Source organism: Melanostigma gelatinosum (assembly GCF_949748355.1).
Source record: "Melanostigma gelatinosum genome assembly, chromosome: 18".
Classification (NCBI taxonomy): domain Eukaryota; kingdom Metazoa; phylum Chordata; class Actinopteri; order Perciformes; family Zoarcidae; genus Melanostigma; species Melanostigma gelatinosum.
Genome location: NC_136651.1, coordinates 5,146,737 through 5,249,057, shown reverse-complemented (window position 1 = coordinate 5,249,057; position 102,321 = coordinate 5,146,737). Strand labels below are relative to the sequence as shown.

At 42.4% G+C, this 102,321-nt stretch overlaps 6 protein-coding genes across 15 annotated transcripts; 2 read left to right on the top strand and 4 right to left on the bottom strand.

Annotated features, from left to right (window-relative positions):
• Positions 1 to 21,591: 21,591 nt before the first annotated feature.
• On the bottom strand, positions 21,592 to 34,044 carry nup188 (nucleoporin 188). Its single transcript, XM_079289068.1, has 43 exons — positions 33,947 to 34,044; positions 32,821 to 32,875; positions 32,576 to 32,649; positions 32,407 to 32,491; positions 32,214 to 32,294; positions 31,971 to 32,015; positions 31,787 to 31,879; positions 31,566 to 31,685; positions 31,267 to 31,478; positions 31,051 to 31,165; positions 30,724 to 30,924; positions 30,336 to 30,416; positions 30,154 to 30,246; positions 29,925 to 30,044; positions 29,714 to 29,840; positions 29,475 to 29,633; positions 29,243 to 29,369; positions 29,064 to 29,151; positions 28,896 to 28,972; positions 28,684 to 28,798; positions 28,423 to 28,543; positions 28,265 to 28,331; positions 27,769 to 27,894; positions 27,433 to 27,673; positions 27,139 to 27,345; positions 26,888 to 27,057; positions 26,718 to 26,787; positions 26,570 to 26,637; positions 26,289 to 26,484; positions 25,683 to 25,760; positions 25,507 to 25,592; positions 25,258 to 25,394; positions 24,987 to 25,165; positions 24,584 to 24,784; positions 24,333 to 24,425; positions 24,073 to 24,225; positions 23,764 to 23,901; positions 23,590 to 23,664; positions 23,258 to 23,473; positions 22,970 to 23,101; positions 22,818 to 22,891; positions 22,591 to 22,720; positions 21,592 to 22,396 (listed from the first exon to the last, which is right to left on the bottom strand). The coding sequence occupies exons 1-43, from the start codon at positions 33,970 to 33,972 to the stop codon at positions 22,217 to 22,219; spliced, it is 5,232 nt and encodes a 1,743-aa protein (XP_079145194.1). The 5' UTR covers positions 33,973 to 34,044; the 3' UTR covers positions 21,592 to 22,216.
• Positions 34,045 to 34,397: 353 nt separating this feature from the next.
• On the top strand, positions 34,398 to 36,781 carry dolk (dolichol kinase). Its single transcript, XM_079289234.1, has 2 exons — positions 34,398 to 34,539; positions 35,061 to 36,781. The coding sequence occupies exon 2, from the start codon at positions 35,175 to 35,177 to the stop codon at positions 36,765 to 36,767; it is 1,593 nt and encodes a 530-aa protein (XP_079145360.1). The 5' UTR covers positions 34,398 to 34,539; positions 35,061 to 35,174; the 3' UTR covers positions 36,768 to 36,781.
• A 15-nt stretch (positions 36,782 to 36,796) lies between these two features.
• On the bottom strand, positions 36,797 to 41,359 carry phyhd1 (phytanoyl-CoA dioxygenase domain containing 1). The gene is made up of 11 exons (XM_079289235.1): positions 41,239 to 41,359; positions 40,326 to 40,484; positions 39,993 to 40,068; positions 39,875 to 39,922; positions 39,728 to 39,783; positions 39,582 to 39,644; positions 39,484 to 39,505; positions 39,271 to 39,399; positions 39,050 to 39,166; positions 38,695 to 38,821; positions 36,797 to 38,476 (listed from the first exon to the last, which is right to left on the bottom strand). The coding sequence occupies exons 1-11, from the start codon at positions 41,269 to 41,271 to the stop codon at positions 38,428 to 38,430; spliced, it is 879 nt and encodes a 292-aa protein (XP_079145361.1). The 5' UTR covers positions 41,272 to 41,359; the 3' UTR covers positions 36,797 to 38,427.
• Positions 41,360 to 44,044: 2,685 nt separating this feature from the next.
• On the bottom strand, positions 44,045 to 57,433 carry lrrc8aa (leucine rich repeat containing 8 VRAC subunit Aa). The gene is made up of 3 exons (XM_079289069.1): positions 57,278 to 57,433; positions 49,977 to 52,101; positions 44,045 to 47,763 (listed from the first exon to the last, which is right to left on the bottom strand). The coding sequence occupies exons 2-3, from the start codon at positions 52,089 to 52,091 to the stop codon at positions 47,488 to 47,490; spliced, it is 2,391 nt and encodes a 796-aa protein (XP_079145195.1). The 5' UTR covers positions 52,092 to 52,101; positions 57,278 to 57,433; the 3' UTR covers positions 44,045 to 47,487.
• Positions 57,434 to 62,146: 4,713 nt separating this feature from the next.
• Positions 62,147 to 64,080, top strand: uck1 (uridine-cytidine kinase 1). Its single transcript, XM_079289174.1, has 7 exons — positions 62,147 to 62,293; positions 62,728 to 62,887; positions 63,139 to 63,235; positions 63,346 to 63,488; positions 63,568 to 63,662; positions 63,751 to 63,799; positions 63,882 to 64,080. Exons 1-7 carry the CDS (start codon positions 62,204 to 62,206, stop codon positions 64,070 to 64,072), a joined length of 825 nt encoding a protein of 274 aa, XP_079145300.1. The 5' UTR covers positions 62,147 to 62,203; the 3' UTR covers positions 64,073 to 64,080.
• Positions 64,081 to 65,599: 1,519 nt separating this feature from the next.
• On the bottom strand, positions 65,600 to 102,023 carry rapgef1b (Rap guanine nucleotide exchange factor (GEF) 1b). Of its 10 annotated transcripts, none has more exons than XM_079289698.1 (27): positions 101,785 to 102,023; positions 83,937 to 84,082; positions 83,141 to 83,319; positions 81,495 to 81,651; positions 81,323 to 81,411; positions 81,079 to 81,237; positions 80,384 to 80,434; positions 79,754 to 79,868; positions 79,474 to 79,660; positions 78,454 to 78,975; positions 77,381 to 77,583; positions 75,080 to 75,241; positions 73,344 to 73,487; positions 72,752 to 72,844; positions 71,746 to 71,831; positions 71,279 to 71,384; positions 70,496 to 70,571; positions 70,056 to 70,140; positions 69,338 to 69,430; positions 68,649 to 68,834; positions 68,015 to 68,099; positions 67,822 to 67,916; positions 67,651 to 67,729; positions 67,458 to 67,559; positions 67,237 to 67,334; positions 67,020 to 67,148; positions 65,600 to 66,760 (listed from the first exon to the last, which is right to left on the bottom strand). In XM_079289698.1, exons 1-27 carry the CDS (start codon positions 101,810 to 101,812, stop codon positions 66,610 to 66,612), a joined length of 3,606 nt encoding a protein of 1,201 aa, XP_079145824.1. In that variant the 5' UTR covers positions 101,813 to 102,023; the 3' UTR covers positions 65,600 to 66,609. The 10 variants fall into 10 exon arrangements, with proteins under 10 accessions (XP_079145824.1, XP_079145828.1, XP_079145831.1 ...); XM_079289702.1 differs by having other exon boundaries at positions 78,454 to 78,957; XM_079289705.1 differs by having other exon boundaries at positions 78,454 to 78,957; positions 79,510 to 79,660.
• Positions 102,024 to 102,321: the final 298 nt, after the last annotated feature.

Here is a 102,321-nt window from a genome sequence, read left to right as displayed (position 1 = left end):
CATACGAATACTATAAAATGAATACGGAAAGCAACCTGAATACTTTTGGGCTCAGACAATGGGAGGCAGATCCCCCGTGACAAAGTAAACCTTTTGCCGCTCATTTTTCAGACTGCCTGTAGACTGTTGTCTCCATTGGTCATCCTCGCTGTTGGTTTCCTTTCACAGTCTCTTTTTTTCCCCCTTTCTTTTAAGTGGCGCTCTGCCAGTGGCAGTGATGAGAGCATCTCTCTTAACTCTCTGTCACAGTTTGATGTCTTGGGTCTCTAACATCTTCGCTCGGGTCTTCTTCACCCTCAGGGCTGTGTAGGGTGACTACGGTCATAGTATAGCATGTCGAAAAAAGTCTCAAACGGTCATATAGCATGTCAAAAACGGTCATAGTATAGCATGTCGAAAAGTCAAACGGTCATATTATAGCATGTCGAAAAAAGTCAAAAACGGTCATAGTATAACATGTCGAAAAAAGTCAAAAACGGTCATAGTATAGCATGTCGAAAAAAGTCAAAAACGGTCATCGTATAGCATGTCGAAAATAGTCAAAAACGGTCATAGTATAGCATTTCTAAAAAAGTCAAAAACGGTCATAGTACAGCATGTCGAAAAAAGTCTCAAACGGTCATAATATAGCATGTCGAAAAATGTCAAAAACGGTCATAGTATAGCATGTTGAAAAAAGTCTCAAACGGTCATAGTATAGCATGTCGAAAAAAGTCAAACGGTCATAGTACAGCATGTCGAAAAAAGTCAAAAACGGTCATCGTACAGCATGTCGAAAAAAGTCAAAAACGGTCATCGTATAGCATGTCGAAAATAGTCAAAAACGGTCATAGTATAGCATTTCGAAAAAAGTCAAAAACGGTCATAGTACAGCATGTCAAAAACGATCATAGTATAGCATGTCGAAAAAAGTCAAAAACGGTCACAGTATAGCATGTCGAAAAAAGTCTCAAACGGTCATAATATAGCATGTCGAAAAATGTCAAAAACGGTCATAGTATAGCATGTCGAAAAAAGTCAAAAACGGTCATAGTATAACATGACGTAAAAAGTCAAAAACGGTCATAGTATAGCATGTTGAAAAAAGTCAAAAACGGTCATATTATAACATGTCGAAAAAAGTCAAAAACGGTCAGAGCATGTCGAAAAAAGTCTAAAACGGTCACAGTATAGCATGTCGAAAAAAGTCAAAACCGGTCATCGTATAGCATGTCGAAAATAGTCAAAAACGGTCATAGTATAGCATTTCGAAAAAAGTCAAAAACGGTCATAGTACAGCATGTCGAAAAAAGTCAAAAACGGTCATAGTATAGCTTGTCGAAAAAAGTCAAAAACGGTCACAGTATAGCATGTCGAAAAAAGTCAAAAACGGTCATAGTATAACATGACGTAAAAAGTCAAAAACGGTCATAGTATAGCATGTCGAAAAAAGTCTCAAACGGTCATAATATAGCATGTCGAAAAAAGTCAAAAACGGTCATAGTATAGCATGTCGAAAAAAGTCTAAAACGGTCATATTATAACATGTCGAAAAAAGTCAAAAACGGTCATAGTATAGCATGTCGAAAAAAGTCTAAAACGGTCACAGTATAGCATGTCGAAAAAAGTCAAAAACGGTCATCGTATAGCATGTCGAAAATAGTCAAAAACGGTCATAGTACAGCATGTCGAAAAAAGTCAAAAACGGTCATAGTATAGCATGTCGAAAAAAGTCAAAAACGGTCACAGTATAGCATGTCGAAAAAAGTCAAAAACGGTCATAGTATAGCATGTCGAAAAAAGTCAAAAACGGTCATCGTATAGCATGTCGAAAATAGTCAAAAACGGTCATAGTATAGCATTTCGAAAAAAGTCAAAAACGGTCATAGTACAGAATGTCGAAAAAAGTCAAAAACGGTCATAGTATAGCATGTCGAAAAAAGTCTCAAACGGTCATATAGCATGTCAAAAACGGTCATAGTATAGCATGTCGAAAAAAGTCAAACGGTCATATTATAGCATGTCGAAAAAAGTCAAAAACGGTCATAGTATAGCATGTCGAAAAAAGTCAAAAACGGTCATCGTATAGCATGTCGAAAATAGTCAAAAACGGTCATAGTATAGCATTTCGAAAAAAGTCAAAAACGGTCATAGTACAGCATGTCGAAAAATGTCAAAAACGGTCATAGTATAGCATGTCGAAAAAAGTCTCAAACGGTCATAGTATAGCATGTCGAAAAAAGTCAAACGGTCATAGTATAGCATGTCAAAAAAAGTCAAACGGTCATATTATAGCATGTCGAAAAATGTCAAAAACGGTCATAGTATAGCATGTCGAAAAAAGTCTCAAACGGTCATAATATAGCATGTCGAAAAAAGTCAAAAACGGTCATAGTATAGCATGTCGAAAAAAGTCAAAAACGGTCATATTATAACATGTCGAAAAAAGTCAAAAACGGTCATAGTATAGCATGTCGAAAAAAGTCTAAAACGGTCACAGTATAGCATGTCGAAAAAAGTCAAAAACGGTCATCGTATAGCATGTCGAAAATAGTCAAAAACGGTCATAGTACAGCATGTCGAAAAAAGTCAAAAACGGTCATAGTATAGCATGTCGAAAAAAGTCAAAAACGGTCACAGTATAGCATGTCGAAAAAAGTCAAAAACGGTCATAGTATAGCATGTCGAAAAAAGTCAAAAACGGTCATTGTATAGCATGTCGAAAATAGTCAAAAACGGTCATAGTATAGCATTTCGAAAAAAGTCAAAAACGGTCATAGTACAGCATGTCGAAAAAAGTCAAAAACGGTCATAGTATAGCATGTCGAAAAAAGTCTCAAACGGTCATATAGCATGTCAAAAACGGTCATAGTATAGCATGTCGAAAAAAGTCAAACGGTCATATTATAGCATGTCGAAAAAAGTCAAAAACGGTCATAGTATAGTATGTCGAAAAAAGTCAAAAACGGTCATCGTATAGCATGTCGAAAATAGTCAAAAACGGTCATAGTATAGCATTTCGAAAAAAGTCAAAAACGGTCATAGTACAGCATGTCGAAAAATGTCAAAAACGGTCATAGTATAGCATGTCGAAAAAAGTCTCAAACGGTCATAGTATAGCATGTCGAAAAAAGTCAAACGGTCATAGTACAGCATGTCGAAAAAAGTCAAAAACGGTCATCGTACAGCATGTCGAAAAAAGTCAAAAACGGTCATCGTATAGCATGTCGAAAATAGTCAAAAACGGTCATAGTATAGCATTTCGAAAAAAGTCAAAAACGGTCATAGTACAGCATGTCAAAAACGATCATAGTATAGCATGTCGAAAAAAGTCAAAAACGGTCACAGTATAGCATGTCGAAAAAAGTCTCAAACGGTCATAATATAGCATGTCGAAAAATGTCAAAAACGGTCATAGTATAGCATGTCGAAAAAAGTCAAAAACGGTCATAGTATAACATGACGTAAAAAGTCAAAAACGGTCATAGTATAGCATGTTGAAAAAAGTCAAAAACGGTCATATTATAACATGTCGAAAAAAGTCAAAAACGGTCAGAGCATGTCGAAAAAAGTCTAAAACGGTCACAGTATAGCATGTCGAAAAAAGTCAAAACCGGTCATCGTATAGCATGTCGAAAATAGTCAAAAACGGTCATAGTATAGCATTTCGAAAAAAGTCAAAAACGGTCATAGTACAGCATGTCGAAAAAAGTCAAAAACGGTCATAGTATAGCTTGTCGAAAAAAGTCAAAAACGGTCACAGTATAGCATGTCGAAAAAAGTCAAAAACGGTCATAGTATAACATGACGTAAAAAGTCAAAAACGGTCATAGTATAGCATGTCGAAAAAAGTCTCAAACGGTCATAATATAGCATGTCGAAAAAAGTCAAAAACGGTCATAGTATAGCATGTCGAAAAAAGTCTAAAACGGTCATATTATAACATGTCGAAAAAAGTCAAAAACGGTCATAGTATAGCATGTCGAAAAAAGTCTAAAACGGTCACAGTATAGCATGTCGAAAAAAGTCAAAAACGGTCATCGTATAGCATGTCGAAAATAGTCAAAAACGGTCATAGTACAGCATGTCGAAAAAAGTCAAAAACGGTCATAGTATAGCATGTCGAAAAAAGTCAAAAACGGTCACAGTATAGCATGTCGAAAAAAGTCAAAAACGGTCATAGTATAGCATGTCGAAAAAAGTCAAAAACGGTCATCGTATAGCATGTCGAAAATAGTCAAAAACGGTCATAGTATAGCATTTCGAAAAAAGTCAAAAACGGTCATAGTACAGAATGTCGAAAAAAGTCAAAAACGGTCATAGTATAGCATGTCGAAAAAAGTCTCAAACGGTCATATAGCATGTCAAAAACGGTCATAGTATAGCATGTCGAAAAAAGTCAAACGGTCATATTATAGCATGTCGAAAAAAGTCAAAAACGGTCATAGTATAGCATGTCGAAAAAAGTCAAAAACGGTCATCGTATAGCATGTCGAAAAATGTCAAAAACGGTCATAGTATAGCATGTCGAAAAAAGTCTCAAACGGTCATAGTATAGCATGTCGAAAAAAGTCAAACGGTCATAGTATAGCATGTCAAAAAAAGTCAAACGGTCATATTATAGCATGTCGAAAAATGTCAAAAACGGTCATAGTATAGCATGTCGAAAAAAGTCTCAAACGGTCATAATATAGCATGTCGAAAAAAGTCAAAAACGGTCATAGTATAGCATGTCGAAAAAAGTCAAAAACGGTCATATTATAACATGTCGAAAAAAGTCAAAAACGGTCATAGTATAGCATGTCGAAAAAAGTCTAAAACGGTCACAGTATAGCATGTCGAAAAAAGTCAAAAACGGTCATCGTATAGCATGTCGAAAATAGTCAAAAACGGTCATAGTACAGCATGTCGAAAAAAGTCAAAAACGGTCATAGTATAGCATGTCGAAAAAAGTCAAAAACGGTCACAGTATAGCATGTCGAAAAAAGTCAAAAACGGTCATAGTATAGCATGTCGAAAAAAGTCAAAAACGGTCATCGTATAGCATGTCGAAAATAGTCAAAAACGGTCATAGTATAGCATTTCGAAAAAAGTCAAAAACGGTCATAGTACAGCATGTCGAAAAAAGTCAAAAACGGTCATAGTATAGCATGTCGAAAAAAGTCTCAAACGGTCATATAGCATGTCAAAAACGGTCATAGTATAGCATGTCGAAAAAAGTCAAACGGTCATATTATAGCATGTCGAAAAAAGTCAAAAACGGTCATAGTATAGTATGTCGAAAAAAGTCAAAAACCGTCATCGTATAGCATGTCGAAAATAGTCAAAAACGGTCATAGTATAGCATTTCGAAAAAAGTCAAAAACGGTCATAGTACAGCATGTCGAAAAATGTCAAAAACGGTCATAGTATAGCATGTCGAAAAAAGTCTCAAACGGTCATAGTATAGCATGTCGAAAAAAGTCAAACGGTCATAGTATAGCATGTCAAAAAAAGTCAAACGGTCATATTATAGCATGTCGAAAAATGTCAAAAACGGTCATAGTATAGCATGTCGAAAAAAGTCAAAAACGGTCATAATATAGCATGTCGAAAATTGTCAAAAACGGTCATAGTATAGCATTTCGAAAAAAGTCAAAAACGGTCATAGTACAGCATGTCGAAAAAAGTCAAAAACGGTCATAGTATAGCATGTCGAAAAAAGTCAAAAACGGTCACAGTATAGCATGTCGAAAAAAGTCAAAAACGGTCATAGTATAACATGACGTAAAAAGTCAAAAACGGTCATATTATAACATGTCGAAAAAAGTCAAAAACGTTCATAGTATAGCATGTCGAAAAATGTCAAAAACGGTCATAGTATAGCATGTCGAAAAAAGTCAAAAACGGTCACAGTATAGCATGTCGAAAAAAGTCTCAAACGGTCATAATATAGCATGTCGAAAAATGTCAAAAACGGTCATAGTATAGCATGTCGAAAAAAGTCTCAAACGGTCATATAGCATGTCAAAAACGGTCATCGTATAGCATGTCGAAAATAGTCAAAAACGGTCATAGTATAGCATTTCGAAAAAAGTCAAAAACGGTCATAGTACAGCATGTCGAAAAATGTCAAAAACGGTCATAGTATAGCATGTCGAAAAAAGTCTCAAACGGTCATAGTATAGCATGTCGAAAAAAGTCAAACGGTCATATTATAGCATGTCGAAAAATGTCAAAAACGGTCATAGTATAGCATGTCAAAAAAAGTCTCAAACGGTCATAGTACAGCATGTCGAAAAAAGTCAAAAACGGTCACAGTATAGCATGTCGAAAAAAGTCAAAAACGGTCATAGTATAACATGACGTAAAAAGTCAAAAACGGTCATAGTATAGCATGTTGAAAAAAGTCAAAAACGGTCATATTATAACATGTCGAAAAAAGTCAAAAACGGTCATAGTATAGCATGTCGAAAAAAGTCAAAAACGGTCATAATATAGCATGTCGAAAAATGTCAAAAACGGTCATAGTATAGCATGTCGAAAATAGTCAAAAACGGTCATAGTATAGCATTTCGAAAAAAGTCAAAAACGGTCATAGTACAGCATGTCGAAAAAGTCAAAAACGGTCATCGTATAGCATGTCGAAAAAAGTCAAAAACGGTCACAGTATGGCATGTCGAAAAAAGTCAAAAACGGTCATAGTATAACATGACGTAAAAAGTCAAAAACGGTCATAGTATAGCATGTTGAAAAAAGTCAAAAACGGTCATATTATAACATGTCGAAAAAAGTCAAAAACGGTCATAGTATAGCATGTCGAAAAAAGTCAAAAACGGTCATAATATAGCATGTCGAAAAATGTCAAAAACGGTCATAGTATAGCATGTCGAAAAAAGTCAAAAACGGTCATAGTATAACATGATGTATAGCATGTCGAAAAATGTCAAAAACGGTAATAGTATAGCATGTCGAAAAAAGTCAAAAACTGTCATAGTATAACATGACGTAAAAAGTCAAAAACGGTCATAGTATAGCATGTCGAAAAAAGTCAAAAACGGTCATAGTATAACATGTCGAAAAATGTCAAAAACGGTCATAGTATAGCATGTCGAAAAAAGTCAAAAACGGTCATAATATAGCATGTCGAAAAAAGTCAAAAACGGTCATAATATAGCATGTCGAAAAATGTCAAAAACGGTCATAATATAGCATGTCGAAAATAGTCAAAAACGGTCATAGTATAGCATTTCGAAAAAGTCAAAAACGGTCATAGTACAGCATGTCGAAAAAAGTCAAAAACGGTCATAGTATAGCATGTCGAAAAAAGTCAAAAACGGTCACAGTATAGCATGTCGAAAAAAGTCAAAAACGGTCATAGTATAACATGACGTAAAAAGTCAAAAACGGTCATATTATAACATGTCGAAAAAAGTCAAAAACGGTCATAGTATAACATGACGTAAAAAGTCAAAAACGGTCATAGTATAGCATGTTGAAAAAAGTCAAAAACGGTCATATTATAACATGTCGAAAAAAGTCAAAAACGGTCATAGTATAGCATGTCGAAAAAAGTCAAAAACGGTCATAATATAGCATGTCGAAAAATGTCAAAAACGGTCATAGTATAGCATGTCGAAAATAGTCAAAAACGGTCATAGTATAGCATTTCGAAAAAAGTCAAAAACGGTCATAGTACAGCATGTCGAAAAAAGTCAAAAACGGTCATAGTATAGCATGTCGAAAAAAGTCAAAAACGGTCACAGTATAGCATGTCGAAAAAAGTCAAAAACGGTCATAGTATAACATGACGTAAAAAGTCAAAAACGGTCATAGTATAGCATGTTGAAAAAAGTCAAAAACGGTCATATTATAACATGTCGAAAAAAGTCAAAAACGGTCATAGTATAGCATGTCGAAAAAAGTCAAAAACGGTCATAGTATAACATGACGTATAGCATGTCGAAAAATGTCAAAAACGGTCATAGTATAGCATGTCGAAAAAAGTCAAAAACGGTCATAGTATAACATGACGTAAAAAGTCAAAAACGGTCATAGTATAGCATGTCGAAAAAAGTCAAAAACGGTCATAGTATAACATGTCGAAAAATGTCAAAAACGGTCATAGTATAGCATGTCGAAAAAGTCAAAAACGGTCATAATATAGCATGTCGAAAAATGTCAAAAACGGTCATAATATAGCATGTCGAAAAATGTCAAAAACGGTCATAGTATAGCATGTCGAAAATAGTCAAAAACGGTCATAGTATAGCATTTCGAAAAAAGTCAAAAACGGTCATAGTACAGCATGTCGAAAAAAGTCAAAAACGGTCACAGTATAGCATGTCGAAAAAAGTCAAAAACGGTCATAGTATAACATGACGTAAAAAGTCAAAAACGGTCATATTATAACATGTCGAAAAAAGTCAAAAACGGTCATAGTATAGCATGTCGAAAAAAGTCAAAAACGGTCATAATATAGCATGTCGAAAAATGTCAAAAACGGTCATAGTATAGCATGTCGAAAAAAGTCAAAAACGGTCACAGTATAGCATGTCGAAAAAAGTCTCAAACGGTCATAATATAGCATGTCGAAAAATGTCAAAAACGGTCATAGTATAGCATGTCGAAAAAAGTCTCAAACGGTCATATAGCATGTCAAAAACGGTCATAGTATAGCATGTCGAAAAAAGTCAAACGGTCATATTATAGCATGTCGAAAAAAGTCAAAAACGGTCATCGTATAGCATGTCGAAAATAGTCAAAAACGGTCATAGTATAGCATTTCGAAAAAAGTCAAAAACGGTCATAGTACAGCATGTCGAAAAATGTCAAAAACGGTCATAGTATAGCATGTCGAAAAAAGTCTCAAACGGTCATAGTATAGCATGTCGAAAAAAGTCAAACGGTCATATTATAGCATGTCGAAAAATGTCAAAAACGGTCATAGTATAGCATGTCAAAAAAAGTCTCAAACGGTCATAGTACAGCATGTCGAAAAAAGTCAAAAACGGTCATAGTATAACATGACGTAAAAAGTCAAAAACGGTCATAGTATAGCATTTCGAAAAAAGTCAAAAACGGTCATAGTACAGCATGTCGAAAAAAGTCAAAAACGGTCATAGTATAGCATGTCGAAAAAAGTCAAAAACGGTCACAGTATAGCATGTCGAAAAAAGTCAAAAACGGTCATAGTATAACATGACGTAAAAAGTCAAAAACGGTCATAGTATAGCATGTTGAAAAAAGTCAAAAACGGTCATATTATAACATGTCGAAAAAAGTCAAAAACGGTCATAGTATAGCATGTCAAAAAAAGTCAAAAACGGTCATAATATAGCATGTCGAAAAATGTCAAAAACGGTCATAGTATAGCATGTCGAAAAAAGTCAAAAACGGTCATAGTATAACATGACGTAAAAAGTCAAAAACGGTCATAGTATAACATGTCGAAAAAAGTCAAAAACGGTCATAGTATAGCATGTCGAAAAAAGTCTAAAACGGTCACAGTATAGCATGTCGAAAAAAGTCAAATGGTCATATTATAGCATGTTGAAAAAAGTCAAAAACGGTCATAGTATAGCATGTCGAAAAAAATCAAAAACGGTCATAGTATAGCATGTCGAAAATAGTCAAAAACGGTCATAGTATAGCATTTCGAAAAAAGTCAAAAACGGTCATAGTACAGCATGTCGAAAAAAGTCAAAAACGGTCATAGTATAGCATGTCGAAAAAAGTCAAAAACGGTCACAGTATAGCATGTCGAAAAAAGTCAAAAACGGTCATAGTATAACATGACATAAAAAGTCAAAAACGGTCATAGTATAGCATGTCGAAAAAAGTCAAAAACGGTCATATTATAACATGTCGAAAAAAGTCAAAAACGGTCATAGTATAGCATGTCGAAAAAAAGTCAAAAACGGTCACAGTATAGCATGTCAAAAAAAGTCAAAAACGGTCATCGTATAGCATGTCGAAAATAGTCAAAAACGGTCATAGTATAACATGACGTAAAAAGTCAAAAACGGTCATATTATAACATGTCGAAAAAAGTCAAAAACGGTCATAGATAGCATGTCGAAAAAAGTCAAAAACGGTCACAGTATAGCATGTCGAAAAAAGTCAAAAACGGTCATCGTATAGCATGTCGAAAATAGTCAAAAACGGTCATAGTATAGCATTTCGAAAAAAGTCAAAAACGGTCATAGTACAGCATGTCGAAAAAAGTCAAAAACGGTCATAGTATAGCATGTCGAAAAAAGTCAAAAACGGTCACAGTATAGCATGTCGAAAAAAGTCAAAAACGGTCATAGTATAGCATGTCGAAAAAAGTCAAAAACGGTCACAGTATAGCATGTCGAAAAAAGTCTCAAATGGTCATAATATAGCATGTCGAAAAAAGTCAAAAACGGTCATAGTATAACATGTCGAAAAAAGTCAAAACGGTCATAGTATAGCATGTCGAAAAAAGTCAAAAACGGTCATCGTATAGCATGTCGAAAATAGTCAAAAACGGTCATAGTATAGCATTTCGAAAAAAGTCAAAAACGGTCATAGTACAGCATGTCGAAAAAAGTCTCAAACGGTCATAATATAGCATGTCGAAAAATGTCAAAAACGGTCATAGTATAGCATGTCGAAAAAAGTCTCAAACGGTCATAGTATAGCATGTCGAAAAAAGTCAAACGGTCATAGTATAGCATGTCAAAAAAAGTCTCAAACGGTCATAGTACAGCATGTCGAAAAAAGTCAAAAACGGTCATCGTACAGCATGTCGAAAAAAGTCAAACGGTCATATTATAGCATGTCGAAAAAAGTCAAAAACGGTCACAGTATAGCATGTCGAAAAAAGTCAAAAACGGTCATCGTATAGCATGTCGAAAATAGTCAAAAACGGTCATAGTATAGCATTTAGAAAAAAGTCAAAAACGGTCATAGTACAGCATGTTGAAAAAAGTCTCAAACGGTCATAATATAGCATGTCGAAAAATGTCAAAAACGGTCATAGTATAGCATGTCGAAAAAAGTCTCAAACGGTCATAGTACAGCATGTCGAAAAAAGTCAAACGGTCATATTATAGCATGTCGGAAAATGTCAAAAACGGTCATAGTATAGCATGTCGAAAAAAGTCAAAAACGGTCATCGTATAGCATGTCGAAAATAGTCAAAAACGGTCATAGTATAGCATTTCGAAAAAAGTCAAAAACGGTCATAGTACAGCATGTCGAAACAAGTCAAAAACGGTCACAGTATAGCATGTCGAAAAAAGTCTCAAACGGTCATAATATAGCATGTCGAAAAATGTCAAAAACGGTCATAGTATAGCATGTCGAAAAAAGTCAAAAACGGTCATAGTATAACATGACGTAAAAAGTCAAAAACGGTCATAGTATAGCATGTCGAAAAAAGTCAAAAACCGTCACATTATAGCATGTCGAAAAAAGTCTCAAAGGGTCATAATATAGCATGTCGAAAAATGTCAAAAACGGTCATAGTATAGCATGTCGAAAAAAGTCAAAAACGGTCATAGTATAACATGACGTAAAAAGTCAAAAACGGTCATAGTATAGCATGTTGAAAAAAGTCAAAAACGGTCATATTATAACATGTCGAAAAAAGTCAAAAACGGTCATAGTATAGCATGTCGAAAAAAGTCTAAAACGGTCACAGTATAGCATGTCGAAAAAAGTCAAATGGTCATATTATAGCATGTTGAAAAAAGTCAAAAACGGTCATAGTATAGCATGTCGAAAAAAATCAAAAACGGTCATAGTATAACGTCGAAAAAAGTCAAAAACGGTCATAGTATAGCATGTCGAAAATAGTCAAAAACGGTCATAGTATAGCATTTCGAAAAAAGTCAAAAACGGTCATAGTACAGCATGTCGAAAAAAGTCAAAAACGGTCATAGTATAGCATGTCAAAAAAAGTCTCAAACGGTCATAGTACAGCATGTCGAAAAAAGTCAAAAACGGTCATCGTACAGCATGTCGAAAAAAGTCAAACGGTCATATTATAGCATGTCGAAAAAAGTCAAAAACGGTCACAGTATAGCATGTCGAAAAAAGTCAAAAACGGTCATCGTATAGCATGTCGAAAATAGTCAAAAACGGTCATAGTATAGCATTTAGAAAAAAGTCAAAAACGGTCATAGTACAGCATGTCGAAAAAAGTCTCAAACGGTCATAATATAGCATGTCGAAAAATGTCAAAAACGGTCATAGTATAGCATGTCGAAAAAAGTCAAAAACGGTCATAGTATAACATGACGTAAAAAGTCAAAAACGGTCATAGTATAGCATGTCGAAAAAAGTCAAAAACGGTCACATTATAGCATGTCGAAAAAAGTCTCAAAGGGTCATAATATAGCATGTCGAAAAATGTCAAAAACGGTCATAGTATAGCATGTCGAAAAAAGTCAAAAACGGTCATAGTATAACATGACGTAAAAAGTCAAAAACGGTCATAGTATAGCATGTTGAAAAAAGTCAAAAACTGTCATATTATAACATGTCGAAAAAAGTCAAAAACGGTCATAGTATAGCATGTCGAAAAAAGTCTAAAACGGTCACAGTATAGCATGTCGAAAAAAGTCAAATGGTCATATTATAGCATGTTGAAAAAAGTCAAAAACGGTCATAGTATAGCATGTCGAAAAAAATCAAAAACGGTCATAGTATAACGTCGAAAAAAGTCAAAAACGGTCATAGTATAGCATGTCGAAAATAGTCAAAAACGGTCATAGTATAGCATTTCGAAAAAAGTCAAAAACGGTCATAGTACAGCATGTCGAAAAAAGTCAAAAACGGTCATAGTATAGCATGTCGAAAAAAGTCAAAAACGGTCACAGTATAGCATGTCGAAAAAAGTCAAAAACGGTCATCGTATAGCATGTCGAAAATAGTCAAAAACGGTCATAGTATAGCATTTCGAAAAAAGTCAAAAACGGTCATAGTACAGCATGTCGAAAAAAGTCAAAAACGGTCATAGTATAGCATGTCGAAAAAAGTCAAAAACGGTCACAGTATAGCATGTCGAAAAAAGTCTCAAATGGTCATAATATAGCATGTCGAAAAATGTCAAAAACGGTCATAGTATAGCATGTCGAAAAAAGTCTCAAACGGTCATATAGCATGTCAAAAACGGTCATAGTATAGCATGTCGAAAAAAGTCTAAAACGGTCACAGTATAGCATGTCGAAAAAAGTCAAATGGTCATATTATAGCATGTTGAAAAAAGTCAAAAACGGTCATAGTATAGCATGTCGAAAAAAATCAAAAACGGTCATAGTATAACGTCGAAAAAAGTCAAAAACGGTCATAGTATAGCATGTCGAAAATAGTCAAAAACGGTCATAGTATAGCATTTCGAAAAAAGTCAAAAACGGTCATAGTACAGCATGTCGAAAAAAGTCAAAAACGGTCATAGTATAGCATGTCGAAAAAAGTCAAAAACGGTCACAGTATAGCATGTCGAAAAAAGTCAAAAACGGTCATCGTATAGCATGTCGAAAATAGTCAAAAACGGTCATAGTATAGCATTTCGAAAAAAGTCAAAAACGGTCATAGTACAGCATGTCGAAAAAAGTCAAAAACGGTCATAGTATAGCATGTCGAAAAAAGTCAAAAACGGTCACAGTATAGCATGTCGAAAAAAGTCTCAAATGGTCATAATATAGCATGTCGAAAAAATTCAAAAACGGTCATAGTATAACATGACGTAAAAAGTCAAAAACGGTCATAGTATAGCATGTCGAAAATAGTCAAAAACGGTCATAGTATAGCATTTCGAAAAAAGTCAAAAACGGTCATAGTACAGCATGTCGAAAAAAGTCAAAAACGGTCATAGTATAGCATGTCGAAAAAAGTCAAAAACGGTCACAGTATAGCATGTCGAAAAAAGTCAAAAACGGTCATAGTATAACATGACATAAAAAGTCAAAAACGGTCATAGTATAGCATGTCGAAAAAAGTCAAAAACGGTCATATTATAACATGTCGAAAAAAGTCAAAAACGGTCATAGTATAGCATGTCGAAAAAAGTCAAAAACGGTCACAGTATAGCATGTCAAAAAAAGTCAAAAACGGTCATCGTATAGCATGTCGAAAATAGTCAAAAACGGTCATAGTATAACATGACGTAAAAAGTCAAAAACGGTCATATTATAACATGTCGAAAAAAGTCAAAAACGGTCATAGATAGCATGTCGAAAAAAGTCAAAAACGGTCACAGTATAGCATGTCGAAAAAAGTCAAAAACGGTCATCGTATAGCATGTCGAAAATAGTCAAAAACGGTCATAGTATAGCATTTCGAAAAAAGTCAAAAACGGTCATAGTACAGCATGTCGAAAAAAGTCAAAAACGGTCATAGTATAGCATGTCGAAAAAAGTCAAAAACGGTCACAGTATAGCATGTCGAAAAAAGTCAAAAACGGTCATAGTATAGCATGTCGAAAAAAGTCAAAAACGGTCACAGTATAGCATGTCGAAAAAAGTCTCAAATGGTCATAATATAGCATGTCGAAAAAAGTCAAAAACGGTCATAGTATAACATGTCGAAAAAAGTCAAAACGGTCATAGTATAGCATGTCGAAAAAAGTCAAAAACGGTCATCGTATAGCATGTCGAAAATAGTCAAAAACGGTCATAGTATAGCATTTCGAAAAAAGTCAAAAACGGTCATAGTACAGCATGTCGAAAAAAGTCTCAAACGGTCATAATATAGCATGTCGAAAAATGTCAAAAACGGTCATAGTATAGCATGTCGAAAAAAGTCTCAAACGGTCATAGTATAGCATGTCGAAAAAAGTCAAACGGTCATAGTATAGCATGTCAAAAAAAGTCTCAAACGGTCATAGTACAGCATGTCGAAAAAAGTCAAAAACGGTCATCGTACAGCATGTCGAAAAAAGTCAAACGGTCATATTATAGCATGTCGAAAAAAGTCAAAAACGGTCACAGTATAGCATGTCGAAAAAAGTCAAAAACGGTCATCGTATAGCATGTCGAAAATAGTCAAAAACGGTCATAGTATAGCATTTAGAAAAAAGTCAAAAACGGTCATAGTACAGCATGTCGAAAAAAGTCTCAAACGGTCATAATATAGCATGTCGAAAAATGTCAAAAACGGTCATAGTATAGCATGTCGAAAAAAGTCTCAAACGGTCATAGTACAGCATGTCGAAAAAAGTCAAACGGTCATATTATAGCATGTCGGAAAATGTCAAAAACGGTCATAGTATAGCATGTCGAAAAAAGTCAAAAACGGTCATCGTATAGCATGTCGAAAATAGTCAAAAACGGTCATAGTATAGCATTTCGAAAAAAAGTCAAAAACGGTCATAGTACAGCATGTCGAAACAAGTCAAAAACGGTCACAGTATAGCATGTCGAAAAAAGTCTCAAACGGTCATAATATAGCATGTCGAAAAATGTCAAAAACGGTCATAGTATAGCATGTCGAAAAAAGTCAAAAACGGTCATAGTATAACATGACGTAAAAAGTCAAAAACGGTCACATTATAGCATGTCGAAAAAAGTCTCAAAGGGTCATAATATAGCATGTCGAAAAATGTCAAAAACGGTCATAGTATAGCATGTCGAAAAAAGTCAAAAACGGTCATAGTATAACATGACGTAAAAAGTCAAAAACGGTCATAGTATAGCATGTTGAAAAAAGTCAAAAACGGTCATATTATAACATGTCGAAAAAAGTCAAAAACGGTCATAGTATAGCATGTCGAAAAAAGTCTAAAACGGTCACAGTATAGCATGTCGAAAAAAGTCAAATGGTCATATTATAGCATGTTGAAAAAAGTCAAAAACTGTCATAGTATAGCATGTCGAAAAAAATCAAAAACGGTCATAGTATAACGTCGAAAAAAGTCAAAAACGGTCATAGTATAGCATGTCGAAAATAGTCAAAAACGGTCATAGTATAGCATTTCGAAAAAAGTCAAAAACGGTCATAGTACAGCATGTCGAAAAAAGTCAAAAACGGTCATAGTATAGCATGTCGAAAAAAGTCAAAAACGGTCACAGTATAGCATGTCGAAAAAAGTCAAAAACGGTCATCGTATAGCATGTCGAAAATAGTCAAAAACGGTCATAGTATAGCATTTAGAAAAAAGTCAAAAACGGTCATAGTACAGCATGTCGAAAAAAGTCAAAAACGGTCACAGTATAGCATGTCGAAAAAAGTCTCAAATGGTCATAATATAGCATGTCGAAAAATGTCAAAAACGGTCATAGTATAGCATGTCGAAAAAAGTCTCAAACGGTCATATAGCATGTCAAAAACGGTCATAGTATAGCATGTCGAAAAAAGTCAAAAACGGTCATCGTATAGCATGTCGAAAATAGTCAAAAACGGTCATAGTATAGCATTTCGAAAAAAGTCAAAAACGGTCATAAGGCAAGGCAAGGCAAGTTTATTTGTATAGCACATTTCAACAACAAGGTAATTCAAAGTGCTTCACATAAAACCATTAAAAGCATCAAAACATAAGGCAAAAGAAAAGGAGATTTAAAAACAATTAAAGAGTACGGTCATAGTACAGCATGTCGAAAAAAGTCTCAAACGGTCTTAATATAGCATGTCGAAAAATGTCAAAAACGGTCATAGTATAGCATGTCGAAAAAAGTCTCAAACGGTCATAGTATAGCATGTCGAAAAAAGTCAAACGGTCATAGTATAGCATGTCAAAAATAGTCTCAAACGGTCATAGTACAGCATGTTGAAAAAAGTCAAAAACGGTCATCGTACAGCATGTCGAAAAAAGTCAAAAACGGTCACAGTATAGCATGTCGAAAAAAGTCTCAAACGGTCATAATATAGCATGTCGAAAAATGTCAAAAACGGTCATAGTATAGCATGTCGAAAAAAGTCAAAAACGGTCATAGTATAACATGACGTAAAAAGTCAAAAACGGTCATAGTATAGCATGTTGAAAAATGTCAAAAACGGTCATATTATAACATGTCGAAAAAAGTCAAAAACGGTCATAGTATAGCATGTCGAAAATGATCATATAAAAGCCATTCAATCAGGAGAGACTTCAATCGAATTTCACAATAATTTATTACACATTGTACAAATTTGAATGGTGCAACGTCTTTGGCGGATGATGGTGATGCTGAGGTCGGATAAGGCATAATCCCGCTGGAGTCCAGTCACTGGTCGTTGTGTTGCTGAAGGGAGTTGATGTGGAGTTATAAACGTCATAGTATAGCATGTCGACTAAAGTCTCAAACGGTCAAAAGTCAAAAACTATAATATGACCGTTTTTGACTTTTTCCGACATGACTGATTTTACTTTTAAAACAAATTAGCTAAAAAAGTAACTTTAAAAATAAACTTACTTTTTTAGTTACTTTATTTTAAAAGTTGCTTTTGTCGTTACTTTATTTTAAGTTGCTTTTGTAGTTACTTTATTTGAAGTTGCTTTTGTAGTTACTTTATTTGAAGTTACTTTTGTAGTTACTTTATTTTTAAAGTTAACTTTTTAGTTACTTTATTTTTAAAGTTATTTTAGTTACTTCATTTTTAAAGTTATTTTTTTAGTTACTTTATATTAAAAGTTATTTTTTTAGTTACTTTAAAAGTTACTTTTTTAGTTACTTTACTTTAAAAGTTACTTTTTTAGTTACTTTACTTTAAAAGTTACTTTTTTAGTTACTTTACTTTAAAAGTTACTTTTTTAGTTACTTTATTTTAAAAGTTACTTTTTTAGTTACTTTATTTTAAAAGTTAGTCGAAAAAAAGTCTCAAACGGTCACCGTATAGCATGTCGAAAAAAGTCTCAAACGGTCATAATATAGCATGTCGAAAAATGTCAAAAACGGTCATAGTATAGCATGTCGAAAAAATTCAAAAACGGTCATAGTATAACATGACGTAAAAAGTCAAAAACGGTCATAGTATAGCATGTTGAAAAATGTCAAAAACGGTCATATTATAACATGTCGAAAAAAGTCAAAAACGGTCACAGTATAGCATGTCGAAAAAAGTCAAAAACGGTCATCGTATAGCATGTCGAAAATAGTCAAAAACGGTCATAGTATAGCAAGTTACTTTTTTAGTTACTTTACTTTAAAAGTTACTTTTTTAGTTACTTTATTTTAAAAGTTACTTTTTTAGTTACTTTATTTTAAAAGTTAGTCGAAAAAAAGTCTCAAACGGTCACCGTATAGCATGTCGAAAAAAGTCAAAAACGGTCACAGTATAGCATGTCGAAAAAAGTCAAAAACGGTCACAGTATAGCATGTCGAAAAAAGTCTCAAACGGTCATAATATAGCATGTCGAAAAATGTCAAAAACGGTCATAGTATAGCATGTCGAAAAAATTCAAAAACGGTCATAGTATAACATGACGTAAAAAGTCAAAAACGGTCATAGTATAGCATGTTGAAAAATGTCAAAAACGGTCATATTATAACATGTCGAAAAAAGTCAAAAACGGTCACAGTATAGCATGTCGAAAAAAGTCAAAAACGGTCATCGTATAGCATGTCGAAAATAGTCAAAAACGGTCATAGTATAGCATTTCGGAAAAAGTCAAAAACGGTCATAGTACAGCATGTCGAAAAAAGTCAAAAACGGTCATAGTATAACATGACGTAAAAAGTCAGAAACGGTCATAGTATAGCATGTTGAAAAAAGTCAAAAACGGTCATATTATAACATGTCGAAAAAAGTCAAAAACGGTCATAGTATAGCATGTCGAAAAAAGTCAAAAACGGTCACAGTATAGCATGTCGAAAACGATCATATAAAAGCCATTCAATCAGGAGAGACTTCAATCGAATTTCACAATCATGTATTACACATTGTACAAATTTGAATGGTGCAGCGTCTTTGGCAAATGAACTCCATCTTGAAGGAAGACAATCAAGGGCTGGTGATGCTGAGGCATGTCAAAAAAGACAATAAATGTTGTGGTTTAGCACGTTGAAAAGGATTACAAAAAGAGTCATAGTATAGCATGTGACAAAAGATTTTAAAAAATCTAAGTATAGCATTTCGAAAAACATAAAAAAGTAGTGGTATAGCGTGTCGAAAAAGATTTTAAAAATGATCTTGTCGAAAGAGATCATACATTTAGTCAAAAAACAAGTCCCGTATGGTCTGGCAGTCAGGATTCCTGGTTTTCACCCAGGCAGCCCGGGTTCGACTCCTGGTATGGGAATGAGATTTTAATAAGATCCTGAATGTTAAAAAAAGTCAGCCAAGCATGTCGAAAAATATCATAAAAAAGTCACAGTTTAGCATGTCGAAAAAGATTTAAAAAAATGAAAGTATAGCATGTCGAAAAGATTTTTTTTTAAAGTCATAGAATAGCATGTCGGAAGAAAAGTCAAAAACGGACATAGGCATGTCGAAAAATGAATCATAAACATTACACGATTTAACCACTAGAGGGAAATCGATCATATAAAAGCCATTCAATCAGGAGAGACTTCAATAGAATTTCACAATCATGTATTACACATTGTACAAATTTGAATGGTGCAACGTCCTTGGCAAATGGACTCCATCTTGAAGGAAGACAATCAAGGGCTGGTGATGCTGAGGTCAGATAAGGCATAATCCCGCTGGAGTCCAGTCACTGGTCGTTGTGTTGCTGAAGGGAGTTGATGTGGAGTTATAAACGTCATAGTATATAGCATGTCGACTAAAGTCTCAAACGGTCAAAAGTCAAAAACTATACTATCACCATTTTTGACTTTTTCCGACATGACTGATTTTACTTTTAAAACAAAGTAACTAAAAAAGTAACTGTAAAAATAAACTTACTTTTTGTCGTTACTTTATTTTAAAAGTTGCTTTTGTCATTACTTTATTTTAAAAGTTGCTTTTGTCGTTACTTTATTTTAAGTTGCTTTTGTCGTTACTTTATTTTAAGTTGCTTTTTTAGTTACTTTATTTTAAAAGTTACTTTTTTAGTTACTTTATTTTAAAAGTTACTTTTTTAGGTACTTTATTTTAAAAGTTACTTTTTTAGGTACTTTACTTTAAAAGTTACTTTTTTAGTTACTTTATTTTAAAAGTTACTTTTTAGTTACTTTATTTTAAAAGTTACTTTTTTAGTTACTTTACTTTAAAAGTTACTTTTTTAGTTACTTTACTTTAAAAGTTACTTTTTTAGTTACTTTACTTTAAAAGTTACTTTTTTAGTTACTTTACTTTAAAAGTTACTTTTTTAGTTACTTTACTTTAAAAGTTACTTTTTTAGTTACTTTACTTTAAAAGTTACTTTTTTAGTTACTTTACTTTAAAAGTTACTTTTTTAGTTACTTTACTTTAAAAGTTACTTTTTTAGTTACTTTACTTTAAAAGTTACTTTTTTAGTTACTTTACTTTAAAAGTTACTTTTTTAGTTACTTTACTTTAAAAGTTACTTTTTTAGTTACTTTACTTTAAAAGTTACTTTTTTAGTTACTTTACTTTAAAAGTTACTTTTTTAGTTACTTTATTTTAAAAGTTACTTTTTAGTTACTTTACTTTAAAAGTTACTTTTTTAGTTACTTCATTTTAAAAGTTACTTTTTGTTACTTCACTTTAAAAGTTACTTTTTTAGTTACTTCATTTTAAAAGTTACTTTTTTAGTTACTTCACTTTAAAAGTTACTTTTTTAGTTACTTTACTTTAAAAGTTACTTTTTTAGTTACTTCACTTTAAAAGTTACTTTTTTAGTTACTTTACTTTAAAAGTTACTTTTTTAGTTACTTTACTTTAAAAGTTACTTTTTTAGTTACTTTACTTTAAAAGTTACTTTTTTAGTTACTTTATTTTAAAAGTTACTTTTTAGTTACTTTACTTTAAAAGTTACTTTTTTAGTTACTTCATTTTAAAAGTTACTTTTTTAGTTACTTCACTTTAAAAGTTACTTTTTTAGTTACTTTACTTTAAAAGTTACTTTTTTAGTTACTTTACTTTAAAAGTTACTTTTTTAGTTACTTTACTTTAAAAGTTACTTTTTTAGTTACTTTACTTTAAAAGTTACTTTTTTAGTTACTTTACTTTAAAAGTTACTTTTTTAGTTACTTTACTTTAAAAGTTACTTTTTTAGTTACTTTACTTTAAAAGTTACTTTTATAGTTACTTTATCTTAAAAGTTACTTTTTTAGTTACTTTATTTTAAAAGTTACTTTATTTTAGAAGTTACTTTTTTAGTTACTTTATTTTAGAAGTTACTTTTTTAGTTACTTTATTTTAAGTTACTTTATTTTAGAAGTTACTTTTTTAGTTACTTTATTTTAGAAGTTACTTTTTTAGTTACTTTATTTTAAGTTACTTTTTATGATAAAAGTCCAGGTGTAGCACATCGAAAAAAAGATCATGAATGCAATTGCTAGTACATGTCGGAAATTGTCATAGTAACTAACAGCAGCCATTTCTACTTCAGTTATGTTACACCAACTTTCTCTTGGCTCTGGCTTCATATTAAACAGACAGATATGAGTTTTTATTTTAGGTTCATAAGTTATAAAAGTTTATTTTTAAAGAGAACACGAGTAAAAAACAATTCCTTCATTTAAAATATTTGTTTTGTTTATGTATTGGCTGGTTTAGGAGTATTTCGTGTTCAGTGAAAAATGGTAATGATGAAACCCAATTGCAGTACAAAAGTCCCTTTATTAGCATATACATTTGTTTTTAAGTACAAATCTTGGTTGCCGCTTCAAAATGTATACATAGATAAGCACAGATAAGAAAGTTCAGAACAAGATTTATTGAAAATTAAGAGAATTAGAAAAGGTATAATGGAGCTTAACAGAACAATGAAGGTCTAATTATTTTTAAGTAGCACTTGAAACATGTCTGGTCATTACGTATCATCAAAGTGACCTATAAAACTAGGCCTTGGAAAGACAAAACCAGTCAATGACTGATGTTTAGTAGCACCAAGATCTACAAACTCAGGTCTCTCCATAAAACACTTCTTTTTTTTTTTTTTTTTTTTTTTTTTTTTTTTTTTACAATCTTCTCGTTGGCCTTTTAAAGTAAACACTTTGGTTGTGGTCATGTCAAATTTAGTTACAACAGCAGTTTTGACAAGATGACATGTTCTGCAAATTATGGTTCCAATCATTACATCACATTAGAATAAACACGCTCACTCTCAGTCACACATTTGTGCAAATTCAACTACTGCAATAACTGTTCATAAGAATGTTTTCTGATGGCACTACTGGAGGTACATCAACAACGTTAGGGGGTTTCCTCGTTTGTGCCTCCTAATGGAAATCTATGTCTACCTCTGCACGAGTCTTACGAAGGCCTGAACAAGCTGGATTAACGGCTCCTGGCCTTCATGGCTGGCCTTAGAGCCCGGTGTGGGTGGCTTGGATTGGGTGGAGGGGAGGATGCTGCTGGCCGGAGATGATGGAGAGCCCCTGCGGAAGTGGCGGGAAAGGCTCGAGAGTAGAGTGCTCTGGTGGTGGGAAAAAAAGACATATTCAATATGTTTTTGTAAAGAATAAGTCGGGGGTTATTGTGTTTTCCTCTTATCGTCAACAAAATAAATGAAGACCAAAACCATCTATGCGTCAGTCCCGACTCAACACTTTGTGACATATTGTGACTCTTAAAAAGCATACAGAAGACTTCAAAGAAATGATGTCTCACCAGTTCAGAGCTGAGCTCCTGTTTGAGTCTTTGTTTGTCTCGGGGGAGGATGGAGGGATCTTTGAGACATCGAACAGCCTGAGAGATCAGCACGTAGAAACAGTTTTCCATGGTGAACATCAGCAAGGACCTGAAGAAAAAGAAGCTAGTGTAAACTGAAAGTTCTGAAGCAAAACAAAGAAGTGAAATGAATAATAGTTAAATAGTTGGAAATAAACTTTACTCACTTCAGAGCTTGGATCTCCTCTGATGAGGCCAGTGAGGCTATGCTCAATGAAACCGGCTCTTTCTTCTTCTCCATCTATGAAAGGGGAAAAAAGCCGGTCAGGGATCTGCTGTAGGGGGGCTGTAAATTACTACATTCACGTTGAACATCTACCTCGCTCAACATGCTCAGGGCCACGTTGATGGCGGCCAGCAGGGTCCCGAACGAAGGAGGCACGTCGGGGTCAAACGCCGGAGTCGTGAAACTGAGCACAAACAGGGTTCGATACTCTGCCAGGTCCATACTCTGACACACAGGCCGGGACACAAAGCAGCATCATGTTGTCTTTTATGCAAAGGTATGAACACAGAAACAGTTTCTTGTGACACTGATGGAAATATAACTAATTATTAGACTCATTTTGGAGAAAGAGGAACCGTGGAGCAGAGAAAGGAGGCTGACCTGGTCCAGGAGTATCTGGCAGCAGTCTGGAGTGAAGTGTTGCAGAGTTGCCAGGGTTTTGCTGAGGATCTTCAGAAGACTGCACTGCACCGCCAACAAGGCCTTCTGCTCAGCCTCCTCTCTCTCACCTCCACCGGCTGCTTCTTTAGACGGGGTTTGGGGCGCTCGCTGCGTCCTGGGATGGGGAACGGGAGGCAACGCTTCGCCATTTTTGGCCTAAAAAGAAATCCAAAACAAACTCTTTGCATGTCACGTTGGTTATAATACAGAACAGAAATGTAATGATGCTGCAGTGCTTGTCACTATCAAATCATATATTCCTGGTTTCTGACCTGGAGGTAGTGATGCAGCATCTTCTTGCTGTGGAGCAGATACGTGCAGGTCTGGCACAGATAGCACAGGTTTACCTGCAGGGAGGAGACAGAAAGACACACGCTGACTAACTGAACACTGAAGTGTTGCTGTGGTGTTATCTCTGCTGACGAGGCGCTTTCCTCTGGACTTACCTGTACATCTCTGAGCAGTTTGGGCAGGTGGAACTGCCACTCCTTACAGAAGCTCGAGAGCTGCAGCAGGAAACCAACTGTGTGATCGGCCTCGTCCAAACACGCCAGGCTCTGCACTGTCCGCACTGCATTCAGACACTGAGCGGGAGACAAAGGGTTAACGTGAAGCATTAGTAATGCCATCGTCAACAAGAAAAACAACATCCAGATTTTTAGGGAGCGAAGGAGCATTTTTCACTGTTGCCTACATTTTTTAGATCGATCAATTCATCAATCTATGCAACAGGACAACTTTTGTAACTGTTATACCTGTAGTATGCGTTCTTGATGTACTCCGACAAAGTCCAGGGCATCGTTGATGAAGTTGTAGCGCAGCGTCTTGAGCAGACTCTCCATTAAAGACATGCAGAGGCGGTACACACCCGGCCAGCAGGCGGAGTCCTGGGACTTCCGGGAGAAACTCTGCTCAGAGACGTGGACATATTACACGATGTTAATGCAGCGCTGTGTGATAAGCAAGGCAGATAAATGCTTCTGTAAAGGGATCGCTACAATAACATTTTCATTACCTGTGATGCTCCGTTTGAAGTCACCTCATAGACACTCAGCAGAGGGAGGCAGATCGTCTGGATGACTCCAGCTCCAGCGACAGCAGCTGCCCCCTGGAGGACAAATGAAGACACCCTCAACATTCAACAGCTTAAGTAGGAATATTTAGATAGACGAACGCATCGATGTTTTTGGTCTTTTCACAGCATTTATGAAGAACATAAAAACATCAGCCGTATCCTTTAATTGTCAGTGAGAAGAAAGTGTTTACCTGAGGAGTGCGGGCCAGTGTGAGCAGCAGGTGAAGTGCAGCCTCGGTGAAGTAGAGGTTGTGTTTGGATCGCAGGCTGAGCTCAACGGCGCTGAGCACCGAGGGGAGAACTGGAATCTTCCTCATCACCGAGACCCAATGCTCACCATCCTCATCGGTGCGGCACAGCTCCTTCGCTAAGTGCAGAGCTAGCACACACACCTGATTAAAAAAGAGAGAGAACATTTTACTTTATGTTGGGAAAAAAATGATATCTAAAAACTTGACATCTGTTGAATCATTGGCTTGAATATGAGACTTTTAGACTCCTCTGGAAGGAGGGACATGGAACCAAAGCAGATGTTTTCAGTGTGAAAAACACCGGCAAACAAAACCTCCGTCCATCACTCCTGCCTCAGCTCACCCCGTCTCTCTGGTCCTTCTGTGGGCCGCGAAAAGAGTCGGTCTCCATACTGTCCTCGTCCTCCACCGCATCTCCCATCTGGCTCATGTGACGAGTATCGTCGATGAGCGACAGGGCCTCGTCTTTCACCGTTTCACACACAGACAGCAGCAGCTGGGGCAGCTGGGAAATTTCTCCGCCTAGTTGACAAACATAAATCAATCAACAAAAATATTGGGACTACATACCACTGACACAGACAACAGAAGACACACACACACACGCCTCTTACCCTGAATCTGCAGCACAGAAATGAGCGCAGAGAAGATTTTGGCTTTGGTTCTCTCCATCATATGCTGCTCAGCTTGCAGGACACTCTCCAGGATCAGGGAGAGGGGAGACAGGATGTCAGGAGCTGTTGCTACCACACTGCAGACACGGAGATAGCAAAACAGAGTTCATCAGAGATCAAATAGTTAGGATACGAGTGTGCGTTTAAGGAAACCTATTAAATCTCTCTGTCAAATGCATGAAGACGCACCTCCTCCACTGTTTGAGGAGGATGAGCAGTAGAGTGGCCATCATGGATCCAAGATGAAGACAAGACACAGATATGGGTGTCGTCAGCTGAAAGAGACACAAAGAGTTCGCAAGTAAAACGGTGATGAGAGGAGAAATACAAAAGAAAAGAAAAGATATTGTGCTCCGATGACTTACAGCAGCTTTGGCCCCATCCAGGACATCCATGAACAGCTTCAGTTTGGTCGAGTCCTCCGTTAGCTGCATCACATCGGACTGAAAACATACCGATGAGCATTGCATCACATTCTCATACGGTTCCATCAAATATGAGATTTAATTTGTAGAAAAACCTCACTGTAAAAAGGACTGTTGTGTGCGAGACTACTTCTAGGCCACAAGCAGTGACTTCCTTCTCCTGAGGTTGCCATGCAATAGTCATTTAGTTTAAACAAAAACCAAAGTGTTAAACAAATGCTATTTCATCTATTATTTAGTGAGCTTTAAAAGGTGCTGGTAGGTGGATTTTGTTACTTTTGGACAGAGACTGTCTAACTGTTTGCCCCCGTTTCAGGTGTTAATGCTGAGCTGAACTAACCAGCCATCGGCTGTATTGATCTTCTCATCAAAGAAATCAAAAAGGAAATTTCCCAAAATGTTGAAATATTCCTTGAAGTAGCGAGGGTTTGAACTTCACTCTCTAGCTCTTTTTTCATGATTGAAACAACTATTTCTGTAATGTTTCACGTGAACGACTGAGTGCATCTCTAGTAATGTGCGTGTTATGAAAGTATCGATACATACGTGGGTTGTGGAAAGAATTAGAAGCATCCGCCAGGCAGAGATTAACATCTGGGTCTCAGGGAAGGAGCAGATGCCTTCCTCCTCCATCTCCGCTACGTGGCACACTAAAGACTTGACGTACTGGGACCAGTACTCGTATCGTCGTGCATTGGAAAACTTCTGAAGCCCATCCTTCAGAGACTGCCCCAAGGAGCCGCTGTTAACAACACAGACACACTCAACATCAGTTATGGGAGGTATGAGCTTCATGAAAGTGATAAATAAGGGAAGACAGAATTTACCTGACAACATAGTAGATCTCAAGGCCAATGATTTTCATGACAAAAGCACACGTCTCCAGAACACAAGGCTGAAAGTCAAATACAATTCTTAAATTGACATCTTAAATAATGCATCACGATTACAGCAGCGTAGGAAAGAGTGCAATACCTCTGTGGTATCTGAAGGGGGAGTGAGGGTTCCAAAGAGAGGCGTTGTCAGATTTTCCCAAAACCTCTCTCTGTGTAAAAACAAACAAACCCAGAGATATATTCATCAAACTCCATTACTCAGCACATATTTTTGGAGGCCAAAGTAATTGTCTGAGACAATGTGCTTACTTGGTACGTAGCACAGAGATGGCGCTATCTCTGCGATCCTGCCAGAGGGCCAGCAGGAAGGCCAGAGCCGCTCGGTGGAGCAGCGGGGGACACCAGTACTTCCCCTGCTGTTTGGAGTCTATCAGCTCCAGCACCGCATGAAGACAGCTCCACTCACCGAGCAGGAACTCCTACAGAAACAAAACCATAGTTTGAATCCAGATGCAGCACTGCAAACAGTAAAAAACGAACATTATCCCTGCCGTTCATACCTTTGACCCCTCCATCCCATCTTTTACTTCCAGGTTGAGGAAGAGCTCGATGAGGCCGGGCTGGGTTTCCACAGCCACGGTGAGGAACTCCAGGATCATGACCTTGATCCTCATGTCTTCCATCTTGCTCTGCAGCCGAGTGAGAAACGCGTCCCTGATGGGCGCCGCATCGCTGCCAAGGCAAGCGTAGACTGACATAGGAGCCACCTACAGACAAAACATGTTGAACATTGTGAATATTTACTGTTGTTCAAAGTCACGTTCAACAAATGCGTACAGATCGGAAGTCCTTACTGTGGCGAGCCTTTTGAGCAGCTGGATTGCCAGGCGAGGCAGCGCCGGGTCGTGTTTGTGGTAAATGTACTTGGCCAAGACAACTATGAGATTATTGCCATGGCCGCCGTGTTGCGTCAGGGCCTGCTCCAGAGGGGACACGACGTCAGACGGCGGCTTCAGGCGGATGACGTTGTTGGTGACGGAGAAAGCCAGCTTGACCGTCTGGATCAGGATCTGACCGGGACCCTCGGCGCCACAGCTGGACAAGAGAAGCAAAAATATACATATAACTGGTGACTTTCCAAACATGACACCAAAACGAGTGTCAATGTAAAGATGGTTTTGTCTGTTCACCTGCTGGGCTGTGCAGCCAGGACCATGTCTATGGTGTCCACTCCAACTCCCATGATATTGACGACTGCCTGTCCAGCCTCAGTGTTCGCCAGGCTGTAGATGCACAGAGACTGCAGGGTGGGAGTGCTGCAGCAGGGGGAAACAAAATGTATCAACAACTTAACAAATAAATCAAAGGGAGAATTTTTATATAAAAAAAAACTACGTATAGATGCAAACAAAAATAATCCCTCTTAATCATCACTTATGACCACTAGAAGAGGCTGTGTCTGTATCTGCAGATATCCTGTTTTGGATCTTTTCAGTTCGCTATGTGCAGGACGTTTCTGGCCGTTTAGCTCCATAACAACCAGGTGACAGATGGTAAGCACACAGCCGAGAGGAGGCTACAAAAATGGCGGACAATTAATCCGCATCAATTTTAACAATCAATTAGCTTTCTATCAACTAATTCATTCAAGATAAACATTTTTAATCCCAGCAGACTTCTCCTTACCTGCCCTGGTCCTCTCCCTCTGGACTCAGGTTGAGAATGGCATGAATCAGCTCCAAGATGAGACAGCCTGCAGCGACACAGAGCAGCCGGTGGTTTTAACTTTCATTTTACAGTCTGGAGGAAAGAAACTTGCCACAGCTGTAGACATGTGCCCTTACCTATCCTCTCCCTGACTCCATAGGTGTTGTAACGCCACTTGTGATAAGTGGGCAGCATCTCCTTCAACACCAGCAGCACACAGGGGATCAGGCCTTTGTTCTGAGTGCTGCCAAGCTGACCCTGAAACAAGAGATAAAATGTAATTATAGTGGCAGGACGCCATGTTTACACCTTAAAAGATTAACATTTTTGCCTTTATTGTATTTTAAATTGCACCAGTCAGCTCACTGGCCAGAAAACAATTGAGTAAAACGTGTTACCTTGACCAAGGTTGTAAGGAGACGAAGGAAGGCGATGGTCACAGCATACTCCCCCCTGGGCTGCTCAATCTGGACCAGCAGGGTGCCATAGTTACCTGCCTTCATCCCTTCAGCACTAGAAAACAAAACGGTTTTGTTCAATCGTTTTTACTTCCCCCAAAACATGAAAGTCTGATTTAAATTTGCCGGGCAAATCAGGAAGCACTCGGTACCTTAAACACTGAGGCATGCTGGTCAAGGGGCTGGAGGCGAATGGGAGGAAACCTGTGTGGTGCAGACTGGACCACACCTGAAGAGAAAACAAAAAGAATAGAAGATTCAGTGACTTTAAATCCTTAATATTAGCTCCTGTTCACACTGGAAGGACCCAGCACACACACCTTCCCAGGCATCCGAGCAGCCAGTACAGAGAGGCAGTTCACACAGGAGGCGATCACGTCCACTGGAGGGTTGATGACTGACGTTAACCTAACAGACGCACAAACGACGAGCCAAATGAATACAAAATAACCATCACACTCTTAAGAGTTTGATAAGCGTCTCTGTAAAGGGAGGATACCTCTGCAGCAACATGTAGATGCGTGAAGTGAGAGGCAACAGACAATCCGACACAGTCCAGTCTGTGCTTATGATCTTATGGACTAGATCCAGGATGGGCTTCACACGCGCACAGTGAGCTAGAACATCTGGCACAAGAAAGGGCAGACACACAGATAAACGATGTGTTGGCAATAACTAAAACATAGCATTGATCTATGCGTGCGAGAATATATGAACAAACAGTTGTGTACCTGCAGTTGATACAACATGGAGCAGCATCTCCACCTCACAGGTGAAGAGCGTCCAGGAGCTGTACGAGTGTTCCCAGCGCACCACGTAGCCTTGTTCGCCTCCGATCATCACCTGGCCCAGCACTCCCTGTGGCATCCACAGGTTAGTCTGCCCCGAGCCTGACGGTTGGGACAACATGTTATAGCAAGAGAAATATCGAATCTTAAATCTTCTTTACAATACAAAATAAAGAACACACCGAGCGGGTAGAGGAGTTTAGGTGTTTGTCTCTTCCACAGTGTCTCGTCATCCTTGGAGATGATGTCATTGGGCTTATGTTTGTAAACTTGCGTGTAGAAGGACATCTTATCCAAAAAGTTGTAAACCTGTAAATACAACAACATTGTTAAACCATTTACAGCGGGAATATTTGAGTGTGTAAATGTCTGAGTATAATATGTGAAATCTACCTTTGTAACAGTCGACTTGTTTGACAGAAGTGCAGTTAGAAGCTGCAACAGCGGTCCGATCTTATGGGGGAACAATCCGACCGCACTGTCCAGGATCATTCCCAATCCCATGTTTGGTTTCTGGATTCAGAATTTGACACACAGGACAGATTGTCAAGAATTTGGGGATTCCATCCAATTTCATACCTTAAGAGCTCTTCTTTCGGTCTCGTTCTTTCTTTTTTCTCACCATTTCCCAAAAGACTTCAGCCAGACTGGGAGCAGAGAGGACCTCACAGGCAGCATCGATCAGGTGGGAGCACTGTGTCGCCACACCATCAGTCTGTCACATGCATTACATGAAGGCAAGTTACAAATAAGAACGTGAGCGAGAACTTTTAACATGTAGAACTGAAAAATCTGGATGTGTACCTGCAGGCTTTCCTCTTCAAATGAAGTGATCACAAAAGAGAGAAGACCATAGATACACATCTTCGCTGTGCTGGCTGTGCACTGGAGAGAACAAAAAGAGGTGACAGACAAAATGTACTTTAGTATATCGTAGACGTTGATACATGCTGGTACAGCAAAGTATATTTTCTTTACTTCAATGTCTGGCTGCACTGTAAATATACACCACAGCTTGAGGGGTATGATTATGAAACCTGAAGTCTGATTTAGCTCAGACTCTGACTATAAAACTAATCAAAGTGAAAAGACAGTAATCATTAAAGAGTTTTCCTTTAACTTGAAGTTATAGATTTTTTCCCCACCTTCTAAAGAACTAGTTCTGACCAAGTCTGTATCTATGTCCGCTTACATTATTCCCTGAGACTCCGAGGCCTTTCAGCATGGTTGAAATGTACTTGAAAACCCCCAGCTGCAGGGCGGTGTTGCCTATCCTCCGGATCACGGGGATGGACTCGTCTGGTCTCAGAGTGTGTCTCAGCAGGACCCAGGCCAGCAGCACCGGCCCGTGATGAGGGATGTCGCCAAATGTCAACAGCAGCTGATCCATCTCCTGGACGAAACAAGAGGAAATATGGAGGTTTATGCGTCTGTGTGGTGTATTCTACCTGCCTGAATCAGTTCACACACTGTACGGTTACTTTACAGAACATTTATGTTGTAGAGACTGGGGTCAAACCTTGATGACGTCGGGAGCGTTGGAGAACTGATGCTGCTCCGTACAGTCTTCGAGAGCACACTTGTGCAGGAAGTCTATGTCCATTCCCTCGACCAGGATGAGAGAGCTCAAATATCTGCAGGCCAAAACAGACATGTTGTTTGCACGATACTGGGCGAGAGCTCACTTTAAACTTATGAGCTTCACATCCACACAGACACTATGAGGAGCTCCTACCCAATGCGGTCAACCAGCGAGTCCATGCTCTTGTCCACTAGGTGTCTGTTGGTCTGCCGCAGCCCGAAGCCTTCTAATTTGAACATTTTGGTGAAGCTCAGCAGGTCGGATGGGCTCATCTCAAAGTAGGCGTAATACAGAAAGATGATCTCCAGCAGCAGAGACTGTTCCCTCAGACACTGCAGGAACCACAGTGACACCTGCCGCTCCGTCTTAAAACAACATTTAAATAACAATATCACCATCTGAGTAAAATGTTACAATGTACAGCACAGCATTGATATGAACCAAATTATCACCATGAGGTTTCCGTGAGTTTCCCATGTTGGTGCTTCTGCTTTGAAGAGGTTTTCAAACTGCAACTGGTACCGGCTCACCAGGTCCTTCTCCAGTTTATTGACACAGTTGCTGTACTCCGCCTGGACAAAAACAAACGCATCCAGTGTTACTTTACAGAAGCAACAACAAATACACATATTTTCAGGGCAGAAATGTGACCCAAAAACCAGCTGCCTCTCACCCTGTAGGGATGTCGCTCATCCTGAAAGTATGTGAGTAGGAGCAGGACACATCTGAGCAGACACATGCGCTCCTCGTAGTAATAGTCAGCTACCTGCGAGTACAAACACAGGACGTACAACTATCACGCTGAATCATGTGAAACTCTACAGCAGGTGTAAATGGCTGCAGATCTCTGTACTGACCTTCAGTAGCAGTGCCTGGCTCTGTCGCTCATCCTTGAGAACAACCTGCATAGAAGACTCTGTTAGCCAACATCTGAATGTCTTTCATCGTAATATATAGGTATATTTAAAGTGATATTACGTTATATTTTTTCTGTAAAAACTGCATTTGACAGGTACTTTTTTGTTTGTGCGCCAAGATGTCAGACAAGACACATTTCATCACAACTGAAACATAAAATCTTAAAAAGTGGGGACAGACACCTTCAAGGAATTGCGTGTTCCTCTGTAGTCCTCCTGTAGGTAACACTGTAACAGCTGCACACTCTGTTGTTCATCAAGAGCCTGTAACAGTGTTAAAGCATTACATTATGATCAAATCATCATGAAGTGCACCACCAAATGAAGAAAGTAAATCTGATATTTTTTACATTAAACAAGCATGTTTTACTCTTACCAATAGTTTACTGATCCGCAGACCAAAATCCTTCAATGGTTGTGCGACATCTTTGTTCTCCTTCACTTTCCCAGCAGAGGATGAGCTACAACAGATGATGCAGACAGTCATCATTTACATTGTTATGAATAGTAGTGGATTTGATGTTAGGATACAATAACCAACATACCTGGGTGGCTTATAGTAATTGAGTCCTTGATGCAGTCTGTCCCAGTGTCTGTCCAGCTCTGCCTCTATTTGAGCCTGGGACCATTAAACATGTCACATCAAGAGGGAAAATCAGTTCTGTTATCTAAATAATATCTTGTGAGTGGATAAGAAATATATTTGTTATCCATCATAAACGCTGACTCAACCTCCTTCACAGAACTCGTGCATATACGGCCCATAAGGACGTCTGGCAAGTAGACATACCTGCTCTCGCAATGCAGATCTTCCCAGCAATATGGTCCATAGTTCTCGACTGCTCCTATGGGAATAAAGGGTATATTTTAGCAAATAAATGATTTATTTTACACGGGAGAGCAGCTATCACTTCATGAAGTACAAGTTCATCTAATTGACGGATTAAGAGATGATTTACACTGATATAAATGAGTCAACAGTCAGACCATTCTAAACTATTCTTTAGATATTTGGCCCTGTCAGATATGCCTGTATATCCATCTATATAAATATATACACATACATGTTTTGGGCTTATCCAGTTAAATGCCTGACAGATCAAAATCATACATTTATTTCCATGTACCAGCTGAGAGACAGTGCTTGTACACACTGATACACAGAGTTGATGCACTGTAGGTGTCTATAAAACGAATGGCTATGTAGCGTTACAGATACATGCTGTGAAGCCCTTAATACGCCTGTATGTTGTGCTGCTGTGCGTTTTATAACTCATATATTGTAAAGATAATGGATGCATTTTAAACACTCTTTAAAAATAACATCTTAAACTTAAGGAGTTAATTTTAACTGTGTACAACGTCCAGTTGATTTGATTTATCAACAGGTCGGAGGCTGAAGTCGTTAATGTGGCGGTGACATGTGTCCATTATTAAACTTTGTAAAAGCGAAACATTACATCGCTTAACAGTTACATTATAGTAATGTAAGCTAACGTACTTTGTCATTGTCCCCTCCATGCTCAAACCTAGCGTCACTCTCTTCTCAGTCACAACTAACCAGTAGCCGGTTATTGGAACTAATTAAGAGGCACTTTAACTAGAAAAAAGCTCGTCTGCTCCTCGTCCAGTGAAAAAACCCAGTTATAGTTTACGAGTCAACTTCACAGACATGTTGTCATGCTGCTGACACACCGCGCTGCTGAAAAGCCATTCAAATGTCCAACTGCTGGCCGTTGCTAAGCTAAGTTAGCATGGAGCTAATAACTCAAAAGACACCTTGTAAAACATAAATGTTACTATCGATAGAGCTTAATAAAGAGACACGTTGTGTAGAAATGTCTGCTCGCTGGTAAATACTTTAAAACTATTTTAGCAACGCAATCGTTAGCTAAAGTTTGTTGCCATCTGCCTACCTGACGCTCATCTCTGATTCCGCCATCTTCGTTCCTGTTCTGTGATTGGTTGACGTGCTGGATCGTCATCGCCATCGTAGGCACTTGCTTCTTCGCTGGTATTCTTATTGTTGCACTGCTGCCTACAGTTGTATGATTACTGCCACCTGCTGGAATGAAATGAATCCAAACGCTTCACTTAATTCTCCCGTAAGCACATTTAAAACTAAAATAAAACATCTACATCTCTACACATTTAATCCATTATAAGTATGTGTTCGTATATGTTGTTAAGTGTGATTTATATCATATACTGAACTAGCTATTATGCAAATAAGTGTGTCGCTTAATAAAAAATATATACACAGCATTCAATTTCATCACGAAACAATATCTGAATTTATTGAATTTATAAATATAACAAAAAATAAAATAAAACCACGCCTTTAAGAGATCGTTAGGGTGGCACCACGTGACCCGGCTGTCAAACATGGCCCCCTCCTTCTGGGTGTGAGGGAAACGACAGCTGACAAAGGAAAGAAATCTGTCAAAAAAGGACGGCGCCCATTCGGTTCAACACCGCGCCTCTGTGCAGATAACACTGCACGTATGTGGTATGTTCGCTCGTCTTTGTCAGCCTGCTTTTCGTTTCCTGTCCGCCTGCAGTGTTGCCCTCTGTGGCGTTATGATAACTCAGCTCTATTCCGCTGCTAGCTTGATGCCGTCCGACGTTGCAGCATCCCTGTGTGGCTTGCATTCCTATGGTTAGTAGGAGTTAGCTGGTCCACGCTGCGCAGTATTAGCATGGCTCATAACAAATGACCGGATACGTTTTTCTTCTTCTGTATCTCTAAAGGTTGCAGCTGATCTAGTCAGAGCATGCTCCGAGGTTTAGTTCATGTGCTCTTAGGTGTGTGTGTGTGTGTTTCACTCATGACTTGGGGAATGTTCAGTGTGGCCATAGTTCATGACAGAAAGCAGATAAAGGATGAGCAAGGTTCACTGTGAGGAGAAGCTAACATAACTCATGGTCTCAGTACACTCAGTCACAACACTACTGGACTCATTAATGCATATTTAAATTTTTATATTCTTGTAGTGATTTGTTTATTCCCGTCCTCCCTTTCTTTTCTAGATATCCTTGGCAAGTGAAAAGTGGCTGAAAATGATTAAGTGTGCCAGAGAGAGGAAGTGACAGAAGTTCATTGTTGCAGACCATCTGTTCAGACCAACCCGTCCTGCCTTCACAATGATCGTCCGCCCTGCAGCCATTCTGATCAACCCGGTGCTCGTGGAGTCCGCCGTGGTTCTGGCCATGTTGCTGTGTGTCCACATGGCGATCTGGAACCAGCACTCCTGGTGCTGCATAGCCCTCTTCGTGCAGGCTTTCTACGTACAGCACAAATGGGACCGCCTGCTCCGGTCCGGGGCCGCCGTGTTCCAGTTCCGCCCTTCAGCGAACAGCGGCATCGTCCCGGCCTCCATGGTGATGCCTCTACTGGGCCTGGCGCTGAAAGAAAAGTGCACCGCCTCGGGGAATGTCTACTTTGAGCGCTTCTCCATGGTGCTCACCATCACCGGCATGTGTCTGGCTCTGTTCCTCTCGTTGATCGCGCTGGGCGTCACCAGACCCGTGCCCACCAACACTTGCGTGATCGCCGGCGTGGCCAGCAGTGCGATTCTCTACACGGCGAAACAGACGCTGACGGTGTCGGAGGTCATCGAGGTGTTGGAGGTGCTGTTGATCTTCGTTTATCTCAGCCTGATCGTGCTTTACCTGCTGCCGCGCTGCCTCACGCCCGGAGAGGCGCTCCTCATCGTGGGCGGAATCAGCTTCATCGTCAACCAGCTCATCAAGCGCTCCCTGAACCTGGCGGAGGTCAAAGGTGATCCGGTGAACTATTTCCTGCCGGTCGTGGTGGTGGGCTCGCTGCTGCTGGGGGTGTTCTTCGCCCTGCTCTTCTGCTTCATGGAGTCCGAGACCTGGGTGTCGTCGCTCTTCTTCCACATGATGACGGCCGTCCTGGGTCTGGGGATCCTCATGCCGTGGCTCGCCCTGTTCATCGGCCGGCACCCCATCATGTGGCTGCTGGACTTCGTCACGTTAAATGACCGAAGACTTTACCTGCTGGGGTACTGGCTGTTTCTGGCTGTCGTGGCCACTTGCGTTGTGCTGCACCAGAACTACCAGCGCCAGTCAGGCTCCAAGAAGCACCAGGCCTCCACCGTTGTCAGAAAGTACTTCCACCTGATCGTGGTGGCCACGTATGTTCCGGGTCTGGTGTACGACAGGCAGCTGCTTCACGTGGCGTCCGTGGGCTGCTTGGCCATTTTCCTGTTCCTGGAGTACGTGCGGTACTTTCGGATCAGGCCGCTGGGTCAGCTGCTCAGGCAGCTGCTCACCTTGTTCCTGGACGAGCGGGATTCTGGGCCTCTGATTCTGACCCACGTGTACCTGCTGCTGGGCATGTCCCTGCCCATTTGGCTGTTCCCCGGGCCCTGCGCCCCTAAGGGGATCCTACCTGGTGCGGGCGGCCTGGTGCCTTACGCGGGTGTGCTGGCCGTGGGGGTCGGGGACACCGTGGCGTCTGTGTTCGGCAGCACCATGGGGGAGATCCGCTGGCCCGGCACTAAGAAGACCGTGGAGGGGACTGCGACGTCCGTGTTCGCCCAGATCGTCGCCGTGGCCATGTTCCTCATCTTCGATGGGAGCATCAATCTGAACTCCACGTACTCGTGGATCGTTTGCTGCATCACTCTGGTGGCCATGCTGGAAGCCTACACCTCGCAAATAGACAACCTCCTACTCCCGCTCTACCTCTTCATCCTGCTGTTGCTTTGACTGGACAGAAGGCACGAAAACAAAATCCCTCCCACTGTCCCCAGCTCTTTAACGGGGGAAGAAAGATTGATGAGTTTGGGGTAAAAAAAAAAAAAAAGCGTAAGAAGTATGGAAAGAATTGATAGAAGTAACAGAAGTCTCTTTAGGGCACAAGAAACGAATAGTTTAGAGCCGACGGCTTAATCAAGCCGGGTGATGGGGCACTAAATAAATCCGCTCCTCACTTTACGCGGCAGCAGACATGATGTTAGCATGACGTTAGCGACCGTGGCCCTCAGATCACATTTCAGTGTCGGTCGCTTTGAGGAGTGAGACGAATATTTCAGAAGAACTTGCTGAGGAACATGAGTAAGAGCTGCTAATATTCCCTGTCGTGTCACACCTCTGTATTGCCTTTGAAGAACATGATTTAGAGTTAGCTTAGTGATATCTTCATCTTTTCCTCAATCAACATGTTTTTGGTTGTGAGATGACGTCGCCTCCCCCGATGGCAATATGAAGGACTTACTGCTGAAAATATTTGCCTTAAGAAGTATATTTTCTATCACACATGACCTACTGTTGTAGATGAGCGTGACGGCCCCACTCGACTCTTCTTTACAAAGGGCTGGTTTATACTTCTCTGTGGCAGAAAGTCACGATGCTCTTGCATGACACTAATGTGAAATTCGGTACTGTGACATGTACACGGGTATCCTGCAGTGTGTTTCAGTTTGAGGTCTGATTGTACCCCTTAAAGGTACACTTCATATATGCGTGTCCTGACACTAAGCTGTCACACCTGCATATTTTTGTAGATATGCTTTGGGCCAAAAAGAATGCACATAAGCCCTTTTTCTTTATAGCATCTTTCTTTCGCAGTTATTTTATTTAATATTATTTCTACAGAAATATCCACCAACGCCATCAGTTCTCCTGATTCTTGGACGAGGATGGTACGGTCTATAACCTGGAACCTGTTTTCAGAATGAATTACTTAACAGCCTTAATGTTTATGTTCTTCTTTGGAGTTTCTTTTTTAATTATGTATCAATTTATTAGCATGTTCCTACTAGTATGTTGTTTTTGCAATCCTTACATTTTCTAAAATGTAATATCGCATGTTTGGTGCATCAGAGAAGAAAGATCAAATTGACACGCCTCCTATTTTAGTCCATTTCTTTAGCACGTGTTTAATGATGGAGAAGCAGGACCTGTGAAAACAGTCCTTTGGGTTTGATTTTTAAATGAACATAAAAGGCTTCGATGTTGTGGTTGCTGAGCGTTGCTGCATACATTTTAGTTGCTTTTCATTCAAGTTGCGTCTTGAACCATGAACATACTTGAAAATTATGCTTACTGTTGTCTGTAAAAATATGAATCTGCCATCTTGCTTTGACACAAATTTGAAAAAAATAAGAATAAAGTTGGTGAATGACGACATCGATGAGGAGTTGCTGATTAAAAGTAGATTTAAATGTCGGCTGAGTTGTCTCCATGAAAAATAGATCAAAAAGTTTACTCAAACTAATCTTCCAATGTATTAAAACATCTCATTTAAAAACATTGAGACGTTCATGAAGAATGTCGGTTAGTCACCATGAGTCCATATTAACTTTGCTGGCAGCACATTGTCGGGTTAAAAGAGTCTCCATGAACTGCAGCACCAGAAAAAAAACCTTCATTTCACGTAGAGAGGCGGGAAAGGAAGCTCTTCAGTGGGTTGCAACCTTTAAAGACCAAAGAGATGGAAATAAGTTGAGTCACAATGAGACGTAACACAATCCTCCTCTTCCAAATGAAAAGTTGAATTCACGAGCAATAAAAACAACACAAAGGCTGCCGCAGCTGTTGTTGGTCTGACCAGTAGCTTACGGTGGCTAATGTTAATGTAGAAATAGGAATAAAAGAAAGGCCACAGAGCCGGACTGCTCTTATCTGCTCTCACCAGTTGTCAGGGCTCCAGCGGGTGTCCTGGGTTTCCATGAGATGGAAGGTGTAGACGTGGCGAGAGTCCTCTGAGGTGTTTACTGCACTGCGATGCACCACCTCCCCGTGGATCAGGACTACGCCACCTGGACATCCATCAAATGAATTGCTGAGTCTATAAACTGTCCAAAATGATGACTTGTCTGTCTGATCAACTGTCAGAAACCCAAAGACATGAAAACTAGCCAATCCTCACATTCCAAACGGCTGCTGTTGGATGAATTCCTTGAACATTTAATCAATCATTAGAATAGTTGATTAACAGATTAATATGTAGTTTTGTTGATGTATATATTAAATTGAAAGTGAATTACCTTTTTTAACAGGTGCAGCGACAAACTTGTCGTCGGCGTAGGTCTTCTCTCGACCCGTGAAGTCTGTCAGGGGAAACGTGCCCGTTGGTGTTCGCACCATGCGGCGAGAAATGCCACCTGGGCAAAAACATGACTTAACTCCACCAACTCACACAGTATGATGGAGAAACAAAGTAGTGGCTGGAAGCGACAGTGTGAGGTTGGTGATACAGAAAACTTACTGTTGTGTGAGCCCGGGATGAACCACAGGCAGCCATTGTGAACAGTGGCATCTTCCAGGGCGATCCACAGCCCCATAACTCTACCCAGGGGCTCCGTGTACAGAAACGTGGCATCTTGATGCGGCGTGACTAAAAACAAACCAATGCAAGATGTGTCACAGACATAATCTTACATGCGGAGTTCTGTATTCTTCAATCCGTCAGTTTTCTTACCTTCTCCACCGAACCCTGGTTGCTGGAGGAGTGAGAAGGAAAAGTGATGAGCTCCCCATACGAAGACACGGACGGACAGACTGACAGTAAAGCTTTACCTTGAAAATGAACATGCTCTGCAGAACCACAGGACTCATGAGACCCAGCTTCTTCGTCATCCCCTACCAAAAAAACAATTCTGTGTGTTGGTTGTTCTGTGACTCAGCACTTCATGTTCATGGCATCAGCTCAACAGCTCGCTCACCTGGATTTTGGGTGAATGTGTGACTTTTTTGTACAACGGCTCATAGGCATGTAGGGCTGAAAAGACAGCAAAACAAACCGGGATGAGTCATGAACTTTTGAAGCTCTCTGCGCGTGATGTTTTGGAAGATTTGATTTGATAACTCACCATGTCCGACTTTATTGAGCGACCGCTGTTTTGGAACGATGAATTCCCCTGCAGGACAGGACATGCTTGATCCATCTAATTTGGCATTTTACCATTTTTAAAGTGAAACAGAGCTCACCTTTGTCATCAAAAACTCCCTTCTCAAAGAAAAAGCGGATCTTGTCTCCACTGGTGATGAAATAGTCAGCATTCCCCTGCGTTACAAAAGGGAGAGGCACACTGACTAGACTGCTGACATAAGCGTTTTCTATGAAGCTGAAGGGACACACTGAGGGTAAAGTACCTAAAGACTACCCTCATCGTGAAGGGGAACACAAGTGGGGACCTTACCTGCATCTGTTAGCGCGATGTGATGGAAAGCATGTGAGAGAAATATTATGGGACAAAGCTGTGAGTCGCTGACTGAGTGTGTGTTACTCATCTCGCACTGTGCCGGGCTGCATGAGGTCACCTGTGTTTTGAGCTGCTCGTCGTGGTAGGTGGAGAAGGTGGTGCGGCAGTGCCCCGGGACGTCCATGCGCTCCACTATCTCTGCCATCCTTTGCCTCAGCTCGTCGCACTCCCGAGAGGTCAGCAGTCCGTCCAGCACCACGTATCCATCCTCCATGTACTTTAGAACAAGGGAGGAAAGTGCTGCCGAGTCAGAATTTTAGTTTTTCCTTTCATGCATGTGTGCAGTTACTCAGACAAAGATGTTTTCTCAAATTCACATCAAATCTAGGATCAAATCCACAGCATGTATCACCTCAATGTAGGATATTTCCATTTGATTGAACGGTGAATGTCATGGGTTTGAATATTTCACTCAGTGTAAATGATTTAGTCCCAATTAAGAGCTGGGACATGCTGATCCTTCATGCGCTGCCTAGTCACACTAGAGCAACTAACAATTATTTTAATTTAAGAAAGATGAATCTGCCAAATATTTGCCCAAAATATGAAAGAATTTACTGTCAGATAAAATAAGAAAATGCAGGAATAAGAGTGTATTAGCCAAGTGCTCTCCAATGCCTTTAGGGTAAAATCCCTCTTAAAAGGCAGATGTGATGCAATAAACAGGCATTTGCTCGTGCAGACTGCCTCTAACCGGCCACTTGTGGCTGCAGGTTATGTAATGAGCCTGAAATGTGCTGTCACTTAAACTACATGAATGATAACAATACAGTATTGAAGGAATAGGATACAGTGGAGCTAAAACAACAAAGCTCTACACAATTAATAGTATTAAATACAGGTTTCTTTGATAATAGTCTCGTTTTAAGGATATTGTAGCCTATATGAGCATTTTTAAGTGCAGTTAAAGCATACAGTGCACGTCCCGTTAGCTCACTGTAGCCTTGCTTTTTATTTTAATTCAACCTCACCTTCTGCACATCCCGATCCGTCATAAAGTCCATGGTTGTCTGCTCAGAAGGGCTCCAGCTCGGACGGTTAAACTCCAACCAGCAGCCGCTGATTTCCGACCACGTGACACGTCTAAATGAATTAAAGTGTAACCCCGCAGACAGGCCGTAACAGGATTTAGAATTTTAACGCTTTCGTTGCGACACACTTGAGGGACATGAAGCCTGCTGTCGTAGCTCAGCGTGGCCGCTAGATGTCGCTCATGTCGTTGCTGAAAAACCTTCGCATGTGGAAATGGATACAGGTGAACCACAGCGCCATCTGGCGGCCACGCAGGGTTATTGACGCGGCTCAGACGCAGTGGTGGACTGTAACCAGGTATAAGTAAACAAGTAGCTTCCTTCCGTCGTAATTCTGAGGTACTTGTGCTTTATTTGAGTATTTACATTTTATGCTACTAAATACTTACGATATATAAACAGTATAAACTATTTTTTGCTCCAATTTATTTGATTTCACAAAAATCAAATGATTTACTGTATAGATTAAAATACCAAAGAGAAAATTACCACTATGATGCTTTATGATTACATACTTTTCATATGTTTTGGTAACATACTTTTACTGAATATTTAGTGATATTTTCAACATGTACTTACTTTTATATTGCAGCATAATTAGATAGATAGATGTAAACTTTATTTACCCCCAGGGGGAAATTCGTTTGTAGCAGCAGCAATTTACAGAGTAAAATAAAATATAACATATGGAATGCACAATATCTACAGTACAATAAAATACCAGAGCAGATATTGAATTGAAGGAATAGATTAATAGAAGAAAAAAATAAGCTAGAATAGAAATAGAAATGCACAGTATATACCATGAATATAGTGGTATTAATTCAATAAAATGAGCAACTAGTAAACTAAACTAAACAACCTGGACAGTAGAGCCAGGATCACCAACAACAAGCAACAGCCGTGTAGCGTTGTAGTCATGTGAAGGACGACGATCTGGCACGAGGTGTTCTATTATAAAGTCTAATGGCAGAGGGCAGGAATGTTTTTCTGAATCTGTCCTTGTGACAGCGGAGCTGGATCAGTCCGTTGGAGAAAGTGCTCCTCTGTCCCTGCAGGAGGTGGTGGAGAGGGTGGTCCGGGTTATCCAGTATGGATAATAGTTTCTTCAGTGTCCTCCTCTCCACCACCTCTTCCAGATAGTCTTGTCTGCAGCCAATGATGGAGCCGGCCTTCTTAACTAGTTTGTTAAGTCTGTTGGTGTCTCCGGCTCCAATGCTGCTCCCCCAGCAGACTACGGCGAAGTACAGTGCACTGGCCACAACAGACTGCAGAACATCTCCAGCATCTTGCTGCACACGTTGAAGGATCGAAGTTTCCTCAAGAAAAAGAGTCGACTCCTCCCCTTCTTGTACACAGCGTTGATGTTGGTCTTCCAGTTCAGTCTGCTGTTGATGGAGACACTCAGGTACTTGTACTCCTCCACCATGTCCACATCCTCTCCCAGAACTCTCAGCGGTTGTGGAGCCGTCGTCTTCCTCCTGAAGTCGACCACCATCTCTCTGGTCTTGGCCACGTTCAGACGCAGGTGATTTCTACCGGCCCACTCCACAAAGTCCTCCACTACTGCCCTGTACTCCTCCTCCCGTCCATCCCTTATACACCGACCACTGCAGACTCATCAGAGAACTTCTGCAGATGGCATGACCCCGAGTTGTACTGGAAGTCAGTGGTGTACAAGGTGAACAGGAAGGGAGACAGAACAGTTCCCTGTGGGGCTCCAATATCACTGACCACCGTATCAGACAGCACACGGCCCAGTCGGACAAACTGTGGTCTGCCTGTGAGGTAGTCAGTGATCCAGGAGACTGTGGACGCGTTCACCCCCACCACCCGCAGCTGCTCACTCAGCAGCACTGGTTGGATGGTGTTGAATGCACTGGAGAAATCAAAGAAAGTGATTCTCACAGAGCCACCGGTTCATCCAGGTGCGACTGAGCTCGTTGCAGCAGGTAGATGATGGCGTCGTCCACCCCCACACGAGGCTGGCATGCAAATTGCAGAGGGTCCAGTGAGGATTTCACCTGCGGCCGGAGGCGGGCCAAGACCAGCCTCTCCATCACCTTCATCACATGGGATGTGAGGGCAACTGGTCGATAGTCATTGAGGCCAGATGGTGTCGTCTTCTTCGGTACAGGAACCAGGCACGACGTCTTCCACAGCACCGGGACTTCCTCCTGCTTCAGGCTCAGGTTGAAGAGGTGTTCAGTGGCACTGTATGCATCCTTAGCATCAGCATACAGAAGGTCCAGAGTTTTATTCTTCCGAGTGGGGCAGTCAACATACTGGTGGAATGTTGGCAGGGCTTTATCCAGATTGGTGTGATTAAAGTCTCCCATAATAGTCAAAAACGCACCTAATGACGCACATAATTGCTACTTTTTTAAAATAAAGGTCTGAATATTTCCTCTCCACTGCCTCGATGTATAACACGGGGCCACACAGAGTTAATAACTTGCTAATTTCAGTAATGTTGTAAGAGCAAAAAAGGTAATTTTGTAATTCTGACCCTCCAAGTATCGGCCCACGAGGTTACAATCTGTAGAAAGACATTTACGACACAGTAAAAAATATGCTGCTGAGCTTTCGCCACTGAGACAAGTCAAAATGTCTGCAGAGAAGAAAGGCGTATTAGCACAACGTCGTCATAAAGTAATCAAAATACATTCCAGTGCTCAGAACCTTCCCCTGAAAGAAGAACCGCCCGCCAGATGAGGAAGTAAGACTCTCTGCAACCGGATTCAGTGTTAAGTGTTTATTTCAATATCATGTGTCAGAATGGGACAAAAAGGTAGACTCTGAACATCAGGAAATAAAGTTCAGTCGTCCATTGTTAGACGTCCCGCTTAAAAAGCCAGTGTTCACTCCACTTGATGAATAAAGACCTTGTCATGTCAGACTGGGCGGATTTAAACGAGTCTTACAGTTCATGTTCAACAGAGATTGCTGCTCGGGGTTAGGTGGGTTGTATACCTTCAGTGTGGCTGTAATGCAGTTTTTTGAATATTGTGATTTCTGTGCTCAAGTGAAATAGAATGCGAATGTCAAAAAATGTGCACACTTCAGAAATATCAGCTCACATCAGCTCACCTCCGATTACAGTGTGTTAGATTGTCATGGGTTCTTTCTGTGGAGTAATTAAATCCCGTCTTGTTTTTGGGGAAATGAGCGCCAAAGAAATCAGCATCTCACTGTCGGATCAAAACGTGTTAATCATGAGAACAAACAGATCAACGCGCTGTTTCACACAAACTACTCTACTTAAGGCAAACGTAACATCATTTCAATAAATTCAGGACAGGTAACACTAAACTAAACTTTTTTTGGTACATTTTCACAGAATGAAACAAAAGCTTTTACATGTACTAAACATAAAGGATTCACGTTTAGATGAGAATGGGCCTCTTCTGATGTGATACTGATTAAAGTGCTCGCATGACAGTTTTTAAATTAACCAAAGCGCATTTTGGTGACCTCAGCTTGGACCTTCAGCCGATTCCCTGACACTGACGTGAGGTTTTAATGTGCTCCTCATCTCGTGACTTAGAGGGAAGTGACTGTTGTAAGAGCTCTGGAGGTCAGAAAAAAGGATATTTGTGGATATAAATCGGACACATATAGCCGACTACAGATGTGTAGCGATGCTGACGTAGACCGACCACGACAGAGCTGACAGATAGATGAATATATCAATATGTGTCGAGTCATTTCAGCAAAATCGAAGGTGTGGATGACTTCCCAGTGATACCCTGAAAGAAATATCCATGGCACGGTCATACTTCAAGAGAAAAATGTGCATTTAGGGTTAAACATAGGTCAGAAAAAAAAGTATATTTAGCTGCGATTATCCTCTAATGAGCACCAAGTTAACGACACTTGACACAACAACTGATGGGCATTGTTTGAACGGCCTAATTTGACCCCCTGTGGTGCACTGCAGGAGGGAGATGTTTAGTGTCAGCAGCACCAGCGACTGCGCCGAGCCATGTTACGATATCAACGGAACGACGTACGAGTCGTCCTACAACGTATCCCTCTATCTACGGCCAGCTACCGCAGTAGAAGAGTCTAAAATAACTCGCCTATTTGCATTCATTGTTTGGCATCAAACAGGTCGTAAAAAAACAACATGTTTTGGCAACTTCTTGGCCTCACAGAAATGAAACGAGAGCAGACACATGGAGCTGGACACGCCACTTAAACCAGTGTTGACGTTTAAAAAGAGATTTCCTTTGAATTACTGCATTTTTCTGGTGTCATTTGTACCTTTTTGTTGCTTTCGTCTGTGACCTTTGCTTACAACTTTCAAACCGGTTGCTCGTCATCACATTCAAGACTGAGGCGCTTCTTTCAGAAACACAAGCAGTTCACTCATGATCCCCCCAAGGAGGGAGTCTGGATTTAAGCCAGAAAGTCAGTGAAGCAAAACTCACGGTGAACAAAGGTACGATTGTACCATTACAGTGAAACTTCCCTTTAAAAGAAACAGCTGGAAACAATAAGAGCACATACCATACGACTGATATGAAACAAACACATTTCAGCTATAGATTTTACAACACACCAAAAAGTCGTGAACGTGATGCTTGTGATCATTACGAGGGCGTTCAGCTTGTAAAAGATAAGGCCGTATTAGCAGCGAGCTGGAGCAAACATAGCAGGGTTGCTCCAAACGATGCTATTAAATCCAAAGGCGTAACAAGAAAAGTGTTTCAAGCAGAGACAAAGCATGTTGCACTAATTCGGAAAACACAAATGTGGAAATCACATATTCTGCATAATCTCTCTGAAGAAATATTTCCCTTGCGTAGGTCGGTCAAAACCAGTTTCCTTCACTCTGTGACTTCCTGTTTGTCCCCAGTTCGCTCTTGAACGGATAAACAAAAACGCTGACAAATGTCCACTTTACCCCGGAGTAGACTGAAGATAAATACAAGGGCTGACATACAAACAGCTGGGCACTCCAGTCCCCAACATCTATTCCAGACTGGCAGTACCTGCCAGCTAGTCGAGACTCTCCGGTCTCTGCAGGAGTTCATCCACAGGTTTTCATAATTAAAAAAAAAAAAATTTAAAAAAATCATACAGAGTATAGAAAAGAACCACGATTCTTGCTTGTTTTATTGGTCTACATAATATTCTGGTTGTATGATTAGAGTTGTGCGAGCTTGCGTGTGTTTTAATTTGACAAAGACAAAGAAATCAACTGCGACTCTTGATTTAGTTTCAACAGGCCAAAAACTGATACAAAGCTCACACCGGTAATGTGTGTGTGATGCTTAGTCATGCATAATAAGGTAAAGCCTGCTTCACATGTCTAAAGAAGACATGTTGTTTAGAGAAGCAAAATAAAAAGTCAGGGAGAAAAATGGTGCGTTTCTCCGCTGATGCTCCCAAACAGCCAAGAAACCGTCGCCCTCATAAATTAACAACTGCAGGGTATTTAGACGTTGCGCTGGAGTTTGTGTACTCGTCGTTACATTAGTCCTCTTGTGTTAAGGCCTAAGCTGTGTGATGATCCGTTGATCTTCATCGGAGTCATTTTGTTCACGTAAAAAGACGTGGAGGGTATAAAGAGCCTGAAGGAAACAGGACTAAACCTTCGTATCGCAACACTTTGGCTGGCAGTTGCTCCGTAACTCATTTACTAAGATCTGCCAGCAGCAAGACATGTAATTGTAAAAAATGTCAGAAGGCCAGAGGAAGGTCAGGCAAACACTGCTTTGAGCATGTTCAATTTGTGCATGATCAGAAAATACGTGATCGCGAGCACTTCAGCTCAGAGGCGATGGCTGAACGGTGCAAAGTTTGTTTGGATTTCTACAGCTCTCTCTATTAAACGGGTTTGCTTGAGCAAGGTCCTACAGTGGCATGCATATTCAACACCACCTGCTACTATACTTTATAAATCAGGATGATATTACAGATAAGCCACATTACTTTGATCATAGACGTCTTTCCTTGGCGACCATGTAACGAGTGATTACCAAGAATACATCCTTGGAGTTTCTTGAAAGCTAACGTCCGTTGCTTTTGTAGCACCGACCAAACAACAAGCCATCACTTTTCTGAGCATGGCTCACACTGCTGCAAACTCAACGTTAGCCTGCTTTTACAAACTAAAATCTCTGCTTGATTATTCGCTCCGAACAAACTTCTCTCCTCTGCGGCTCTCCACAGATGTTCGGCTCAAGCTTGCTCCTTGTCGGCCCTCCACAGCTGCTCTTTGACTTCTGGCGGCAGCGTGTTGAACAGGTCCTCCTCCACCACCAGACTGCTCCTCTTCAACAGACGACACTCGCCGAGCTCCACCGGGAGACACTCGAGGCGGTTCCCCCTCAGCTCCAGCTGGGTCAAGCCGGTGAGTTCCCCGAAGCGCGACGGCAGCGTCTGCAGGCAGTTGTTTCCCAGATTCAGAGTGCGCAGCTTCTTGCACTTGAAGAGCTCCGGGGGCAAAGTCTCGATCTTAAGTGGAGAGAGACAGAATAAAGAAGGGTGGAAGTTAACGATGAACAGAAAGAAAGACGAGAGACAGAATAAAGAAGGGTGGAAGTTAACGGTGAACAGAAAGAAAGACGAGAGACAGAATAATGAAGGGTGGAAGTTAACGATGAACAGAAAGAAAGACGAGAGACAGAATAATGAAGGGTGGAAGTTAACGGTGAACAGAAAGGTTGTTTTTTTCATCCATATGCATTGTCAGGCAACAAAACAAAACAAGATTTGGACACTCAACGCTTCACAGCCAGACTTTAGGTGGGAAGCCTCAAAACTAAATTTAGATTCCGGAAAACGAAAACGCAGAAAAAATGGTTTGACAAGGCTTCAAACGAATAATCTAAAATGTCCCTTGAAGCTAGGGCTGGGCGATATGGCCTAAAAATAAAATCTCCGATTTTTTTACAAAAAATCCGATTCACGATTTAAATCGATTTTTTCCCCCACAAATTTTTGCAGATGACAGAAGCTGTTGAAAACAATTTTTTATTTTATTTTGTGATGATTTTCCCTCGTAGGTTGATAAAAATAAAGTGCAAACAAAACCTGAACATTGTAGAAAGGTGCCTGTAGTATACAAAAAGTATTTGGTCACTCTTTTGTTTGCCTGAATCATTTAAATATAAAATTAAATTAAAGATAACATTAAATGGCATTAAATAGTAGCCTTCCATTGTAAACAACTGTGCAAATGTAACTTTTGACAGTAAGCTTTTCTAACTGAATACACTGATACAAACACAGCATGAAATAAAATGTATGTGACCCTTTACCATTCACATTTTCAAAAGTCCAACATCTGATCTAACATCAACATAACATATTGTGCACAGTAAATAAGTGCATGTAAACAAAATCAAGTGCATTCACAACATAACCAACAGTATTAAACAGTAGTGCATGTTTTTTCTAAATATTTTTTGCCAGGAAGACAGCGTCGCTTGTGCTCCCGCGGTCCTGCTCCCTCCTCAGGGCGCAACACTTCTCCCACTCGGCGGCATGCCTCTGTTTGAGGCTGTTTGTTCTGTGTCAGATGACACGAACCCGAACCATTTCCAGACCACCGAAGACACATTCTTCCCTCTCTTAAGAACGAGAGCTTCACTGCTGGCCGCCATTGTTTTCGTTTGTAAACAATGCGCGCGCACTCAACTACGGGAACCCAACGGGGGGAGGGGTGGGGGCGATTTTCTCGATTTTCAATAAAACACATCGCCTTAAAGCACACATTCGAATTAATCGATTAAATCGATTTATCGCCCAGCCCTACTTGAAGCCTTTGTGTACTTATGTCCCATGGACAGACGTTTATACATTTATAACTCCTTGTTTGTCTCAAAACGAAATGTTTAATCTCTATTCATTGATGTCCAAAATAGTCACAATATTACATAACTCATTTGAATTGATAATGTCGGATTTAGGCACGAGAAGGCTCAGAGACCACCAGCGGGGTCCCATTTAATGAAGCTATTTCTGGCGGCATACAAACCCGCTGGAACCGGTTATCAGTGTAAAACCACACAGGCGAACACAGTAAAACGGCAGTAATAGTAGCCTTTACTGAAAACACATCAGCCGGGGTGAAAAACAGCGGTTTCAGGAGTTTCTCACAGTGAGCAGAATGAAACTGCTACATCGGGAATCAAATAAACGTTTTGTAAAGACTGAAATGCTCCTGAATCCAAACTGACTAACCTAGCCATGACAGTAATAGCAAGATCTGGTACACCCCTCAAAACATTTAGGTTCATTATCTTTGCGGCAGAAATAAAGAACATCCTAAATAAAGCCCGTTTGTGAGGATTTACTTGAAAAGCAATCGTTAGCTTCTCAGGAAGTCGACGGGTCAAACAGTAGCTCCATCAGAGAGAAACTAGATTCGGGGGACAGGAGTTCGCCATGCTCAAAGAATCATGTGGTCCCACGTGACGTTAAGTTAAATAATATGTGTTGTACAATAAATATGTCCAAGCTGACTGAAAGAATAAAAGAAGATTAAAGCCTCAGTCATGTGGCTACAGTTAAAGCCAAAACTCCCAACCTGTGAAGATCCCAGAAGTCAAAAGCGTTGACCTTTGTAAATCCCTTATCTGGCCTTTGAGCGAATGGATGACCTCTCTAAGAACAAAGGAAATGAGAATGCGGGTTCAGATTTAATGGATTTGTTTTCCTCTCACCCGGTTTGCCGTCACAGCGAAGTACTGCAGGTTCTGGAGGAAGCCCACGTCGGCGTGGATGCTGGTCAGGTTGTTGTGACTCAGGTCCAAGAAGCGCAGCTTGCGGCAGAAGAACAGCTGACTGGGGATTTTCTCTATCTTGTTGCGGTTCAGATACAGCCTCTCCATGTTGGTGAGCGTTCCGATCTGAATGGGGATGTAGGCGATCTGGTTGTACCACAGCTTCAGGCACACGAGCCGGTGCAGGTGCTGGAAGCTGATGATCTCCTCGATCGTCTTCAGGTTGTTGTCCTTCAGGTCGATCTCCTCCAGGTTGTGCAAACTGAAGATGGAGTGCGGAATGCGTTCGAGGTCGCAGCGAACGAGCTCGAGCTCCGTCAGGTTGACCATCTTCTTCAGGCTGTTGAGCACCATCAGCTTGGTGCCCTCGTTGTTGATGGAGAGCTTCTGGAGGTGCACACCCACATCCGTCACCACCTGTGGCAACTTGGTCAGGTTGCTTTTCAGACGGAGCACCTTGAGCCTCTTGAGCTCCCGGAGCCCGTCGATGACGATGTAGCGGTTGTTCTCGGCGCTCAGGTTCCCGGTCAGGTGCAGCTCGCTGAGGTTCTTCAGGCTGTAGATCCACAGCGGGATCTCCTTGATGTCCGTGAACTTGACGTGGAGAGACTTCAGGTTCTCTCTCAGGAAAGCGAGAGCTGGCGCCTCAATTTTAGCCGGCGTGTGGTAGAGCCACATCTCCCTCAGGTTGCAGAGCTGGGCGATGATCGGCGGGATGGTCACGTCGGGGATGAGCTCCAGCTTGAGCACTTCCAGCTCGACCAGGTCAAACACCGTGTCCGGGATCCCGCTGAGCAAGAACAGATGCAGCTCCAGCTTTTCCTGCGAGTTCTTGGTGATGCGCTGCCTCAGCTTCCCCAGCGTCCACTCGTTGTTCAGGTTCAGCTGCCGCAGCTTGTTCTCGCTCACCTCGGACAGGAACACAGCGAAGCGCTTGGAGTACAGAGGGTCGTACTGATCGATCATGTGGAGCATGAAGGCAAAGTCGTTCTTCAGGTCGGGGATGTCGCTGTAGCTGCTTTCCTCACGGATCGATTCGAAGGAGTATCGTTTCAGGGAATGGCTGACCATCCAACAAAGAGTGTACATGCAGATGAGACCGTAAACCACCACCAAGCTGATGTAGAAACACGCCAAAATCTTGAAAAGAGTTGCTAACGGGTGAGCACAATAGAACGTGCTGTACCCTGTAAGTTTCTGAATGTTCACCGTGCACACCACACTGAACCTGATGTAGCGTACATAGTAGGCTGTGTAGCTGATTATCAGTATGAACTTGATTACTTTGATGATGGTCTGACGTATGTAAAGACGGTACACGATGTCACCCTCCTCTACGTGGATCCTGAACTTCTTCACCTTCTCAAAAAGAGCCTTGGCCTGCTCCCCTTCCTTTTTATCCAAAACCCCAGTTTCTGAGCGATCGATTATTCCTTGTTCAATCCTGGACTTTGTTCGCTGGAGCATGGGCACGCTAGCCTCAACGTCCTCGCTCACACACGAGGCCTTCTTGTCTGTCGAGCCGTTCATCTTCCCCAAAGGCTTGGGGTCGCTCTCCTCCACCACCGTCTCAGACAAAGCCCTGGTTGTCCACGGGGAGTCAAAGCACTTGAGGAGGATGGAGACAAAGTGCTCCAGTTTAGAGCTTGTGCGGGGGAACTTGAACCAGAAGTTACTGCAGGCCAAGAAGATAAGGGTGTGGAGTAGCACCAGATAGGGGAAATATTTGGCAAACCAGTGCAGTTTGTTCTCGTAGCAGACGGCGTCGACATAGTTGTACTGGTGACGGTCGAGGTCGTACTGAATCCCCTTGGGTTCCGGCGCGTCGGCGCCGCTCACATTCGGGACCGGCATGGTCTCGCAGGACCTGTTGACCACCCACTTGCAAGGCAGGCAGATCATCTTGTCCTGCGTGACCTGCAGCGTGCCGCCGAACACCGCGATCATCAGCATGACGATGGAGATGTAGTCGGTGAAAACGTCCCACCATGGCTTCAGGATGCGGTACGCTGGCTGCGTGTCAGCAAAGTACCGGAGCTCTGTGATGGGAATCATGATGGTTTATCTGACAAGACAGAAAACAGGGAATTAGTGGGGGACATATCCAGTTTAAAACATAATACAATGTTTCGGAAACCTGAATGTATTGGGGGGGGGGGGGGGGTAAATGTTAGCGTATCAAAATGTCACTCAACAATGATACAACCTGCTATGTGGCTCTACAAATGTGAATATTTTATTTGCTAATAAACTGAATATCTTTAGGTTTTTCGACTGTTGGTCACATGAAACCAGCAATTTAAAGATGTACGTTTAGTCCCGCAACTTGAGATGCTACTCATGATTATTTATACTAAATGAGATAAACAGCAAATCGTCACATTTGAGAAGCTGAAACTGGCAAAAGATTGAAGTTTTTGCTTGAAAAATGATGATGCTGAAACTATTAATGGATTATCAAAATAGTAGCGGATTACTTTTGTGATGTTGGACTTATTGAAAGCAAACACCCTTGTGTATCCCCAAGCTTCTTTATGTATAAAGCAACGGACTACATTTCCTAAAAGATCTAAACAAATTAAAGTGTGTAGTACAGCGTAGCTACCGCTAAACAAATGAACAACATGTTAAGAAGAGGAAAGACATCCCCCTTCTGCTCGCTGCAGTGAAATAAAGAATCAGGCAAATTAATAAATCCGACACACAAGTAGGGACTCAACTCCAAAACAGTTATCATCATCACACATGGAGTCCATTCAGCGAGTTTAAGGCCAAGTGTGGAGGACACCAGACATGTAGCACACAAAGAGCGGCAGTCATCGTATCTGCTGAGGAGTCTAATGTGCACCGGGGTTATCCTGGGTGGGCGCGCTGCATGTAGCGAGATCACACTGCGGTTCACAGACTGCAGAGCCAGCTGGATGTAAAAAGCACTGCAGAGCCTGAGACAGCATGCATGTTCACACATATTTCATAATATACATCTCCTGATGTGCAGCAATGTGTCTGCACAAACACGTTCACGGCACGATGGATATGGAGCAGTGTCTTCTTTAAAGGACGACGGTTTGGAATTTAATCTTTAAGAAGTCGGCATGAAATCACACTTAAACATCTGGTCGGGATACTGAACAACAACTCTCTCAGCAAATAGGAAGTAAAACCAAGCGGGCTGTTGACCACGTAGCAAAGAAACCCCAAAACCAGAAGACTCTCCCGGGCGTCCATTTACACTTAAGCACTGTCAAACCACAGCTACTTACATTACTCACATTAACTCACAGATTAGACAAAGTCACTCCATCCATAATTCATCCAGATCAAACCGGCTTTATCAAAGGTAGACATTCATCCACTAACACACGCAGACTGTTTAATTTAATCAATTACTCATCATTACAACAAACTGGTACCATCATAGCCTCCTTGGATGCAGAAAAAGCCTTCGACAGAGTAAACTGGACATTTCTCACAAGCACATTACAAAGATTTGGCTTTGGGGAATCATTGATTAACTGGGTTAAATTCTATGTACTTCACCGTCAGCCACTGTCATCACTAATGGACAAACCTCACAAAGCTTCACACTGCACAGGGGGACTAGGCAAGGATGCCCACTCTCTCCCTCACTTTTCAACATTTTCATTGAACCGTTAGCTGCAGCTATTCGTCAGAACATCTACATAAAAAGGAATTCAAACACTCAACACCCATCACAAGATCAGTCTCTATGCAGATGATATATTGCTCTTCCTACAAAACCCCTACTCATCACTACAGGAAACTATTAAAGTCATGGAAGCATTCTCTAATATCTCAGACTACTCCATTAACTGGAGTAAATCATCCATCCTTCCATTAGATAGTAACAGTTGGGATGGGGCAGCCCATACACCACCTATCCCTTTCTGCACAGGTGCCATCACGTATTTGGGAATACGCAGAACAGCTACAGTTAAAATGACAATACTTCCTAAAATAAATTACCTATTCACAATACCATCTCAACCCACCCACTCCTGGTTCAAGTCGCTTGACTCAATCATTACTCAATTCTACTGGAAAAATAAAAACACCAAGAATTAAACTGGCCACTCTACAAAAACTCTCACTCTGGTTTGGTTTTTTTAATTACTATTATTATATATATATATATTTTTTTTTTTTTTTTTTTCCTCCATCTCAAAAGGCTCAAGGACATTCTCACACACACACACACACACACACACACACACACACACACACACACACACACACACACACACACACACACACACACACACACACACACACACACACACACACACACACACACACACACACACACACACACACACACACAGACTATATGATATTTGCTGGCTTTTATCCCACTGTTCTTGTCATCCTCTTGTTGTTATGTCTATGTATTGTCTTAATATTGTCTCGTGTCTTTCAATAAAAAAGATTTTAAAAAAACCAAAAAAAACCCCAATAGTCTCATCACTTCTGTGTCCTATTGTATCTCCCTGTCCGCTCAACTCAGCCCTTACTTTCGGGACGAGGGTGAAAGAGGATAGCTGGTCAAGTGGTCACAAAAAATAAAAGGTCTTGTTTTATCCGGTTCAAACCAGAATGGCAGTACAGTCGCTGAGGGCCTCCTCTGTGACGCTGCTGCTTCTGTACTTGCACTCAGACATTACAGTACACAGTAATACCATTTGCAAGGTATTAAAAAACAACATTTGACATCAATGTAATTTCCACACTGTATGACAAACAGATTAATTACACATCCCAGACCAGAACAGTACATTAAATATGCTACGGCTTGAAACTTGCAGCAACAAGTTCAAACTGTAGATAATGGCCTCTCACATGACGGCACTGGTAAGTAAGTAAACTGTAAGAACAGAAGATGCATGTGGCATGTTTGTTGAAGGACGTTATCCTAGCATCCAGTTCCAGTAAACAGTGCGACAGACTGGTATCTTTAGTTTGAAAGAACATCACAGATTTCTTTCACAATATCTTTACACAGAACAGTCATCTTATCTCGTCTCTGCATTCACACTGCCCATCTCCCCAAAACAAAGGACTTCTACTTTGTGGAACTAAAGCGTTCTGATGTCCAGGAGAATATGATGTAATTATTTGTGATTAAAACTGGATTCCTGTTTGTAGCCATACCCCCGGTGCATTTCTCCTGAATCTGTTCCCTGAACAGACCTTCTATTGTGTACAGGCATGTCTTTGTCCATGAGGCGCTGACACACGGTCTGATGGAGCTGCAGGTGAACCTGGCCGACAAGAGAGCCAAAATATCACAGGGCCGGATATGACTTCCCTCAAGAACACTAGAGTCTCTCAACTCAAGCTACGGTCAAAGACAAGTAGAGAAAGAAAATCCTGACAAAGATATCTCTCTCTGAAAATGAAATGAAGTAAACCTGAAACCACAGCAAACTGAATTTAGGAATTAGAGACAAAAGACAGACTTCGGTGATCCCCTTACTCTTCATCCAACGCCATCATCGGGTCAAAAAACGAATTTGTACAAATATCTGCAGCTCCCGTCCACCTCAATTGGACTTTATGTTTAGCGCTAATTAGCAAACGTTAGCGTACGAACACCTTTAAGTAGGATGGTGAGCGTTATATCCACGTAACAGCGCCATGTTGGGGTTGTCTTTTTGAGCTTGTTAGCGTTATCAGAACGGTGATCTGTCGGACAGACGAATTGCTGTGTGTGAACCTTATGTTGGACTGCCAACCTGTTTATTGTATACCCATCAACTCACACAAGGCATTCTGGGATAGCTTCCAGCCCCCTTAAGAAAATGAGTGGTTTAGAAAATAAATGGATGGCTGGATGGAAATATTGATGGAAGCCAGCATTCCCCAATTACTGGCTTGATGTTTTATTACATTAGATGATATGCACTTTTTGTGTTCGGTATATCTCACACACGTTTACTGGCTTCTTCGCTGTGCTGATGGTGCATGGATGAGTGTCAATCTAAAAAGGGTGTGGCACATTTGGGCATTCTTTCACCAGTTCTTCCAGTTGTTGAAGCCGTCCACATCCCAGTGCAGTCGATGCTTCACACGAGCCTCAGACCATCTGATAATTAATAAAAGGACTCGCAGTGATTACTCTATAAACAAAAAACTGAATCAGAAGCAATTTTGAGCCAAGCATTTAAGTCAGTTTTTAAGCAAAAATGCCAAACATTTCCTAATTCTTGCTTCTCCAATGAGAGGATTTGCGGTTTTATATTATTGTACATTAAATACTAGTATATAGCATAAGATTTTGCTCTCTTCAGCATTAATAACCTTTCCACAAATATATATATTTGAGAGGTTACTGGTTTTTATTAGTCTGCCTGTTTGGCTGCATTTTGATTGGGTGCATCTTTTTGAGGTGTGGATGTTAAATGTTTACTGTAAATAAAAAGAAATCCAGGATCGTGTTCTTGGCAATCACAGACCCCACACATCCTTCCAAAACAAGATATATTTCCTGTTCCTTGAAATCAAAAGAAACGCTCCTGATCTCACCCATCTGCCCAAAACCTGGTGTTGCAGCAGGCAGGGCTTTGTTGTCAGTCTTGACCAGGTTTAACTGGTTCTAGCTACTTTATTTTTCACTACAACACTGCTTCTGTGTCACACACAACTGTGTAAAGGCACGTGTTGATGACATCATTAAAATAATGTGAATATATTTGATTTGCAACCTTACAAGAAAGGACTGTAATATTGCCATCCAAATTTATATTACTACAAATGACACCAGCTATATTTAAGATCTTACATTCATATTACAGATAAACTATATCTTATAGTAGACCTGCAATATTGGTGTCATAATGAAACACGGGGAGGAAAGATTAGATCAAACAACAGCGCTTTACTGAGACATATATCACAATGTATTTATTAATTTTTGCATTTAAATCCATTGTTAACTATCCTAGTATTTAATCGGCAACATTGTTTATGCTGTCGGCCACAATACAGCAGAATTAATAACCGTTGCGTTGCCTTTCTGGCCTACAAACGTTGAGCGATAATGTCTCATTAGCTATTTTGGGGGGTGGATTTAAGATTAAATAATAAATAAATGCTGTCTACCCCGGAAAGCGACCTCATACCGATACCCAGTGAGCACGCTGCGGCAGAGAAACCACCGTGACCCGCATGACTATTAAAGCCAGTCAAACAAATAAGGGAAATTAAGAGAGAGAGAGACAGACCTTGGTAAAGACGGTGTCTCTCTGCTCCGCCGCACACGGGTGACACATTTCTCAAACGTTTCTCAGCAGCTGTAGCCGGTCGGACACCGGGCCGGGGCCCCGTACAACAGTGACGGAGGAGAAAAACCACACGACGGTATAAACCAGAGCGGTGCCGTCCGCTGTCACGAAGACAACTGCTATTGCACGAGACTGGCGGAAGTACTAATACAGAGCCGCCATCAAAATAAAAGCACGGCGGTAGTATGGCAAAGTTGGTTAATTTTAAGAAATCAGAATTTGACATATTTCGTATGATTGTTTTAATATTACGTACAAATGATGTGTTTATAGCCCAATTAGTGATATTATATCATAATCCACTGTCAATTCCCAAATCCATTGTCGTTGTTGTTTATGTTCATATTCTTCGATATTTATATTTATATTGTACATAGTAGTTAAATGTTAAAGGTTTATGCTTAGTTTCTCTGTTCTACTTTGTTGTCTTTAATGTCCTTACGCATATGCATACATGGCCAATAAAGCTGAATCTGATTCTGATTGTTTCCAGTGTTTTCTTTTCATTTTTTCCAATTTGAGATACTAGATTAGCAGTATGGTACTGCATTGTAAGCATATCATATGTTTTTTATTTCATTAGTAACTAGTAACTATAAGTGTCAAATAAATGTAATGGAGTAAAAAGTACAACATATTTAGTTCTAGTATAAAGTGGTATACAATGGGAATACTCAAGTTAAGAGCATGTCAAAATTGCACAGTACAAAGTAAATGTACTTTGTTACATTCCACCACTGGCAGTGCCGAGTTACACCAGATGAATGGTTATATTGCAATTCCATAAATTACTCTTCTGTAAAGATTCATAATATTATATCTTAAATATTTGACTGTGTTTAGTGGCGTAGTATTGACTTTACAGTGGCCTTTTAACTACTTGTATTTGCAAATCCTCAACTGTTAATAATCACAATGCATTTTCTACAATGACATGCACATAACTATATACATCCGAAGTACATTTTGTGCAATGTTTACAATGTAATATTCTACATCAGAATACAAGAAAAAACAATGATTTTTTAAAAATGTTTTAAGTCTCTGGATTGTGGAACATAAGTGATGTGCAAACCAAGTCAGTAACAGAGAAATACAACAGACACAACTGTATGTGGACTCACCACAGAGGCAGGGTGTCAGCACTGGGAGGCCTCCTAGTTTCAGACTGACTGCAGTTCCACTTACACAAGCTCAGCCCACCGTTCAGAGCAAGATTAAGCAACACACCCTTCAGTCAACACCAGTTCACCAAATTTGTTATTTGTGCTGATTGCCATTCAACTCAGCTGCGCCCTCCTGCAGCAGCACTGCCCTCAGCCAGTTGGTGAAGGTGGTTTTGCTATGCATAACCTGCTCTACTTCTCCCTTTCTGTCTAAACATTGGCAGACGATGAAGCGATGACAACTGTTTGTGCATATTTCTTTGTGCAATACTGCAGGATGCCTCCCCAGACATGTCTTTGAGATTGGAAGAAAAAGTCTGACTCTGAGAGGTGTTGTCAAATTATTTATGACACCCTCTGGTGGTTGTGTCAAAGAAGTGACTTGACTTCCCCACACCAGGATGTTTACTTAATCAAAGCTGAAATCTAATTTTGTCTTTGAATATTAACTTGAAGCACTTTTAATGGTGAACTCCAAGCAAACAAGGCAATTATTATTTTGCAAGATTGCCTCCAAACATGCTGATCAAGGACAAGCAGAAAACTACAATAGCCAAAGAGCATAAACAAGACTTAACTTTCCTCATTTTGGAATAAATAGAGGATTGTCTTAGCTGACATCGATACAGGACGAGCTGTTCTGTTTCCCCCTAGCCTTTGTTTCACCTCAAAAACAAGTCTATAAACTGTGGTTGACCTGAAATGTATTCTGCTGCTGACATGGCATCCATCAATGAGGGCAACTAGCACTGTTGCCCAGGCATAATTTATCTTCAGGGACAATACAGAATCTTATCTTATACCGATGAGAGGGAATGGATGCAATCATGATGTCCATTTTAACAGTGGACACACATCTTTTGACTGATTAAGAAATTCATGATAACCCACCAAATAGCAGAGTCATATATTTTTGAGATTGCTTAACTAAATATTGACCATGGCTATTGTGACGTTTTGTTGGGACGGATTGTAACTGGCAAATTCCCAGTTTCTGGTTCAGCTCCTTGGACTTCATTCTGGCCACACGGCTTTCTGTTTTGTTGATCACATGATTGTATTTAAAAAAGTAACAAATAACTGTCAGATAATTGTGGTTCAGCAAAAAGTTCAATATATCTGCCTGCCTTAAAGGGAAATAGCCTACTAAATATCACCTCTAATTTGTAGGCTACTTAATTACAGTACTTGAGAACATGTATGTTATTTTCAACAAGTGAAAAAAACTATTGGTAAATAAAACATTCACAGAATCCAAAAAGTAAATTCATTCTGTCAAACAGAGCTCAGAATTTCAATAGAAACTTTATCACATAATTCATTTTTTGCCTTATATTTGTCTGTTTCGAAGGATATTAGTTGTATGCAAACTTTTTCTAATTTCACCATGGGCCGCTGTCAATAAAGTTTATTTTGAAAACGTGTTTGACGTCATCAGTCCGCGCCAAAAGTGCATGTTGATGAAATTGAAAAAAGGGGACGCTGATATCCTTTAGAAACACCCGTCATGTTGGTTTTACATAAATGTTTTGACATTGTGTGTCCATCCAGTTCTTCGAGGACGATGCTGGCTGTCGGCCGGTTGTATCGGTGTTTTCACGGTCGTGCAGCACCGTCTGGACTCGACTGTCGTCCTCCAGGACCGACGACCACCACAGTCAGGTCCGGGTTTCCCTCCTCACTAAACCAGCGTGGTTTGCATATGTTGTTACCTGCTAACGGATGTGCAGCTCGTCTTAGTAGTTCCAGAGGATTCTCTACATCACCGAGCACCAGAAGTGACGCTATTGGAAAGATCGAAGCAAAGCATTATCAACTCGTTTACACATGCAAGGTACCAGTACCAGTGTTTGGGACATTGCTTTTACGTCTAATCAGATTTTAGTTCAAATGTATTGGTTGTCTTGGTCTGTTTTTGTGTGTTGTGACATGTTTCTGAGTCCTACACCTGACATGCTGTCTGTGTCACTTCTGCAGGTTTGCTCTACCAGGTCCACAGAGAAGATATCCAAGCAGGCTTATCACAAAGGTGTTGTGATAGTGACATGTCCCGGATGTAAGAAACACCATATCATTGCTGATAACCTCAACTGGTTCTCTGACCTGGAAGGGAAGAGGTTGGTGGTGATTGAGCTTCTGATCATAAACCAGAATACGTCATTGATTCATAACAACATTCAAAACGGGACCATTAAAAGTCATGTGGTTGCCCTGCAATTTGGTTAATTTAGAATGGTGACCAAGATATGTACAGAGACACTTAACAGTTAAATAATCAGAATCAGAATCAGAACCGTTTATTGCCAAGCAAGTTTTCACCTGCAAGGAATTTGTCATGGCGGAAGGTGCATAACATTCAACAATAAACAATAACATTTAACTGTTAAAATAACATAAACTATCAAACATTTAACGATCAAAAACAGTCAGCACAGTGCAGGAAATAGAAACATATTTGAAATGTACAATAACATATGTAATATAGGATATGGAATAAAGTGCACACAAAAACGGATAACATGACTGTAAACCAAGTGAAGTGTATGAAATGTTAAAAGTGACGAGTGTGTTTAAATAGAGACAGGGATGTGCAGGGGAGAGACCAGAAGGAAAGAGACCAGAAGGAAATGTCCTGGGGATGACAGAGTCAGTGGGGGACCCGGGCTCTGTTAATGAGCCTGACTGCCGACTAACTATTATTAACTTGTTACTGCACTCTGGTAGACAAATCATGTAATGGTGATTACCTTGAATATATTGGGATTTCTGGTCCACATTTTGTTGTAACTTATTATTGGCTGACATGTGTATAGCTAGTGTTTATAATAGCAGCCACATATCATTCAAAAGATTATTTTAGTTGAGACGAAGAGTAGAACATGCACTTTATCAGGAAGTATGAGGTGAGACAGATCGCAAACTTTGGTTTGGGCAAAGGGTGCAAGTTTCTAGGTAAATGGAAATCACAAAATACTGGTTAAATGGATAAAAAACACCTCTGCAACTGCAATTCAAAATGCACTAGAAATAATTGATATTTTGATTTAACCAATAACTGTGTACAGTATACTTGTGAATGACTCGTGCTGTATGCATTTATACTTTTAGAAACATTGAGGAAATCCTTGCTGCCAAAGGAGAGACTGTGAAGAGGATTAAAGGAAGTCCTGCTTTGGAGATATTGGTGGATGAATCCATCAAAGACAAGTCTCAACGTGGTGAAAACACAGAGAAATCAGACAACAACCCAGAAAAAACATGATGCTGTATTTACACTGTATATTTTAAGATGTTTATATTTAATGATATAATAAACGCAAATGTTTTCCTATGGGATTTGTTGAATAGAGAATTGTGTGAGACCAGATCTTAACAGAGGGGGTATAACTTTAATCCCCGCTAACTGATTGCAAATGAAACAGTCAAAGGCAGAGAACCAAAGGTATTCAGAAACATTAGATCGTAAACGTAAGTTTCCGATAATATATATACTTTAATATATAATATTTTAACATTGAATGTAGTTCCGCTCCAAACTGTCCTGTGTTGACACTTTGGGCCGAGAGAGCGTTAGTTCTCGCGAGAACCAACGCTCCTGTTCTCGCGAGAGTAGAGCGTTGCTATTGCTACAGGTTAGCATAGCTAGCACGCAGCCAAGCTATCGTGATATCCGCAGTCTTTCTGAACTGTTGGGAGTGCGATGGATGTATTCGGAGCCCTAGACGAGGCAGACAGGCCACGGAATCACCCTTTCCTAATAGGGGTCAGCGGAGGAACCGCCAGCGGCAAGGTCAGTCCGTTTTAACCGGAAGATCTCCCGACTACGGAAATTAGCAACCTAAGTAGCTTAGCTTAGTTTGCTTGCAGCGCAAACACTCGCTTTATCAAACGATCACATCAGCTGGCACGCCCCCTTGCTCAGTTAACATTTTCTCATCAGTAACTTATGCTCTGCTAATATTTAACGTTACTATCTTTACCAACACTTCTTTTTCACCCTTTAGCACTAAAAAGCTTCATACAGCTAACTAGCCGCTGTCAAGTCTTAACTAGTCAATTCCTTTAATACCTGACCGAGAGTCAGCTGATTAACACGAACGGTACAATGTTTTGTTCCACACTTCCATACATTTTAATGTGTCCTAGCTAGGTTAACCTAGTAAATTGAGCATTCCGATTAGTCATACATGCCAATAACTGAGCATACGAAGTTGTGTGCCACAGTCAACAGTTTGCGCCAAGATCATGGAGCTACTGGGCCAACACAAGGTGGACCGCCGGCAGAGGAAGGTGGCGATCATCAGCCAGGACTGCTTCTACAGGATCCTGACTCCAGAGCAGAAGGCGAAGGCGCTGAAGGGCCAGTACAACTTTGATCACCCAGGTAGGCCCAGGCCACTGAAACCTCTCTTTTCACACACACCTTTATTCAAAACAGGTGCACTGATGTATTGTTAGACTTGTATCATCAATATTTTCCCTCCTGTAATATCCAACCAGCACCAATCCTATTGTGGATTTATTTGTGTTAAACATTCTTGTTAAATGTCACACCTGTAGTGTAGTGTATGTATACATTGTTTACATGCTGCGTGCACTGCATTTAAATTCTACCGTTTGTTCAATGTCTTGCAGAGGCGTTTGACACCGAGTTAATGTACAAAACCTTGAAGGACATCGGGGAGGGAAAGGTGGTTGAAGTTCCAACTTATGACTTTGTCACTCATTCCAGGTAGGAAGTATTTCCCATTGATTCAGGCCTAATGAGAAATCTTTAAAAAATAAATAAAACTAATGTTCATCAACATTGCCTCTGTATGAAGAATATGTGCATATTTCCAGGTTGGAGGACAGGATCACAGTTTACCCAGCAGACGTGGTCCTCTTTGAGGGGATCCTGGTCTTCTACCCCCAGACGGTGCGTGATATGTTTCACATGAAGCTCTTTGTGGACACAGATTCAGACGTCAGACTGTCTCGCAGAGGTATTGAAGTCTCCAATCACACACTATATTTCCAGATGTTACCACAGTATATAAACCATGTAACTTCATTTTCCTGTAGTTCTGCGGGACATGACGAGAGGGAGAGACCTGGAGCAGATTCTCACGCAGTATACAACATTTGTCAAGCCTGCCTTTGAAGAGTTTTGTTTGCCTGTAAGTATAGTTTTTATCACTGATTCTGTGCCTGTTTTCCAGTGTCTTACCCTGCAAACTAATCTTAAGTAATTTAATTCTATCTCAGACAAAGAAGTATGTGGATGTCATCATTCCAAGGGGAGTTGACAATATGGGTAAGTGTGTTTTCCTAACTAAGATGCTTTTCTGCTAATTTCTCCAGCATGAGTGCTTGACAAATCCTCTCTCTCTCACCAGTGGCCATCAACCTCATCGTACACCACATCCAAGACATCCTGAATGGTGACATGTGCAAATGGCGTGCGTCCATATATGGCCACGCTCGAGGCTTCAAACGGGCCATTTCTGACCCGGGCGACCTGCAGAGCGGGGCCTCAAATCCTTCAGGAAAGAGGATCCTGCTGGAGCCCAGCTGTCGGCCTCATTGAGACAGACTGTATGGACGCATGGGGTGGGCGGGTGGGTCCAGACTGTGAACATAAGCTTTTGAGTTGGGATCGCTGCGACGGGTGTGATGCCTGTCTCACCTTCTGCAGCAGGTGTTTTGTTCGTTAAGTATCCACATTCAGTGCTGCAACCTCTTCATAATTTCACTTTAATTATTGGTCCATAACCAATATAATAGATGCTTGTCACATGTAAAAGTCTTCCAAGATAGTGTTTGACTTTGGTCACATGACCTGACGATAGGAAGCGTTATTTAAATGTTTCATTTCATTTAGTTTATATATATATATACATATGTATATATACATATATATATACACATACGTATATATATATATATATATAGATATATACATACGTATATATATATACACACACATACGTATATATATATACACACACATACGTATATATATATACACACACATACGTATATATATATATATACACACACATACGTATATATATATATATATACACACATACGTATATATATATATATACACACACACGTACATATATATATATACACACACATACGTACATATATATATACACACACATATACATATATACACATATACATATACACATATACGTATACATATACGTATATATATACGTATATATATACGTATATATATACGTATATGTATATATACATATACGTACATATATATACGTATATGTATGTATATATACGTATATATATACGTATGTGTATACATATACGTATATATATACGTATATATACATATACGTATATGTATACATATACGTATATATATACGTATATATACATATACGTATATATATACGTATGTGTATACATATACGTATATATATACGTATATATACATATACGTATATGTATACATATACGTATATATATACGTATATATACATATACGTATATATATACGTATATATACATATACGTATATATATACGTATATATATATATATACGTATATGTATATATACATATACGTATATATATATACATACATACATATACGTATATATACATACATATACGTATATATATGTACGTATATGTATATATACATATACGTATATATATACATATACATACATATACGTATATATACATACATATACATACATATACGTATATATATACACATATATATACATACATATACGTATATATACATACATACATACATATATATACATACATATATATACATATATATACACACATATATACATACACATACATACCTGCTTGTTTATTATAAGATGATATTTAAATTACGCTAACCTTTTATCGCGCTGCTTTCCCAGTTAGTTTTAACTTATTTTAGTCTAACATTAGGCCAGGTGGCTGTAGCGGTGTCACACTTTGATTGGTAATTAGTGCTTCCTTTTAATACATGCATTAGTTTTCCACTGATATTTCTGTACAACAATAAATGGAAAAGTGTCTAAGTGTTATTTGACAATGAAAATGAAGCTTCTGACCAACACAAGGTGTATAGAAACAGAGCGGTTTGTTTTATTGGGGGTTTGAGAGCACAGTGCGATGTGTTGGTTTGGACTACTATCCCGAGAGGAAATCAATGATTTACTACAGCACAGTTTGGAATGACAAACACACAAGTCACTGAGGACTTCAGTCACACAACACTTTCACACACTGACATGGCTGGGACGTGATTGTGATTGCCTGGTGGTTCTCTACACTTGAACACGGCACACAATTATTCAGTACGACATACATAGATCACAGCATCTTTAGTAATTCATCTTTTTTGCTTTTTTTTAGTGCACACACGTGTATGGCACTTTGGGAGAAGCTAAGCTCTTCTCGTAAGCATAAACATCCTTTTTAAGAACAAAAGGAGCACTGTATATAATACATTTCATAACCATACATGATTCTTACACAAAATGTTTCAAAACTCATCGAATTCCAGTCTGTAATGGTCATCCTCTCTTCCGAGTCCAAATCCCCCCCCCCCTCGTTGCTTCCCGTTGACGTCTCAGTTCAGGGCGGCCGCTCTTGTGGTTCTGCCGTTTTAGGGGACGTCGAGGAGAGGGTCGCCGAAGGAGACCAACAAATGGCACATACATAAAAGAAAGGAAGGAGCAACTTGGAAAGTAATGGACCATTCGGCTCAATCTCACACACGCAACAGCTCCACTCTAAAACAGAGAGCCCAGGGAGTAGACTTTGTTTTTTTCCGTAGCGTCTCCCCGTCCGCTCTGTGTGATTCTTCACTCATCCTCGGGGGCCGGGCTTCTTCTCGCTTCACCAAAGTCACAGAATCTCTACCCGTCTAAACGCCGGAGCCACAGTAATCCCAAATATAATCTCCCAGAGCGGCGGAGCTCCTCGTGAACCTCAGCCACACTTCTGTAGTCTGTAGTTTGTTCTGCATCCAAAGAGTCTTCCATTAGCTCCAGCGGATAAGCTTCCATTCGTCTGTAGTAAAGTGGAGTTAGTGTCATGAAGCACAGTTTGAGGTCAGTCTCGGAGGCCCCCGGGGCCCTAGGTCTTCTCCTCGCGCTCCGTCTTGCGCCTGGTGATGTTCCTGGGCTTGATCTTTAGCGACAGCTCCCAGAGCGCCTCCTCTGCCAGGTGGTCGCTGAAGTCGTTGAAGAAACAGACGATGTCGTCGTTGCGCTTCAGCTCATAGTGCCTGTGACGACAAGAGGTGGAGGTTTGATTGATGCGGTAATTCATTCGTGGGGAAACAAAACAGCCCGTGTGGAGATGGCCGCAATGCTTAATATTAAAATTGAATGAAAAACAAAAGGAGGCATCCACTGTATTTCCTGCCAGTGGCAATGAAATGACGACATTTATTACTCTGATTGATGTCAATAAAGCGTTCTAATGATATATCAAGAGTACCGGCATCTTTTCATCATAATGTAAATTCATCCCAGTGGACTTACACTTGCTGGAAGCGCCGCATGCTGTCCAGAATGTTGAACTGCTGCCAGCGTTTGGAGAAATTGACCTTCCCGTCGATGAGGTCGGGGTTCCCCAGGTGGACGAAGGTCAAGTCCTGCAGAATGAGACCCCTGGAAGAACGACGAGTCACGTCAAGTCGTGGCTCTCGGATAAAAAAAAACCAACATCTGTATGAGATCGAACATTTGATTCACTTACAGGTACGGGATGCACGGCGGCTCAACCTCAGACAGAGCCGCTCTGTACGCTCTGAAGGAGGAGGAGCTGTCAATCAACGTGCAATACTCCTCCAATCCCTGAGAAAAGAAGAAGGAGCGATGTGAAAAGTGTTTGACACAAATACTGTAATCGGTGAGAGTAGATGATTCAGAGACTACATCTCTCCTTTTTTTACATGCTGATACGTGTGGTAACCTCACCTCTGAGGTCTGTTTCTGCCACTCCAATCTCCTGATGGGGGCGGAGTCCAGAGCGGACAGTATTGCCAGGTAGGAGTTGAAATTATTCAACTTTCTTAAGTGCTGTAATAAGAGATTTGAATGAATGTTACAGCATTAAACAACAAGGAATATTAACACGACAATTAGGATATTCAAGTTTAAGGCGACTTACCTTCATTATCTTTATGAACTTGAGAAGCAGCTTCTCTCTGTCTTGAGCTTTCTCCTGCTGAATTATCAAAGAGCGGACCCTGAAGGGTAAAGAGAACCAAACACTGTGTCAGAGGGAAGCCAGTGACAGGTGTGGAGATGTGACGGCATGAGGTTTGCGTGTTGGTCTTACCAATAGCTCATGTTGTTAAAGTGCTCTGTGAACTGAGTCAGGTTCGGACTCTTCTCCTCGTTCTGCTCCTTGGCCCAGAGCAGGACCTCAGGGATCTGAAGGAGAACAGGAAAGAGTAAAAAAAGTTTGAGGTCGACTCTGCGGCGCTCGCAACACAACGAACAAGGAGTGACACACAAACATGCCGCTGTACCTCAATTTTATAGAAGAGCTCGGCATCAAGGAGAGTGAGCTGATCCGCAATCTCGTGACTGCGGAAGTCGTGGAGGGTTCCAGGCCTGTCGGGACACACCAACGATTAGACGATGTCTTCAAATTACAGTCTTCTACAGTGATTCCTTTTGGTGCAGTCGAATGCTTTTACAGGAAGTCTGGTCTTGTTGTAACATAAAAATGAACCTACGGGTTTGAATCTCATTTGGTTAGGAAACCCAACTAATCCATCTATTCTGAGGTTATGCATAAATATTAATAGATGGAAGAGATTTGAGAATGTATTTTGGCGTATTAATGTCAGATTGAGTGGTTGTAATATTGTATGTTTTGTATTCATGGTCATTTGTATTTCTCTTACATTTGCACCACAAAGTCATATGACGAATGCTATATATATATATCGAATGCCATCGTTGGGGGAGTAAAGTGTACAAGAGAAGAGTTTTCAATACATTTTGGATATTCAAGTGAACCATTAAACAACTGAGAGGCGTCATTGTAACACTGTCCGTTTTCCTCACGGTACGGAGCTTTAAGAGTACGGTTACATTACACCTGCTGTCCGCACATGCCAGTCTCAGAAAAAGCTGACCCTTGACCCCCCCATGTACCTTGCGGAGACCCCTCGGGCAGCGAGCGGCTTGAGCGAGTTGGTGTAGCGCAGCAGCTTCCTCTGCTCCACCTTATCCAGGATGTTCTTGCGGAGCACACGGGCGAGGCTGAGCTCGCCATTGCACACCAGCGTGAACACCAGGTCCATCAGCTGTTTCAAGATGTCCTCCGTCAGCTCCACCAAGCTGGAGGAAGAGTTGTGACGGGAGAGAAGCAAAGAAAGAAATAAATTCAACTGGTTATTGATGATCAGACGTTTATGACCATTAGCGCATCAATTAGAGGGAGATTTGGAACAAAAAGAGAGCGATCTGCAGATGCTGTTGCAGAAACAGGGACATACTTTCCGGTTATAGCTGTCGGCAGGACAATAAAGTGAAGTTCTTGGGATCATTGGATTCGGAAACACATATTATAAGGCTGCAATCCACTGTTAGTAAAGAAATATGACTGAAGAATGACTTTTAGCGTTACATCCCAGCTTCAAATCACTCATGCACGAGTTTACACGATGCCTACAGGTGTCAATAACCAGCTTCTCTTCGCACACGGCATTTTTTTTGTCTCGAACAAAATTACATTTCTTTAAAAACCTTGCTTTCCTCTAAAACCAAAAATAACAATATTCATTAATTCCTCTCAATATACTTGGAAACACATGTTCCTGAGGAGGTGCACCACGACTCACCACAGCTCATCAACCACACGGACCAGCACAAAGAATGTGTTCTTGCTGACTCGCTTCTTGAAGGTGTCCGGACTGTGGCAGAACCTGGTGTATGTGCTTCGTGGTCAAGGACAAACAAAACAATACGACAAGTGGAACACAAAATACAGTAAGACATTGAGCTTAAAGCTCCTCGATATGATGCTTCATCAAGATGTGTGGAGTTTTGCTTGCATCCCTCCATTAGAAGAACATCTTGCGGTTCTACAAATCAATTAAAAAATAGCCTTATTATATGGAAACATACATCATCACATGGCCGTCACCGTCAGTGCTGTGGAGGAATAGAAGTCTACAGCGGCGCTAGCTGCTCCGTCCGCTAGCTGAAAACAGTGACACAGCATTCCACGTGGACGTTTGCTGCCACAGAGGCAGCATCACGGCAGGAAACATCAGGTTGTGGAAGAGTCCATGATGCCCCGCTCTGCTTCGGTGACAGTGAGCGAGATGTACAATCACAACAAGCCCCAGTAAATCCAGGAGTAGTTTAAACATGAGTGTCCATCAGGAGAGGGGGGGGGGGGTCTCCATCTATGAATGTTTGTAACTGAGAGCGCTGAATATGAGCAAACAAGGTCTTTTCTCGTTAAAAAAAAAGACTTTGCAAGAAAAACAGCCTTCAGCTAACTAGACAGTGATTACGCTCAGAGTGACACGTTGAGTGATTTGAAAAGGATATCTGTAGTGTAGCTTCTTAATGAGCTCCTCGGGGGTTATAAACGTCCTATAAGTAGTCAGAAAGGCTTCACAGTACAAAACAAGATCTGCAGAGAAAAAAAAGAAGCAATATTTCAATTGAAGTGCAGCCAGAGCTCCCAATTAAATGGCTCGAGCTGAAAACACATCAAATGTGAAGGCTGCACAGCCGCCATACATACTGACACATCGCCGATAAGTGAACCACAGAGACACACTGAGGCTATTTAGAATGCTGCTCACATGACGAGATTAGAAAAGTAGCAACACATCCGTCAAACTAAAATCTGTCTTTGAATTGAAATGACTGCAGGTCTGTCAAGGTAGCAGAAGTTGTCCCAGTGACCCAGAAGCCCAGTAACATACTGAGCTGAACACAAACACACGGGGTGAGTGGGAGTGGGAGCGTGTTCGGTACTGTACCTTTGCGGTCCGTTTCGGTAGCGTGGACTAATAGAATATCTCCTGATCCTGCACGAACGTCAGGGCCATCGTCGCTCTGGGGGAAAATTAAAAAAAGAGAGCAAGCGAGGCGTAAAGAATTGGAGAAAATGAACGACAGACAGAGAGATGGAGAGAGATGGATGAGATGAGAGGAGACGAGTGGTTAGAAATGATGAGCGATGATGCGCTCTAGCCCAAAATGTAGCCTGCACCTTTCCTTCTTCTGCCTGTTTTTCTTGCTTTGCTCCCCCCTCTGAACAGCCCCCACCTCTCCCTGTCCTGCACCAGCTCCCCTGATGACGAAGACAAACTCAGACTTGTGTATGATAAAAGCCCAACCACTGCAATATGTCTTCTGTAACAACTCTACATGTCACCGCAGGCTATGAATCCTCCCTCCTCCCATTCCTGACCCCTCAGCAGCTCCTTTTAGTGAATCATTGCTGCCACATTGCCCCTAACCTTGCAGAGGGGAGCGTTTTCACACATCTGTCTGTCAGACTGCACCACACAGGAGGAGGAGGAGGAGGAGGGCGCTTTGTCAACTTCAGCTCTGCAATTTCAGATACTTAACAGCAGGGGGCAGCAACGGCCGCCCCTGGTACATCTCAGGGTCTGATTTCACATGCCAGTGACTCAGTGACCTTTAGCCTGTGCTGGACTAACAGGATGAAATGTGCTTTGTATGCCGGTGCTGCACACTTGTGTCACGGCAGATTTCTAAAAACAGTACGCGGCCTCAGCAGCGGGTGGGTGTCTTACTTCTTGTTTTAGTGTTATCCTGCTCATGATCTCCTTGTGGTCGATGAGGGAGAGCTCGTCTACGTCTTCCTCATCGCTCCCAGCCGACTCTGTTGACTTCTGCCTCCTAAAAACAAACACACACGTCATCACAACGGTCATCAGCACAGAAACACTCACATATATCCGACACGCCAATGACTGCAGCAGTCATACTGCACACAGGAGCTGAAATGTTGATACAGTCGTCGGTTTCAGCTTCTCAAATGTGAGGAGTTAATGTTTTTCTTTGTTGTTTAAAAGCACATTTAATATCTTTGGATTTTTCGACCATTTCTGAATTCATCATCTTGGGGTCTGTAAAATAATAGTGGCTATTTTTCATGAATTTACAACATTTTTCGAGAAAAACGATGAGTCAGTTCATTGGCATCATTTGAAGTGGGACACAGAGTTTATCACCTGTAGGATCACGTTACGACCCTTACCTCTCCTTGTCCAAAGCCTCTTTGCTGTTGGCGGATGGCATTTGAGCGGCGGAGTCTTGAAGTACGTCGTCAGCTGTGATCGTTTCCTAATCACGAGGGGGAAAGCAATCATCAACACGTGACCTGTAAGTTACATGGAACAGCATGGATGAATGGTTCCGTGCAGTGACAGACGGCTGGCTGCTGATGAGGGATGAACCACCAGTGCATGCAACACTGTTGGTGTAAAGGGAGGAAGGATGCTTTGTACAAACATCTACACAAAGTAAATCAATTATTGTTGATGGTTAAAATACAGATTTTCTTGAGTATGAACGAGGAAAAACCCAACAGATGAGACACCAGAGTGTAGAACTCATACACACGGAAACTGCACCACACGTAAAACTACAAATGCAATCACACACACGCCTACACATCGTTTGCTCTCGCTTACCGTACATTTGCTCACGACCCAAACACACCTTGAAATACACCCTGAACGTACACGCCGGCCCACGGGAATACAAGCGCACAACCACACACGCTGTAAAAACATGCACAGGTGCACATAAGCGGTTATGGGAAATGTTATTGGAAAAAATTGAAAACCCGGCGGACCGTTGAGAATCCCGTTAGGAGCGGCGACATGTCAGGTGTTAGATCTGAACAAGGTTAAATGCTGGTTACAGTAAAAGCGCAGCCACAGAGACAGCAATCACCAGCCAGAGCAACATACAGACTTCTACCCACAGACACCAACCACAGCACATGAGTCCCTCGCAGGCAAACCCGTGAACCTGAAGTCATGCTCAGTCAGATTTGGCTACATTCACATTCCATTTCAGCGCCATCAGTTCGAGGGATGAATCGATACGAGCAGCTCGCTGCGAGCGATGTCTGCCAGTCAAACGGGCCTCCTTGCTTCAAACCCGAACCCCGCCGCATTTCGAATCGATTCATACTCCCGAAGTGACGCCACGTGCAAATGGAATTGACCTTTCACCCGTGGCGGTGAGCTACTTACTCTGAGGGAGAGAGGCAGCTCCCCATTGGCCTGGCTGGACGAGTACAAGTTGACGTACTCCCCCTCTCCGCCCTCGTCGTTTGCGCTCTCGCTCTACGGGAGAAGAGGAGGCACACAAACCCAGGCGTGAGGGTGCGGAGAGGGGCACAGAGTGTTTGCGAACAGACGGCAAGTGTGAATATGTGGCTATGGAGGAGGGGGAAGCGGCTAGCTGGGGTTTGGTTTTGGTACAGTGAGCCCCGTTTTTTCATCATGACCACCGGGTGGCACTGGAGAGCATCATTTGTAGAAGGTAATACTATTTACTGGCAACCAAAAAAAAAAAAAGAAACATACAGTGCAACATGCTCCACTGGGATTCTTTTAAGACCAATAATCAGACAGCAGACAGTTTGTGGGCAGTGATGATGACAACAAGACAACTAACTGAATGAGTCACTGTATTGTCATCTGAGCAACCGCACTGCTGTTATCTAACAGCAATCTGCCAGAGGAAGGGGTCCGACGTCACAATTTATCGTCCGTCTTCCGAGAGCTGGTTGACTGAAGTGTTCCGCTTTGTGCTTCAGACATCTATCCTGTGTAAGCTCACCGCTGAGGTGTGGAGAGAGTCAGTGAGAGAGGACTCAGAAGGAAGACAGACAGCCACAGAGCCCATTGAGCCCGCCAGGGAACCGTTGGGCCCGCCCCCGCCATCCAGAATGGTGGCATTGGTCAAGGCAACCTGGTCCAAGCTCTGCGATTGGTGGAAAGAAAGGAAAGCAAGAAAAGAAGGGAAAAATAAAATAAAAGAGAGCAATAAGAGGATCAGAGCGGTGAAGACAGAGCAGAGAGGAAAGGAAGCTGAACAATAGGAAGCAGTGGTAAGGAGACGTGTTCACCTCATTCTCCTACAACTCCATTAAGCCTGGACTTTGAGAATGATTTGCCTGAACATGAAATAAATTGCACTGCGCACCCACACAAAATAATGCCAAACAGTGTCAACAGACGCATCTCCTGTGAGATGTGGAAGATGGCAAGACGGAAATGTTTAAACGATGGAAACACCACCCCTGAGTGTGAATATGTGTTTAGGCAAGAGATGTCTTCACAATGTGCACGAGCTTGTGTGTGTGTGTGTGTGTGTGTGTGTGTGTGTGTGTGTGGCCAGCTGAGGAGATGCCTGTCTGCAGGGAGGTAGTGGTAACCTGTTTTAACACGTTGTGAATATCGGCCCCCTTTTTCAGCATACCGGCATGGAGCGGCGGATACACAGATCACTGATAAACATCACACACACTCGGCTGTGACACACACACACACACACGCACGTTCATGCACAGACACGCAGGACCGGCAGGAAATCAAGGCAGCTCAGTCGCCTCCTTTTCATAACAGCAGTCTTAAAAAAAAACACTGTCTGTTCTAACATCAGCAACGCACACAGGGGGGAGACACTTCTCCATTAAAACTGAAATACTGGATATTTCTTCCCCTTTCTTTCCCACTCGACATATGCAGAGCATCTTTTCCTGGCATGCCTTACCACGCCTTAAAAAAAAACATCCCCCTAAAAACATCACGCCCCTCAGGAGTTGAGGAATGCAAACATTCCACAGAAACGGACAAATGGGAGGTGTGGAGGTGCGTGTGCGTTCGGGGCGGGAGGAGGTGGCGGTGAAGAGGAGACTGCACAGATGGGAGAAAAGTGCGTGTGGACAGCGACCGACGCTGGAGCACGAAAAAAAAAAGACGAGGAGGAGAGAAGAGGAGAGAAGAGGAGCAGAAACAGCTGGAATGTGTTTTCCATCAGGTCCATCTGGTGCTGCATTCCACTGCAGATACCCTGAGGGAGATCCATACAATGCACGCACACTATAGGGTCACCGTGGGTCAACCCCCCTTCAAAATACTGACCCCACCACTGTAAGACAGAGTCAGGGTCAGGTCATAAGTAGCTGGAATATAGCACTGATTAACCACGAGCTAAATTCATTTTCAAGAACCTGTTGATGGGTGAAACATTCCAGTGGGACACACAAAGGGCTATGTGGCCGCTTATAATCCCCAACCAAAGGCCTCACGGTCTCCTGTGATATTAGGATGGGCCGCTCCAGACACACAACTCACTTTCTGTGTCTCCGAGGCAAACAGAGAAGAGGGAACGAGTCAAAGAACTACCCGTCATGTGGAGGAATGCTTCAGTGCAAGACACAGAACTTGGCGAGCCACAGGCAACAAATAACCACACACACACAGGTTAAGCTGCCCCTGGACCAGTCCAGGACCACACAGCACCCACACCGGAGTGGATACATGGAGGTGGAGCGATGGGGGGGGACTCACCGTGGGTGTGATCAAAGAAGCCTGGCCAATCAGGTAGGAGTTAGAAACGGACATGCTGAGGCCCAGCCCAGAGCCCGCCTCCTCCATGGCCGCCACAGACGGCTGGAGGTGGCAGGAGAGAGAAGAGGAGGAGGAAGAAGAGGGGGAGGAAGAGTGGGAGGCCTGAGAGAAGGAAACAAAGAGGAAGAAAAAGAAAAGGTAGAAAAGATAGAAAAGAAATTGAGTGACAGTAACGGGGGTTAAAGAGGGAGAAAACATGGTGTTACAGGAGAAAAAAGAAGAAAAAAGGGGACAGTTGATTACACTCGTAAGCGAGACTGAATTAGAGCAGATTTAATCAAAGGTCAGCAGAAGTGAAGCGGTGAAAGCTGGGGAGGATTCTGGTAGTTTGGCTGAGAAGCATCAGCTTACTGCCGGTGGAAGTCAATACTTAGCGCTGTTGAAGTGCTGCTGAATATGTGTGTGTACTGTTTAATTGAGAGTTCTTTCTAGGAAGCCGTAATTACTAAAAGGTCATGTGACGTGTACAGGTTACACACTGTTATGTATAGACTTTCTTTCAGTATCTCCAGCTTCAGAGGCCTTTCCAGAAACCAGGCCAACTACAACACGTCCTTAACAGGGCCAACGGGATCCGTTTGATTTTTGCACCCATTTCGTTATCCGCGCAGCAGCTGAAATTACTTTCTAAATATATATATATTTTTTTTTTTTACAGGAAAGCCGTGTGAAGTCGCCAATGCGTGTAAGCCTAGAACATGGGTTTATGGAGGAAGCAAACCGGCTTATTCCACTGGGCCACGAGCTCATCAAGTCCAAAACATGAGGCCAGATTAGGCCTCGCAGCCGGAGCAGAGATGAGTGCAGTTGGACTGTGCGCTCAGACAAAAACAAGGATAAAAATAAAAGCTCTAAATACAGAGCTGTGGTGGCGGAGAGAGGACAATGGACAAAGAGAGAGAGAGAAGAAAGACTCTGAGGTGGCCCGGGTAGACTGCCACTCAGCCACACAGTCTATTTTCATTGCTGGGGCTCTGATACTGTACATCCAGCTCTGCCCTGCAGGGCAGCACCATCGGTTTACAGTCCACAAATGTACCGCCGTCATTAAATTTACCACACAGCTTTAGGACAACCACTGATCAATTTGTCACCTTCAAATATGTATGGAAGGCATTAGTGGGGGAAAATACGCAAGTGGGTTTCTTTGTGAGAACTCTCATTGTCTCATATGTGACACTCTGGCAAACCACGGACCGTCTGAACATGCAATGTTTTTCTGGTTTTGTAGCTCTACAGTGGTGAGGTTCTGGTATATTTCTATGGTAATCTTTATTTGGAAGGCAGCCGGAGACGCACGCGACTTGCTCCAATTTACGTTTGTGCAGGTTCTCGTTTTCCCTGAATCTCTAAATCAACTACATCAGCATTAATTAAAGTGAAATCAAACTGATTGATGCGTGGAAGTAGCGTCACCTCTTTCTAACTGATCCCATCCCACATCAAACCAGTGACAAGAGCATTGAGACAAAAAAGGAGTTGCACAAATATCTACTGACAAATAATAACCTAAATTGTTCTAACTTTGGCAGAAAATAGAGTGATCATGTCGGACCCCACCGCTCATTGCCGGCCCTTTAAAAGGTTTTATTTCAGACTCGCATGGCTCCTCACAAGGTGCCTTCTCCTGCTATCATCTATCCAATCGTGTCTCCTCCTCTCTCCTCTCACTGACTCGCTGTCAGACAGTTGTCTCAATTAACCCAGACGCCGACCCAGATTAAGATAAGTGGACTGGATCTGATGTGTGGCTGATAAAGGCTGGTCTTATCTGCCACTGACAACCAAACACCTCTGTGTACAAAAGTCTGCTTTGGTTTCAGAGAGGGGAGATGGAGAGAGTAAGGACTGGGGGGGGGGGGGCTGAATAGGTGAGAGAGATAACAAGATAGGAGGAGACTCCACTGAAGAATAATGATGGTTACACCACTGGAATGCATCCTGCTGCATTCTTCCCCCGCTCTCTGCTTCCCAGCCAGCATAAGGCACGAAGACTTCTAAACCGGCACAGAGCTCTACCACAGAGGGGTGTAGTTTGAATTTCAGGAAGAGGAACTGAACAGTTTAAGGAATTTAAATTACAGTTTTGCTCACACAGTCCAAATTAGTTAAACCAACTATTCATTTCTACCCACATGCAACAAAAGACATTCAATTTAACCCTGGTAGTTTATGAGAAACGGCACATTATCAAAGTGCTTCAGAAGCGTTTTTGTCATCACACGGACAGGTTTTTCTTACCAGCTGCCTTTGTTTCGGGGGCAATGCTGGAGGCAGCAGCGGCTCGTGGACTGAGTCGGTGCTGCTGAAGGAGTCGTTGAAGCCGTAGACCTCCTGGAAGCGCTTGTTGCGCTGCTCGTAGATGCTCTCACTCTGGGGCATCTGGTAGAACACCGAGGGCTGCGGCTCGGAGTAGTCTTCCACAAACTGCATGTACTGGAGGACTGGAGGTGGATTAGATTAACAAACATGCGTCGTTTATTTTGCTGTGACTTTAAACTCAACAAAGTTAAGAATACTGACACTAAACTTTGTCCGTATAGCACATTTTTGGATTAAATCAAGCCTCACTTTTCATAAAGGGGGCACTCCAATGATTTGGTATTGCACTTCCACAAAGTTGGAAGACTTTAAGACTTTAAGAGACATGTTAAAAAAGAAATCAAACGCAGCAAAGGCCGAGATATCATAACAAGAAGGTTTTCCAGCTAAAAATGTCTCCACGCCCAACATGAGATCACCCTGATGACATCACCCTGATGACATCGCCAGTTATTTCTCAGAATTGACTAAACTCCCTCAGAGCCACAGAAGATATTTTACAACTTTTTTTGTAAAAATCCGTGATGTCCCTTTAAACTGACTTCAAGGTAGTTGTCCACCTAAAATCTCACATGCATGCAGTCATACACTATGATCAGTGATCAGCCAGCAGGAAGGGCTGGCCGTTTGGAATGACATAATACAGTAGCTGGAGAGGAAGTGATGTAGCAGGTGTGTCATGACCAAATGACCAAACGTTGCCCTCGGTGCCGACCCCATTGTAGCACATCCTGGTTTTCACTTCCTGCCTCGATTCACAGTGGAATATTTCCTTGACATAAGCTGTGCCTCAAGGAACTGATGACAAAGTGCAGCCAACGTCCCACTGAATCTTCCTAAAATCACCCTCATCCCTTACTGTATTCCTCCCTACACTAGACTCTTTGTCCCTTCCTTTGCCTCAGTGCCCGCTACGCATTCATCTCAATTAAAGCTCTTTCTTCTTCCCCGTCTTCATCGCTCCCTCATTACACTCCCATCCCCTCACTTACTGTGTCTGCTTTTCTTCTCCGGCAATGGAGGCGGGCTGACATCTGCATGCTCGCCGGCGATGTACTGGGCGACGAACACGCCCCCGTTGGTCTGCGGCATGGGCGAGATGGGTGTGAACAGGGGGAATGGCGGCGTAGGGTGCAGCTCCTCTTCTGACAAGTTGTCATATTGGGAGGGGTAGCGCTCATACAGCACCCTGTCGGGGAAGGGCGACTGGGTGCTGCGCCGCTTCTTCTGGGGAAGGGCGGGGGGCGCGCTGACGCGGAAGGAATGTAAGGGATTGGTGTGATTGGGCTGCGGGGTCCAGTACTCTGGCTGCTGTGAGGGGGGAGCGCTGAAGCGGGGATGTGAGGGATGCTGTCCGGGGACCGGGGAAGAGGACTCGCTGTGAGACTCGGGCAGGGGGCTCAAGCACCCTCCTACTGGTATCGGGGGTAGGTTTTCCCCAGCTGACAAGTCCTGGTGGAGGAAGTCATAATCCGGGTCGTAAGTCTCCGTGTTGTCTGAAAAGGTAAAAAAAACTAAAAGGTACAAATTGCATTTGAATCATCATAAAAATCAGACTGAACACACACAACCAGAATGTGGCTTTCAACTGTAACACCATCACAACAAATGAGATGAAAAACATAAAGGAGACATGAGCTAAAGTTTGTCACGGGTTCGGTAAATTGGTTCCATTTTTTATCTGGTTCCCTATTTGCCAAATACCCGGATTAGCTTATAAAATAACTAAACTCTTATCGAAAGAAGAGTGTAGAAAATACTTAGGAAACGAAAACAAGCAGGCAATACTGCGTGAAAATGACACGTTACCAGTAATCGACCACATTGGCTGGAGCTGACTGACGGTAATTGTCTTACGGTTACAGTATGCAAAAAACTTTTGGGTGTTGTCTGGTCAATGTGCTCTTTGTAAGCCAGTGTGTGTGTGTGTGTGAATTCAAAAGGATTTGCATTAGCTTCAGATTGATAAAACTCCATCGAACCCCAACTTTGCTTTGCCTTCGTAGTCCTACCTAGCGTCTCACAGCTGGTGTTACGAGAACACTGACCGCTGTCCTGCTCCATGGAGGAAAGCTGTTCGTCGGACTTGCTGAGTTTCCCCATGCTGCTGCACGGAGACAGGCGGGGGGAGTCCCCCCCATAGGACTGGCTCCCCCCAGAGAAACGCCTCTGGAGGAACTCCTGCTCATAGTCCTGCTGCTGCACACACAAAGAAAGACCTTCAGCACTCCCTTGTTTTCCTTAATGGTCAGTTTAGTGAATCTGTTAGTTACACAACAATGGGTCCTCCACCTGTCTGTGGACGCTGCAAGGCAAGCTGGAGCCGCGGCTCATCGGGGCAACCACCGCAACCCGCGTAGGCGAAGGGGCTGACTGACGCTTCTTAGGGGGAAGAGCTGGCGGAGGGCTGCAAACAGAAACGGCAGAATTAAATAACACGTACGATGGATGTTTTTGTACAAGAAGCAAAGTCAATACAGACAACCAGGCAAGCACGCAAAACACACTTTCTCAGGCATGTATGCACACACAAATCCATGTATGAATACATGAACACGCACATTGTCATCCCTCCTATAGCAGGATGAAAGTGAGGGTGTTTCATGTTAGCCTCTCTCAGCTATGACATGATGCTGTGCTGCTTGTCACACCTAAAGTGCGTTAATACCGGGTCAAAATGGGCCGGAGAGCGGAACACATAGGCGCCATGATATGGAGGCCAGCACAGGTCAGTCACACACTCATGCACTGCACGGCCCTCTGATTGGATGAGGACTTCTTCGGGAAATGCTCAGGATAAAACAAAGGTTTGGGAGAATGCAACCATGCAAGTCAAAAACACTTTCATCCAATCCAGAAGCTTTATGGGGGTCTGGGGTGGGATGTTATAACGGAGACAGGTGATCCTACGGGCTAACATACTTCTCCTTCTGAGAGGGTCTCCTTTGGCCGGCGTCAGCACTCAACTGTGCTCTGTTCCCAGAATCCAAAGATGAAACAAGTGGAAAGAGTAAGAAAGGAAGAGACAGAGCAACAGACAAACCAAAGTGTGCCATATTTAAAGCCCGGAGTGTGAAAGTGATGACAGATTCTAAGGAGTCTGGTATTTTGAGCATTTGGCTCGACGGAGCTGTGGCTGGCTCGCATGGGAAAAGAAATCTTTGATTTTCAAACTCAAAAAAGGTCAAAAATCTGTGAAAATGAAATAAGGAACTCCTCTTTCCCTCCCATACCCACATCCTAAAAACCTTCTTTGTTCCTCATTCGATAGCACTGAATCATTTTCGTTCCAAAAATAAGTTCAATCTAAAGTGAAACGGCTGTGATGAAGAAATCCACAGCGGGCTTCGCTTTTATGAGACCGTTGCAAAAGGTCACAACATTTCTGTGGCCACATCGTCGTCACTGCTTCTCATTGGATGGAGACAAAACAGAACAAAGGAACCTTGAACGGAGACGGAATTTCATACTTTGTCTTGTAAAAGCTTTAAGTACAAATACAGCTAAATGAGACATCTTGTACCGCCGTTCTGCATCCTCTCTATATAGAGACGATTAATGGATCGAACTCTGAAATCCAAGGTGCTGAAGTGTGTGTGTGTGTGTGTCGTCCCCACCTGAGCTCTGCCATTTTGGCTTCAGGAAGGGGGGGTTTGGGGGGGGCCACGTCCTCATCTGGTATGTCGGAGGCAGCCTCTGCGGGAGTAGCTGCCGGAGCCGTCTTATTCGAGACCTCCTGCTCCCGATCTATCAAGGGCATCTCTGACAACACGCTGCTACACACAGAGAAGCCGCCTGAGTGAACGAACTACTTTGAGTGTGTGGTTTGTATTTTGCAGAGCACACGCGGAGCACGCTCACCTCTCTGCTGTGGTAGCAGGTGGTGCTGGTTTGTTCGGGCTGGTGGGTGACGGCTGCTCCTGTTTCTCTATGGTCAGCTTCACCAACTCCTGTTCAGAGAAAGAGCTTTCAGTGGCTGCTACAATAACACACAACACTCCCCACAACATCTCCTCATCAGCGAAGGGCCTACCTTTACTCCATCCAGGACCGCTTTGATGACGCTGGTGACGGACGCCACGTTTTCCTTGTCCTCCAAGTCGATGCCATCCAGCATCACCTGGTCCGCCCAACGGATGAGGTTGGCGAGGCTCTGATACACGCGGTTATGGCAGGAAGACAGCGCCGAACTGTTGGAGAATACGGTTGTGTGAGCGTAAGAGTATAGAGCACAGCATTGGGGGGGGAGAAATTCAGGAAGGATAAACAGGAACGCGGCATATGGAACAGATAAAGAGACGATGTGCAGGAGGTGAGAGACGGTATGGAAACCACAGGTGCAGAAAGGAGATTGATTCAAGACAGCACAACAGAAGGTTGAGAAAAACTAAATGCAATGGTGACAAAAATCACACATATCATACACGGCCATCTGTCTACCAGCTATTAAACTGCATATTTATGGGGCATTTGTTGAGGAGGTATGCCTGACTACAAGCTTAGAGGTTGGAATAAGTGGGAAGGGAAGAATGTACAACCACACGGAGAAGTGGGGTGTTGTTTCTGCCTGTAGTGAACAGCACATGTAGACGCAACACGAAGGTGTGGCCCCGGCCTGTACCAACATGCTGACGCTGATTCACAGTGCGGGAATGCCCATCCGCTGCCTCTGTGCGGCTTAGCTCGACGGTGAGCAGGACAGGACTGTAGCTACGGGGGTTAGCAGGAGGATTTAGAGGATGGTGATGCAGTTGGAAGGGTGGAGAGGTTTGACCCAGAAAGACTAAAGGGCTGAAAGTTACACTGTAACTAAGCCGGAACAGTGGAGTTATAATTAAGTCCACAGCTATGAGTAACTAGTCGGCACGTGTTTGACACACAAACCTTTCGGCAAATAAGCACTTTAATCAACTTAACACTCCGCAACCACGGGTGGGTCACACCCACTGTTGACCTACTTATTTGACCGATATTGATTTAAACACTGCAGACTGTAACACTGTAGTGCACTGTGGATGTTTAACAGATGGTGAGACATTGTTCGCATTGTTAGCATGTGAGGGTAAGACTCTTCTTTGTCACTCAATAGTGACTTGATGTACGGTAGTTTATTTGCCAAAACAAAACAATCTGCCGAACTTCTACTGTGCTCCGTTGGGGTTTGACTCCATTAGACGGCCGCTTCTCAATGTTGCAGCAACAATCCATCAATCGCTTCTAAACGCAGGGCTGCGAGAGACAAAATCTGTCACCTCTGACCTCCACAGTGCCATCCGTACTGACGGATGGGGAAAGGCACAAAGACAAAGAAGTTCTAACAGGTCTTGACAATCCCCCAAAAAAACTGCAGCTACGGTTACGTTTCGCAGAAAGGGTTTACTATATCTGAAGGTAACACTTCTGATAGCGTGCCACATGAACACTTAGCGATACAAGAGCGTCATTTTAAAGGCTTCAGGCATCAAGTCCGGGAAGCTTTGATGTCAACATACCATCAATCTTCACGAGCTGCTAAGCCAGTGGTAGTCGACATCATGCCGGTTCTAACGTGTCCTGCATGCATACTACGTTATGAGTTACGTCAAGAGGCAGCAATGACAGGAATTCATTGAGAAATGGTGCATTGCGAAGATCTATAGCAGGGCAAAGGGTAGCAAACTATAAAAACAAACAACTCACCTGTGCTGTATCCGGGCCTCTACCTGAACCAGAGGCAGGATGGCTTCGAGCACCTTGCTGGCCGAGCCTGGAAGCATCTCAAGCACCTTCTTCTCCACGACCATCTTGTCCACGATTGTCTTGAAGTAGCGCAGGGCACTGACCACCTCCTTCTCGTGCTCCTCCAGCCGGCTGACCTTCTACAAACACAGGGAAGCAACAACACAGAGCACTATTTTTCAGAATTGCACTACACAGCTGCTTATGATGATGCTGAACATGTTACAAGCTTTTCAAAACTTAAAAAACGGAGTACGCGGTGAAACTTGACCCAACTATTATTTGGACCGTCACCACAGTCTGGTCTTCATACTGTGGTTCTATTATTACCATAGTTTGCTTGCTGTTCAAAGAACCATCTATCAAGTGATGTGGCTTGGAGCCATTTTTTGGGACTACAGCGACGGGCTCTTTCAGCTTCTCTATCCTTTCGCAGCAGGGCTGCTAGGGAATATACTCTTTACACAGAAAGCCTTAAGAGGGAGTGGAGGAGTTCATTCAGGAAGCAGCCCAGTTCCATTCATGTCTTTATAGGTTTAGACACCTGCTGTAGCGCAGCCAGCCGCCACAGCGACTGGGAAGCTGTGGGAACCAGCAGGGAACACATAAGACACAATGGAGTATGGAGAGCACAAAACATTAAGCAGGAAACAAATCGTTTCACAAACAAACACACGGAAAAAAGGTGGGAAAGCGATGCATTTCCCACAATACACAGACATATTTTTCTGGCACCTGAACACACACACACACACACCTTGTTTGCAGGTTTCTCGGCACTCTTGGCTGCTGGCTCGGGCTGCAGTTGCTTGCCCTTCTTGGATGGAGTCCTCTTGATCTTGGGAGAGTGGAACTTGTCCATCAGCTTCATGGTGAACGAGGACAAATGGGACCGCTGCGAGTCTACGGACAAGAGGGAAAACAAGAGAAAGTTGAGTGGTCAGTCGAGGAGGAGAGATTACAAGATACAATGCTGTATCTTTAAAAAGGAGAGAAATATTACTAACTGAGCATTTCATCAGCTCTTCCTGCTGCCAACAATACATCTGCTGGACAGGCACAGTCATAGAGCCTCTTTCCAGCAGTCAATTATGTGCACGGATGCGTGCATACACACATGTGAGAGCAGGGAGACGAGGACAGAGCCGAAGAGCGGGGGTCACAATAAAACACTCTAGTTCGGGCCGAGGGGAAAAGTGCTTTATGGTACATAATTGAGAGAAGCGTCACGAAAGCGGCGCAATCTAGCAGGTTTCCACTTGTTCGCTGCAGAGAGGGTCATCAGTGACTAACTGACACCTCCATCCGGTGTGATCTCCCCTCAGCTCGACTACAGCGGGATCCGACATACCACGGCCATCAGCGTAAAAACACTGAATGGCAAATAGCGAGCGGCAGCGGATAAAACACCACCAACTGGACTTCCAGCCGGTCGGCGCTTTCATCTGCACCATCGATCCGCATGCGGCGCACACATCCACCCTACTGTTATCTCCCCCCTCCGTCCCTAATCCCCATCATCCCTTACTCCGAGCAAAAGCCAAAGTTTGCCGAGGCAGCCAAGGACGAGGATGTGTGTGTGTGTGTGTGTGTCTCATTACAAATGATGAGAACGCTTCCAGTGGCGTTTCCTTCCGACGCAAATGCATGTGGATGAGGCAGGCTTTGACCCCTCAGGCTGCTGCTTTACAACGTGTCCACAAAAAAAGCTGGCCGTTCGTGCATGGCTGATTCAATAAAGTACAGAGTTACTGACGTGGATCGCATTACCCGTGCCGTGCCACCTTTAATCTGCATTTCCTGACCTCATTCCTCACATCCCAACAAGTCAAAGCACTCATACAAGCATGACATAGGCCTAAATGTCAGCTTTGTTACAATAGAACATAACTATAATTGTTAGAAGACAAACAGAGTTTTTGTGAATTTCATCCGTAGCCCAGTTATGTCACTACAAAGGCAAAGCCACCATGTAACAGAGACATGGTCCTCTTCATTCAGGGTATCTGTAAACAGATGAAACATCAGCTAGTCAGCCAGGGAGGATTGTGGGAGATAGCAGGAAGACAAAGTGTTTGAGTTTATCAGAGTCAGACGAGTGACTAGACACAGTGAAGACGACCGTACTGTGTAGCTTGGCCACAAAGGGATGCTGCGCTGCATCGGAGCACCTAATAGAGCCTGAACAGCACAGCTATGGCTGACAGTGTGTGAGGGTTGGTTTTTTTTTTGCACCCTGAGGCTACACACATACCTGTGATAGCCAGTTTTGCCACAAGTCAGGATGCTATCCTGGGCCAGGTTCCACTTTTTACTGCAGAGTGTGTATTGGGCCGCGTGCTTTCCAATCACACAGCAGCCTGCGTATTAATTTAGGCTCACATAATCCAATCGGTTTGACCTTGTTCCCCGTCCTATTCCTGGCACGAGTGCAAGGCCTGTGGCCGACGTCACGATGTGCTCTGACCCGCTCGCTCAATCCCAGCTTGAACGGGCCCAGAAGGACCATGTGTGAGTTTACAGCTGCAGCCCCAGAGTTGAGGAGCAGCGTGACATCAGCACAATGAGTCACCGCCAAGATCGATACAGCCGGTCCCCGAGACGCCATCGCAGCGCCCCGCCACGGCTCGGCTGTTTATCATGCACACTGGACCGGTTCCAGGTCTCCTCTGCTCCCTGTTCATTTTTTTTAAACACCTCCCTTCCTCTCTCTCTTCAGTTCTGAGAACAGAAAGCCCCCCCCCCCCCTCCTCGAGAGTTCACTGGAAGTCTGGTTCAGCATGGAAATGACATCATCCACAGAAAGAAATGAACACGGGTGAAAGAGAGCGAAAACACAGTGAATTCCTCTGTTACAGTCACGTACGCCTCTCGACGTCCACCCTTTACGACGCGGTGATGTCATTGCTTGTAATGTCTATGACACTGAAATCTCACTAGTCATGGGCCGAATAGGAGACAGAAAGAAACCTCACAGTGAAAACATTATGCCCGGCCAACAACATCCCTTTCTGCCCCCTAAACATTTTCATGCACATTTTTATTCTCCCGAGCAAACATCTAGGTTTGTACTGTCTTAAGACTGCTTTTAGAGGAGCAGCAGTACACAGAGAAAGATTGGTACTTCTGATACAATATGACCAGAATGGACTGGATCATTCATAACTTTCTTCTCTTGTTGATTCCTGCTCGTGCCTCCCAAATGCCTCTTCCCTGCTCCATTTAAAACACAATACAGCAGCAGAGCCGGCCTGATGAACAGCTAAGTGTGGTTACACTTCCATAAAGGGTTAGATTTCACTCCCAAGAGAACTGAACACACACACACACAATTCCCATGAGCCTCTTTGTTACACTGCAACCTCAGAGTACAGTGTGATGGGTTTATAGTGCTGCAGTTAATGAGGCAATAAAACACACGATAAACAATTCTTATTTGTTTTAAATTGGCAAAATAAATGACATTTTTCATGATGCTATGAATCTATAAAATTAGGGCATCCCTAAAATCTGATTGTTGACAATAAATCGTGAAAGATTTAGCAAGTAAACATCTTTTGGGGACTTTTAATTGCTTGAATGCATTGCTGCTTTGAAAGGCCGTGGGGACATTTAAAACAAACACTCTTGAACAAAGCCTGGGAGGGTTCTCACAACTCTGTGGTGGAGTCCCCAGGAGCCTTCAGGCTCAAAGCGTCTTCACACAATAAGTAAATACCGGTACACAAACATCTTTTCTCATTAACTGTGGGCCCCACAGACCCCCAAATATTCTGTTGAGCAGAAAGGTCATATATCAATAACAGCCATCGCAGTACATTTCGTGTCTTTCATAGAAATCCGACCAACACAGGGTTTAATACTTCTAAATCAGCATCGCTAAAAAGTATAAAGTCATATTATAGGGATTTCTCTGCCTCTCTGGTCTTCAGCATGGTTGCCAGAGTAAATTAATCCAAACTATAAAAATGTTTATTATGTCTTTTGGCGTGAAGCACATTTGATTGTGTTTTCAAAAGGTGTAATGAATAAATAAAGCTTTCACACACCTTCGAGGCTTTCTGCCTTCTAATAAACTACGTTTTATTAGTGTAAACAGTGCATGTTCTTTTCTATTTATAGGACAGCCTCTGTGAGCACGACAAGGTTGGTTGTAGTTTAATGGACGACACATATCCATATACTTTTCGTCAAAACCTTGGATTTACACGCCAACTCGTTGGAGCTACATTTCCATGTGTGATTTGCTTCAACTGATTTGTACCTAAACAATGCAATGCCCCACACATTTAGCTTCCCATATAGATGAACACAATGCTGCCTGTTCAAACGCATGGACAGAGTATATACAGTTGAATATTTTCCTTAAGAGACAACAGGATCCCCTGCAGCACAACTCATGACCGGTGACATACGAGCCGGTCCAGATCTGTCTGAAGAGCCGACAGGCGGGCAGATTGATCTGCTTCTTGTTCAGTACAGGTGTGATCAATACAGGACAGCTGGTCGGCCCCACACTAACCCCCTCCCAACCCACTGTAGGATGTGAACTGGGTGGAGGGATACAGGGGAGGCTGTGCGTAAGGTGACACACACACACAGCTGTCACCTCCTGCTGAACTCAGTGAGGACTGCTCAATGAAAGTGTGCAAGCATGAGGACTTGTTGAGCAAGATAGAAGATCGCAACAGCAGTTAATATTGGTTGAATTGATGCGTGGAGAATGAATGAACCCCCCTAAATGAAATGTAATCTGCTCCTGCTCTCTACTGAGACAATGAAAATCTATGAATACGTATTGTTTCTACCTTTTGTTGACGCATTGGCTATAAGCGGAGCTTTTTTAAAACACAATCCCTCCACTCTTGACACACATCCCCCCCGGGATACATGTAAATAGACCGCGCGTTGTTTATAAGCAACCGTGCCTGCAAGGACGCCTTATTTGGCTATAAAAACAACACGGTGAGTGAATTAGTGTCGGCTACACTGTAAAACAAAACCGCAAAAAAAAAGGTGCCGCGCCAAGGTATCTTATCTCCACAGGCGAGACCTGCTGCAGAGCAAGAGTGTGGAATGTAAGCCCGAGGCAGGCGAGATGAACAGCGGGGAGGAAAATGGAGAAAAATTCAACAGGAAATAGTTAAGTGCTCTGTGAATTATTTATTCTCCCACCCATTGTAGTGGTTGGCTTCCTGCTGGGTGTGTTCAATTTACAATAGGAATCCTCCTCCATGTCCTCAGCGGGCTGAGGGAGCCAAAGTCCTGCCAAAGGATGGCAGGGAGGAACGGGAGGCCCCGGTACGGAACGTGGCCCCTGCTTTAACGGTTGGTTTCAGGAGTAATGGAGGAAAGAAGTCCAGCGGTGGGTTTTTACGGTTGTCCCGCTGCGAGCCACAGCAAGACCGAGAGCCTCCAGTCTATTCACCGAGTCAGTAAAGGACGCTCAGTGCTCGTCTATTGTATTTCACTCAGACGGAGGAGACGCAGAAGAAAGGTCGTCATGTGGCAAATCAAATTGTCAACGTAAAAATGAGACATCCGAAGACGGGACTCGATGACTTCTGAAGTCCTAAAATAAACATAATGGGCAAAATCATTTTTGTGTAATTACATCAGGGACGACAATAAAACATTAGTCATTACTAAGTGAAGGGGGCTGATTGAGATGAATGCGTCGCTGCAGTAATAGAAAATAGCTCACTATTATACAATTACTTTTCAAAATGAGAGACACAGATTTGCTTTTCACACTTAAGTTTCGTCGACCGTTTTTATTACATGGCTTGTTTGTCATTATTTAAATTCTAGTCTGCCCTTTCGTCTGTTCCTGATCTCCGCTTGAATAAAAATCCATCTCCAAAATCCAATATTTTACGCTATGAATAACTTACGCAAACATGCCCCTTCAGTATGCTAATGACCCACCGACCATGGGTCAACGATCCGGAGCAGATATCAATGTGGTGCCGGGTTGCATGGGAACAGATGGCCACGGTCCACCGTGGCTAACAGAGCCACACAACACAGGCGATCTATAACCCGGATCCATACGAGAAAACCAGATCCTTCAAAACTGTGAATGAAAGACAGTGAAGACTCTTTCTTTGAGCGGGACATCTGCTCTCAGATCTCACCACAGAGGTGACCGAGAGTCTGATGATTGAGAAAGCGTCTAGTCGGGGAAACTCCTGTTCTGTGAAAAAGACATCATTACCCGCGATGAGTCAGGAGATTAAAAACAATATCAAAAGTACCCTCAATCAACTTTCTCACCGTTTTGGAAAGCTCATTAAAAAAAAGGGGAGAATAACATTCAACATGCAATGTCTTCTGATTCCCAATCTCATCAAAGTATCCTCTCTCAATACTGTGCGACGCATCCAAAAATAAACTAGAATTATCTGCATTAAGACATAATAACTAAGCAGCATGCAGAGGCCCATAACAACACAACCCAGCCTCATCTCTTGGGGACACACCTTGCTTTCTTGAGTCTGGCTATTTGTGTTCTTATCGCTCAGGATCAACGGCTGAAGTCAGACACGTCACGTCCCAATATGTCCGCACATCTTTAGTGGAGTTTACTGGACAAATGCACCATTTATGAGCCTCGCTTCGGTTTAAATCGGCCCACTGAAATGAAGCGTGTATTTTCACACAGCGATCAGACGATGCTCGATCTATTATCTGAATCTTCTGTCACGTACGGCAGTAAAACTGTGCCTCAGAGCGATGTTTTCGCTTCAATATTCTGCGAGCGCCAAGTCACAAGGTTATAGACTCTTGGAGCAACATAACAGAAGGAAAAAAACATGGTTTGGGGCAGAACAGTGAGGGGAATAAAGAAACATACTGTGTTGTATTCATAACGTAGCTTCAAATAAACTCAAGGCTACTGAGGTTAGAACAGTTCCATAACTACACAGCCTACGGACGAGATGTGGTGGATGATGTGCAGATATCGTTGGTTGTGGGTCAGTGTGAACACTATGAAAGTGAAGCCGTCTCTTTCACTGACAGTTTCCTTTCTAGCAGGAGGAATGGGGTCTCCTCACAGCTGATCATGGGCAGAGTGCATTTTATTATTCACAACTGTGTCAATAATATATCTGTTATTTGCAAAGTAAGTGTGTTCCAGCACACTGTCAAGTAGTGGACCGGTTAAGTATTAATACACGAGCAGTAGAAATAAACAGGACGCTCTGCAGTACAACAGGGAAGCTGACTTTAGCTGCTGCGGTTGTGTTCAAAGGTTTTGTCTTTTCAGGAAGTCACTTGGAATATTATCGCAGTCCTAAATCCAAAGTGAGTCATTCCATGAACTGCTCAAGTTGTTTAATTACTGGTTGATGAAATCTTTCCTTTTCTTTAGAATAAGAACTGCTCGATCAGATCGGTACATTTCTTTTAATCCTATAAGACTCACGGTGTGACTCGGATGCAGAGCTCTGTACTGTGACAAAGCTGTGAAGATGGTGTTTTGGATGAGGCTGGGACCATTAGGCCTGTGCATCGTGTGGTGGCAGAAACATTTACAAGTCTCTAGCCTCAGTTCCCCCTCGGTTTTACTCGGAAGCCAACGATCTTCTTCCACAGATCTCACTGAGCAGAGATGACATAATTTTCATGTTCCTGTGGTTCACTGTGGTGCCATTACTTGTAGGTAAACCAGACATTTCCTCCTTTACTAGCTAGTGTGGCAGGACGTTGACGACATTTGCACGTCACGGTGTTAAAAAAGGTTAAACCAAATGCACGACCCACCCTCAAGCTACTTTAACTATTGCTCAACCATTCCTCTGCTTCACTGATTTTTTATGGCCACTCTTTCACGCCTTCCCTTTTATGTTAGTGCGTGTGCAATCACAACTAAATTAAGAGCAATATATTATCCTGTATGAGGCAGCTTCAGTGTTACAATAAGCACATAGCCTACATTACTGCATTGACTGTGGGCGGTGACTGACCGTGTTCAGATAATCCCCACTCTCTGGCAGGAGATGTAACTTGTTCTGTATGGATTCAATACGGGTTGCGTTCTCATAGCGGGCACTGGACGAGCTAATGGAACTAGTGGATGGGAGCACTTGGCACAGCAGTTCAGTGTTGTACTGAAAGCTGTGGCGGGAGCCCCGAGGTCTAGGTCACTCAATTGTCCTGTATACAGACACACACAATGCAGATCAGCATCCCCAGACAGTAACAAATGAGTCAACAAAGAGTGCCTCGAAACTATTCACCCAAAAGTGAAAGGTTGCGGAGGGGATGCCACAGGGCCGGGTTTTCAACAGCATCGACGACAAAAGAAGAAAATAGTCCACGGCCCACGAGCATGAGGCTCTTTAAAGCCCCAACTGTAAAAATGACCAAAGAAAAACAAGAAAGCTGCACAGACTGGCATTAAATAAACACATGAACTTGAGATTCCTTGTGTGAAATCACTCAATATCTGCAAATAATGCTCACATCCCCGAAGCCTACATGGGCTAATTGACTGTATTTTGGTTCTAAAACAGTTCACCAAAATACTTAGTATGCTCGTCATTGAGGTGATAATAAAATGTTTGTGTGAAGACCAGAGCGAATATCAGCACACTGCCCAATGCAGAGTTGAGGTTGTTAAAAATTATTTTAACAAAACACACAACACATGCTGTCAGAGAACAGGGGTTACAGGATACATATGTTTTTGTTTTTTATGATTAGAGCTATAGATCGATGGAACAATTAGTTAAGTAGCTCAACATGCGTATTTTGAAATTCTGTGATATCTATGATTGAGGGATTGTCTCTGCAAGGCTCTCAACATGACGACAGCCATGAAAGCTTTTTTCCACACATTTTGAAGATGCAATCGAGTAATTGAGAAAAATAATCCTAATTTTAATCGGTAATGAAAATGATTGTTAGTTGTAGCCCCCTTTGTTCTCAGCTATATTTGGAATCAGAGGTTGCGATAGCTCATGGTCGCCCTGGTGTATGGAATGAGAGCACATGTGAATGAGAGTGTTGAAAGCGGGAAATCACTCTCTCTCACACTCTCTCTGTCACACACACACACACGGTCAGTCAGTCAGTCAGTCAGTCCTGGGGACCCCTCCTGTTCCTTCCCCCACCCCCGAGGCCACCGGCACTATTTCCCGTCCCTCGCCTCCCTCGTTGAGAGCCGCTCCCTGCTTTCTGGACTGACTTCACAGCCCAGAGCAGCCTGCACCCACAACCTCTACAACTCCACTGTTTAACACCAACCTCACCTAAATAAGCAAAGGCTTAAGAACACAGTGCACTGAAACTCACACAAGACAGAGAAGCTCACTGCGCCACGCAACCGCCCGACTGAAACTCAAAAGCAGTCGGATCCTTCAGTCGACCTTTCGGCTACGGTGGTTTACAGGAGTTTCGTAGACTTCCATTTAGCTCGCTTTCTGAACCAGCGGAGACAGACAGGCAGCAGGTTCACCTTAGGTGAAACCAATAGACTGAACAACCACAAAAGTGCTATAAATACCCTGCTTGTCAGTATCTGTAACATCAAGCGGCACCAGAACGGAGACTCTGCGACAGCTTTAAAAAAAACACACCCTGTGATCTACCGAAGATGAATCCAGAGATCTCGGTGAACGGCAGCTGTTTGGCAAGAGAGCGCGCAGCGAACAGCAAACTATGAAAGCACTCGAGATGGGAGAACGATCCGACACGCAGACAAACAGCCACAAGAGAACCAATCACTTCCACACAGTACGAGACAGAGACCGCATCGGTGTTCTGCTCAGTAAATGGCCTCGAGCAGCGAGGAGCGGTACCGCTCTCCCCCGCGTTGGAGTGCTGCACAAAGCCCATCTTGTCTGTACAGCGGGCCACTTGTCATCCTCTTGACACTTTGTGCACGCACACTGCGTCGGACAAGACTGACGGACAGATGTTGAATGATACACACTCATCTCGTTGGCGCTTTGCATTGGGATTGTTTCCCGGCCTCCTTATAAATCGGCTCGGGTGACAGATGTGTCCACCACTGAGGAGACTCGCACGGTCGCTTATAATTAGGCAGTGGGTGTTTACGCTGTAAACATCTTTCATTCAAAACCTTTCACTGTATTAATATCTTTATATTTACAGTCGTCATGTAAAACACTGATACGTCTCATCTGAGCTGAGTCAAGTGTATTTTTGAAAAAGGTCACAAAGCAGATAAATGATCGTATGTTTCTTTGCTGGGTTGACATGGAACAGTGTGTTGGGGCACGACAGGAAGTCGGGAGGAACTTGACTTGAGTTTAAAAAGACGAAGACCGCAAGAGCTCTATTGTTGAGGATCAGTTGGGACCAGCTCTCGACAATACCTCCTTAAAGCTAAATCTCTTAAGCTTAGATGAACACAAATATAGACGTACTTTTTTTGATGTCATAACAATGATCTAATGGTCTTACTGTGGAAAAATGAATTTAAAAAAAGACGGCACATCATGTTCCTGCTGTATTTTGATTGTTCTCCGTTTTGTCCTCCGAGTGCTCACTCACTGCAGCAGAACACTACTGCAGGACAACATTTAGCTTCATATTACAGATTAAAGTTCACGCTGAAAGACTCCAACACGTGTGTGAATCTACATTTAAACTTAATGCAATCCAGAAATATATCAAATCATCCACTCTGTGTGTTGGAGTTGCCTCACTTCTATGTTTTAATGAAGACAAAGTCAGATTGCATGACTTTACTGAAGTGATCATCAAGGACAGGTCTGTAAAGAAAAGCATTTTCATGATCGGGTATTTGCAACGTCCTATCTCGTTTGTTTGCCCAAATAAAATATGTTGGTACGTTTGTTATAATGGCTATGCTTGTGCCAAGTAGATGTCCGATATAGGTTGCCTCCCAACTGTAATAATAAAGATAGTTAGACAATAATGAAGTTTACAGAATGAACCAGAGACCATCTTGCGATGCGCTCACACCAGCCACGGCAATGGCAACACCCGCGTTGCTGTCGTGGCTGGTTAGAATGAAAAGGTTGCAAGTAAACAGCCCGAGCATGTGGTTTCTCAAACTGGACTTAAGACACATCAGTTCAAAATTCTTTAATTCATTAAATTCAAGATATATGCAGAGCAAAAAGTGAGAATGAATGAAGTCCTAAGAGGATATATCTTCTGTTTGATCTCCTCAGACCAAAGTTTACTGATAGCAGGAGCTCATAAAGCCACAGTGTTGCATGACCACATTACTATTATTCCAAAAACACCCATTCAGGTTGCATGAGGAGGAACAGCCAACAGGAAGTGGGTCAGTGAAGGTAGACACACTCATCACTGACGGAATAAACATGCCGTGTGTCTGCATGAAAGTCATATGCTGTTAAAGAATATATCAAACCAGTGATTCAGCATCATTCATGTACCCAGACATGCACACACACACACAAATATACGCGCCCACATCTGCCTGGACAACAACAGTGACTTGTTTGCAAGAAATGTCAACTTCTGTCTCTCCACTCCCGATTTAGACTGGCATCGGAAACTGCCAGCAACTGTGGGACATCCCCTTCATTGTATGCCAGCTCCCTGACCCATGCCATGCCTGCCGGGGGTCTGAATGATTTGACGCAAGAACACACAAGAGGCAATGACTTGACATAAACCCTCTTTTTCAGGATCTGCCCAGCCATCGAGATAGTTGCTCTCAGCCGCACCGAGTCCACTCTGGCCGATTCTCTCCCTGCTGCTCACTTTGGCTTCTGAGGAAATTGGGAGATGGGCATCAGCAAGTGCATTAAATGACAAGACTTGACATACCAATGACGGGCTCTGTTGTATAATGTATGGATGTATCCGATAGATTGGAGCTCTGAGCGAAATGTTGGGAAAACACGATGCCGAAACATGAACTCGATTGAAACAAGAACTGAGAGAAAACGTCACAGGACTCATGAGAAGAAGAAGAAACATTCCTTTGTTAGTCCCACAGTGGGGAAATTATTCCCCGGGGAGCAGTTAGGGGTACAGTGACACTTCGACACAGGACACGGTGCAGCCGAGGATCGAACCGGTGACCTTTCGGTTGGCGGACAACCCTCTCTACCCAGAGAGACACCAGAGAGGGTGTGATTAGTTAAAGCAGCTGCTTCCTGAGATATTCTGCAATTTAACAAAATGTGTAAATCTGCACTGGGATCAGCTGATTATGCTTCTGTGAGATTGGAAAGTGGCCTCATCCTCTTGGTGATCCTCACACTGCGTGTGGTTAAAAACCTCAAGTATCATCCCCGCAGCTCAGCCGGGGCTTAAGAGAGACCTCCTCGTCTGCAGCGCCGTGCGTTACAGAGACGAGGCAGGTCAGGGTAGACGGACAACACACACACACACACACACACACACGCCGACTCTTACTGTCCGCTGGACTGAAATGCAGATTTATTATTATTAGCCAATCAAACAGCGCTAACCCCGACTCGGCTGCCACGGTGAAGCAAGGCAGGCAGGTTGGAGTTAAGATGCCAAGATTACAGCCCCACAGTCTAACCAATACCAGTTTTTTTTTTTTGTATTGTGTAACTGGATTAAGACCACAGCACCTGGGCATGAAGACTAAAGGAGCTATGGCTTCTGTCCACAAGCTGTGGAGGTGATAAGGCGGAGAGGCAGCCAGCGATGGAAGGAGCAGCCTCCGTCGGGCTGGGTCCACCCAAGACTTCAGCGGCGCAAATGAGCACCTTCTATAAAGCCACACGACACAAAAAGCACAGCGAGGAATGTCCCCTGTATTTCATCCTGCCAGCGAGGCCCATTTTACATTACAGCTCCAAAAAACAAAAGGAGTACACATCCCCAACAAGCGATGCAAGTATGCTGAATAAATACACAGTGCGTGCACGCAATGGAACTTCTGTACGCAGCTACTGCTGTTACAGAGCCCTGTGCTGGAGAATAATTTATAGCAGGAAGTAGAGTCTCTTCTCTGTCTGGCCTATTCATTTACATTCTAAAAAAGAAAAAGCCTGTTCTTCTGACTCGTTTAGGCTCTGTGCTGTTTGAAATGTGGAAAAACAGATTATATGAAATAAGATATATCCAGTTTCTTCATTGTTATCATCATATAAATGACCAAATCTTTTACCTTTTTGGGGAAGATCAATGTCAACGGTCCTGTTTATACAGCGCTCTATATAGAACTGTATATATATATATTTGTGTGTCTTTACCTGAGTCCTCGTCTAGATCCCCCTGTAGAGAGGAGTCCGTGTCCCCCGAGGAGGCCTGGCTCCTCCAGCTTATATTGCCCATCCAAGAGGCCCGAGTCCACACACAGCTACTCGTCCTGAGGTGATACTGATGGTTTTTGTGCACAGTGAGGACTTGCTGGTCAGGCTGGCATTTTCACACCAAATCGCTCAACAGCGCTGCTGAGAGTTAGTCACAGACTGCCTGACCCGCATGATCGGCCTCTCTTGAGTCAGACACACTTCAGAGGAAACGTCCACAAATAGCAAACGGAGAGAAGGCGAGCGGGACTGAAAAAAGTACTGTGCTTTTCCTTAGCCGGTTGTTTATCAAATCATGACTTTTTTTGTAAATATGTCTGGAATCACATAATCCCCCTCGCAGAGCGTCAGAGCGAGGTGGCATCGGTGGTCCAACCCACAGTTATCTGGAGTGGCGGATGTACTGAAGAGTCACAAGGAACCGAGCGGGCCACCTGCGGGAGTAAATGAGCCACTCTCTGGCACGAAGGCCGACACACAGCGGAGAAATCAAGCGAAGCATCGTCTTATAAAAGTCTCAAGAGCTCAGCACGCATGCAGGTAGAGAGACGAATGCGACCCGTGATTGGAAGTCGTATCGAATCACACTTGAGAGCTCAGAGAACTGGTGTCTTCAGCTCCGCGGGGGAGACGCTGAGGGCACAACGGCCGTGAAAATATTCATGCAGCGAAGACCTGATTGCCTTCACAGACACGGCCTTCCATCGCTCACTGATATCCTTGGTCTTCTCCCCCTTATTCTCTCTGCGCAGAGATTTGATTCCCATCAATGCTCTACCTTCCTCCTCCTCCACCCTCTCTTTGTTTCTCTCTCAAAGCTCTACTCCCTCCCTCTTTTGCTTTCCCATGCACAGCACACACACACACACACACACACACACTAATTACAACACAGCTAAACCTATATGGGAACAGCAAGCCTCTCATTCTGTGGGAGAGGGAGGTTGAAATGTTTTCTGCCATCAAACCTCAAAATTGCAGCATGTCAAACCCAAGAGCCAAAGCTCGCCCTGAGCAACAGTGGGATCACTCATCAGCGATGTGCCTGAACCTACTCATCCAGGGAAGCCTTTTGTAGTCACGGCTACATTAGCTCTTGCTCAGAGTTCTGGTGACTACAAGGCACGCGGGGCTATTTCCGTCCATCAGGAGAAGAAGATATGCAGAGTCTGAAGTGATGCAGCCACCACTTAGCAAACACCAAGCCATCACAATGAGGCCATATCCACACGAGTCCGTGTCTCGTTGGATGCAGAGTTGTCAAATAGAACCGATCTCCGTCCACACGGGAGTTTTCAGCATTATTCTCAAGTTGATCTGCATCCACACGGCAGCCTTCGAAGGCGGACAGCACGTGGCCATTAACGTACACTGGGCATTCGCTTTGTAGCTGTAGCTCTGAATAGCATTTATTGCTAACTGTAGCTTCAGACAGCCGCTCCGTGGGGGCTGATCGCCGATGGTCAAGCAGCTCGCTCATCGCTCGAAGAACAGCTCGCCTCCTCCGCATGTAGGCATTAGCAGCATTGTAAAATGACGAATTTAACTCCACGATAGCTGCTACTACAGACAACAAAGCAAGCAAGGCTTGCCATTCGTTATCCATGTTGAAATGAATCGCTGCTGGTCGCCCGGCTGTTTTGTTTTCTTCCGGGTACGAGTCACGTGATAGTAAGTGTGCCGAATCAGGGACGGAGACGTCATGGCTGGTAATAACCAATCCAGTAGCGAGCACGGGTGTGGGCTCATTTTTTCGAACAGACATCCGTATCCGACATCTACACTGAACCAAAACCCCGGAGTTTTCAAATACCTCCAACCATGGCGGAGTTTTCAGGTTCCTCCGTTAAGGCTGCTCCAAAACTCCGGCGTGGTGTGGCTGCTCAGTGTAAACGTAGGAAAACTGGACTAGTGTGGATATGGCCTCTGAATTACACTCCTGTGTTAACTCGAGGAATGCTGAGAGTAAACTTCAAGTATTACAGCTGAACTCTTTCAAAGGCAAATACACAGACACACCCTCCTCCACTATGCAGGGGGGGGGGGGGCAGGGAGTCTAAAATAAGGAACTGATGGATCAGTTCCGCTGTGGCCGGCTACTACCACTGAATGTCCAGCGAGGGAGGAGGCTAATAATAAAACATTGTGATACTCCCACGACTTTGTTACCAACATGCCAGAGCGGTGTCACAATCCCAGTCTCTGTGGTGAACATTAGGACACACACGTTATGCAACTGCAAAAGAATCGCAATAATACAAACACAAAGTCTCAATTAAGCCTTGATTCTGTCATGTGTTCATGAGGGTGTTTCTTGCAGTCACAGTTTGATAGAAAAACAACACTAGCCTCCTACCCAGTGGCAAATGTGAGCACAACCTCCATGCTTAACACACGGGTTTATGAATATCCCAAATAATAGGGCCACAGTAACTTTGTTTTCAAGTATGTATGGAAGAGGGCACCAATCTGAGCTTCCATCTACAGAATGCAACACATTTAATAGTGTGTAAAATGAACGCTGTGCAAATATTCTGGCGACAAGTTGCAGTCAAGCCATTACATTTTAGAATTATTCATGTTCATGAAGAGTTCATACGCAGGACACACAGCGTTGTCTCAGCAAAAAGACAAAGTCAAGTCACATCAGACATGCATCTCCACTGTATTCTTCCACCGTGTTGTTTTTCCTGAAGACTGGACTCAGGGTTTATTCTACGTCGTGAAGCTCGGCGTGTTTGCTTTACTCAAATTATGTGTCACAGCATGTTTCAGGAGTGTTGCATTAAATGACTCACTGCGACTTATAACAGCAACAGTGGAATCATTCCAGGGTGTCTATTCAGGCAATTAAAAGCATTACGTTGGACAAAAACACACACTAAACAATGAGCTATTTTACTCATTTCAGGAAGCATTCACAAGCCACTGCAGAAATACAAAGCCCGAGAGCCGAGCGGAGTCTGAACTTGGATTAGGGCTCGGGTGGGAGAGTCACGTACGTGGGCACGGTAGCTAAACAAAGTCTCTACACCAAGATATGGAACATCTGAGATAATGAGCAGAAAGTATTTGTCTTTCATATACAATATACGGACACCCAAACCGTTTTACAGGCAGGTTTAAAACCTCAGGTTTGAGCACCTGTATCCTTTTCTTTTTACAATCCAATTGACTTCACAGCCACTTTTTCCAAGTCCATTTGAACAAGTCCACCACAGCGCACCGAGTGTGAATTTACACAACAAAATGGGATGAGGTCATGTGGGTGCGTACACACAGAAGACTGGGGGTTCAGTGTTGAAACAGACACGAGAACCACCCACGTGATTCTCCAGGTGATGACATCCTAAATTAAGCTGCACACAAGTGGAAGTGAACAACAGTGTTCACGCCCCAAAGAGAGGACAAGTCGGTGACAGCAGGACCGCGGTCTCCATGGCGGCTCTGGAAGAAATGCCGGCCACAAGTCTCCTGCTGCTAGAGCTTGGTGTCCGTGTCACATTGATAGTCCTGCTTGCTCTGCGTCCTATGGTAACCATTTGCATCATACAACGCTAACTATTTAAACCTTAACCCATGACGATATCCATGTGCAGGAATCTCTACTTACAGGCTTGAACTTTATTTCACTTCATCCAAATCTTTTCCCTTTTTTAAAATTTGCTCCTCGAAGCACCAGGGAATTAATCTCCTTCTGTCGAGGTCTAAAACTGGTTCCCCTGTCTGTCGAGAGTCTCCACAGCCTCAGCCCACATCGACAACAGCCTCCTTTTAACACCATCTTTTTTTTCCCTCCAATCCTCACACACATTCTCTCTCTCTGAGGCTTAACAAGCTGACACTGAAGCTATGCCACAGCTTTACAGTGCTACCATGAGTCCCCAGCCTTGGGCCCCTCTTTCCATTTCACTGGCATCCAGCATAGCGTGTCCTCTGGGTACATATTTGGGATCGATGGGAACATGTGGACGAGAGCAGAATGCAGGCCAACAAAATGACCTGGTCAACAAAATGACCTGGTCAACGCGACTAGGAAGCCTTTGGGGGGGGGGGGGGGGGGGAGCTGGTCCGCATGGAAGAGAGGTGATGGATTGGGCTCACAGTGACTATTATCCGCTGCTTTTGTTTGCTTTTAACCAACTGTTGAACCACAAATCGACAAAAGCTACATTGCACCCTGGGTTTTCATTTAGCTGTGACCATATGTAGTCATCTGTCTGCCAGACAGGAAAGGAATCGGAAACTTTTACGCCTATGAAGAATGACTGAGCTAGTGGTGGATGACACTCCCTCCCTGCCTGTTACTGGGAGCTGTGCGTCTGTCTCTGTGTGTCCATTTACTGCAGGCATCACCGGACAGGACTGTATGTGGAGCAAAGCAGGGAGACAGCTGGTGGAGTGGGATGCAAGTGTAGCCCGCCGGGTATAAAGTTTCCTTCCAAAGGCATACTCGAGACCACCCCATTTCCTCTCGTATCCATTGCTCTCTTCTTTTTATGTCTTTAAAGCTGCAGACACAATTAACGGCGCGTGTAGACATACACAACATGGGCCAAAGCAACGCAGAAGAAAAAAACCGCCACGTGCACAATGTTGAAATCAACACAAACACAAATACGCACGAAAGTCTTGGGCGTGAACGCGTTTCAACTCAAGTGTACTTGGTAACAACGTAGCTAGCGGTAGCTAGTGAAAGGCTAACATTTGGGCTAGCTATTGCTAGCCACCGTTACGACCCCGTTTTTTTTAATGTTAGTAAGCTATTTGACAACCAAGAAGAAGGAATTATAAAACACCATATCCTCATTAGTACAAATGTTAAAACGTTTCTTCCCGTGTGAAAAGCCGAGATTTGTTCTTTGAATGTTTGCTTCCAAACAATCAAACCAGGGTTTATTTACGACCGAGGAGCTGAGAGAGGATCGTGAAATGCCGGTGAAGTGAGCAAACGTTATAGGATGATATCACATCGAAATGGTACATCTGTCTCGCCACATTGCTGTAGTAACACTGTTGACCATTAACCGACCAGTTAACCAGCTAGTTATCTCTATTCAGCATGAGCCATTTGCTCCATTGACTAAACTGTAGCCAATACCAGCTAGCTGATACGGTGCTGATTTATTTTCGACTGGATAGCCGAGAAAAGAACAATCCATGAGGCCCAATTAAACCACCATTTACACCCAACGTCCAAACGTTGTCTGGACCCCCGTTTAGTTGGTCCGTAGACCCCCACGTTTGATACAACCGCGTCCCGCGTGAGGAATACCGTTATACATATAGTTACATCCCGAGGTGCAGCGGTGTGGTGGAGTCTAGCCGGGCAGGACTTACCTTGCTTGCTCTCTATTTTTCCCGACATTTTCGTAGCCAGCAGCTGTGATTCCACTCGCAGTTCAACAACACGTTAAGCTACAGACGAGCCTCGCCGTTTTTGTCTCCTCCGATTATTCCCTCATTGTCGACACACTGTTGTGTCCATGAGATGATTCCGCTGGGGTTAATATAACATATTTATAAACCACACACATTGGTACGGTCTGAAAAACGGTCTCTGTCCGTCTCCGGGTATTTTTCACTGGATACACACCATACGCACACATTGGTAATGTCTTGAACCTAGAGTCGGGCAGAGAGCCCTCATCCAGTAGAGCAGCGCCCCCTGGCGGGAGGAATTAGCCACGTCAAGCTGTCAACAAGAGGATGGGCGTGTTTCAATGTGCATGCAACTTTGAGTTGTTGGTCTGTGTTCAGGGCTAAGTGGCGGTGCCGTGCATTTGTGGAGGATTAACGTGGAGCCTGCAGGGGCAAGTTGTGCACATAATAATTATGAACTTTATTTATCCAGCACTTTTCAAAGTCCATTAGAAG

Coding starts and splice junctions, on each gene's coding strand:
- nup188 (XM_079289068.1), bottom strand. CDS start 33,972: ATGGCGGAATCAGAGATGAGCGTCAG. Junction 27,895..28,264: donor GAGGGAGAGGACCAGGGCAG/GTAAGGAGAAGT, acceptor CCCCTGCTGCAG/CACTCCCACCCTGCAGTCTC. Junction 27,674..27,768: donor CTGGCTGCACAGCCCAGCAG/GTGAACAGACAA, acceptor TCTCTTGTCCAG/CTGTGGCGCCGAGGGTCCCG.
- dolk (XM_079289234.1), top strand. CDS start 35,175: ATGATCGTCCGCCCTGCAGCCATTCTGATCAACCCGGTGCTCGTGGAG.
- phyhd1 (XM_079289235.1), bottom strand. CDS start 41,271: ATGGACTTTATGACGGATCGGGATGTGCAGAAG. Junction 39,506..39,581: donor AGAGCATGTTCATTTTCAAG/GTAAAGCTTTAC, acceptor TCACTCCTCCAG/CAACCAGGGTTCGGTGGAGA. Junction 38,822..39,049: donor CGCTGCACCTGTTAAAAAAG/GTAATTCACTTT, acceptor ATGGATGTCCAG/GTGGCGTAGTCCTGATCCAC.
- lrrc8aa (XM_079289069.1), bottom strand. CDS start 52,091: ATGATTCCCATCACAGAGCTCCGGTACTTTGCTGACACGCAGCCAGCG. Junction 47,764..49,976: donor TCGCTGTGACGGCAAACCGG/GTGAGAGGAAAA, acceptor TCTCCACTTAAG/ATCGAGACTTTGCCCCCGGA.
- uck1 (XM_079289174.1), top strand. CDS start 62,204: ATGGATGTATTCGGAGCCCTAGACGAGGCAGACAGGCCACGGAATCAC. Junction 63,236..63,345: donor GACTTTGTCACTCATTCCAG/GTAGGAAGTATT, acceptor GCATATTTCCAG/GTTGGAGGACAGGATCACAG. Junction 63,489..63,567: donor CGTCAGACTGTCTCGCAGAG/GTATTGAAGTCT, acceptor ATTTTCCTGTAG/TTCTGCGGGACATGACGAGA.
- rapgef1b (XM_079289698.1), bottom strand. CDS start 101,812: ATGTCGGGAAAAATAGAGAGCAAGCAAG. Junction 81,412..81,494: donor CGGTCCTGGATGGAGTAAAG/GTAGGCCCTTCG, acceptor TTCTCTGAACAG/GAGTTGGTGAAGCTGACCAT. Junction 81,238..81,322: donor CCTGCTACCACAGCAGAGAG/GTGAGCGTGCTC, acceptor CTCTGTGTGTAG/CAGCGTGTTGTCAGAGATGC.